General features: G+C 43.4%; 1 protein-coding gene and 1 long non-coding RNA gene across 8 annotated transcripts; one reads left to right on the top strand and one right to left on the bottom strand.

The window, feature by feature from the left end:
* Positions 1-341: 341 nt before the first annotated feature.
* Positions 342-86,984, bottom strand: CTDSPL (CTD small phosphatase like). Of its 6 annotated transcripts, none has more exons than XM_005509118.3 (9): positions 86,368-86,984; positions 35,679-35,833; positions 27,473-27,505; positions 24,253-24,306; positions 20,879-20,980; positions 15,977-16,033; positions 9,665-9,757; positions 7,878-8,063; positions 342-4,683 (listed from the first exon to the last, which is right to left on the bottom strand). In XM_005509118.3, exons 1-9 carry the CDS (start codon positions 86,441-86,443, stop codon positions 4,558-4,560), a joined length of 882 nt encoding a protein of 293 aa, XP_005509175.1. In that variant the 5' UTR covers positions 86,444-86,984; the 3' UTR covers positions 342-4,557. The 6 variants fall into 6 exon arrangements, with proteins under 6 accessions (XP_005509175.1, XP_064906419.1, XP_005509176.1 ...); XM_065050347.1 differs by lacking the exon at positions 86,368-86,984 and adding an exon at positions 57,431-57,473; XM_005509119.3 differs by lacking the exon at positions 24,253-24,306 and having other exon boundaries at positions 86,368-86,980.
* Positions 86,985-87,488: 504 nt separating this feature from the next.
* Positions 87,489-91,318, top strand: LOC110363720 (uncharacterized). 2 transcript variants are annotated; one of them, XR_010469917.1, is made up of 4 exons: positions 87,489-87,739; positions 87,875-88,548; positions 89,446-89,537; positions 90,960-91,318. It is a non-coding gene; the product is annotated as an uncharacterized LOC110363720 (long non-coding RNA). The 2 variants fall into 2 exon arrangements; XR_010469916.1 differs by having other exon boundaries at positions 87,508-87,739; positions 87,875-88,045.
* The last annotated feature ends 30,578 nt before the right edge of the window (positions 91,319-121,896 follow it).

Below are 121,896 nucleotides of genomic sequence, written 5' to 3'. Positions count from 1 at the left end.
CCATTCGAGCCGCCCTTCACAATGGAGTCACAGAGCTCTGAGACTCGAGCAAACCATCGCATGATCTCATCGCAGGGATCTAAAGAGCCGGAACATCTGCCCGAGCCGCCGCCAATTTACGGAGCCGAGTTCAGCAGCAGTTCATCTGCTCTGTTTGCAAAGCAGGTGGGCAATAAGAACCCTATAAATGACTTGAACAAAGCGGAAAGTGCAACAGAGATAGGTGGTTTTACTACGTAACATCAACAGGAATAAAACCCCTGTCAAATTGTAACTAAAAGTGGAGAAGTGCGGAAATCAGTGGTTTTTTTTCCCAGAGAAGTATTACATGCACAAGTAACTATATTGTTAAAAGTTGGTTTTTATTTGTGACAGTAAAGAAACCATTCAATACCTGATTGACAACACTTCTCTCTCCTGAAAACACTCACATGGTATCGGCAGCGTTTCTCAAGTATCGCCGGATTGTTCATTGCATTAAAGTGTAAACAGCTCCATTAGAAAAAAGAAGAAAAGACACATTTCCATTGCTTACTCCTCTGTTAAGTTCCCAATAGAGCTTTAACAAGAAAGAAAAAGTCAGCTGGAGTTTTACAATATAATGTGAAACAGCAAACGGACAGCTGCTCTTGCATAGTTAGCCCAGAGATTCTCAAGCAATTGCCCCCCCAGGTCTCGCCTGCCCCCCGCGCCCAAAATCATCACAGCACCTTGGAAATCAGAGGCACAAACTGGGTTCTGTTGTACAAATAGGGCTGTGCGGTACTGTGGTTTATTAGTTTAAAAAGAATCCGTCAAACATAGGATTACGTGTTTGTCAATTATAGAGCTACAGGTTATTATTTCTTCTCTTTTTTTTTTTTACACTGAAATGTCAAAAGCTGCAACATCAGCACACGCCAGTGTCATTTCGATACTTTTATTGTCCCCAACCAGTCTAATCAAAATCACGCTGTGATCAAGTGATTGCACACACCGATACCCAAACCTCCTCAGGTGTCGAGTCGCTTCCACGTATCACTTTGCTGTCTAAAAACGATTAAAAGGGCAAACCAAAGAGACAAATTCTTCTTTGCAAAGCTTCCTAAATTAACACAGCAACTACATTTGCTCCCGTCCTCCGTCCGGCCCCTGCCGCGATTCCTGGGGGTGAACAAATATTCTGCGCACAGCCCTAGTTTACAAATGGCAATTTAATCGGTAACACTTCAGTTGGATTTCAAAGAATCAGAGGCATTCTGCCTTACAGTTTAATTTAAAAATACCTATACAGGCAAAAAACCTTTGTTAACCCGACATATAAAGGACAACGGAACTTCAGGCCAGGCAGCGTTTCTGTAGCTGAACCCAATGACCAACTGGAAAAGACTTGTGTAATATGCAGAAATAGGATGGAACCTGGGGTTTATAACAGCCCCGGGACCCACAGGCATGAGCTGCACTTCAAAAGATGCAAGAGATTTAGGATAGAACTAGTTTTTGTTTCCTCTGTTTTAATTCTTAAAAATCTCGTACTTAAAATACAATCGAATACCCGTATTGTGCATTTTCCAAACGTTCCACTCGTTATCTGACACCACGGACAGAGCTCTATTGCTTTGTTAACATCCAGACACTCTATATATACAGCGTATGTATATCCACGCAAACCTAACACCTGAAATTTCAAGTACGATGATAAGTATCAGAATAAACAACAGTTCGATCCCTTTGGCCCAACCTGAAGAGCCAGGGAAGGCCCAACCTGACTGGAGATCGTCCCAAGTTTGATATCAATGGGAATGAGTTAATAAAAAAAGAATCAGAAGTGATAAAAAATACTCTTAAGACACCGGGAAAGATCAAAACTGTAAAGTTTCTCACCTTTGTATTGTCACCAAGTGTCATTTTAATGCTGTACTAAGTTAAAATAAGGGTTTTGGGTTGAAATCTGTGGAGTTCAGGAGTCAAAATAAACGTTCCAGGACAAGTTGTGCAGAACACCGTTCTTTCCAGAAGCTGGTGCAGAAGTTCAGTTGTCCATTCTATGTGGATTTTAGAACAATACAAGACACTTTAATAATCAACATTCATTCACAGACTTAAGGCAACTGGTTCATGAAATCGCTGCTTTCAGAAATGCAAACGAATGACACGGATCCTCTCACGTACAACGGGTCACAACTGGCAAATGACAACGTCTCGGCGGGGTTAATTATTGTCTAATTGGAAGATTGTTTGGTCTAACGCTAGCGAGAAAGTCTTTGAGTTTTCTTCAGCCATTCCCATCATACCTGCACGTCTAACTAGGACCTGAATTCTTCCCTGCAAACTGCGCTGGAGGCCTCGAAGCGACAAACGCAGTTGAAAATACTGCTCAGAGAACAACTTTTTGGCAGCTTACAGTTTCATTACTCTCCAAGTCAAATACAAAATTAAACCATCCTCAACTGAAAATAAACGCTAATGAACTAACCCGAATCCATACGTCCTTTTTTTTGTTTTTTTTTTCATTTTTTTTCAATTTTTTTGTTTTAAAGAACATAGGATTTTCCTCTTAATCTGACAGTTTTGTTGTGGCACAGAGTTATACAGTACTAAGGTTAATGCCAACCGGTAAGAAAACAGAGCGGCGATGCCACCGCCCCTCGGCGCCACAGCTGGTGCACAGCTGGGACACAGCTGGCCCACGAGGGGACCAGTTTATACCGCACCCACGACAACCTACTCACTGCCTGCCCTTCTATGAATTGATTTGTTAAGCTGCTTCACCAAAGTTTTAGACGAGGTTGACGACCCAAGTCCATCGCAATGGTTTTTCTTTTCATTATTATTTCCGAGTCGTCGAGACTTTTCGAGAAAAATATAAAAGGCGAAGTGGATTTATTGGTTCGAAATTTGGCACCGGGGTAATTAGAAGCACCAACTACTCCATTTAGCCTTCTAATCGCATGGCTGTGATTTTTACGTTGGTAGATTTCTGGTGCGGGTAATAATTAAAAGGTGACACTGGAAAGGGAATGAAAAATAAATGTGCCTTGTGCTTTAAAGGCTTAAAAATTTAACAGTTTTTATTTCACAAGGGTACCTGTGACACTATAGAAGATGCTAAGCAGGTTCTCAGATTGAGATGAGGCTTATTCAACTCCAAAGCCACAGGACCAATTTTAGGCCAGGCTCGTCACTTCTGCCCTTCTAGCAAGACTTGATTAAGCTCCTGATCTGTACCTCACGCCTTGGGGAAGAAGAAATACGAATCAGAGAGGTGGGAAAAATACTTCTTGCATTGTTATATAGCAAAAAAAGGACTAATTTTCCTAATTGAAAACCAAAATATTAACAAATCCTTTCCAGGTCACCTTTAACTGAGTTCTCTGCTATACCAGATTCCATGGGGTTAATACCCAGGGGTGGGTTATGAAGCCTGCGTTTTATTTATTGCCCAAGTTTGCAGCTTACAGAGAATGTTTCATAGCACAGGCACAGTGGCAAAAACAGTATAACAGCCGATGGTCAACTCCATTTGGTGAGGATACAGTAGCAGCAATTAAAAGAAAGAAGTACTCCAAACAGCTCCATACAGATCCAGCTTACCCAGATGGGGTTTCTTTTTTTTAAGAAAAGCATCTTAAACTAATAAATAGATCTCATTCTCCCAAGATAATGGTTTTCTGAAAACGAGAGGCATGGCAGTTGTGCGTAAGCGGAGACAATAGAACTTGATCTGTCTAGAAGAAAAGGTGCTTTAGATCTATTCGCCACCTGATTTTCTCAATTCCATCGTTCCCTAATACTCAACCAACTGCAGATATGTTCAAAACTGTGCCCAAAAAGAAAATCACATCAGTGAAACAACCGTGTAATTAACCCAAATCACCCCTCCCACAAACGCTTCAACCTTCTGAGCATGACAAAATGTAATTACAACTTAATGTCATTGTGGAGACAGGAACCCAGCATCTTTGTTTTAACTTTTTCCTTTGTTATATATTACAGTGCTCTATAAAATTTTTTTCCTTTTTCCTTTTAAAGCATTTAGACAATACAAGACTAAAAGATGTCTGGAAATACGTCTTATACAAAAATGAATTTTTATCTTAAAATAACATTCAAAAAGGCACTTCATTCGGTAAGAAAAAATTCAGAGTCAGGTCAACTGCTCTAAGCAGGGGGTAGAATTGTCTGCATAGTGGGAGGGGAAGAAAGGGAGAGAAATTCAACTGCTGAAATACAAGCTTCTTTTTTTTGGCATGTTTTAAGAAAAGCTGATCCAGTAAAAGATGTCCATTTATGAAATTCATTAAAAGAGTTCTGTTTAAAATAGCTTTTTTTTTGTTGTTTTTTTTTTTGTTTTCCTTTTAAAAAAGTAGTCTGAACACATGACCTTAGGAGTCAGGCTTCTGAAGGCTTAATAGCATCACTCGTGATTGTCCTTCGTGTCCAACGTAATGGGAAGATCAAGAGTAGCACTTCTGAGTGGGGTGACCTCCCCAAAGCTTAACATTTGAAAGGGCTGAAAAGGATGGAGATGCCTCGAGGAACTGCGAGCTGGCAGCAGAAGTCAGTCCAAGTTCAGGGCTACCTGTTGCAGAGTTTATGGAGCATACTGTAAACTTCTTCCTCTTTGCTTAGTCCTTCAAAGAAAGGAATAAGATCTAGCAGCTCTGTGTCTGTCATGTCATCAAACCAGGACTGCACAGGCACCTGAAACAAAGCAGCCAAGGGGTATTAAGGTGACTTACAGCAGGAAGAACATGTGAGTTTTGCCTGTGTAGGTGGCCTGTAATTCTCACCGCCATCACAGTGACGCAAATTACTGGTAATTAGCATTTTCTACAACTGCCTGAAAGGAGGTTGGAGCGTGGAGGGGGTTGGTCTCTTCCCCTGAGTAACAAGCCATAGGACAAGAGGAAACGGCCTCAAGTCGCACCAGGGGAGGTTCAGATTGGGTATTAGGAAAAAATTACTCATGGAAAGTGCTGTCGGGCATTGGAACAGGCTGCCCAGGGCAGTGGTGCAGTCACCATCCCTGGAGGGGTTTAAAAGATGTATAGATGAGGCTCTTAGGGCCATGGTTTAGTGCTAGATTTAGGTTATGGTTGGTCTCGATGGTCTTGAGCATCTCTTCCAACCAAAATGATTCTGTGGTTCATGTGGAGCAGGAGGTTCTAGTCCACATTTTCTAGTATGCAACACCAACCCCAAATCCAACTGTAGAACAGATGTCGTGACCTTCTACAAATCCACGTAACCTACATGGCCAACACTGGAGAGCTCAATTGGCTCTGCCTCAGTATTCAGAACAGACTGGAAGGAAGATACAGGTTATAGAATCATGGAACAGTCTGGGTTGGAAGGGACCTCCAAAGCTCATCCAGTGCCACCCCTGCCATGAGCAGGGACATCTTCACCAGCTCAGGTTGCTCAGAGCCCCGTCCAGCCTGGCCTGGGATGTCTCCAGAGATGGTTCATCCATCACCTCTCTGGCCAACCTGGGATAGGCTCTCACCACCCTCAGTATCAAAAATTTCTCCATGTCCAGCCTGAATCTCCCTCCTTTAGTTTAAAACATCACCCCATGTCCTATAGCAACAGTCTCTGACAAAAAGTCTGTCCCCATCTTTCCTACAGGCCCCTTTTAAGCACTGAAAGGCCACAACAAGGTCTCCCCGGAGCTTCTCTCCTCCAGCTGGACACCGACACTTTATTTACAGGCAGGTCTTTTTTTCCCCTGCTATTATCACTGTGAGTCACTAAACACAGACATGCAGCAACAGCCCCTGCTGGCACGAGGCTGCGCAGGAAATATCTCAACAGTGAGTACAGCACAGTTCTCCGATTAGGGCGGGTTCAGAAAATAATGAATATATTAACGCTTCTTAAATATGCGGGCTGGATTTGGGGAAAGAGCTCATGTATCTTCACTATGGAAGTATATTGAGGCCTTTTAAAGACCGTCTTGGATCATGTTACAAGCTCTGGTTTCTGCAGAGCCTCAAATATCAGTTCACTAACAGCGCTTTTCTAGACATGATTAAACTGCTCTGACAAGGTTCCTAATTTCATCTCCCAAACTTCTACAGCTCATTATTTTCTTGGCACTGAATTCCGAGGTACCGAATGATGATCTGGATCAGGTTTTTAATTTTAACCGTGACCATAAATTAGTGCTGAAGGTCCTGGTTAATACAAATAGCAACTTTAAATCATGTGTGGCACCAACCAGAAAAATGTTTTCACCCAATCATTGAAGGTATCACAGTATTAGGATCTGAATTTAAAAGCTGATTGATGCAACATAAGTAGCTCATGTTAAAAAAAAAAACCCTCTATTCCAAAGACAGAACCATGCAAACCAGTGTTCCTGATAAAAATTTCCTATGTTAATTTGAACAGTTCACAAAAAAGGCAGCCTAAAAACATCAAAGAAAGGGTTGCACAGCCTGGCTGCTTAAAAGCCGGTAGATCTAAGGCAAGTTCCAGCTTGCTGTGCTGGCAGCTACAGAACAGATGTGAACATCTGTACCGATGGCAGCAATGGATGAAGCACAGGCCGAAGCATTCACAGCTCTGGAGCTGATACAAGACACAGTCAAGATGCTCACTGCTCCTAACTGTTGTCCCTTGAAGTATCGTTGCCAGCCTTTTATCCTTATTCTTAAAACGTGATGAACTTATTAACTAACATCTCTGAATATGAAGCGAGTTATCACAAAAATACTTAAAAGCAGAATGTAACAACAGGGTCTTGATTTTTTTCCTTCCCCTTCACCATAAACACAAAACTCAAATAGTAACCAGTACAGCATTAATTATCTTGTCTAACAAAATATTTTCATTCAAACAACGAAAAAAGATGGAGTACCAAAAAAAGCAGTTTGAGTGAACATCCTTTTTGTAATTAACACACCAAAGAAAATCTCTGTTGGAGGGCAGCTTCACTTTTTAGAGCTTGGTTAGTTACTGGGGTTCTACACCACTTGGTGTTTCTCAAAACTGACGGAGCAGTGTAGGGGAAAGGGACCTGGGGGTCCTGGTGGACAGCAGGATGACCATGAGCCAGCACTGGGCCCTTGTGGCCAGGAAGGCCAATGGTACCTGGGGTGGGTTAGAAGGGGGTGGTCAGTAGGTCAGAGAGGTTCTCCTGCCCCTCTGCTCTGCCCTGGGGAGACCACACCTGGAATATTGTGTCCAGTTGTGGCCCCTCAGTTCCAGCAGGACAGGGAACTGCTGGAGAGAGTCCAGCGCAGGGCAACAAAGATGCTGAAGGGAGTGGAGCATCTCCCGTGTGAGGAAAGGCTGAGGGAGCTGGGGCTCTTTAGTTTGGAGAAGAGGAGACTGAGGGGTGACTCATTAATGTGGATCAATATGGAAAGGTTGAGTGTCAGGAGGATGAAGCCAGGCTCTTCTCGGTGACAACCAATGATAGGACAAGGGGTAATGGGTACAAACTGGAACACAGGAGGTTCCACTTTGAGAAGAAACTTCTTCTCAGTGAGGGTGGCAGAGCCTGGCCCAGGCTGCCCAGGGAGGTTGTGGAGTCTCCTTCTCTGCAGACATTCCAACCCGCCTGGACACCTTCCTGTGTAACCTCATCTGGGTGTTCCTGCTCCATGGGGAGATTGCACTGGATGAACTTTCGAGGTCCCTTCCAAACCCTGACATTCTGTGATTCTGTGACTTCACGCCAAACTCTAAAAGTAGATGAACAGTCACGTCTGTCAACATCAGTTTGCCCTTGTCCTTCACCATTCCACAGTGAATATTAGAACCTACCTGCAGTCTAAGAAAACACATAAACTAACACAGTCACCGCTCTGAAAAGCTATTTTCTGAATCAGAAAATCTGGGCAGGGACCAGAAAGATAAAGTTACGCTTGAGCACTATGAATACTTACTGCATTTTCAGGATGGAAGATGTAAGATGCAGGAGAATTATCTACTATAATAACTTTACTCAGCTCACGTCCCAGTCGACTCAGATCCTTCACGTAATTTCCTCGGTGGAAAACACAGGATTCTCTAAAGAGTCTTGCCCTGAACACACCCCAGCGATCCAGCAAGTCGGCTACTGGGTCTGCATACTTAAAAATAGAAGTTAGGAACATGACGTTAGCAACGGGCAGATAAGGCGAACTCGCAGATCTATACAAAGAAGGGACACACAATAATTTCAGATCAAAACGCCCTTTCTTCGTTTTCTTCCCTGCTCCTTGTTAATTAACTCACACGCCTGCAAACCCGAGGTGATTAACAGACAGATAACTACGGAACGTTAACTTGCACTCTAATGTTTTCCGTGATTTATCAATTAAGTTTTATGCTTAGGGCCAACTAATAATTATGGCAGGAGTTACCTAGAAGTTGATGGATCCAGAGATCTCACCTGACATTACCCTAAAACCAGCCAGCGCTAACAGAAAACCCATATGAAGCCACTTCCACAGCTGATTCATCTCCATGTGCCTTTGAAGTTAAACTGCACTGAGGGCACCTGTGGCTTTTTCAAACAATGCCCTTGGAGCAACTGGGTCAGGAAGAATCTTAAGGTTGCCAAATTGCATAATTGGGCCATAAAAGATCAAAGATGTATGTTATTAGGAAAATACCAATGTGCGATACTGGGAGATTCTCATTTTATATAAGATGATGATACTTTCAGTGAGACACAGCTTAGAATCCAGCAATTGAAATAAACTGTCCAAGGAAAAGTATCCAAATAAGCCATGAAATCACCATGAAAATGGTAGTTATAACTTACGTTTGAAGGATATATTTTTTATATATATATATATATATATATATATATATATATATATATATATTTTAAACTGAGAAACAAAACTGATGTTGAAATCAATCATCTTTTGACTATGAAACCACTAGACATCGAACTACAGTCTGAAATTGCTCCATTATTTGGGATTTACACAATGTGACTGAACAGGATATGGCCAACAGTGCAGGGAAGAATCCTCTGAAGAGGCAGCTCTACAGATCTAAACACGGTCCTGTCCCCTTCCACCACCTCTACACTAGGTTGGAGTAAAAGATGGCTATGCTAGAGCGTTATTTAGAAATAATCAATACAGTTTTACAAACAAGACGCCACAAATACAAAACACTGATAAAAAACCCCAAAGAACTGAAGATGTCGACTACTGCAACGTCTACCACAAAACTACCTACAAGGTACTAGTGCTACCGGAGGGCACAAAATATTCCTGTTGATGTTTCAAGCTTTAGGAAACGTCTGATTTTCTAAACTCCAGATTGCACCTTGACAGAACAAAAACCCACGTGTTCCAAATTTTGAGATGCAGTAAATTTCTGATAGCGATCAACGCAGTGTTATTTTATTTCATGCCCAGCTTTAATACACGGCTTTACTCGCAATCTATTTGTTCTAATTTCTCACTATAACCATGGTAACTTGTCAGCCTTTCATATTGGCATTATGAGCAATGCATGGAGGCTACATTATGAGCCAAGCCCATATGTGATGGTGTTACCATGGAAACACTTACCCACACACTAGCAGACAAAAGTACACACTGTCAGACAAAGAAGCAGAAAAGAAGGGGAAAATATTAAGATAATACCAAGTGTGGAAATAATTATCCATAGAAAACCCAGCCAAAAGTCCAGTGACCAGCACCGTGAGGGGGTGAATGGAGGAACAAACCTTGGCTAGACTGGCTGTGAAGAGAACACATTCAAAGAGCTCTCCCATCCTTTGAAGAAACTCATCCACATGTGGTCGTTTCAACACATAAACCTGGAATGACAGTGACAATTTGGGTCAAACGGTGTTTAAAGCAAAAGGAAAAACACATTAAAAAAACAACTTAAAACACCTCCTGTAATGCTAACACTGGAAGAGACAAAAGTTAGCGTGGAAAGAGTTCAGATGGAATGCTAAAAGGCAAAAACAATAGCATATACGAGATAAAAGTAGACATGCAGTAATGAGAAATTTGAATGCACGGGCTGCCAAGCCCCACGCTGATGATGTTACAGCATCATCTGGAGTGACGCTGCTTGAAAAACCTCATTAAAGGCGAAGAGAGACAGTGGGGCTGCTCAAGAAGCGGATTCAGATGTCACAACCGGAGCGGTTTTGGTGCTGGGATCCTCAGTCCTGCCAAGCTCTACCGAAGGAATAAATCAATCTGATGCAACCTCCATGATGACAGCAATTGCACAATAGGGAACTGTTTTTTTCCTGGGGTTAATTCTTTCATTTTTCCAATTCCGGGTGCGAAACACCATAGCTCGTTATGGATAATTATTAATTGTGTGGTTCTGCAGCGAGCTTTCACCAAAAATCTTCACGGAATGTGCAGCAAAAGCTGCTTTCTAAATGCGGTGGTGAGGTCTCCAATGTATTTTACTGTGACCTTACCGTAAAGACGGGAAATACCCGGGATTTCTCTGGAGCAGCTTTGCTTTCTGCAACGTTATCTTGCCTTTCTGCACCGCCAACACGCAGCTCCTGTCAACAACCTGATTAATAAACGTTGGAGCCTCCTCGCTTCTCTTTTCAGAGCGAGCAAGATGATTTGCATGTGCAAAAAACCCACCGAGATAAGAGAATTGCAGCTGGGGAAGCTGACAAGCAGCTCACAATACACCGGGAAGCCAAAGAGGGGAGTCTGCTTGAAAAAGTATTTATCTGTTTTGTTTGTGCTCAGATTAAAAGTTGGAGAGAAAACACTGGCGGCGTTTTATCTTCGGCGCTTGGCAAATAATCCTTAATGCTGGAAATTTCAAGGCTGAATACAGGGAGGAATGATGCAATTGCAGGAATTTCTGGCTTTGATATGTTGAGCTAGATTAATTGTATGTGTTTTAGGAGATTCAGATTAATAAAGAGGTAACAAACACGAGGCACCCAGAGAAAAAGCCTGAAGGAGAAATATATGGAAATAGCAGCTTGAACTGAAGTGTAACAAATAAAGCCTTTAGCAAAACAAGAACTAATAGGGACTTGAAATTGAAAACGTAAAGCTGGAAGCAAAGTTTTATTAAAAACATGTATGATGGGGCTGTACCTTAATGACTGAAGCAGAAATGTTAATTACTTTCCCACTTTATGCAGCGTGGAGCTCAGAGCATGAAGACCTGATCTGCTCTAAGCTATTTCTGTGAAGTTCAGCTAAACCATTTCTGGCCCCTCCAATTCAAGCAATACATTCAAACTTTGATACAGATACTAAATGATAACCCAGGTTTACCTTTTATTTGTTTAAACAGCCACAACAGCACTTCACCAATCAAATAAACGTGACAATTTATGAATTAAAGACACTGCACAGATTTCCTTCAACACTCATCCTGTGTTTCGCTAAGCACAAACCAAGTCATTTCTTCTCCTATAATAATGCAATTAATTTTCCACTTAAACTTTACTACACAAAGTAGGGTTTCCTTTCCAAATTGTATCTTCATTTTTTTAAAGACACAAGTAGAAAGACACTTGCAGGGTACCCAGAAAGACATTACCCGACTTGCCAGTGATAAGGGGAAAGATTGGAAGATGAGTAACTCCCTAACTCTACAGCTCATTACGAAGTTCTTAATTATTTAGAATTTTATTATGTATTGACATTTAATTATATATTTGGGATATTAATTATATTCCCACACTTATTCTTGAGGGACACCCCACAGTCTTGAAGTCATTCTTGGATATTAAGTGCTGGAATTTAATATTAATTTCCCTTTTAAAACCGAGTGTTTTCAGCCACAGCAAAACAAGCCTCCTCTTCGCTTTCCTCCTCTATCTCCTCCTCTGTTGGTGAAATATTTCCACGTGGAATGTAGTTACAAACTCCAAGCTAAGGATGTGAACTTTGCTGCTTGCAACATAACCCAACTGCTCCATCAAGTGAGCGCCCAGTAAATCAACGGAGTAAAACCAGAGCAAAAGCTCCTCAAGCACAGGCTTGCGGACAGGAGTGGGCTTATAAAAACAAATATTTGCAATATGCGCTTTTTTAGCAATTTCTGGGTCTCCTAATACTGTAACCAGTCAGCATTAGCTGTAAGCACACAGTATTTTTAAGTCGATTGTCTAATTTCTGCAGTTTAGAGCCCCTGATCCACCACAGCAGCCTCAACCTCCTCTACTTGAGTTTCTCCTTCTATTTGGCCTTAAATGTTTCCTGTTGGGCTCTGGCCAATACATTTGCTCCTCATATTAAATGCCTTATTAATAATGAATGTGATCTCTTAGGATGAAGCCTCACCAAATTTTTCCCTTCATTCTCTCCTTCTCTAAAAAGCCCCAAGTCCTTCAGTTCCCCCTTGGTTTTATTTTATTCCATTTTATTTTTTCTTCCATTCCAAAATTCAATTCTATCCTATCCTAATCCTAGTCTAGTCTATCCTATCCTAATCCTAGTCTAGTCTATCCTATCCTAACCCTAGTCTAGTCTATCCTATCCTAATTCTAGTCTATCCTATCCTATCCTAATTCTAGTCTATCCTATCCTATCCTGATTCTATCCTAATTCTAGTCTATCCTATCCTTATTCTATTCTATCCTTATTCTATTCTAGCCTATCCTATCCTAAGCCTAGCTAATCCTATCCTATCCTAATCCTATCCTATCCTAATTCTATCCTATCCTAATTCTATTCCACTCCACTCCATTCCCTCCTATCCTATTCCCTCCTATCCCACTCCCTCCTATCCCACTCCCTCCTATCCCACTCCCTCCTATCCCACTCCCTCCTATCCCACTCCATTCTCTTCTACTCCATTCCATTCCACTCCATTCCATTCCACTCCATTCCATTCCACTCCATTCCATTCCACTCCATTCTTTTAAACAACCCCGGGTGTTTCTGCAGAGCAACATACCTTAACACTCCGCATGCTTATTCCCCCCGAAGTTATTTTTTATTTCGAGAAGTCCTACTCAGATCCTGGAAGCGACTCCAAGCGCGCTGGTATCCTGGGCTACAAAATCTCTTTGGTTTCCTTCACATAAAAAGCTTTCTTCAGCTGACACTGCAGCTCTTTTCTCCTATTCCTCCTCATTTGGAATTTCCCCCCCCCTTTACTTTGGTAGCGGCTGGACTTGAATCTCAATGCCGCATGGTTATTTGTGGCTTGGATTTTTCCTCCCTCTCCTGATGTCTTCAGTTTTAGTCTCTAGACTAACCGGCTCCTGGCGTTTTTCTGAGATTTATATACTGTCTTCAGGGCATTAAAAAACAGTTTTTCTGTACTGTATGCTCACTGATTTCTTCCTTATCACAGTAAGAATTTAGAGGAATAGAGCCTTTTTTTAAATTGTTATTTAAAATGAAACCTACTCTTCAAATGTTAAGGCACAAATGCAGCACTAGGCATGTTTTCACAGGACTCTCTACTTACAGCTGCTAATGGCAGAACACGAGTAATTATCTTTAATTGTTTCCAAGCATTTTGCATTTCCACATACATTTTCCATACCTCAAAGCAGCCTTCACCTAAAGAGACTCTATTTGTAAACCAAAAGAGAAACCCAGCTCAATTTTAATCAATTAAATAAGACGCAAAGAACTGCCTTTCAAAAACCAACAAAATGTTCAAGTAACGACAAAGAAATCTGCCTGTGACAACTCGAGCTCCTGTAACCTCCTGTTTTGTGGGCTGGGTGCATCTTAACATTGAACAGAAAATAAAATGTGTTCTTGAGCTGCATTTCTCTGGAATATGAAGCTGTGGTTGCCTCCTAGTGCAAGTAACCAAGAATAGGCCAGCTCGGATGGATACAGCCTATCCTGGATTACTTGAACCAGGCCGCAGCCTTCTGGAAGAAAGTCAATTAATTCCATGCCTTCTAGAAAGAAAGTTTGTTATTTGAACAGCGTTTTCCCCCACCAAAAATAAACCCCACAACATTCTGTACATTAGATTCAAAGTATACATGATAAATGTTGCTTTAGTTTTTAATCACTAGTAATAAACAATTGTGAATCAAATACAAAAAAACACTTAAAAACTAGTTTTACTCATTTAACAAAGAATAAACTCCAAGCTATACCAAAGTTATACCAAAGGGTAGGAACAACCCAGGTTCCAGTATAAGTTGGGGAATGACCTGTTAGAGAGCATTGTAGGGGAAAGGGACCTGGGGGTCCTGGTGGACAACAGGATGACCATGAGCCAGCACTGGGCCCTTGTGGCCAGGAAGGCCAATGGTACCTGGGGTAGGTTAGAAGGGGGTGGTCAGTAGGTCAGAGAGGTTCTCCTGCCCCTCTGCTCTGCCCTGGGGAGACCACACCTGGAATATTGTGTCCAGTTGTGGCCCCTCAGTTCCAGCAGGACAGGGAACTGCTGGAGAGAGTCCAGCGCAGGGCAATAAAGATGCTGAAGGGAGTGGAGCATCTCCCGTGTGAGGAAAGGCTGAGGGAGCTGGGGCTCTGGAGCTGGACAAGAGGAGACTGAGGGGTGACTTATTAATGTTTACAGATATATAAAGGGTGAGTGTCAGGAGGATGGAGCCAGGCTCTTCTTGGTGACAACCAGTGATAGGACAAGGGGTAATGGGTTCAAACTGGAACACAAGAGGTTCCACTTAAATATGAGAAGAAACTTCTTCATGGTGAGGGTGCCAGAGCCTGGCCCAGGCTGCCCAGGGAGGTTGTGGAGTCTCCTTCTCTGCAGACATTCAAAACCCACCTGGACACCTTCCTGTGTAACCTCATCTGGGTGTTCCTGCTCCATGGGGGGACTGCACTGGATGAGCTTTCCAGGTCCCTTCCAACCCCTGACATGCTGTGATATGTTTTAGGCATTCAGCTCTGGTGAACATTAAAGGTTTAACTACCCTGGATATTCAACTTTTCTACATAAAACAGGCACAGTATAGACACTGTCAAAGCAACTATCACTTTAAAACATGTTTCAGTTCACTGGCTGATGTTTAGTAATTATTTTAAGAGTGAAAATGACATGGATGGTTTTTGTAACAGGAAATAAAACAAACTAGGAACTAACTTTATGAGCTATCAATTGTTCCAGAATAAAAACACAAACATATTAGTCCAAGTAAAAACAATCAATATAAAAGACACCACTTCAGAATTTAAAGTATTTAAAATCTCCATTGAATCACATGGAGGGAACATCTGCAACTCAATAACTGCATTATCTTTAACCTACAATAACCAACAGGAGACGTTTCAAACAATTTGCAAGATTCATATACCAGAAAAGCTCAGCTCCACATGAACCAGTAAAACCCGTTCCCAGCAAGAACTTTAATGTCTGTCTGAAGTACTGAAAATGTACTGTAATTTATTTCATTCAACATTTATAGAAATGACTATGGATTAAACACACCAAGCCAAGATACATGAAGGGGACTGGTTTTCAAATTATGCCTGTTTTGCATTTGCTGAAAACCATTTCACAGAGTCTTAAGTGAAGTTCTTAAAGAATAAGACATAAAAATTAGTCCCTTGCAATTTTGTGTGGACCTTTTAAAGATGCTCAAGTGTATAAAAAGTCCTATCAGTGGAACTTAAATTACTTACTGGAAGAAAAGGAGACAGAACTTAAACACAGATTGCCACAAGAACTGAAGAAATGTCTGTTCTTCCTTAATACTTTTATAAATTTTTATCCTTATGAACTACCAACAGATTTTAAGGCCAATTTATGTCCTGATTGTCTGTGGAGAGAAATTAAGTATTCAAGTATTTTTTTCCGGGCCTGGTTTGAAAACCCACCCTTAAAACATTTTCAAAGTGGAAATGATCTAAAATTGATAAAGAGTCAAGTATTGAAGTCATAAGATATTGCGAACAACTGGGAAAGCTAAAATCGAGACTTAGTAGTTAGAAACTACGTACCTGATCAAACAGGGATGATACATGGCTGGATGATACATCCCAGAGGACACAGATTTTGTATTTAGCAAAAGGACAAGTTACGGAGTTTACAAAAAGAAAGGAAGTGCTCTGGGACATTGTCCCATGGCTCGAACAACGGCGCTTACCTGATGTATGGTGCCATCGATTTCAACAGGAACGATGAAATCAGCGTTGCTAATTGGCTAGAAAGAATGACAAGGACATACATCAACATTAAAATATATTAGAGGGAAAATTTCACAGGCATAAAAGAGAAGAGCACTCACTTCTCAATACAAAGTTAATACATATTATTGTGTATTAACTCTGTCTGAGTTGTGTTCACCAGACACTGCACCTCCCTCTTTCCTGTTTAAATAACCCCCACTACCACTGTGTGTTCACCAGCATAAATACCTATTTGCACAACCCTTTCATCAAGTCTATGTGGATGATAGCAAAGGAACTCAGTTATGTGCTCCCCATATTCTACTCTGGGTCATCAATTAGTAATTAATTAAAGTAACACCTAAAGCTTATATTTGAATCATGAGCTGCAACAAGGGAAGACTTAAGTCGTATGGTTAAATGATTCTTAAGATGTGATACCCAAGAACATGCTATAAGAATCAAATTAAATGTATAAACCAAACCATTTTAATGCACAAGGGAAGAGCGGGCACACTCTGTCCAAGTCCTCAAATCCATTTTTCTAGCCTGTTGGATATGAGCTATTTCTTTAGACTTACTGTGAAAACCTGTTGGTCAAGGAAATTACTTCAGAAAGCTGAAAAATGTCCTTGTAGAGAGTTTAAGAGCCCCTGGTCTAATTTTGGCTGGGCAGCAGTGGTGGATGGAGGACGCACGGATAAGAACGTTTACTGGTTCCAATGGATGTGGAACTGGGCAGGATCCTTTGGTGCGGCTCACACGTTACGTCCACGATAAAAGAAGTCATGTAGACATGCCTGGTTTAAATTTGTAACTCACCCAACTATCTCCAGCCGGGAAATGGGTGAGACACCGAGCAGCCAAATACAGTTTGGATGATGAACAGACAATAAACTTCACATCTAACAGCCTAACGTAAAGGTCAGGGATTGTGTGGCTGGAAAACATCTTCACTTGGCTCTCTCAGACCTGCATGGACCTTCCCAGCTGGTTTTCTGGATCATTTGATCTACTGATCTCAGGTACCACCACAGCGGTGCCCCTGAAGAACGTGCAAGACTAGAAACAGTCGTAAAATCCATTTTGGGGGGGGCAAGAAAGCAGAGAAGCAGCCAAGGAAAAGAGACTGAGAAGGAGATCACACACTGGCGAGCCTGAAGAGGCGCTCTGTGAAAAATGGTAGGAAAGAAGAATCCTGCGCTGTCAACCTGACGGCATCACTTTCATCCCATTCTGTGGAAGAACGACCTTCTAATGATACAGTTCAACAACCTCCATGTGAGGAGAGTAAAATGACCGTAAGAATTTATACAGAGGGCAACACCCTCTCTTGGTAGCAAAGTACTAAGGAAGATGGTTTGAACCCATGTCAAGTGTTGTGTCATGAGAAGCTTTGCTGAATCCACTCATCCTGACCAACCACTATTGGCAACCAAACCTCCGACGCTGGAAAACTCCATCCTGCCGATGACCACTGTGCCAATAAGATCTAGAGAATGCCTCAAACACAATCTATGTTTTTTAAGCCTGCATCAAGTGATTTCCAAGCTATATCCCTCTTTCTGCTTCCGAAAAGGACAGAGAGGGGTCTCCCCACTGATAAGTATACATATATATACACATATATATATATATGACCAAACTTTCTCACCCGGAGCAACAGCGACCTGAGAAAACCAGAGTCTGTTTAGACAATTGAATTTTTACCAACAAATAAAACTCACCCTTAGACTTTGTCATGATAACCAAACTACTCAACTATGTATTTGCTTCCCCTGCTTGTACTTCAGATGGGAGAAGGGAAGGAGGGAGAAGGGAAGGAGGGAGAAGGGAAGGAGGGAGAAGGGAAGGAGGGAGAAGGGAAGGAGGGAGAAGGGAAGGAGGGAGAAGGGAAGGAGGGAGAAGGGAAGGAGGGAGAAGGGAAGGAGGGAGAAGGGAAGGAGGGAGAAGGGAAGGAGGGAGAAGGGAAGGAGGGAGAAGGGAAGGAGGGAGAAGGGAAGGAGGGAGAAGGGAAGGAGGGAGAAGGGAAGGAGGGAGAAGGGAAGGAGGGAGAAGGGAAGGAGGGAGAAGGGAAGGAGGGAGAAGGGAAGGAGGGAGAAGGGAAGGAGGGAGAAGGGAAGGAGGGAGAAGGGAAGGAGGGAGAAGGGAAGGAGGGAGAAGGGAAGGAGGGAGAAGGGAAGGAGGGAGAAGGGAAGGAGGGAGAAGGGAAGGAGGGAGAAGGGAAGGAGGGAGAAGGGAAGGAGGGAGAAGGATCTGCAAGAGTTTGCTGGGTAAAGGCTTCAGGGGTTGCAGACATGAAGCAGTAGATGCCCCGAGCGGGACCCGCAGAGACAGTGTGAAAGAAGAGAATGTATTTCCATAGAAAATCTTCAGCTAGAACTGTTTCTTTTTAATAAAAAAAAAGCTTCAGAGTTTTAAATGTTCTCAAAAAGTTTCACAGACAGTTTTGAATACGACTGCATTCCAGACTTGCATGTGGTTTAATTCATTTTATACAAAACCATGTTTACATCTCCTTGATTTAATAATTTATGATTTTTGCTTCTATTATTGTTTTATGATGGGAACGATAACTATAATGTCTATCTATTCCTTTTTTACTCTTGCCAAAGCACCCCGAACTTTATTCCTTTAATATGCACCTAACATGAAAGACTGGTACCTCCTTAAAGCTTCACACATACGCAAGGGCATAAAAAGGCAAGAATTACCCTCCTTCAGATGTTGCTGCTTTCATAAAAGTGCACTTTAAATAATCCGCCTCTCTGGTTGTGTCAAAAAAAAAATAACCTTCATTTGAAATATGAAGCCTATTTCATAACAGAATTAGGAATTCTAAACCATCATGTGTTTTAAATAAAGCCTTTTGTACTAAAAAAATCACAAATTTATGTGGGTTTTTAGAGCTTTTAAGCAGGGACCTGCCTGGTAGAGCTCACATAGGGAAGAAAAAAAAGGCGACTTAAAGAAATGGCACGAGTAACTTGATTTTGCAGGCAGAATAAGTGTTAAAATCACTTTATGAAATAAAGTCCAAACAGGAGCACTGGGCAGTACCAGCCACCACACAACTAAGGCCATTTTCCTCCAACACTCCGTTTTCTCACATGCTACCATAGGGCTTCACATTGAAATCAAACCATCACAGCCCTACGACTCCAATAGTGCAGAAATTCCAGCGTTTGCCCAACTCTATTTATTTCACGGAAAAAAAGGACCAGTTTTCTTCTCCTAATACAAAGCATTATTCAGTGTTCAAGACTAAGTAGAATAACCTTTTGATTTTTCTGAAATATCTATTCAACGTCATGTAAATGCCCTTTGAATAAATGGGATGATTAAAACGAGCCCACTAAGAAAGGGACTTGCAATAAAAGCAAAGCTCAGTCCTACAAGAAAGGATTCGACCATTAAACATGTATTTCTTGAAAACTGGAACTAAGGGCCCAGAACTGGACACAATATTCCAGGTGTGGTCTCCCCAGGGCAGAGTAGAGGGGCAGGAGAACCTCTGACCTACTGACCACCCCCTTCTAACCCACCCCAGGTACCATTGGCTTCCTGGCCACAAGGGCCCAGTGCTGGCTCATGGTCATCCTGCTGTCCCCAGGACCCCCAGGTCCCTTTCCCCTACACTGCTCTCCAACAGGTCATTCAGGTAACACTAAGCCTAATATTCCATTATTTGAATGTAAATTTAGATGTTTAAATTCAGCTATCCCTTACTATTTTTGAGTCTCTTTTAATTAGGAAGGCAGGACCTTCCCTCCCCAATCCAGCTGTGTTTCTAGTCCCCTTAAAAAACTCTTCTGTACCAAGTCTGGGTAGAGTAGACAATGACCCGCCATTGAGGTTTAGAGGTTCCTGTTCGCCACCACAAACTCTTATAGACCACGAGGAACAGTAAAGACAGAGAAGAACCTTAGTTTCAGTTTGAGGCACAGGAATATTTGTTCTAGTATCTCCTTATAAGGTCTTTTTTAAGTCAACAAAGAGAGCCTGTTGCCAGATTCTAACCACAAGATGAATTAGGGTTTGCATATTTAAATGCAGGATTCAAACGCCGAGCTGATGCGAGCAGTGAAAAATGTTGTGCCACCAAAACTATAAAGTTGGTGGTAACTCTAGCTTGGAAATATACTCTTGATTCTTCAGTATTCTCCAATATTGAAGTATAAAACTAACAAACGCTTTACCATTTCTGATATTTGTTAGTCAGAAATACTACCGGTACTCTGAGCCAGTTTATTTGTATTTCTGAAGTCTCCCCTTCTAACTTTAGCCCGACTTAAACAATAGAAAAATACCACGACTTCCACCACATGCTGAATTCTGAAGGGTTATAAAAATTGCTTCTACGAGATGAGCGACTCATCAGCAACAGCTGAATGTTATTTGCTTTCCTGTTGTGAACACTAAATACTTCAAAACACTCACTGCGATTGGGACAGCAGCCTGACATGGAAATCAATCTCTGGCAACAGCACAGAAATCACTGGTTTAAGGTACGTCTACCTAGCGTAAAGTTGTGTTGAGCTTCCATTCTTCTACACTAACTATGGCATCATTTAAACATCAAAAATAAAACTGTATCTCCAGAGCAACAGGTTTGGTACCTGTTAAAACCCAGGAATAGTCACGGTTTAAAGCCACAAAGTCAATGACCACGCTGCAGTCGTTGTGACTTGCTCAGAATCAAAAAACCAGCGGCGTCTGTGTTACTCTGACAGCTTAAATTAGGATGAATAATCAGAGGAGTAACGATGAGAACTACACCAGGAGAGCCGGTGAGACGAGTTAACGCGTTATGAGGCTCCTACCACATCCACGGACACGTTCAAGTCGCCAAGAAACTGCTTTGGGTTTTTTTTACTTACCTTAAATGAACTGTGCACTAAAGTCTCATCTAAATCAATGACCACACACTTCTTCCCATAGTCTGATGCTGTCAGTTCTGGCAGGAGGTATTTAGCTGGTGGCTAAAAACAAAAAAGGAAAACAACAACAGAAGAGTAAAACCTCTATGGAAGGGGCACTCCTGCCAACATTACTATTCTAGTCGTTACTGGGAATTGAAATACACGACTCAAAGTTGCACGTTTTTCTGGCCTCATCTCAAGTACATGGATGGAAATTAATGGCTCATGCAATACCCATACAGACTTCTATTTTTTTTTAAACGAGAGACTTGTTTAGAATGATCTCCAAAGCACTGGAAATGTAAATGGTAAAACCACCACTAGCTAAACAAACAAAAAATAGAGAAAAATAGAACATTTGATACAGTATCTTTTCCAGTGGCCCTTCTCCTAATGCCTTGGGTTTGGTTGCTGTTACCCTGCTCACGGTCAACACAATTTCCAGCCACACCATGCTGATGAACATTTAATATATTGTTATTTCCTATTGCTACGAATGATTCTCGAGTGGAGAAACCAATCCTGAAGGAAGCCAGCAGTACTAATTTTATCTTCCAGGGTGCTGATCACGAGCATTCACATGGGTTATGTTCCCAATCAAGGTATTAAGATGCAGTAACGAAAGCCCTTCCTCTTCTACAGTGTGCTGCCCTTACTAAAAACCAGTACCAATTATATGACTTGACATTTTTTTTTCTGAAAGCAAAGCAGTCAAATATTCTTCTGATCGCTTATTCCCTGCGTTACCATCCCAATCTGCAACACGGTTGTGTTAGTTTAGACTTTGGTGCTGTATGCTTTCCCAAATATCAGAAATGGGAGAGAACGCTTCTGTTTGGAGCTGAAACACTTGCTGCTGCTTGCTTAAAGAGAGGGTTTTGATGGAGGAAAAGGACTGGCTTTATAAAAAAGTATCGATGGGGAGAAGCTCAAGATGGAGAAGTTGTTAAATTAAGAGTTGGATACTTCATCCTTTGGCTCAACTTTGTGTCTGTTCAGACAATGTTAGAAATATAGAATCACAGAATCATTTCAGTTGGAAGACACCCTCAGGATCATTGAGGCCAACTGTAACTTAATTCTAACACTAAACCACGGCCCTAAGAACCTTGTCTAAATGTCATTTAAACCCCTCCAGGGATGGTGACTCCAGCACTGCCCTGCGTAGCCTGTTCCAATGCCCAACAGCCCTTTCCATGAAGAATTTTTTCCCAATATCCAATCTAAACCTTCTCTGGGATAACCTGAGGCAATTTTCTCTTGTCCTACCACTTGCTATGTTGCTCTGGTAAAGATACATCTTGGTTTTTTTTGCTCTTTAATAGCCTTTTATAGAGGCTTTTGCAGAGATTTGAGGCTACCCCTTTGCAGACAGAGGAGCCAGAGACCCTGAACCCCCAGCAGCAAGAACAGACTCTTCATTAACCAGGGATGGAGTTCAGCCATCACCTTACATTAGTAAATACCGTCCAACGATGCCTAAGATGTTCTTTAAGTGAACTAACTAACAAATGAGATTCTGGACTTAAATAAATGTGTCTTTAGCTAAAGTAAAATCATTGGGGGATTTTTCAGAGTGGTCACTAAACAGATTTAGTTCCTTACAGCTACTACCCACAAGTTTCTTCAATTAACACAACGGGAGCTGCCTTGCTTACAAGCCACTTGCCTTAATATATTTTTCTCTTGGCACACACCTAACAGTGACCTTCAGGAAAAGAAAGAAACCACCATTGCTTAATGGCTGTCAAGAAAGTGTCCATCACCATCACCTACCCAGGCCTTTCTAGGTTACTGACAGTCCCATGTACACGTTCCTCCCACAACTCCTGCAGCTCTGCTTGTCCGCGACCAGGACCAGCCCTAAGGAATTTAGGGTTTCCCCTCCCATTTCCAAATCTAAAAGGTCCGCAGGCACCCCACCGCTATTTTTTATAGTAAGAAGGATCCAGACTCGCAACCTAAATAGACCAAAAAGCTTGTTGACAGAAAAATCAAACCCATTTAAAGACAATAATCTTCACAACCCATCTCCTGATACTGACTTCTTGTCTTTAAAGAAGAAAAAAAGGTAAGAACACCCCAAGAAACCTTAGGCGTACTTTTCTTTACAGAATAGGTCAGTACATTTTTGTGTTCTTAAGACTCGTAGTAGGTAGTATGAATTTTTGACTAAGTTAATCTGCACACGCAGTTCAAATCCAGCAATTTCTTCTGCTGGGTGAATTTTTGCGAACTGAAAATACCTCTGTATACGGAAATAGATCTTCTGTCATCAGGAAAAGGATGGACACACACCAAGGGCTATAAAACGCGAGAACCTTTGACTCTGAGAACCCAAATTCCTTGAGCACAGGAGGACAGAGACCCCGTCCCATCCTCTCCCACTTGCAGCTTCGCTTTCCCCAAAGCGGCAGATGGGAGAAGAACAAGTTTATCTGCGGTATCTTCACCGAGATGCTGGTTACTGCTGGCGTTTCTCTCCCTTTTTAGTATTGCTTTGGGAAACAGGGTGTAATTATTGACCCGACTTCATCTAACAAGACTCTACCTCAAGGTTTTTCTGTGGAAAGTCTCCCACTAGGATACACCAACCTTCCTACAAGCTTTGGCTTCATTCTGATCCTGTTTTCAAAGACTTTGCACATCCAAAAAGCAGAAAAAGAATACATTCTCCATTGCAAAACCTGCATCTCTGCTACTCTCAACCTGGAAAACGCATTTGCCACTCGATGATCTAACAGGGATGAGGAGCCATTTGAAAACCAAAGCGCTATGAGTTGTGAGGCTGCAAAACAGCTGCTGTAGGACTTTGGAGCATGGAGGACAATTCTGAGGCTTTTGGAACTTAAATGATTTACACACAGGTACTGGTCCATTTGTTTTGCCGTTCAAGCTTTCTGATCTAACGCAACTTCCACGTGCTAAGAGCAGCAAAGCTTTGAGGCAGAAACAATCATTCAATATTGTATTTTAACTTCCTCGCTAATGGAGACATATCCAAGAAGCATCCACATTACTAGACTTCTATCACAGTTAACAGCAAATAGTTATGGATCTTTATTTCTTTTTATGAACATAGTAGATTTAAACATATCTAAGATGGTGAAGAGTATTTAATCGTGGCTAGCAACAAGTCATATTTACTACGCAACACTCTGCGAAATACTGCAGACTTCCACAGAACTCAGCAGATAAATAACACGTCGTCCTAGTTCGGTCTTCGATTCCAACAAGACATAAACTGTATACAAGTTAAAGCTTTTAAAACTAGTCACTGTTTGGGATTTATGCATTCCAGCCAGGTCTCAGGGCTGATCAGCTTAACAGACCTTGTAGTGAACCGACTGCTGCACTGCTTCAGTCCCGTGGAAATAGTATATTCCCTAAGAAGAAAAGAAAAAACAAAAGGGGGGTGGCGGTGGCAAGAAAACAGGACTTTTGGTTGAAGCATAAACAGCCGGTCAACGCAAACCTTTCAGAAAGTTACTGTATAAAGCAATCACAACTTTACTTCCCTGCAGGCCCCTGTTTCCCACAGAGACAAGTATGAGAATTAACGAGCCCTTTCTCTGTGTGCTGGAAATGTCGCCCAGCCCGAGTGCAGCGCATTGATTTGCTGTTGGCGTTCCCTTCTGTTCACACTTGGGGCTCACGGCTTCTCCCAGCGCAGAAATCCCCTAATAGGAGATAAATTATTCCCGCTTTGAAACACAGCTGCCAAAAGACGCCAGCTCCGGGTTATGAAATGGGCAGCTCGTAGAATTTCTTCTAGAAAAAGTTGTAACAAGAAATTGGCTAAATGGAGGCGAGAATAAAATAATATCCTGAATTTCTGCAGGGATTCTGAGGGCTGGTTTTGGTATTATCCCTTCATACTGGGATTTTTAATTGAACAAAACAAATGGTCCCCCCAACTCACTGAAGGAGGTTTTGTATTTCCATCCACCTTTCCAATCAAAAGACTGAAAACAAGTGCCCAAGTTGCTATGAATCAACTTTGATTCCTCTACCATATTCCTTTCCAAACAAAGCTGAAAAACACCCAGGAAAGTGTGGGCATTCTGAGCTACGCTTACTGCATTTTTAAGCCAGGCCTATCCCAAAACTCCTCAGATGGGTCATCAGCTCAACTGTCAGCTGGTATCATTTTTTTCCTAGTTTATTGTATGTTTATATCAGAAATAATTTTGCAGAATTAGGGAAAAGAAATTATTATATCGTTGTTTAATCTCTGCCGTATCTGGAAACAGCTGCAGAATATGAGAGACAAACAGGATAAACTCATCTTTAAAAAAGCAAAGTCACGCTGCTGTTTTTTGAAGAATCTCACTGAAGCTGAACGTTTCTTGCTTAGCAGTTATCTCAATGTTACCAATAACCACGTGAAAATTCATATTAATTCACGCTTTTTAATTAAGTGCAATTAACATGAGAACATTCCAATTCGGCAGAATCGCTTCACTGATATTACACATAAAGCAACAGAAGTTTTCAAAGAGGTGAGGCTGCCAAATTTTAACCGTGATCAACCTCACTCTGCGCCCATTCGGATGGTTTTTCTCTTGGTATAGACAATACACACAAGTTTTAACAGACTATTTCTCACCCTGTGCAGTGAAGTATCAAGAATTTCTGCCTTAATGGCACTAAGTTGTCTCAGTGTGAACCTTTGGGCTTCAGTGCTTGGGAGAAACAGCACTTGTAAAGCTGGCAAAATGGTTTAAGTTTAGATGTTTTTCAAATATAACGTTGTATCTTCGCTCCTACCGCTTTGGACGTAACTCAGCTCGCTCCTGTCTTTATTTAGATTGTTAGGTACTAATGGTTGCTGGGCTTGGTTTGAGAGATACCCAGGGAGTGAATGGCACATGAGTGCTGGGGGAGGAGGCACAAGGAGGGGAATGGAGGGGGAATGGAGGGGGAATGGAGGGGGAATGGAGGGGGAATGGAGGGGGAATGGAGGGGGAATGGAGGGGGAATGGAGGGGGAATGGAGGGGGAATGGAGGGGGAATGGAGGGGGAATGGAGGGGGAAAGGAGGGGGAAAGGAGGGGGAAAGGAGGGGGAAAGGAGGGGGAAAGGAAAAAACCAACAAGAATAAAGCAAAAAGGAAAAAAAGCAAAAAGAAAAAAGGAAAAAAATCAACAAAAAAGAAAAAAAAAACAGGAAAAAACAAGCAACAAAACAGGAAAAACCAACAAAACAGAAATGAAAAAAAAAAAAAGAAAAAAACAACAACAATAAAAAGAAAAAACTAAAGAAGAGAGAAAATGAAGGAAAAAGAAGGGGAAGAAAAAAGAAAATTAAATGGAAAAAAAGAAGCCTCTTCTTGAATCATTATTTTTCCTCCCTCTACCCAAATTCCCGGCTTTACCACCAGGAAAATGTGTCCTATGACAGCAAAGCGCTTCATTTCACTTTTCTACCTGACAACGCTGGATTCAGTTGTTGTTTCAGAGCTGTATTTGAACCCCTGTGTCTCTGACACCTCCACTCGCTCTGAGGTGAAATGTTACTCCGGGTCACAGCGGCCAGAACACGTTTGACATTCCAATAGCTCCTCACAGAGCAACTACAGACACCAAACTGAACCTGGCAGGTGTGTGAAGTCATTTAATAATCAGTATTTTCATATAGCCGAAGTTTATTATTCCCAGACTTGCTTATATACAAGTTACACAAGAAGGAGGGAAAGAGGTAACAAAATAAAATGGTACTTTGGGAATATTCAGGTCTTTAGGGCCTACCCAATACCTCAAGAAAGAGGCCGTGACAGTAACTCCACACACCAGTGCTGATATATCCTGGAAAACTCTGCACTAATCTATTAGTATAAACAGCAAGGGAGCTCAAAAATACTTAAAAAAAGCATTTCCAGTTTAAAAAAACCCTAAGTCATCATCCACATAAAAAACAAGTAGAAAAAGAGCAGTTTTTGACCATAAAAGGTTAAACCTAATTAAATTCAAAGCTTCACTTTGAGGAATTTTTCCACCCCCCCCTTCCTTTTATTTAGTTTTGAAAAATAGTTCAGATGCCAAACAGCATTCCAAGGTTAATCCAGCGAGGATAAGGAGGAATATTAAGGCCTATAAAATGATAGTGACAACATCGTCCCAAATGAGTAATGCAGCTATAGTCGGTGTATTCTTTATTTTCCTACAGTTTTAAATGTGTATTTTAAACATATTATAACTCTTCTTTTCAAACTGAAATATAGGGAAAAATAGAGAAATTTAACTATAGCGATGAGCCGCCTTTTGTCTCTATTGAAATAAGGAATTTCAGGCTATTTCACGCATTTTCCAAAATGATAAAAATTCAGGAATGAATTTAACCGAGATGTGAGATGAAAAGCACATGAAACCCAAACTCTTCTTTTAGTCCCTGTGCGACACGCGCGCTTCAATTCATCCAACACTGCAGATAGAACAGCAAATCCTTTCGTTAACATGCAACAACACAACAGGCCTGTTAGACAGCAACGTAAGGTGAACCAAAGCAAAAAGTCATGAAAATTAGGAAAAGAAAAAGGGATAAAAATACATACACTTGGTATAGGCATGACCTGCATCTGGTCACCCTGGGGAAAAAGAAAAACAAAAAATCACTGTAAGGGCAATGGCTTTTTCAAGGGTAGAACAAAGGTCTGAAGCAGTAAACGTAGCACTCAAATATTTTCAACCAAAAAAATTCAAAGTATTTGAGAAACCAGGTTAAAAAAAAATTAAAAAATAAAACCAGGATTTTGCATTTTAGTCACTGAAATGATCGGTTAGTATATTGGTATTTATGATTTTTAGGAGACCGGGATTGGTAAAACCCATGCCGTGATTAATAAGAGATGATAACAAGGAAAGTACCTGTATTTACTGTAACTTTTTCAGCTTTAATGTCTAAGAATGGGTATATTCTGTTTTCACTGCAGCAACACGAGGCTGAGCCAGACGTGCCCACTCCTTGGAGTCAACGGCACTTGAGACATTTGCCTGAGATAAAACAGCATCTTCACCTGGGCAACAGCAAAATGCCCAAGGTGGACATTATGACAAGAAACCAACCCGAAGAACCTCACTTTCTTCACCCAGATAGAGGCAAGAGTATCGTATTCCTCCCATGGGCTCACTCTTGTATTGTACTTGGGAGAAGACAAGAGACTTTGGCCAACTTGACCCCTCTCTTCTCATCCTGGGAACCAACATACGGAGAACCAAGATATTTCCATTTACAGCTTCTCGATGGAGACAGGCTGGTGAGCAGGGCTGCCGACTCAATACTTTAAGACGTTTTGGGAAGAAGAGAGATTTTCTAGTCTTTCTAATGTGCCAAAACCAACTATTTGGAAAAATAGGCTGATTCCAATGGGATGAAGTTCAACAAGGCCAAGTACCGGGTCCTGCACTTTGGCCACAACAACCCCCTGCAGCGCTCCAGGCTGGGCACAGAGTGGCTGGAGAGCAGTCAGACAGAAAGGGACCTGGGGGGACTAATGGACAGGAAGCTCAACATGAGCCAACAGTGTGCCCAGGTGGCCAAGAAGGCCAATGGTGTCCTGTCCTGTATCCAAACCAGCGTGGTCAGCAGCACAAGGGCAGTGATCCTTCCCCTGTACTCTGCATTGGTGAGGCCACACCTGGAGTATTGTGTTCAGTTCTGGGCCCTCAGTTCAGGAAGGAGACTGAAGTGCTGGAGCGGGTCCAGAGAAGAGCAACAAGACTGGGGAAGGGACTTGAACACAAGCCCTATGGGGAGAGGCTGAGGGAGCTGGGGTTGTTTAGTCTGGAGAAGAGGAGGCTTAGAGGTGAGCTCATCACTCTCTAGAACTACCTGAAGGGCAGTTGTAGCCAGGTGGGGATTGGTCTCTTCTCCCAGGCATCAGCAATAGGACAAGGGGCCATGGGCTTCAACTCTGCCAGGGGAAATTTAGCCTTGATATTAGAAAGCAATTCTGTGCAGAGAGAGTGGTCAGGCATTGGAATGGCTGCCCAGGGAGGTGCTGGACTCACCGGCCCTGGAGGTTTTTGAACTGAGACTGGACATGGCACTTAGTGCCATGATCTAGTCAAGGGACTGGAGTTGGACCAAGGGTTGGACTTGATGATCTCTGAGGTCTTTTCCAACCCAGTCGATTCTGTGTGATTTGTTTTCTGGTGGGTGCTGCATCTTAAAAACCAAAATAAATAAAAGGAAGGTGACTCTTTTAGCTCAGATGCTGCTTAATAACCCTGTTTCCCCAAAAATATGACATGGTTGGTTTTCAGTTTTGCTCCAAAACTTATTACTTTTTTACATGTACGGCTGCTTGGACACTATTTAAATTGACTTTTGTTATTCACTGCAACTAGGGCTTATTTTTGGAGTAGGGCTTATATTTCAAGCAGCCACAAATCACTGAAAAAAAAAAAAAAAAATCAAGCTAGGGTTTATTTTTGGGGTAGGCCTTATTTTCAGGAAAACAGGGTAGATGATTTTATTCTTTAATTACTTGGGCAAAACAGGCGCTGAGTGCCAACAGTTTGCCCGTGTATTGAAAGAGCTGTTTTCAACATCAGAACATCCTCTCCCAGCTGAAAAAGCTTTGTGCTCGCTTGTTTTGGAGTCTAACATCGTGTTGACACATCACCGACAAACAAGGGGTTCAATATTATTTTTCAAGTCCTCTTTCTAATTGCAGTGACAGCAGAAATCTTCCCTAAAGTGGGAGGAAAATCCAGAGTAGCTGGTGAAGCAGCTCGAGAAGAGCAACCACCACGAACCATAAAGCAGCTTGTTTTAGTCAAGTTGTTGATTTCTATAATAGCAAATGCACAGAAAAATGGTAAGAATGTAAATTTTCCTCAAAGGAACAGCTAAAAGAGAATTAAACATGACAATATGGCATATTAATGTGATAGTGGAAGATGCTCTGAATTTTGTGGGTCATTTGGGTCAAGAGCGTGTTTGAGCAGGTGCCAGTCGGATGAGTGGGTTGTTATCGAGGATACGGTTCCGCAGGCAGAACATGGATTGCAAAGCCATGGTTTGTTTTGTTTGAAAGGAGTTCTTTGCATCTCCTGGTAGAACAAATACAAGTGGAACTTCTGTCAACAGATGAAAACGGTGTACGAGGGGCAGAGGCACATCCACAGGTTTTCTTTATTGTGGACGCAAATGTAGCTGCGTAGCATAGAATCATTTTGGTAGGAAGAGATCATCAAGTTCAACTATAACGTGACTCTAGCACTAAACCATGTCCCTAAGAACCTCATCTAAACGCCTTTTAAACCCCTCCAGGGGTGGTGACTCCAGCACTGCCCTGGGCAGCCTGTTCCAATGCCCGACAGCCCTTTTTGGGAAGAATTTTTTCCTAATATCCAATCTGAACCTTCTCTGGTGTAATTTGAGGCCATTTCCTCTTGTCCTATTGCTTGCTACCACATGAGGTTTTCCCACAGACTTCCAGAGGCTTTCACCATGCCTAAATTCTTTATATTTTGGCAATTTCTTGAAGCAAGGCTGCACCACGGGGTATTACCGTTAAGCCTGACTTCCATGGGAAACCTGAATCTAAGTTGCTACAGGACCTGTATTCCTGTTGGCTTTTTCTCATGGAATCCCTTAAGTCAAAAAACAAGGAAAACATGTGAATTTCCTAAGAGGAACGCTAGAAGTACCTTATGCAAAAATCAAAATGATAACGATGCCACCTGGAAAAACAGGCGGGAAGATAAACGCAAGGGTCTGTTGGTAAAGCCTAAGTGTTCAAAATGCTTTTTAAAAACAAGCCTGCTATGGGAAACTTTTGAACAAGTGTCCTGCCTCATTTCCTGATGCCTTGGAACAGGAAGGGAAGTCGGTCACGACGCTATCGCTTGAAAGAAATGACAGATGACGGCATTTGTTGAAGTCTTTCCACCAGCTCCTGCTGCCGTCAACGGGACAAAGCTGTTCCTAGAACGCCAAAATTCCCCCGCTGTATCCCTCAGATAACCCAGGAAATGGTTTGTACAGCCATTGAAATGAGGGTTTTTTTTTTCATGGTACAATATATACAGATGAAACGATAAATCCGACCGTTTCCCTCAGCTACGTAATCGTAGTTGGAGAGACAACATTTTCAGTGCCGCGTCCATTCGTTAATGCTGTCCATCTATAATCATGTATGGAATCCATGAGTATCAAGTGACAGACCACACTATTTTGCTTTTTGGACTATTGAGCTTTGTATCTTAGTATAGATGACTTTTTGGGGAGGTGAAGAAGGTCAGAATGAGTGGGCAGAGACACAGGAACCAAACATAACTTTGCAGAGGGGTTTATGATTTCTAACCAGATTCCCCATCCGTGTGCTGATGGTGACCAGAGAACCAAACACCAGGAATCTTCTTGCTCTGACCCAGCAAAGGTGAAGAAGAGAGAAAGAACATTGATTTGTATTAATTTCACTTATTTTCCCCCACGCTAGGCAATGAGGCTGGTTTGGAAAGTGTGCTGTTCATAGTCTCCCCATCAAATATATACAAAGGTCCCTTGCATGAAGGAGACACTCAAAAATGTGCTCCCTACAAGACGTTTTTCTCCCTCCAGTGAACCATATTAATGTAGGATAAAGATCCTTTCCCCTGGGTTATCAAAAGAGATCCCTGAAGCAGACAAGACGGTTGGAGACACGACAGTAAGTCCCCAAAACGGTTTTCCAGCATCGCTGTGGACATGACAGCACCATGCAGCAAAATGCATGCGGAGGAGGAGACGGAGCTCCTGTGGTGGTTTGGATGGATTGGAGCTACAAAGATGCTGAGGGGTCTGGCGCATCTTTCTTATGAAGAGAGACTGAGAGAGCTGGGGCTGTTCAGCTGGAGAAGAGAAGCTGAGAGGGGATCTCATCAATGTTTATAAATATCTCCAGGGTGGGTGTCAGAGGATGGACCAGACTCTGTTCAGTGGTGCCCAATGACAGGATGAGGGGCAACGGGCACAGACTGAAACACAGGAGGTTCCATCTGAATATGAGAAGAAACTTCTTTCCTTTGAGGTGCCAGAGCCTGGCCCAGGCTGCCCAGAGAGGCTGTGGAGTCTCCTTCTCTGGAGACATTCAAACCCACCTGGACACCTTCCTGTGTGATCTGCTCTGGTGACCCTGCTTGAGCAGGTGGGTTGGACTGGATGATCTCCAGAGGTCCCTTCAACCCCAACCTCTCTGTCATTCTGTGGGTGAGGTGGAAATTCAAGGACTTGACCTTTCTGGTTCCATTCCCATCACATGGAAAGCAGCTGCTGCCCCCAGAATAAACCTTCTTCTAATTCTGTCTCCTTCCCTGTTGAATGTGGATCAAGACCTTTTCCTCTAATCCAACAAATATAAAAACCTCTTTCCTCATTCACGTTTCATCTGGTTGAACATGAGCCATCTGCCCGACCTGGATCGAACAGTGAAACCAAAGCAGAGAGGATTTTCGTGGAGGTGGGTTGTAAATGAAATGGCAAAGCACCAATGGGCTGGTCGGAGCTCCCTCACCCACCATGAATGAAGAGATCCAGTTTACATCCAGCTTTTCTCACCTTTTCTCTATTTAGATCCCTCCTTGAAGCCTGCAGATGAAATCTGTATCCGCAAACACTTCAAAACTCAGGTAACAACCTTACCCAGACAATATAAAACTTACACCAAAAAGCACAATATAGAAATTCAGTTGCTAATTGAAGAAGAGAAATTGAGATCTGAATTTGTAGAGGAGAAAACAAAACCCACTTCCCTCTCCTGATATTTTGGCCCCTAAATAAATTGGCTGGAAGGTCTTGGTGAGCTGCCTGATGCTGAGGAAGCAGGAAAGTATTAGTCAGGGTTTGATGAGGCTGAACATTGTGTGCGCCCGGTGACACATCTGGCTCAGCATCCCAGCTGCAGACAGGCTGATATACCCACCGTACGTCTCAAAATACATCTTTGTGTTGTGCTAAAACGTTGTCACGTTTTAAGGAAAGCAAATATACAACCGTTGCAGTAAATACAAGTTATTGTTGGAAAAACGTCGCACTGAAACTTTAGAGACAGAACGGATCGTTCGTTACCAGTATTAGAGTCACACTTGGCCAAGCGGCTGCTCTGTGAGTAGAAGGTTTAAATGTGAACTCAATACTTGAAAGAAGTTTTTGGGTTTGTTCGGTTGGTTTTTGCCCCTAGTGGAGGAGCAGACAGTGCTGAAAACCCCTGGTTATTCAAAATCATGCTCAGTTCGGTGTTTCTTCTAATGCTATGAAGAACTTGACCCGCCAAGCATAATCAAGTCATATCATTTGGTAAAATGATAAATGAAGCACTGATTGCATTTGAAGCACCGATTTCATTTGAAGTGCCTATTTCATTTTTTCTAATACAGAAAAATAATAATAATCATCATCATCATCAACTACTCTGAACAAAATTTCAAAACTGTGTTTTCAATTACTTTCTAGAACACTCTTCCCCACTTTCGCTCCTTTACAACAGGTTCGTCTTGAAAGAATGGAGACTCCTAATCAGGACGAAGTTAGTTTGTCACATCAACCTCGAGAATACACCAGAAGCACCATAGAAAAACCACTATATTTCTGTGAAACCAGCAGAAATGTTCTCCATTCCTTTCCTTCCTCTGACGTTTTTATCACCAGTGTTCACAGAACAACTCGACTAAACAGCAAAGACAGAAGGCAAGTTCATCCGAGCCACTTTATACTAGTTTCTAATAATAACTATTGAACATTATTGTGTAATTTGCTTTTTCTGGTTTTGAAGGAAAAGGGGCTCAACACATGAACTGACTGGGCCTGGTCGGAGGCCTCTGATGTGATAAATAATTAATACAATAGAGTGACAGAAGGTATAAGGGACCGTTCCAATAGCACCTCAACAGGATTTTAACTATTCTTAAGCTGGCAGGCAGATTAACGTGACAAAAACTAATTAAACAGCAGAGGAGTTTAAGCAGAATGTTGTCAGGCTTGCTTTTCTTTCCTAAACCAAGTCATTTTGCCATTCCTGCGTATTTCATTTCACCAATTTAGCAAATGAGGCCACTGCTTTCCCCCAACTTCATCAGCATTTCTGAATCTATACAAGATGTTTGGTGTAAGCTGGTCAATCCAACCAGCTCTAAACCGCAGCTCTCCTGGTAAAAAACCCACTATCCTGACAGCAAAACAATACCCACATACATCCAAAAGTCTGTCTTTCTTTAAAAGAATCTCCTACGTACACTAACCAAATTAAGAACAGCATATAAAAACACAGAAGAAGCTTCCTAGTCTTCAATATCGCGTGTAAAATAGAAAGGTCACAAAGACTTATTTGCACTCACTATAGAGTTACCCAAAAGCTTGGCTGTCCGTGATCTTTTTTTCTACTAAGATTATACACATCTGAGCGCTTTTCATCCTATTTGAGTCCAGACCATTTGAGCTCACGTTTTCTATAGGAAAAAACAACCCAAATTCTTGTTCCTGTTTGTATTTCTAATGAAGTCCCGTTTTCTCCCGGCTGTGATTTTGCCCGTAGCTTCACTTCTGCGTCTTTTCCATCCCCTGGCACAGCGGGAAGGGAAATTTCTCCCCTTTCCTTTTGTTTCTCAGGTGAACGTGCACACCCGCTACAGCTTCTCCCTTAGCACATCCAGACCAGATCTCCCTCATTTCAGTCAAAACCTACATTGGCCAGCAAGAGATGGCTAAAAATACACATGCAATTCCTCCTCTTGGCAGAGGAATTTTCAGTGTGTTTTACCTCTGTGTCTCAGTCACTTTATTTTCCTTTCCTTTCTCCATCAAATGGTTTCTTTGCTCTTTCAGAATTCAAACGTAACCAGCAAAATTCCCAATAAAATGAACAGGACAATGTAGGTAAGAAATCAGCCACGTGGCTTATGAAAAATTAAGGTGAAGAGCAGAAGGTTGAAAAGACAGAAATGGCTTGATTTCTGCTATTATTCCCCATCATGGATACACTTATACTTGCAAAAATTAACAACATTAAGAGTATAGCGCTAGTGGAGTCATCAGAATGCCGAAAAACACCGTGGTGTGGAAAAGGTGGTATCCCTGTGTTTTCTATATTGAAGGGAAATTCTTCAGTAATATAATGCAAATCCCTTCAGTGTTATCAGATTTAAAAAGAACATATAAAAGCGTATTGTGATTTTGCAAATATGCCAAAGCTATGTAATTACTCAAATTCAACAAAAGTAACGTTCTGCTCTTCCATACGATGAAGTGCTAAGAGTTTGTAGCGATTAATTTGACTTATTAGGCAAACATAACTTATTAACCACAAAAAGTGGCCAAACGCTGATACCTCTGGGCTCGGTGTGCACTAAATGGAGGTGAATTCATTAGGAAAAAAGGTCCAATTATGGTTTTCCCCCCTTTTGAACTGTTTTTATGTCACTGGAAACAAAGCAGTTCCACTGTGCTCCAGTGGACACGTTTTAACCTTCCTATAGTTGGGAAGAAGAACCAAAGCCAGAGACAACTCAGTATCTGGAATATTACAAGAAATCCACATTTTTTTAGTGTCTTACTCAGGTTTTAAATATTGTTTGCTTATGGTGCCAATAATCTTCATGGCCAACTTAGCTTTAAATTGCAGCCAAACAGATATTTGCAATTCACCATCAAAACAGTAGTTTATTTCTGTAACCACGTTCCCCATGAGGGAAACCTATTAAAGCAAACTTGAAGAAGCACAAAGTTAAACCGTGGTTGCAAAAGGCCTATAGGACAGTAAAATAAGATATAAGGCTGACCTTCTGAAGTCCTCCATTCTCCTCCACCAAAGGAGGAAGAGCACTGGTGCTGTTGGTAGATGGTGGCTCGACATTGTAGTCACGAAAGCAGCAGAATAAGGTGCTAAAGATGCTTCGACTCCTCTGCTTCTTCAAGCTGATATTACATTGGGACACTAGAGAAAAAGAAAGAAAAGGCAGAAAAATCAATTAATGGAGCACAGAACTGGTTTTCCAGCCATGCAATGAGTCAATTTAAGATGTAAGGTTATTAACTATGATAATATCACAGAAATTTTCCGCCTTATTGAGATGCGTTTCGACGCATTTTGTCCTTGTCAGACTCGCACAACAACATCAGCCCATCATTAACCAGCCTGGATCTCTGCACAATCACAGCTCTTGCCATGCCACGAGTTTTCCTAGAAGTTTCCAAAGGAGATACTGTAAATTACATTAAATAACTTGCTACGAAAATGTGTAGCAAGCAAACAGGACCCATCTAAAAAAGAAGAGATGCAATAAACGCCTATGGATGCCTGGGGGTATTATCTACACCATCAAGTGTGGGACATTGAAACTCCTACAAGGGTCACAATAATAATGATAATAATAATAATAATAATAATAATAATTTCTAAGATGATAGAATCACAGAATGTTTCGGAGTTGCTGGTGGACAAAGGACACAACACAAGCAGGACCATAAGCTGCAGTGCTGGCTGCAGGCACAAGGTTGAAGAGGGTGTTATTAACTGAAAAGAAAGGTCAAGACCGGTGTTTAACTTGCTAAAAACATTCAAAAAATAAACCAAATTAAAACCAGAACAGCCTCCCCCCCCAAAAAGAAACAAAAACAGGTAAAAAATTACATGCAGCTCAGCAATAGCAAGAGCAGCATCTAGTGAGAGTGGTGGGTTGATGGTTGGACTTGATGATCCTGAGGATCTTTTCCAACAAAACGATTCAAGGATTCTATGAATTTGAAAGATTTGGAGATTCTAAGACTTTTAAACCGCAGATAAAAACAACGGTTTGCAGCATAGAAATGCACGTAAGGTGAGTAATCTACTCATTTCCCCAAGACTCAGCCGCCTGACAATTACAAATTGTTGGAAAAGGCTTTTAGAATATTACATAAGAACTGATTTGATCACGTTACATTATGATGCTCTATTGTTAGCTACAAGTACTTGTTTCCTGCCTTTCTCCAAGCCCTTTTTCCTCAATGTTTATCTACACCAGTGGTACGGAACCCTATGGATACTCAACTTGTTAACCTCATATTGTAACACCATGAGACGCAACCACATCACATTCACCCTCTAAGCAAAGGAATATCTTAAAGAGATTAACGCCTTTCTTTTGAGAGTCAACTAATGATTTCATTGAAAACACATGCAAACAAGCCCTAACAAGTTATTTTTAAGTATTTCATTTTTTCCAGTTACACAGCAGTAAAGTAACAAACTTTAAAAGGTGGATTACGCCGAGGAAAAAAGATGCTATGGAAGATGTAGCAGGTTAATAGGGATCTAGGATTTATTGACATTTTGCATTAGAAGGAACAAAACAGTTCCCGAAGCCCAAGTTGGAATCCTTATAAAATCCCATTACACACATTAATATTATATATATATTTTTACACGCGTAGCTGCCTGGACACTATTTAAATTGGCTTTTTTTAATGAACTGTAACTAGGGCTTATTTTTGGAGTAGGGCTTACATCTCCAGCATCCTCAAAAAATCATGCTAGGGCTTATCTTCGGGGTAGGTCTTATTTTGGGGAAAACGGTAGCAATGGATCCCCCAGGAGCGCTGTACCCATCAGCCCTGAAGGCTGAAGACAAGTGATCTTTTCCAATCCTATTTCACGCCTTCATCCCATCGCGTTCTGAACCTGTGACAACCTCTAGTGCCCCAAGCATCCTGGGGTTGAGCCGTTTGTAACTCCGACCCACCTTGGTTCTTATCTTTGTACCTTCTCTAATTCGGATTTTTGAGCGGGGGGAGATGGACTAGAACCACATACAATATCCAGGATAAAAGCAGAGAGCGCCATGTATTTATGCACCCACACATTGCTGTGTTCTCTTACTTTTCTCATAATTCCCAATGTCTTGTTTGTGCTTTTTGACATGCAAGTATTGGGCTAATGTGATTTTTCGGATGATCTTATGATAACACAAAGATCTCTTCATTAGCAGATATTCTGGCATCACTGCAAACACAAGAATTCGTATCTCTTCCCATGCAGGAGTGTATCAACGTTTAATTTCATCTACTATTTTAGATTTGAAATCACGTTGCCTTCCTGCAATGCCACACAATTAAGTTCTAAATCTATATACAGATGCACAGATACACCCACACATTCCTATAGGTGCACAAACAAACACCCCTTCCTCTTGCAATTTTTGTTGCCTTATTGCTTTATGCCCTTTTCCTATTTGAAAGTCCAAAGCCTGGTATAATTTCCACTCTCCCACCGACATAGTTCCAACAGCAGCACAAATTGCACAGGAAAAAGCTTCTTCCTCACTTATTGTATCCTAAAAAGGTTCAGTTCAAGGCTTTTCCCCGCCAAATTTTGCTATAGTTGCACGAAACGACAAAAACCATCGCTTAAAAATATATAAATATATAAAAAAATACAATTCCCCATCTTTTCTCTCAGAACTGCCATCTACCTTCCCCCTGATATTACAAACACATCAAGTGCAATCAAGGCAACTGGTAACATAAATACAAGTAATACAATTACTAGCAGGAAAAGAACATTTCAATGGGAGAACAGTTGTGTATGAAATGGATCGAATCAAAGTCTTTCCATGAGAGATAAGAAAACCCCAAGGTGCAGAATTTGTGTGAAATTTCAAGTGCTTTCTCTGGAAGTAGAAACCAAAATATTCTGATTTAGAGGAGCTAAATGTCAATATATCCTCCTCTCGAAGCACTTGCAAGGCGCCCAACAGTAATTTTCTGTCCTTCATATAGTATGAATTCCCATAGTTCCTATATTTTTTCCACCTTAAGGGAGCGAGTGAAGCTCAGGTGCAGTTATTAATTGATAATAATAGGGAAGTGTATCGGTATCTAAACGGGTTTTATGAACTTTTAGCATTTAAGAAGTGCTTGAATAACACAATAAAGTCAGACTTGTGCAGATCTGTGTGGTTACTGAAGTGTTTCGTTACTTTAAAGCCACTTGTAAACTGAAAGCAACCCAATCACTGCCATTCAATGCTCCAGTTAAACAGAACACACACGGGAACTCTGCCCCTCGGTGATGGATGTTACGGTAAAAGGCTCATTCTCAAAACATCACATTCCGTTTGCAACAAATCTGCAGGAACACGCCTGGAGAAATCCCCATGGGACACCTGAGCAGCCGGGAAGGACTTTCCCAAACACAAACAGCTTTGTTGCAATGTCATCCAGGCAAAGAAATCTCCTTAAATACCGAAAGACGCCGCAATTCGAACGGGAAGGACAACGCCATGTGTTGTATTTTATGTGTAAAAATATAGTTGTCCCAAAGTCAGTGCTGCATCTTAGGATAAAGCCCAGTTTATATTCTAGGCTGAGATTGAGGGAGGTCTTCAAGCAGGATCCATTTCTACAGTTTTCCCCAAAATAAGACCTACCCCGAAAATAAGCCCTAGCATGTTTTTTCAGGATGCTTGAGATATAAGCCCTACTCATCCAGGCAAAGAAATCTCCTTTCTGACCTTAAATACCGAAAGACGCTGAAATTTGAACGTGAAAGACAACGCCATGTGTTGTATTTTATGTGTAAAAATATAGTTGTCCCAAAGCCAGTGCTGCATATCTTAGGATAAACCCCAGTTTATATTCTAGGCTGAGATTGAGGGAGGTCTTCAAGCAGGATCCATTTCTACAGTTTTCCCCAAAGTAAGACCTACCCCGAAAATAAGCCCTAGCATGTTTTTTCAGGATGCTTGAGATATAAGCCCTACTCATCCAGGCAAAGAAATCTCCTTTCTGACCTTAAATACCGAAAGACGCCGAAATTCAAACGTGAAGGACAATGCTGTGTGTTGGATTTTATGCACAAAAATATAGTTGTCCCAAAGCCAGTGCTGCATCTTAAGATAAACCCCAGTTTATATTCTAGGCTGAGATTGAGGGAGGTCTGCAAGCGGGATCCATTTCTACCATTTTCCCCAAAATAAGACCTACTCCAAGAATAACCCCTAGCACGATTTTTTGAGGATACTCGAGATATAAGCCCTACTCCAAAAATAAGCCCTAGTTACAGTTCATAAAAAAAATAGTCAATTTCAATAGTGTCCAGGCAGCTACACATGTAAAAAAGGGAATCCTTTAGAGTAACAATTAATATAAGAACCTGTCTTAATTTTGGGGAAATGGGGTATAAAGTTAATGAAGAAGTAGAGAGTGTTAAGCAAGAAAAACTAATTACCAAACGTTTGTGTAAGAAATGTTGCAGAGCACTTCTGAGCTTCATCTTTGGTCGCTTATTGAACACAAACAGCGCACGAGGCAAAAATTCACCTAAACTGCGTGGCGTTCCAAATAGGTCTTTCCTTTAATTTACATATTATTGTAAAGATTTTATTGTCAAATGTTATAGAGGCTCTACTGTGACTTAGATAATAATTTTGGATGCAGTAATGAGCAGTTCTCAAGTGGTTTTATGTGGCTTTTATCACACACAGATAATACATAGAAAAGATTTGCACCAAATCACAATTGGAACAACTATGACAGTGTTGAGCATCACAGAAAAGTTTCTCCTTCCCTAGTTACACTGAACCAAACGCAGTAGATGTGCCATTTGCTACATCTGAAGATGTAAAGAGGCATCGATGTGGAAGCACTACCATAAATTTAGGTATTATGGATGCTGGTAAATTTTAAAGGGGAAAAGAGGACAAAATCTGGCATTCCTTAAAACCTATAGGCAGCAATGACCCAAAGTCCACATCTGAGCAGCACCCAGCAGATGGAACTGAGAGGGCTTCCCTCACCACCCCCATCTTTTGGGACTTACAACTTTGATTTCCGGGCCCGGTTTCCCACAGCATCCCCCGGAGCGCTGTACCCATCAGCCCTGAATGCTGAAGACAATTTTAAGTGATCTTTTCCAATCCTATTTCACGCCTTTATCTCACCACATTCTGAACCTGTGACGACCTCTAGTGCCCCAAGCATCCTGGGGTTGAGCCATTTGTAACTCCGACCCTCCTTGGTTCTTATCTTTGTACCTTCTCTAATTTGGATTTTTGAGCGGGGGGAGATGGACTAGAACCACATACAATATCCAGGATAAAAGGAGAGAGCGCCATGTATTTATACACCCACACATCGCTTTGTTCTCTTACTTTTCTCATAATTCCCAATGTCTTGTTTGTGCTTTTTGACATGCAAGTATTGGGCTAATGTGATTTTTCGGATGATCTTACGATAACACAAAGATCTCTTCATTAGCAGATATTTCGGCATCACTGCAAACACAAGAATTCATATCTCTTCCCATGCAGGAGTGTATCAACGTTTAATTTCATCTACTATTTTAGATTTGAAATCACGTTGCCTTCCTGCAATGCCACACAATTAAGTTCTAAATCTATATACAGATGCACAGATACACCCACACACTCCTACAGGTGCACAAACAAACACCCCTTCCTCTTGCAATTTTTGTTGCCTTATTGCTTTATGCCCTTTTCCTATTTGAAAGTCCAAAGCCTGGTATAATTTCCATTCTCCCACCGACATAGTTCCAACAGCAGCACAAGTTGCACAGGAAAAAGCTTCTTCCTCACTTATTGTATCCTAAAAAGGTTCAGTTCAAGGCTTTTCCCCACCAAATTTTGCTATAGCTGCACGAAACGACAAAAACCATCGCTTAAGAAACCTCTTATTGCTCCAAGAAGCCACCGCGGGATGAGCGGAAGGTTCTAATCCAGGCCATCCCTCAGCTAATTACTGCTGCATTTTTCCTGATTAAATGAAGGCAATAGCCAGGCTGCAATAATATAAACTGGGTAATGAAGAGACTTTCCGTGCGCTCACAGACCAAGTCGCTAAATGCAATAAAAGGAACATCTGTGTATCGTGAGCTCCCCGCTAACCAGCTTGTTTATGATACAGAGCGGAAAGATGCAAGGCAGAATAAAGTGGTATTAAACAAGGATTTTATCCAAAGGGGAATCGTTTCGAAATCTATATATGATTAGAGACGAGTAATTTTTCAACCTTCCCAAAAGGCTGGTTTTGATCTTACTAGAAAAATAATACTTTTTATCCTATATGACTTGAGCTAGAAACAATTAAGCAGCAAAACCCCATCAATTTTCCTTTATACTTTTGTGATGTACTGACCGGGACAGGAATTATTTCACAAAACCCGATGCCAAATCTGCACGTGACGCCCACATCGCTTTGGGTTTAAATTGCATTTTAATTTGTGATTGAAAGGTTGCATCTCCCACATGAGCTGTGCAGAAAATGCGGCAATAACAGGACTGTCACATACCTGCAAAACCCACCCACGGCTGCTTTAACCTTCAAATACGTATAACCCAAGCAAAATGCTCTGGTTGTTTTATGTTCAGCGTGATACACCCCAGAATTATCTTCATTTCAGCTGAAACCGGCATCCTCTCTCCTCCAAGAAACGCAATTAAATAAATGTAAAGGTTTGGGTTTTCCACTGAAATTATTTCTTTGAAGGGAGGGATCCCAGACTAGTTTAATAGAAAGAAGAAAATCTTTCCAAAACGTTGAATTATCCTCCTCCCAAACGTTTTCTGATATTACGAGTCTACTTGGGACGGATGGGGCAGATCGCAAGTCCAGGGGCCAAGAAATAAAAGCTCAAGCACGTAAGACAGGTGGGAACACCGGGAAAAGGAACCAAGCGACTTGATAGTCTCCCTTATTTTAATCCATTTAAAGCAGGTCATGGTGCTTGGATCTGAAAAAGCATCAATATGCTTGAGGAATGTTTGGGAATTTTAGGGAAAAAATTGCACGTTACTCTTATTAATCCATCCCACGAGCTTTTGGAAAACAGGCTCAGAAGTTGCACCTGTAGGCTCAGATCAAACGGTTCCGCAAGAACAGCTTATCTCATTCAAAGAGGAGTTATCTAGTGGATATCGGAACACTACGGTTTCCTTGCCATACCTGCCAAAGTCCTACAAATATACACAGGACCTAGGACAAAAGGAGAAAAATCATTGGGGCGAATGTTAATCCAAGTTGTATGAAGGAAAAAGATCTCTACCTAATGAAACAAAGCTTTGGAAATGATTCTGTTGTGGCAGCTTAATGCAAAAAACATTTGCCTTACAAAGATTATTTATTACAGCCCTCGAATCCGGGCGGATTAAATACCCGCTCTCGTTGGACGCTCATTTTCTACGGATCAAACGGAGGGAAATTCTGAAGCCATTTATTTAACACACGGCACTGCTGCCTCTGCTGTGATGCATCAGGAGATGCAGCTACTCAATCTTAAACCCAACAAGTGCATGCGGAAGCCTCTTGGCCAATAAGGAGCGACAAGAAATCACGAAAAGGCTCAAAACGGCACAAAAAGCCGACGGATCTCAAGGCAAATTCCAAAAACCATAAAGCAGTCGGTACGCTTCGGTCTGCACACTGGTTGGTTGGATATATGTATATATGATAATATAACACTCATGTATGTGTGAGCTTCCCATATAAGTCGTGATTTAAACACCCATCCTGTCTTGTAGCATTAAAAAAATAACATTGAATTTCCCTCCTTAAAGGACATTTAGCTGTTGAAACTCAACTGCTTACATTTAGCAGATCCACCACTTCAGGGGCATCCACGTTTGCTAACGAAGCTGAAAAGTTAAAAAAAGAGTTTTAACAACCTAATTAACCCGCTGAACTCTGTTCTGAGCAAAATACCTTCACATTCAAACGAATTAGCACAGGTTTTGGCTGGGTCCTCCCCTGCTCCTGTGCTTGACAAGCTAAACGGGGCCACTCCAGATTCCCATTTGGAGAAGCAGCACGTGGAGATCTGTATCTCCAAAGGACTCACAAGTTGGTCTTCTTGTGACCCAGGAAGGAACTAATTAACACTTGTCACTTATGCCTGTATTGGTCACCAATGGAACAGCCAGGGACAGAAGAAGGATGAGAGTATGGAAGAGAAATTAGGAGATGTTCACCTCCAGTAAGACGAGTCAGGGAGCTGCTGTGGCTTTGACAGCTGGACAGTGTTTAAACAGGAGCCCAATGTGCCCATCCAGCCTTCCTTGGATTCTCCCCGCTTGTCAGGGGAGGTTTAGATTGGATATTAGAAAACCTTTCTTCATGGAAATGGTTGTTGGGCATTGGAACAGGCTGTGGTGGACTCACCATCCCTGGAGAGGTTTAAAAGATGCAGAGATGAGGTTCTTCAGGACATGGATTAGAGGTGGACTTAGTGGCAGGTTAATAGTTGGACTTTATGATCTTAAAGGTCTTTTCCAACCAAAATTATTCTATAATTCTATGAGAAGGATAGTCCTGCACTGACATCCCTTTATCTGGTCAACCCGTGGCTCCTGCCATTGAACATCGAGGACCAAGGGCTGTCCTGGTCTTCACCGCCAACCTGAGCAACGTCGCTTCCTTTCCACATCGGACCCTGGAGCTGCTGAACACGCTGGAATAGGCGCTACAAGGATCTACATTTTCAATGTGTATATACCTATACGCATATACACACAGTTCAGGGTCAAACCTTTTCCTAGTATTTGCTTTTTTTCTTGAAAAAAGCCACAGCACTTCTGTGTTCCAGAGGAGCCTATGGACATAAATTCTCAAAACACATACCTGCTTACAAGATAACTAGAAAATCAAATAATTAACTAGTCACACCCCACAGTGGCTGTTCCATTGTAGTTTGGACCGGCAACAGAGCTGCCACATGTACAAAGGACCAGAACCACCTAAAATAAAGCTTAAAAAGTTAAAAGAAATATGCAATATACACTATACACCAGGCAGGCTGCAGCAGTTGAGTGTTTGTTAGCAGAAGCGATCCAACTCCAAAGCCGTTTTTCCTTTTGCTAAAACAAAATGTTTCACTTCCAAAGTAAAATTCATGCAAAGCAGAACAATTTAAGGGAAAAATAAACCAGAACAAATCATGCAAAAGCAGCTCCGGTACCATTTTTATCTGGATGGGAAATGAAGCTGACTGAACTACACACAGGCAATATTACGGAGATGGATTAGGCTGCAAACTTTTTGCAGTGACATTATGGAGCCATAACTCTGTACCTATAGAGCTTTGGTAAGTTTAATGTTTTCTCTCAGCTCCTGTAACCTCTAAATAGCGTAGAAGCAACATGCATAGAATCGGATACATTGAAGCTGCAGCGTTTCTGGGTTGTCTGAGCGAGGCCTGAGCCGCTGGATCTGGAGACTTTCCCAGCGCCGAGGTTTGGAGGGGCAGTTGAACAGGAAATGCTGCGCGGTCTGTGCGTGCGTTACATTCCTGAACCGCCCCGAGCCAACAAACAGACCTTTCTTCTAGTAAAAGAGAGAAAAAAGAAGGCAGGCTGCACAAAGTTCAGCGGCAGATGCGGCCGACGCATCCAAACCGGCCTTCTGCGCTGATAGAAAGAAACATCGCAGTGTTAATGTCGCAGTTTTGGGAAGACCTGGACGTTTGTAAATGTTCCGAATGTGCGAGGGTGCTCTAGGAAAGCGGCAATTGCGTGCATGTCAGAGGATTTATTTTAAGAAGGTTTTGCCAAATATTATGACAATCAGGCCGCAACAGTCGAGCGGAACTGAGAGAACTTCGCCCGGCAAAAAAAGAGCTATTCGCAATAACAGAGGGTTGTTTGATTTGTTTCCATTTCATTTCCATCTCTTCCACTGAAGAAAAAAGACCCGGCACTGAAGTTTCTCTTCAACCATAAAGTAATAAACAGAATTAGTAACCAGAGCGTATGTTCGTGCGTCTTGACTCTTTCAAATTGCCCCCAGGTCGGCCTCTTAAATCCTGGGAGGTATTTAATAGTAATTTGTGGAATACTTGGGAGGGAAGGCAGAGGAGAAGCGAACAATTGGAAACATGAGAGCGCACGGGGTCAAAACGGCAATAGCTGGGGGTTTGTTAGTCAGGCCTGATACCCTCTGGCATCCAGAGAGGAGCAGAGCGGGGACGGCGAGGAAGCAAAATGTAAACAGGCATGTGTTTATAGAGCAAAAATATGTTCGGTATCCGATCCGCTCCGCCTTGGGTTGCGCTAACACGGAATGCGGTGGGAAAGGCAGAAAAGAGCGACTCGCCCAACGCCGAGGAGCTGAAACACCCCAAAAGATCCAGGCGAGCAGCACCCAGGTGCAGGGGACGGCTTTCCCCAAACATTCATTTAATTCCAAATAAAACTTAAAACACAAAACGCACCGCTGGTTAAACCAAAGAAAAGAGTGGAAAAACAAGCTAAAGAAAAGCACTTTGGCGAATATGAACCTATGGACACTCGCAGGTAGCACGGACACACACGCGGGCTTGGCAACATCTTTCATAAGAACTTACGCCACAAAATCACTACAAAGTTACTGAACAGCTATAAAAGCCCCTTTTTTGTGCTCCACACCCACTGTGCAGTGTGTAAAATACCAATTTACCCACCTATTTCATCTAATCAACTGATTTTTCAGGTGGAAGCACAATGCAAACCTCAAGAATATTGCCCGTGAGCGGCTCAGTTCCTTATCGAGTTTGTTCAGTTCAATAAGATGATGTTTGGGTTTTGGTTTCTTTTCCCCTACAATGACCAGGTTCACAACCCGAGGTTTGGGTTGCCTCCAAAAATTAACCTGATTTTCCTCCTGCTGCCAACACATTGACTCAAACACAGGTGACAGGTTTGGGTCCTTTTTTTTGGTTGTTTTTCACTTGAAAAGCATGAGACAAGTGGTTCACCAATCCCAAATATAGAAGAATTTCCACTCTCTTTCCCCTAAAAAATACAACTATATCTCCAACCAAAGCCTTCCCAAAGCTCTGCTCAATCTGGGGAGAAACAGCTTAATTTGCTTTTCCTAAATATAGCCCTAAGATGTTCCCATAGAGACATTCCCAACTGCAGCAAATACTTCAGTAAGGCATCAAATCTAAAGAATTAAGTCTATTTTTGCCAGCTTTCTCATCTCTTTCCTAGAAACAAGCTCTTATCTAATGGATTCATCTTGTAAAAATGCTGTTAAAGGGTGTTTAGTTTCTCCACCTTACTTTATGAAGTTTCTGGTCACTCCGTGGGGATATTTTGGGAGTATCGCTCATCTAAAGTTTGCTCCCCAAAAACTACATCAGTAATAGTAAAAATCAAACTAGGCCTGTTTTTTTGTGGCTCCTCAGACACTTATTTCCAATTACCGCTTATTTCTCCCAATTTTTGCTATTTTGGGGCTATTCAGCGCAGTTTGCATAAAGCATCCATGCTGGTTCTGGTAAGGTGTTTTATAGAACTAAAACCATTGAAATCACATAATTTCTGGAAGAGGCCTTGTCTTAATGAAGTAAGGAACATGTGTGACTATAGAAGGGTTTTACCTTCCTTCTTTGGAATAAAAATAGAAGTCCTGGGGACAGCAGGATGACCATGAGCCAGCACTGGGCCCTTGTGGCCAGGAAGCCAATGGTACCTGGGGTGGGTTAGAAGGGGGTGGTCAGTAGGTCAGAGAGGTTCTCCTGCCCCTCTGCTCTGCCCTGGGGAGACCACACCTGGAATATTGTGTCCAGTTGTGGCCCCTCAGTTCCAGCAGGACAGGGAACTGCTGGAGAGAGTCCAGCGCAGGGCAACAAAGATGCTGAAGGGAGTGGAGCATCTCCCGTGTGAGGAAAGGCTGAGGGAGCTGGGGCTCTGGAGCTGGACAAGAGGAGACTGAGGGGTGACCTCATTCATGTTTACAGATATATAAAGGGTGAGTGTCAGGAGGATGGAGCCAGGCTCTTCTCGGTGACAACCAATGATAGGACAAGGGGAAATAGATACAAACTGGAACACAAGAGGTTCCACTTAAATATGAGAAGAAACTTCTTCATGGTGAGGGTGCCAGAGCCTGGCCCAGGCTGCCCAGGGGGGTTGTGGAGTCTCCTTCTCTGCAGACATTCCAACCCGCCTGGACACCTTCCTGTGTAACCTCATCTGGGTGTTCCTGCTCCATGGGGGGATTGCACTGGAGGAGCTTTCCAGGTCCCTTCCAATCCCTGACATTCTGGGATTCTGTGAAGTTGTGTAACTTCAAAAAGACATTAATAGAGATGTCGCTATTTGGACCGATTAATATTTTTCCCACTCACCCTCTCGTCCTCCACAAATTTCTCTATATTATGAAACCCGGATACACTCAACAAGGAATTTGTTCTAAATCACTGCACGATCTGTGCTTTGGCTATTAACATGATCCCCAAATTAAAACCGCTCTCGAAATCAAGTTCCAGCCAGCGTACAACTTGTATCACTTGGGCAGGCGATTCGAATCCAGCGCTTCTGGAAGCAAAATTACAACATCCGATTTTTATTATAGGCTTAATTATCGCAAGTTTTGCTGCGGGGATTTTGCAAGGAGCAGTTTGTAAGACATTTAAACGTATCAGCTTGGGCAGAATCTTACAGGCATTGTTGCCAAAATAATTTCTGCTTCCAGAGCAGGTTTTACCCAACATTAGGTTACTCTGCATATTTTTTTTCCCCAAATACTTGCAATATTTATGAATTCAAGTGCATATTTGCTTTTTGCTCCAAGCTATTGCATACGCCCTCACCAGTTGAGCTAGAAAGAATTGTGATGAATTTAAACTTTTCAGTAAGATCTCCATATACGCAGTGACTGCATTAAATTGAAAGTAATGTGCAAGTGTCATCTGTGGAACAGCAGCACTGCCGGTATCTCTGATGATAACTTTAAGCTGTAGTTTGTCTCTCTGTAACAGAGCATCTATTACTATTCTCTTAAGTAAACAGGTAAGTGGGGGGAAAAAAATACAAAAAGAAAAAAAAAGGCAAAAAAAACAAATGAACAACAACAAACCGCACAACAACCAACTAGAATCAACCAACTAACACCAAACTGTACTGCAAATTCTCAGCAATAATTTGCAAAAATACCTCGTGTTGCTGATGAAACGTGAGCCCCCGTTCCTTGCCTTTCAAACTCCTCTTCCCTGCGGTGAATTTAGAAAGGCCAGTATCACCCAGAATCACACACGGAATCGACTGGGTTGGAAGAGACCTCAGAGATCATCCAGTCCAGCCCTCGGTCCAACTCCAGTCCATTGACTAGATCATGGCACTAAGTGCCATGTCCAGTCTCAGTTTAAAAACCTCCAGGGCCGGTGAGTCCAGCACCTCCCTGGGCAGCCATTCCAATGCCTGACCACTCTCTCTGCACAGAATTGCTTTCTAATCTCCAGCCTAAATTTCCCCTGGCAGAGTTTAAGCCCATGCCCCCTTGTCCTATTGCTGACTGCCTGGGAGAAGAGACCAATCCCCACCTGGCTAGAACTGCCCTTCAGGTAGTTCTAGAGAGTGCTGAGCTCACCTCTAAGCCTCCTCTTCTCCAGACTAAACAACCCCAGCTCCCTCAGCCTCTCCCCATAGGGCTTGTGTTCCAGTCCCTTCCCCAGTCTTGTTGCTCTTCTCTGGACCCGCTCCAGCACTTCAATCTCTTTCCTGACCTGAGGGGCCCAGAACTGAACACAATACTCCAGGTGTGGCCTCCCCAATGCAGAGTACAGGGGAAGGATCACTGCCCTTGTCCTGCTGACCACGCTGGTTTGGATACAGGACAGGATCCCATTGGCCTTCTTGGCCACCTGGGCACACTGTTGGCTCATGTTGAGCTTCCTGTCCATTAGTCCCCCCAGGTCCCTTTCTGTCTGACTGCTCTCCAGCCACTCTGTGCCCAGCCTGGAGCGCTGCAGGGGGTTGTTGTGGCCAAAGTGCAGCACCCAGCACTTGGCCTTGTTGAACTTCATCCCATTCAATCAGCCCATTTTTCCAGTCTATCCAGATCCCTCTGCAGAGCCCTCCTGCCTTCCAGCATATCACACACACAGTATCACACACACTGCCATTTTTTTGAAAGACGAGCGTACTGTACTCACAATAAGCTGAAAACGTTTAAATGTCTGTCTGAATTCTGATCAACTCCCAAAAAAACAACCTCCAGTTGATTGCAGAGGAAGGAACGGCCAAAACCAAGACACATCTGACATGATTTAAAAACGTTTAGGATGAGATTTTTTTATTTCCTGAAGAGTCCAAGACAGAGATTTTTATTTCCTTAGTGGCTGGGTGTGTGTGTTGTACCAAACACGAAGCTGAACTACATATCAAAACCACCTTTAAGAAAATGTTCAACTTGCCTCGTTCAGCAAGTCCGTAATTTTTATATATATACATATATATCTCAAAAGATAAACGCAATATTTCACATTAAGAATTAAAAAGCCTGAAATGATGACTATCAGTCTATAAGGTAATGCCAGCAACCATTGGAACTGCTTAATATTAAGTGTATTGTCAACTAAACTAAGTTAAAACATATGAATTCCTAGCTCTCCTGACCATGTACTTTGGACTGAAGATTATTGCACCCATTCAGCATTCCCAGACCATTAAGAGCAGCACATTCCCACCTGGAAATATGATACTCAGAAAGCTAAAACTAGATTAAGACCAAAACAGGAAAAATACAGGAAACTGCAAGATGCGTATGATAAAGTTACTACAGTTTTGACCAAAAATACAATAAAGGCAGCAAAACTTGCCCAACTTCCAGCAATTCCCTGCTAGAACAAAGCCACATTTTATTGCCTGTTTAGAAAGTCAGCTAATAAAAAAACAATTAATTTTTCTTATTCCTTTAAGCTTAACAGGAGGGGATTTCTAAAAAGCCTTTTGGTGCCTTTAACAAGTGCTCGACCGAGCTGACAGTTCAGCTGCAGGTTGGAACAGCTGCAGACACGTTTAATTGGCTTTGGTTTGTTGTTTCTTTTCTTTCAAATACCCAGAACATCAAGTACTTTTGACCTATTTGAAATATCCTACACTTTGTACTAAAAGGAATGCGCACAAATTTAACAGCCGGGCTTTAAGGTTGTAACGATCCCATAAGGCGGAAAGCTGCTCATGTTCTATTTTACATGTAAGTCATGAGAAAGTACAAACTGACCGCTGTATAATAACTGAAGATGTTGAATAACCAGTGTCTCCTGGACTATGTGTTTGAAGAAGTTAAAAATAAACTGTTTCCTTAATTCTAGCAGGGAAACAAAATTCAAAACAGTAACTTTTTGTCGTTTACTGAAGTAAAAACAACATCTGTAAGTACGTGGATACATTGTACAAACCCTATTCCTGTTATCACCAAACAAAGGCTATATATTGATCTTATCAAAAGCAGAATAAAAGAAGGTCCCGCGTCCATCAACAAAACTAAACGTCTTTGCTAGCTTACTTATTCGAGATGTGCCTTTGTGCTAATTGGAAGAGATAACCAAGGCATGACACAACAGAAATCACTCTGTACATCTTGCCCAGGTCCCAGTTGTTCTCAACCCACATTCTTGCCCAAGCTCTTTATAGAGAACAGCTCCAGATCGGCCGCTCTCTGCCCAATCTGGCAAAATAAAGCCATTTTCCTCCATCATGGATGTAGCAGCGAGGGCGAGCAGTTTATTTAGAACATAATGACGCAAGACTATCCCCACTGCTTTGCATCCTTTTTTTTCTTGGGATAATAGAGCCAAACTTTTACTGTCTACATTAAACACACCTTGCTGTCCTGTTGTTCTTGGCGCTAAAGAAAGCCAGGTCTTGCCGAGTACTTATTCTTCATCTTGTAGGGAGGTAAAATCCTTGTCTTAGGAGCAGCAATTTAACAGCAGAGGTTCCAGCACAGCTCGGGGAAGAGAAGCAGCTGATGATCATAGAATTATGGAATGGTTTGGGTTCGGAGGGAACTTCCGAGCTCACCCAGTGCCACCCCTGCCATGAGCAGGGACATCTTCACCAGCTCAGGTTGCTCAGAGCCCCGTCCAGCCTGGCCTGGGATGTCTCCACGGATGGTTCATCCACCACCTCTCTGGCCAACCTGGGACAGGGTTTCACCACCCTCAGTGTACAAAATTTATTCCTCAAGTCCAGCCCGAATCTCCCCTCCTTTAGTTTAAACCATCACCCCTTGTCCTATCACAACAGGCCCTGCTAAAAAGTCTGTCCCCATCTTTCTTACAGGCCCCTTTTAAGCACTGAAAGGCCACACTAAGGTCTCCCCGGAGTTTCTCTTCTCCAGCTGAACACCCCAACTCTCTCAGCCTGTCCTCCCAGCAGAGCTGTTCCAGCCTCGGATCATTCCTGTGGCTCCTCTGGCCCCTCTCCAGCAGGTCCATGTGTGTCCTGTGCTGAGGAACCAGAGCTGGCCGCAGTTCTTGAGTTGGGTCTCACCAGATCTCACACGGGAGCCCAAACCAGATGAGCAATCCAATACATTTACTGCACTTCGATGGAAAATCCTAAGCATGTGGACCCATAAACATTAAATCTAAGTCTATACCTTAAGTACATACCTCAAGCACTTAGAAGATTTGCCCCTTCTCCTCTCCCGAAAACAATAAGCTCCAGTCTCACAGAGGCCTAGTCAGGCCCAGTCGGCCCCACTCGGCATCGCTCCCTCCAGCCCTTTCTCGCTCCCCGCGCGGCTCTGACCGAGTCGGGCTTTGCCGGTTCGCAGTTCAAACGCTCACACGGGCTCTGCGAGCAGGTGTTCCCACAACAAACCCCCCTGCCAGGTGGATCGTAACTCCAAACGAGACAGAGGAGGAGCAAAGCAACAGCCATTTCTAACCGAAGAGCGTACGGGTGCCTCTGGGACACCGGCAGCAGAACCTGCGTGGAGAAAAGCATTGCACCGGCCACAGCTGCTATTCTAATAGCTTTAAAACCCCCTTTTGGCCCAAATAATTATGTCTTGTACTATAACGTGACACAAGCGATTTTTAAAGCTTTCTTCCTGCTACTGATTGCGATCAGTTTGGGCAGAGCCTTTCCCTGCCCATTGAGCTCCCTCTGCATATTCCGTTTATTACTAAAATCTAAACAGACTCGTGCACTTGAATTAATCTCCCGAAGCTACACAGAGCTAAAGCAGAAAGGCACTGCATGCCTGCTGCAAAACAAGATAAATATCTGGCATCTCTCCCACTCCTACGTAACCAAAACGAGGAGGACAAACAGCTGCGTATCAGCTTCATTACTGCCCTTCTTACACGATCCTGTTTTTCTTGGGGACATAGGAGAACATTACAAGAGAAATGCATGACCAAAAAGGATTTTCCCAGAGCAGAACTGCACAAAGATCAACAGCACAAAGCTGGACATGGGTCTTGTAATACTACTTGTAATACTCTCCTCCAGTAATAACTGTGTCCGTGTCCCCTCCCACGGACCCAGGACAGGCCAGGAACTCCAGCCCTACAAAATAAACAAAGCGAGGTCCGGTGTGGCTTCAAATCTGCCAAAAATCTCCTGCCAAGACCCAGAAAACCAGCGGTGAGAAGTTGCTGGGTGGTAACAGTCTCCACATTCAACAATTATTATTAGTTTTTAATTCTATCTTATAGCTGCAGCTAAATTTCTATGGATATTCTCCTCAGCCTCCTGGTCGCTCAGTCATCAGCCCGGCAGCTTTCACAAAGCCAAGCTGATCAGCACACGTAAAACGTAATTAATCTGATTATTCTACGCTATCACCCACCCTAAAAATGCCAATTTGTTGTTAATTCCCCCCGCTGAGAGCCCCTGGATGAGTAGCTCAGCTGTTTATATTGCAAACATTTACAGTTAGGGGAAAGATCAGCACCATCCCCCACATGGCTGCTTTTAGTCTTTCCTGTAAGTCAGCGGAGTTGGCCAAGACCAGAAACAATCCATCAAGTTTGCTTATCCTGAAAATGCTGCAAAATAACCCCTGCGATTTAATCCTTCTGCTCCTCGTATCAGCGCGACTATTTCCTAACCACCCCGGGCTGTCCGTCCGCGTATCCAAAATACAAATGGGAAATGTTGTTCATAGGAGAAACAAAATAAAAGGCAGGACTAAGGCTCAACGAGAGGTTCCAAAGCAAGGATGGACTGGACACCAACCTCCTGGGGCCACAATGGGCTGCTGGGGGTACCCCAGGTTTGCAGACTCCAGCAAGAAAAACAACACGGTGCAGAAAATCTGATCGTAGAATCATTTGGTTGGAAGAGACCCTAAAGATTGAGTCCAACCATAATGTCAATCTAGCACTAAACCACGTTCCTAAAAGCCTCATCTTTGCAACACCTGACGCCAGAACGTTTAATAGAAGATGATTTGCCCTGTACCAGCTCAAAGCCCACAAGATAATTCACAGGGGAAAGGGTTCACACAAACAGGGCAAAGCTTCTCGATGGGCTTTCTCCGCAGGTTTTTTCCTTCCTCCTTTCACCACGAGGTCAAAGTGAAAATTTTCATACAGACGATGCCTTGGGCACATTATCCACAAAACTCTATTTTTCCCTCATTTGAGAAAACTCAACTGTTCAACGACGATATTTAATCCACTAGTGAACATTTATCAGTGAGTTCAAGCATTGAAGAGGCTGTTTCATCCCTTCCCTTAATGAAGGACGAGCACAATTTCCAAATACCTTTGACGAGCTGCAGGTTCAAACACGTTTCACCACCATCCGATAACAACGTGGGGTAATTATAACACTTGTGTAATGTTTGTGCCACAGGTTTAAAGTTTCCCACCACTACCCCAAGGCTTCTGTTCAATCCCAAAGATACGCATCTAACAGTAAGAGAAAGGCAAGTTGTACTAATCTGGACATTCCTCCTGCTTTTCTGCTCATGGTACAAACATCTGTATCAGCTTGTGTTTTATGGCACTGGAAAAATCACAGCAAACGTTAAGGAATGTGGCTGGAAGTGAATATGTAACAAATAAAGGCTAGAAACACAGTTTTTCTTGCAACCGCAAGTTTTGGATCCTGCCGCTAAAACAAAAGACAATACAAAAACCCAAGTGATGCCAGAAGGTACCAACTGCTCCAAGTGACAACCAGGGACATCGAATTGAGGTTGCCTTAAAACTTCGGATCGAGTGACAAAAGACAATACTGTATTGTACTTCTAACCAATTAACACAAGTCTAACGAGAATTGGATTCACTTTTCTTCTCCAGTCTAAATTTCCTTTTTCCTTTGGATTAGTGGCTTCGTATGTTTTGTGCAAGGGTTCCTTGTCTATACAGTAACTTCATAAACCCAGGTTAAAAAACACCTATGGAATATTTCCTGCTTCATTTTCATTTAGGTAAAGCACACACCGCCTGTCACCAGCAGCTTGAGGCTGAATATATATTAAAAATTGAAGAGTGCTTGTATAATTTAGTAGGAAGGTCTAGAGGAATCACAGTATCACAGTATCACAGCATGATTGGGATTGGAAGGGACCTCAAAAGATCATCTAGTCCAATCCCCCCATGGAGCAGGAACACCCAGGTGAGGTCACACAGGAACAAGTCCAGGCGGGTTGGAATGTCTGCAGAGAAGGAGACTCCACAACCTCCCTGGGCAGCCTGGGCCAGGCTCTGCCACCCTCACTGAGAAGAAGTTTCTTCTCAAATTTAAGCGGAACCTCTTGTGTTCCAGCTTGATCCCATTACCCCTTGTCCTGTCATTGTTTGCCACCGAGAAGAGCCTGGCTCCATCCTCCTGACACTCACCCTTTATATATTTATAAACATTAATGAGGTCACCCCTTAGTCTCCTCTTCTCCAAACTAAAGAGCCCCAGCTCCCTCAGCCTTTCCTCACACGGGAGATGCTCCACTCCCTTCAGCATCTTTGTTGCCCTGCACTGGACTCTCTCCAGCAGTTCCCTGTCCTGCTGGAACTGAGGGGCCACAACTGGACACAATATTCCAGGTGTGGTCTCCCCAGGGCAGAGCAGAGGGGCAGGAGAACCTCTCTGACCTACTGACCACCCCCCTTCTAATACACCCCAGGTACCATTGGCCTTCCTGGCCACAAGGGCCCAGTGCTGGCTCATGGTCATCCTGCTGTCCACCAGGACCCCCAGGTCCCTTTCCCCTACACTGCTCTCTAATATGTAATTTCCCAACCTATACTGGAACCTGGGGTTGTTCCTGCCCAGATGCAGGACTCTACACTTGCCCTTGTTAAATTTCATCAGGTTATTCCCCGCCCAACTCTCCAGCCTGTCCAGGTCTCTGAATGGCAGCACAGCCTTCTGGCGTGTCAGCCACTCCTCCCAGCTTAGTGTCATCAGCAAACCTGCTGATAGTGCACTCTATTCCCTCGTCTAAATCGTTAATGAATATATTGAATAATATTGGCCCCAGTACTGACCCCTGAGGCACTGCACTAGATACTGGCCTCCAAATACTTAGCTTGTAATATCCTGACTTTATTCCCTTTTCACAGGTAGCAAAAATTCCTGCAGTGGTATCATAGACAGTTTTATCCAACATATTCTATATAGAAAATACTGCTAGATGTGGTCCTTAACTTTTTAGTAACAATTTAAGCTCGGCCTTCCACAAAATACAGTTGTGGCGTTTGGTGTTTGGTTCTGATTAATTACAGATATTTTTCTTATTAATAAACTAATTGTTGCATAAGTAAGGCAATGGAAAAACATCTTCGGAGGGCTCCTGTCTGAACACGCAACGCGGTAGTTTCTTTTTCCTTGAGTCACTTCAGGCAAGTAAACCAAACACGATCAAGGAATGTGAACAAGCATCAAACAGCACAAACGAAAAATATCATTAAAGGTGATGTCACTTGGCTTGTCCTCCTTGGTTATAGCGATAGGACGGCAAATATAACCGCAAATGTAAGTTTACACCAGGTTTCAAATGTTCCATATTGAAAGAATTGATTGTATTACATAATGCTAAACAGCTTGAAATGTTTTCCCAAATTCCATTTACATGCCGCGGACAGAAAAGCTCTCACGGATTATGCCTGCCTTAATAAACCAAAGGAATATACACATATATGCATGAATACATGATGTGCATATGCACACAGCTGGAAAAGCCAGCTTGAAAGTGGTACGAGTAACAAAACCACGTAGCCCAGCCCTGTATTCAAACCAGATAATAACAATAATACATCTCAGACACAGACTTTAAAGCAACTTCAAGAACCAGTCGCTCTGTCACTCCAGAAAGCAAATTCTAACTAGAATTACTCCGACTTTTTCCTGGTAGGAACTGCATTTCAGTAGCATTATACGCACTATTCCATGATCCTATCACCTTATTTTTGACAAAATTCTGGCGCTTTTTCCCTAAAGAAATTCCAATGGTACTTGCATGCACCACTCTGGTATTGGCAAGAGATGAAGTCCCTTATATATTTTTTTTTCTGTGCATATAATGTATTCTTCAAGTTCATTTCTACCAAGGGGAGGAAAAAAGCTCTCAGCTTTGCTTTCCTCATGAATTATACATTAAGAATTTAATATTAGAGAAAAAACACCTCCTTTTTAAGCCCCCACAAACAGTATTATATTTGCCCTATTACTTTGAAAAGACGCATGTGCACATTTAAATCAGGGTAAACCATTAGCTCCTGCTTTCCCATAATTAAGCTGTAAGAACATATTTCACCATCTATCAGCCCAATTCTAAAACAATGGTGTATGGCTTTATAAAGATAATCACTTACCATACCCACAATAAGGAGTATAACACATTTTGGTCCATAACTCAGGGTTATAATCCCAAGCGGAACAGATTTTCTCAGCCATTCATGAAAACTGATTTGTTTATGTGAAGGAGACAAGAGAATCCTGATTTCAAGTGGGCATCTCCAGTCCGCATCACTAATAGGCTCCGTAAATATAACCCAATCCCACAGGCAAAACCATTTGCAGAAGCAAAAAACATCATGTAAGAGAGCAAAATAACCACCCGTCAAAGGGATGAGAACTTCTAGGAAGAGAAGAGACCTTCTAAGAACAGCATCAATCTTGTGCTACTTGTCTTAAATCTTATTCTGCCGGCTCCCGCGACGGCCTCAGGGCTCCTTAGTCCTCCTCAGGCTTCAATAAAAATAAACCGACTGCGGAATACGAGCCCAGATGTTTCAGAAATCAGAAAGCAAGGAGTTCAATTATCCCGCTGCCATGGAAGTATTTGTGTTTGCGTCTGGCGCTATCGCCGAGCTCGCTTCCCTGGAGCCTTCAAAGGACAAATGGAGCAAACGAACTTCCTTGTCTTAATTTTCCACGCGTTGGGAGGATCGGTAGAAGGAGGGAGTGATATCAAGGGCAAAAGAGTCATTTTTATTAAGGCAATGGAAGAAATGTTACGGACAGGGGGATTGGAGTAGATGATCTTTTGAGGTCCCTTCCAATCCCTAACATTCTGTGATTCTCTGACTCAACTGCAACAACAGGTTTAATTCAACTTTCAGCCCTATTATCCTTTAAATATATCTTTTAATTTCTCTAAGGTATCACATTCCACACAAGAGCGGGTACTTGGCTCGTCACCATAGAAAAGAGAGTAGGAAAAAAAGAGTTCTCCTTTACCTAACTTACTACAAACCCCTTCAATTTTAAGTTATCGGCATTCCAAGGTTTCGCTCTGGGGTTGGATTTCCAGGCGGCTCTACACAAAAAGAGAAACCCAAGGTGCCCGACACGGGAAACTGAGGCTCTCGAGTGCCTGATTTGCAATGAATGAGCTTGGAAACCCCACCTGGCCCTTCCCAGATCAGAGATTGTGGAGCGAGCTGTAAACTTGAAAGACACAATGAAAAACTAATCACATTCCTAAGTGAGCTTTCCAAGGGCCCCGAGGTCCCCGCGAGGCTTTGGGAACAGCCCTCCCATGTCACTGGGCTTTGGGGTGTTCAAACCTGCGGCTCTTTGACTGCAGACCGGCCAATTCCTGCTGTTATTCTTTCTCCTGTTCTCCTGCTTCTCGACGTTTGCTTTCATCTCCAATAATAAAACTCATACAAGAAGCTCTTTTAACCTCAACCCTCCCAGAAAGAAAACCCTTTCCCGTTACTTTCTGAACTGTTAAAAATCACAAACCTCCCGCGTTCGGCTCAGCGAAAGGGCGAATTTGCTCTGACAGTGACTGTCCCCAATGTCCCTCGTGTCCCCCAGCAGCTGACAGGCAGCAAACCGCGGTGTCTATGTTTGGCCATTACCCTTTTTTCCTTTTGGCCGGCGTCTCGGGTTCCTGAGCTCCTCTCCCCTTATACAGGAAACTGGGGCCTCAAGCTTAATCCTGCACATTCAGTTCTCTTCCAGCTACTGCTACAAACATGTTATCCCAGGGAAAAAAAAAGCAAGCACTGGAAGCTCTCGCAATCAAATCTTCACTAAATTTCTCCGCAGTGAGATTATTCCTCCCTGTTTCTGGGAGAAAACTGAAGGAAAGAAAGATTAAGAAGATCCTGCAGCTGAGCAAACACACTAAGTGTTACTTGTGGAGACAGAGGGCAGATAATCCAAATGTGAAGCAACAAAACTTGCAAGGCCACTGCAACCAGATAACCGCAAACGTCTCAGTATCTTTATTCCTATGTTTTGACATCAGGCTTCAGTCGCCTCATGTGAGTTTTATGCAGTTGTAGGTTCACCGGCTCCTGTGTGGGGTTGGGGAAGCAGCAACAACCACGGGTTTTCAGGAGACGAGTGGGAAGATGTGGTTGCAAGTGGCGAAACTTGGTTACCTATGAACCCACGGCAGCAGGTCAAGAGGGCTGAAGGGAGGAAGGAGAAGCCTACAGCTCTAATTTATCCTCTTTTAGGCTGAAATAATGGGACTTTCTGTGCACGGAGGCACCCACCCCCACTCCTGCTCTCTGGACTCCACTATCACAGAATCACAGAATGGACTGGGTTGGAAAAGACCTCAGAGATCATCAAGTCCAACCCTTGGTCCAACTCCAGTCCATTGACTAGATCATGGCACTAAGTGCCATGTCCAATCTCAGTTTAAAAACCTCCAGGGACGGTGAGTCCAGCACCTCCCTGGGCAGCCATTCCAATGCCTGACCACTCTCTCTGAACAGAATTGCTTTCTAATCTCCAGCCTAAATTTCCCCTGGCAGAGTTGAAGCCCATGCCCCCTTGTCCTATTGCTGACTGCCTGGGAGAAGAGACCAATCCCCACCTGGCTAGAACTGCCCTTCAGGTAGTTCTAGAGAGTGCTGAGCTCAGCTCTAAGCCTCCTCTTCTCCAGACTAAACAAGCCCAGCTCCCTCAGCCTCTCCCCATAGGTCTATCAGCCCTTTCCACACCCAAAACATCTTGTTTCCTTCCCAGCCTAAAAGGGTGAATCTCCTTTTCCTCTCTCTTGCCCATTACAACTCTACTGGGACCACCCCAGCGTGTTTCAAGCGGAAGAAAACAAAAACCCCAACCAAAACCGTCCACTCTCTCCACCTTGCAAAGCAGCGTTTTGTAACGTTATTTGTGTTATTTGCAACCTCCCAGCAGCTTCCTCAGTTCCTTCTTCCTGAACCTCACAGCCTAAAATAGAGCAAAAAAAACCCCTTCCTGTCATCTTTTCCAATTATTTTGGCACGTCCTCAATTACCAACTCTAGGTAAAACTACTATACTACACATAAAGACATCTGCAATTTGCTTAATTGTACACACGGCACTTCCAAAGGGTAAGATCGCCCAGTTCCCAGATTCACTGGTTGCTAAGATCAGCAGCCAACTCCACTATGGTTTTTACTGAATTTATTTTAAATAATTTCATAGCATTGCAGACACAGACAGCACAGCAGCAACTTACTGTGGACTTACACACTGACTGTTGTATATCAAGAGCCTCATCGAAAGGAGCTGATGGATCTTCTGATGCCTGTGGTCTGAATGAAGCTGATACTTCTAAACACCCATCGCTGTATCTCACATTCAGAGACCCCACAGCCATGTTTGATAATACAGTAGCAAGAAGAGGTGGGAAGAATGGAAAAGAAGTGACTATACATAGATTAACTACACGCAGAACGAACCACATCAACACATCTTTTCTATATTAAAGAAATGTATGCTGATAGCAGCACTACCGTGATTTATGCTGGCAAACTACCTGTTGAAATGCAGTCACATCAGTCACAGAAACTACAGACAGATATAGAAATAAATCAAATCAGGATCCAGTCTTTTAGTGTGGGTTGAGTTTTCTAGTCCGATTTCTTACCCCCTGCTCCTTGGAAAGCTCCTGAATCCAAACCCAGCGCTCAAGGCTTTACACAGCAGTTCAGACCAAGTCTTGCCAAACCAGGGTACAGCAAATCAGCTGTCACCTTGGAACGTCTGAACAGGCACAGAGAGTCAAATCTAACTGCTACAAAAATCTCAGGGTTTTCTACAGCCCAGCGAAACAACGGGCTGTCCTACCCTGTTCGCTTTTGCAGTCCATTATTCCATCAACTTTTGGAATAGTCTGAGCGAATAGCACGAAAATCACAGGATATACATTTAGCTCATCCAGCCCCTTTCTATATTTAGTGGAAACACCCAGTATGTCTTTTATTTCAGTACCTGTGGATTAAGTATATTCTCACTCAAGCCTGTCCTGCCATGCCCCCTCCAAGGCCCTGAGTTATCGATACAAAAGCTTCTGCACCCATGTTATAGTTTATACGCAGAACACGTTTTTTTTCCTAGTTTAGAGCCTCAAAAGCTTCACTTCAGCTCATGGTAACCTACTAGTTTTCCCTCTCCTTGTTACCAGGTTACAGATATAAGTTGAGTTTCTTGGACACGTTTTATTTCCTGAAAAAGAAAACTCTGCTGGATATCATCCGTTTCCTTGGTTTCTCGCAATATTTCTTAGGCTTCCATGTTCCTTTCTGAAAACTGAAATTAGACATTATGAATCAGGCAGCCTAAGTATTAAATCCATGTTTTAGAAGCTTATTTACTTATGTCAAAGGTAACGGCTCGGAGCTCTGAAGTTGTACAGTTTCACACCAGCCACTAAGCAACCAGCGATTGAATTTGCCATCTGCTCTCAATTAAAGCCTCAGCCAAGGACTGATACAAGGTTCCCTTCCCCCAGTTTAATACAATATTTTTGTGTCAGAAGTTGGTAACTTGCTTTTCCTGCAGAACAGCAAAGCAAATCCATTGTCTTCCTTTTGTTACAAGACTCACCGATTCTTTGTATTCCCCACAGCCACTGCTGGGTGCATGTTCTGGCAAGTGCAAGTCGCAGAACATAAAAAAACTAATTTTAAAAAATTAAAAGCAATAATAAAAATATCAAAGAAGCAAAAATGTTATTTTAGACGTATCCCTGCTCAAATTATCTCCATAGGAAACTAGGTCAGGTTTTCTGCAGGCTTCCTTCCTTCTTGTGCTGGAGAAACTTCTCAAGTGAGTGAGTTATTCTATTTTCCATCCTTCATTTGAACTGGGACAGTCTGTGCTTGTCTCTGTAATGAAAAATGCCCTTAAACTGCCACCTCATCTTAAGTCCTCTTTATCTGCATCTGTGACAACTCTGAGTCACGTCTCCCACTTCTCCGAGTTTCTTGAGCTTTGCCATCTTGTAGCTCGCTGATTTTCATGTTTTTGGGACTGAATTCCCTGATTAATGCCACCATCTCACAGTCACCCTTTCCAGCCACCTTCCACTTCTGTGCTCTCCTGAGCAAGGTCACAGCTTTAAGGATTTCTCTCAGCTGCTCTTCCTACATCAAAACCTGGTAGAACACCGGGATGTTCTGGACGTGTCCTGCTCTACTCCTTCCCCAAGTGTCTACTAGCAAAAATAAACCCACTTCACCACCATCATGTGCGGTTTGAATCACTCTGAGTCTTATACAAGGCATGTGCTAATTGCAAGATGTAATCAGGTACTGGAGTGAAAGCACAGTGCAGATACAAAGACATCCAAGAAAAACCACCTACCACGATGTGACTGTACTGGCATCAACACCAGCGCTCACACTGGCCCAGGTTGGCCAGAGAGGTGGTGGATGAACCATCCCTGGAGACATCCCAGGCCAGGCTGGACGGGGCTCTGAGCAACCTGAGCTGGTGAAGATGTCCCTGCTCATGGCAGGGGTGGCACTGGATGAGCTTTGGAGGTGCCTTCCAACCAAAAATATTCTATGATTCTATGAACTGTGTTTCTTTATAACTCCATAAATGAAGCACAAACATCTAATTACTATGTCGTAAAGATCCACAGGAAGGCTGTTGGGTGCCTCACCACGTAACAGAGCTGACACTGTCCCTCCACACAGGTACCAAGCGAGGACACTGAAGAAGGTACTGCCCTGTCATGTACCACACTACAGGGCAGCAGCCTCCAAAAAGCAAATGCAAACATTATTTATGTGCTTTGTATCATCTTCACTGCTCCTGTTCATACAAGTACATCTTAGTCCACCCTAGGGTACATGCAGTGTGAATGCCGACCAGGACGTCTCTTCCTGCATCTCCCAGCATCTCCAAAGTGGACATTTGACTTAAAGAAGTGTCATTGTCACAGCTGAAGGACTTTACTCACACTGGAATTCCCTCCTCTCACAGCTCCTGTATCTTCCTAGATCTGGAGCTCTTCAGCTGGAGAAGAGAAGCTGAGAGGGGATCTCATCAATGTTTATAAATATCTCAGGGTGGGTGTCAGAGGATGGACCAGACTCTGTTCAGTGGTGCCCAATGACAGGATGAGGGGCAACAGGCATAGACTGAAACACAGGAGGTTCCATCTGAACATGAGGAGAAACTTCTTTGCTTTGAGGTGCCAGAGCCTGGCCCAGGCTGCCCAGAGAGGTTGTGGAGTCTCCTTCTCTGGAGACATTCAAACCCACCTGGACACCTTCCTGTGTGATCTGCTCTGGTGACCCTGCTTGAGCAGGTGGGTTGGACTGGATCATCTCCAGAGGTCCCTTCAACCCCAACCAGCCTGTGGTTCTGCGCCTGCCCCTTGCAGATACTCTGACAACCGCAGCTTTTATCACCTCTGCCGCAATGTGTGCTTTGCACCGATGCTTTTTCACATATGCACAACCCATCTCTGATCTTTCTAAACAGACAATCACCCTAACGAATCTGCACACCTACATGAAATACAGAAGTTATAGTGAGAGAAGTACATATTGGTCCTAAAGGGATGAATCTTACCTTCTTACCAAGACAATTTCAGGTTGTATTTTCAGAGTCTAAGATGAACCAGAGAGGCAGTGACACACAGAAGTGATCTGTAATTCTGCTCAAATCCCCATCAAAGCACCTCTTATAGGACACTCTTCTCCTTTCAATCAAATGAATACCTAATTACAGCTTTTTGCCTGTGTAGCAAAGCTGCCCCGTCCCCTTTAAGAAAGTTGTCACCAAGACCAGTGTTCCCACTCCGTGACCAACTCCGCTGAACTTAAAGTATTTTTGTTTGGTGGGGTTTTTTTAGTGCTTTTTTGTTTGTTTGTTTTAAGCTTTTCTCCTGAATTAATTCTGAATTTAAATGCCTTGGAGAGAGGATAAAAAAAAAAGCTTTGCGCAATTTTGCACTGTTTCTTAATTTGATTTTGCAGACAGTGTGGAGAATTGGTAAAAACACAGGCCCACAGGCTCAGCAGCCAGTGAAACAACTCTATTTCCTTTGAGTTCTTCTTATAGAATACAAACTGACCACCAACATTTAGATCAGTATTAAGCATCCTTACGAGAACAGATAGAAATTATATTGTGGTTGTTGCAAGTTGATTTAAAAGCAAAACAACCAAACAAACAACAGCAAAACACACTGATGAGGATTATCATGCAGTCACAGAATAGTTTGGGTTGAAGGGACCTCCAAAGCTCACCCAGTGCCACCCCTGCCATGAGCAGGGACATCTTCACCAGCTCAGGTTGCTCAGAGCCCCGTCCAGCCTGGCCTGGGATGTCTCCAGGGATGGTTCATTCACCACCTCTCTGGGCAACCTGGTCCACTGTTTCACCACCATCAGTGTCAAAAGTATCTACATCCAAATATTCAGTTTAATAGGAAGCTTATACATTAATAAATATGAAGAACTGCAGAATTCAAGGAGTCCAAATAAAGGAAACAGAATGGATGTTCGAGACTGATGATGCTCACAGCTCAGATAGACACCAAGAGGTTCTCATCACGTTTCAAGCATCCACACACAGAGGAGATTCCCCAAACTCACAATAATCTCTCATAACAACCAACATTTCCACCACCATGCTGAATCTGTAACAATCATCTGACACCCAGTCATGCTTAAATCTGTTCGGCTTTCTGCATATATGTATACGACAAGCAGATGAAGAGAATCGCATTTGTAACAATGAATGAAATTACTACGGGCGCATTTGTGATGTTCCATGTCAACCTATCAGCTTTTCAACATGCACAACCACTTTCCCATCGTGGCTCGCTAGAGACACCAGTAAAAGCCACCGCAACAATTCACAGCGTGTTTGGCACATTCATCTCTTTGGGTAACTCATGAAGTCAAAAAAAGTGGGATAAAGGACAATATGTAAGGAAAACCAGTGTCATTTTTGAAGACAACAGTGAAAGGTCACACTTAACATATCTCCACCAAGTGCCCTCATGATCCCTTTTTTAAGAAATAATGCTGTGATTGTGTTTTATAAAAAGCAGATGCGCATTAAGAACACAGTTCTTTAAGGACAGCAACGTAAGGAATAAATATTAACCAAACTCCAAACGCCAACCATTGGTTTTAGGAAACAAGAAGCCCATCAAACATCAGATGAACAACTATCGGCACCGAACTCCATGTCTCTGTGCCCAGGGGGACCTCATTTATTTCAAGAACTTTGGAAGCAACTTTCCTGAAATACTTCAGAGTCCAGTATTTCCAAACGCTTTACATAAAACTTTACATGGAGCACAGTTGGGAGATGCCCAGGAGTCCTATATTTTTGGGGGTATAAGTCAAGATAATAATTGTAAAGAAGACGCTATTGATGAAAGGCCAGAAGATAAACAACCGTGATCTGTTCTACGTTAAACCTGATTTCAAAGGGAAAAGCTTATGAAGTGCATTTAAAACCAACCAAACTAAAAACTAAAACCAACCAAGCAAGACAAACCCAAACCACACACTGTTCTTCCGCATAACACAACCCTTATTGAAGCTTATGTCCAGAACTGGGGCCAAACGCACACGAAGAAACACAGATGAGGCTGCAGCAACTTGTCAGATTGCGTTGGAAAGATCCTTACCTTTTTAAAATCAGTCTATTTAAGTCAAGCACTTAACTCCATGGATATAACACCCATTGATTAGCTCCTATTTTTGCTGAAAAGAGCCCCACAGCAAACCCTGAAAATAGCAGCAGGGCCAGGATTCCAAATGATTTTCAGTAACACGCCAAAAATACGCAGTTAAAGATTAACTTCTTGCCTCCAAAAGCAAAGACACTATTTTAACTGTTAATCTACCAAACTGCGGTTGCTAAAGAGACCTCTGCTTATCCATAAGGGAAACATATAGCACAATATATGACAAAGACATACCAAACTATGCAGCAACTAGCGACGTAGATTATTTTGGTGTTAACACTGTTTTGCAACATTTGGCAAAGATGGAAAAATAATCCCCCCCCCCCCCGGTCAACATGAATTTCACTGTAAATGCTTCAGTTTTGGCCTTGCCATCCCATAGCAAAGAGCACCAGGGGATTGGCTAATCCACTTTCAGATAGATTGATTTCTATTTGTTTACCTCTCTTGAATTAATTGCAAAACTGTGCCTGCCCTCCCCTGCCATTACACTGCAGAATAAAGGCTGTATCTCATTACACGGCTTAATGATAATCTTAATAATACTGTCACCAAAACTAAATAAAAACCAGCCAGAAAATGTGCTATTGAGTGTGACAGTGTGCCCAAATAACGTGAGCAACCAAAGCAGTAATTAACACCAATTGGTTTACTTGACAGAATGAACAGAATATAAGCAACTTGCTATCATGATACAGTTTAAAGGGGATGAGTTGGCTTCTCAGGGACTTGTTGGTGTCATAGCATTGAAACAAAGGACACGACAAGAGGTGAAGCTGAGGCTAAAGAAACAATAGGTCAGAATTCAATTAGCAGATAACTAGAGGATTTTTTTAAGATAGCATTCAGGGAGATTTTTCAAATGACGGACAGATTTTGTACAGGAATATCGACCTAAAATACAAATAAAAATACAAAGAACCCCCAGCACTAATACCACACAACAATAATTCCTTCTTAGGCTCAGCAGTTGTTTTCTATAACCTCAGAAGAGCCTTTTGCAAGGGCTAAATTCCCTTTTTACAGGTGAGAAAGTCAGGGAAGCAAAGTATGAAAAGAGAGGACTTCTGTCAGCTGCAAATACTGGTTTATATCCATATATTTGGAATAAATAATAAATACATATATCTTGAGGGCTACAAACTCCAGCCTGACATTCACATTGTCTTTTGGGACCTGCAGAAGGGTTGAAATAGCACCTCAAACCACCCAAGTCTTCTATTACATGCTGCTGTTCTCTCAAAGCCCAACCTCCTTCCTCTCTACATGAAGCCCACACATATATCACTTTAATCCCAAATTCTATTTTAAGTCATTATGCATTTGGGAAAAAAACAAATAACATGGAAAATAAATGTAAAAAGTTGTCAGATGACAATTTATTTTTAAAGGTAACTTTAAAATTGACCTGTTATTTAAGCTTCTTGTCCGTGAACGCTGTTTATGGAACATCAGGTAACTTGTGGATAGGAACCATAACTACCCAGGTACCATTAAAGTCCTCAGATTAATATTTGATAGAGCGGCGACACTAGTGCCCAGAATTTCCTCATATTAATAATCTACCATATCAGAAATATCACACTAACTACTACTGAGATTATATAGGCTCAGATTCTGTGTGTTATACAGAAAATGTATCAAACCGCTGTGCAAAATTGTTGCAGGGTTATTATGAAGTGCCAAGTCGGATGATAAAGGCAAAGGATCGCATCTAAATTCTAAATCCAGACAAATTTAAGTCGTTTTCAAGGTTGAATGTGAATATACACTGAGTTACAACAGCAAACTACTTGGGAGTGAAACCACTGTGTAGTTAGGACCATATTTGTCAAGCAGTGAAAAATACATGTAAAATAATAATAATAATAATGATGATAATAATAATAACAGCATCTCATTATTTCCTTTTCCACCTTTGAAAAGGTGAGTGACAGCACTATAATCTTCATATATACACAGTTTGTCTCCAACCACAGTGAGCATCTCTAGGTATCCTGTAGGATGCTCTCATAAAGAGTGGATAAAAATACCAATGAAACGTACGTTTTTTGGTTGGTTGTTTTAGTTGTTTGTTTCATGGGCTTTTTTTGTGTACGTGTGTTTCTGGATGCGTTTTTTCTTCATTTTGGGTTCTTTTCCTTCCTTCATTTTGGCAAGTTTGGTTTGTTTTTGCAGAAAGCACATCTTGTTGCACTATCTGAAACAGGAACCGATGCAGCATCTCTATTAACAGCACCTCCCGAGCTCACCCATTTCTAGTTTTCCAAACAGACTATTTTCTACCTGCTTTGGCTTTCCCTGTGATGAACAGATATAATCACTAACACTGTAAAATCACACTCCCCATCTCCTTAGTTTTACATTGCAGCTCTTACTCTAACACACAACAAGGCCAAGATGTAAAACCACAATTACACAATCTGCTAAAACTGGCAGAACTCTTTTCCACTGAGCGCAGGGTCCCATCTTCCCTCTGTTGATAAAATTAACCCCCAAAAAAGGGGGGAATGAAAAGTTCATGGATTAATAGAATGTGTTCACTGAAACACCTGAATCTGCTGCCTCAAGAAACACCATGTAAAATTCTTAACAGGAGTGCTGGAAAGGAGGAATGTCTCCTCCAAATGTACTCACCTTCTATAATGATTTCATGTTTTTTTGACACATAGTGTTAGTTGAAAGTAGGATTTCATTGATTTCAAAAGCTGCGCATGCACAACAGGATAAGGACCTTCAACAGAATCCCAAAATGTCAGGGATTGGAAGGGACCTGGAAAGCTCATCCAGTGCAATCCCCCCATGGAGCAGGAACACCCAGATGAGGTTACACAGGAAGGTGTCCAGGCGGGTTGGAATGTCTGCAGAGGAGGAGACTCCACAACCTCCCTGGGCAGCCTGGGCCAGGCTCTGGCACCCTCACCATGAAGAAGTTTCTTCTCAAATTTAAGTGGAACCTCTTGTGTTCCAGTTTGAACCCATTACCCCTTGTCCTATCATTGGTTGTCACTGAGAAGAGCCTGGCTTCATCCTCCTGACACTCACCCTTTACATATTTATAAACATTAATGAGTCACCCCTCAGTCTCCTCTTGTCCAGCTCCAGAGCCCCAGCTCCCTCAGCCTTTCCTCACACGGGAGATGCTCCACTCCCTTCAGCATCTTTGTTGCCCTGCGCTGGACTCTCTCCAGCAGTTCCCTGTCCTGCTGGAACTGAGGGGCCACAACTGGACACAATATTCCAGGTGTGGTCTCCCCAGGGCAGAGTAGAGGGGCAGGAGAACCTCTCTGACCTACTGACCACCCCCTTCTAATCCACCCCAGGTACCATTGGCCTTCCTGGCCACAAGGGCCCAGTGCTGGCTCATGGTCATCCTGCTGTCCCCAGGACCCCCAGGTCCCTTTCCCCTACACTGCTCTCTAACAGGTCATTCCCCAACTTTTACTGGAACCTGGGGTTGTTCCTGCCCAGATTCAAGACTCTACACTTGCCCTTGTTATATTTCATTAAATTTTTCCCCGCCCAACTCAGCCTGTCCAGGTCTCTGATGGCAGCACAGCTTCCAGTGTCAGCCCCTCCTTCCAGCTTCGTGTCATCAGCAAACTTGCTGACAGTCACTCTATTACCTTGTCCAAATCATTAATGAATATATTGAATAATATAGGCCCCAGTACTGACCCCTGAGGCACTGCACTAGATAGAGGCCTCCAATAGCACCAGAGGCAACAGATCCAAGTTGCAATGGGATAATTCCTCCTAAATCTTCAGAATTACAGTGATAGAGTGAAATCTCCATCCTTGAAGATCCTCCAGACTTGACCAGACGACGCCCAGATGTCCTTTCCCACCCGAATCACCGTACGGTGACACCACCTGCCACCATAACACACCCCAAGGGTGAACAACAGCCATTTGTTTGTGTCCTGTGTACAGATGTGACAACTCCCAGTTATTTAAAGAATTACACACAAGTACTGAGGACGGCTAAAATGCCACTAATGGGTTAAAAAAATACTACCTTGAAAAAGAATCACTTTATCACTAGCCTGTCAGCCTTGTATGAACAATAAGCCTTTTCTTCTACATTCTTTTATGTAGCAGAAAATTAAAGCTGAGTATTTTCAGTTTGAGAAACGATATTGCCAAATAAGAGAACCTAGAAAGGGTTCCTGTGACATCTGAAAGGCGATTTTTTTCTTAAACTGACATTTCCATCACACTGAATTCTTTAAAAGCTTTCCTGCATCTTTCCTCCAGTTCTCTGTTAGTTACCTCATTCTCCTTTTCCTCAGTTTTCCATTTACCCCAGAAATATCAGCTTATCTTCTTTTTCCAGATTCTTACTGTTTAGCCATCCTCATTCCCTTTAATCTTTTCCTGGGACATTAACAGTAGAGGTAGAACAAAAATATCACAGCCTGGCAGTAGAAATAAACCGAAATAACACACCATCTCGCTAATCACTGATCACAGAAAAAGGGTGAGAAGCCTTAGCATCTCTCTAATTGCTAAATGCCTCGTAAATATTTACTAAATTGCAAACTTTCACCATGAATCTTGCTGTGTCAAGATCCAGCATTGAGCTGAATTTTATCCTTAGTATCGCAGATCAGCCCCATTAAAGTCACACTGAGCATACAGATGAGCTTACGGAACGATTATATCCGATCCTAAAGTAGAATTTCAGAACAGAAGTTTAAACTTGGCTGTAAATTCAAGCCCCACAACCCAAAACGCACAGCAAGTATCACAGAATCACAGAATGTCAAGGATTGGAAGGGACCTGGAAAGCTCATCCAGTGCAATCCCCCCATGGAGCAGGAACACCCAGATGAGGTTACACAGGAAGGTGTCCAGGCGGGTTGGAATGTCTGCACAGAAGGAGACTCCACAACCTCCCTGGGCAGCCTGGGCCAGGCTCTGCCACCCTCAACGTGAAGAAGTTTCTTCTCATATTTAAGTGGAACCTCTTGTGTTCCAGTTTGAACCCATTACCCCTTGTCCTATCATTGGTTGTCACCAAGAAGAGCCTGGCTCCATCCGCCTGACACTCACCCTTTATATATTTATCAACATGAATGAGGTCACCCTTCAGTCTCCTCTTGTCCAGCTCCAGAGCCCCAGCTCCCTCAGCCTTTCCTCACACGGGAGATGCTCCACTCCCTTCAGCATCTTTGTTGCCCTGCGCTGGACTCTCTCCAGCAGTTCCCTGTCCTGCTGGAACTGAGGGGCCACAACTGGACACAATATTCCAGGTGTGGTCTCCCCAGGGCAGAGCAGAGGGGCAGGAGAACCTCTCTGACCTACTGACCACCCCCTTCTAACCCACCCCAGGTACCATTGGCCTTCCTGGCCACAAGGGCCCAGTGCTGGCTCACGGTCATCCTGCTGTCCCCAGGACCCCCACATCCCTTTCCCCTACACTGCTCTCCAACAGGTTGTTCCCCAACCTTCTGTACAGCAGTAGGTACCTGTATTAAGATTACTCCCCTCGAGCTAGAGCTTAAGCTCACACTAAGTCCTGCCCAGGTGCTAAGTACCTGGGGGATGAGACAAGATTGTAAAATACAACAGCTCTAAGTTCCCAAAAGAAGGAGAATGGGTGTGAGAAGGAGGGAAACCCCACAAGCAGAGCTGGTCAGAACCCCCATCCCACACACGGCCACACAGCTCTGAAAAGGGGTCTCACAGGACAACAGACTGGTTGGAGTTGGAAGGGACCTCTGGAGATCATCCAGTCCCACCCACCTGCTCAAGCAGGGTCACCAGAGCAGATCACACAGGAAGGTGTCCAGGTGGGTTTGAATGTCTCCAGAGAAGGAGACTCCACAGCCTCTCTGGGCAGCCTGGGCCAGGCTCTGGCACCTCAAAGGAAAGAAGTTTCTCCTCATATTCAGATGGAACCTCCTGTGTTTCAGTCTGTGCCCATTGCCCCTCATCCTGTCATTGGGCACCACTGAACAGAGTCTGGTCCATCCTCTTGACACCCACCCTGAGATATTTATAAACACTGACGAGATCCCCTCTTAGCTTCTCTTCTCCAGGCTGAACAGTCCCAGCTCTCTCAGTCTCTCCTCATAAGAAAGATGCTCCAGACCCCTCAGTATCTTCATAGCCCAAAGTGTCTCCATCACCACCATCCTTCCCTCCACTGCTGAGAGCAGCTCAAGCCAAGACCCAAATCACTGAAAGTCTAAGTCAAATGAAATTTATAGGGAAAAAAATAATATAAACAGTCTTATTTCTAAGAGCTATAAATATTTAATTTTGCTATCAGTGCAGAAAATTTACACTTCTCCTGAAAATACATGTTAAAAGTATACCAGTTCTTTTAACGGGATGCAAACTTTGGACTTCAGGATGCAAATTTTGGAGCTCTTTTTTTCCTTAGCCGTACCATGGACTATCAACAAGTTGAATCCAGTCAGAATCCCACTTAAAACACTCACATATGCGCGATCTCTCCTTTCCCTCCACAACAGGGCCCTGTTTCTTTCCACAGAGGCCTTAGCGACCACCCAGATGAATCTTCTTCCCTTTCCATATTGATTTCCCTTTAATGCTACAAACTTCAGGGAAATAAAAGTTTCCAACAAAGCCTTTTCATGAATAACTATGCAAAGGGCCATGATATTGCAAATATACTTCTTTAATTAGAGCAGATTCTGTGGAAATGTTGAAGGGTAAGCATATAAAAGTGTTGGTGGCACTCACTCGGGAAGCCAGCTGGCAAAAATCCAGAGAAGGAATTACAAAAGGCGATACTTTATCAAATTCAGTCGCAGCATTTTCCAATGGGACATTTGTTAACATCCTATAGAAACTGCGAAAACCATCAGAGAGGCCCCGGGAATAATGCGGCCTTTCCATAACCCTCTATATTGTTCTCCCTGCTGCGTAACAGACACAAGAAGTTTCTCTACAGAGGCAAAACAACGAGGTCCTGCTGATGCTGAGATTGGGTTTGCCGCTGTGGAATACAGTAATATAACTTCAGCGTGACACAAATCGCAATTTAAATACACGGCCTGGAGTTTATCAGTGAGTGAACTTCGCAAGTCTTGCCTAAATGACTGATTAAATTCAGCCGGGTGTTTTGGCTTTGGAAGCTGCAGCACGGATGGACTCGCCCGGCTGAAGCGCCACGTTACCTAACGCTGCTCAGAGGCTTTCAAGACCCAAAAGCCTGTTTTAACAACCACCCCCAACGCTGCTAAACTTAGAGAAGCAGAACACCACCAACAACTGCTGCATTTTTCTTTTTGCCAAGTTTTCCCTGTTCTTCTCCTCCTCTGGAGAAGACAAGCTAACACTAAACAGGGGGATTCTGCAAGACCGTATCCCCGGTTACATCTCAGCACAGCCAAATGTCAGAACTGTGTGACAGGACTGTCAGATTTGGATTTTGAACTCAATTCCACCTGTCAGAGGCTGGAACAGCTCTGCTATGGGGACAGGCTGGGCTTGTTCAGCTGGAGAAGGCTCCAGGGAGACCTTATTGTGGCCTTTCAGTGCTTAAAAGGGACCTGTAAGAAAGATGGGGACAGACTTTTTAGCAGGGCCTGTTGTGACAGGACAAGGGGTGACAGTTTTAAACTAAAGGAGGGGAGATTCAGGCTGGACATGAGGAAGAAATGTGTTACAATGAGGGTGGTGAGAGCCTGTCCCAGGTTGCCCAGAGAGGTGGTAGATGAACCATCCCTGGAGACATCCCAGGCCAGGCTGGACGGGGCTCTGAGCAACCTGAGCTGGTGAAGATGTCCCTGCTCATGGCAGGGGTGGCACTGGATGACCCTTAAAAGTCCCTTCCAACCAAAAATATTCTATGATCTTTGCACACAGACAAGCACAGAGGTCAGAAAAAAACTCTGCACGCTTCATTTGCTGTTACCAGAGTCAACAGGACACAACTCATGTCACCCTAAAGCAACAGTGCAGTCAACTGCATCCTACAAGAACCTGTGCTTCCTCCACCAATTATTAAAACAAACCCACCTTATTTACATGCACAAATGACAAAACCACATTAATTTTTATTGCGTATCAGAGATTTTTTTTTTTTTAAATAAAATAAAGGAAAAAATATTCAAACACACTGAACAAAATGGAAGGAAAATTCTCCCATTCCTGACCACCTGGCAACAAACAGCAACACTGCCATTTTTTCAGATGTGAAAGCATTTCCAGCATTGCTTGCAACAGCTCAAGTATTAGACTGAAAAAGTTATACCAGATAGTGAAGATTGGCATTATTTAGGACTCCTCCACGCAAGGCAAATGACTGTACTTAAAACCCCAGTGACGGCAGAACGCCCTGTTTCTAAGAGAAACAGCCTGAAAGACGAGCAGTGTCTCGAACAACAGGAACAACAGCACATCTGGCTCAGCTTCTCCTCCAAAAGGACTGAAATGCTGACAGCAATACGCAGGTGGCATTTGTGAATAAACACAGAAAACAAATCAGTCAGCAATGTTCGCAATGAGCAGCAAGCGTGGGGGCACCTCCTGGCTCTACAAAATAATGATACGTGGCCCTCCCGGTGATCAAAAGTGCCACATTTGGCCACTTGGACAGAAAGGTGGGTTATGGTTTAGAAGCACATCGGTGTGGTTTCTTGTGACTGTTCCAAGGGCTGGATTTAACCTTTGGGAAGTGATATGGCATTCAAGACCCGCCTGGACACCTTCCTGTGTAACCTCATCTGGGTGTTCCTGCTCCATGGGGGGACTGCACTGGATGAGCTTTCCAGGTCCCTTCAACCCCTGACATTCTGTGATACGAATAGACGCGATGCTCTCCCAAGGGAAGGGTGCTGGTGCTCAGTTCTACCTACAAATTGCCAAAGTATCATCAGCTTAAGCATCCAAGTCCTCCATAATTTTTTCTTGAAGAATTAAAACCTGACTTCTCTAATAAATACTCAATGCTTCCTTTCACTAGAACACAAATCAAGAATTCAACGCGTTCACATTCAACTTTTTTTGCTCGTTTTTATGACTATTTCACATGCAAGACAACTGTTTATCGAGATGTTAACCCACGCAGACTTCACAAAGAAAACACTAGAATTTATAGGTGTTTTACAACTTAGTAAACTTGGGATTTACTAATAAAAAGTGTTTCTGAATACCGGGTCCAAACAGTAACCTTATCACGCTAGGAAGATATTCAGTGTTTATTTCATTCCAGCACAAAATAAATGTTTGGGTGCTTTCTACAGCAAAATAGAAAGCAAAACCAAAAGTGCTTTCAAAGACTTACTTACTGGACTTGGTGGTTATTTCCACAATTGCAACATTTTATCAGCTCTGTAACTGAACATCTAAGATACGGATGCACATATGGTCTTAATTAAAGCAAGAAATCCTCTTTACTCCTGCAAAACGCTTTGTAACAGCCAGACTAGCACCTCAGCAGCCATTCAAAAGGTCAACACTAGGAACCTGTTGTCCAGCCCAAGTGATTATCAATTCAAAACTGTGTCATTATTGCCCAAAATTAAAATCTTTAGTGATCTTAATAGCGGAAAATAAAAACATTTGTTACTTGAAGGCCGCAATACAAACACCACTTACAGCGGGACTTAAGAAATCATACAAAACACTTGCAAAGGTTTTTTTAGTTAAAGAGCAGCATATATTGGGCTGACAGTCCCTTAGAAATAGTTAAGGACAAAGCCATACATTATTGGTTTTGTTTTCCCGCCTTGACTCCACCTGGTAATTTAAAGTGGCCATTACAAACATTTTACTTCAATCTTGCACCATTATAAAGGAAGAATAAAACAAACAAGCACTCTGGTAAGCAGAAGGTTCATTACTGTTTGCTGAAAAAATAATGATTTTTTAACCTACAGACTTAGCAAATTATGCAAAGTGAATTCCAACCCCCTCCTATCCGCAGCATTGAGAATAAACAAAGCCTAAACTAAACAGATATTTACCCTTCCACGTTGAATTCAGAACTATCTCAGCATATCCTGCGATGAGTCAGCCCAGCCGTATTTTACTCTTATCTTCCTTCTGTACCCATTTCCAAAACAAAACCAGTGCTACTTGTGTTTTAGTCCAAACACTACTCAAACAAACGCATCTCCTTGTAGGCTAAAGTCCCACTTTCTCAAGGGCTGGAGTGTGTTTTGTACAGACCGAGTGCCAGCTTATCTTGCTAGAAATCCTCCTACCACCATCACACGGTTGTCCCTGAAGATTTTCAGCACTAGGTTTCTTTTCACAGCTTATATCCCTGCTATTATTCCTACATTGGTTGGAAAAGGCCCTCAAGGTTATCAGGTCCAACCATTAACCCAACCCTGGCACTAAATAACCTAATAACCTGATCTCTGCATCTTTTCAACCCCTCCAGGGCTGGTGACTCCAGCACTGCCCTGGGCAGCCTGTTCCAATGCCCGACAACCCTTTCCATGAAGAAATCTCTCCTAATATCCAATTCTTCCTTTCTCTTTAGGACAACTGCTGAAAGGACACCTCAAACAGAAATTATGAAGCGAAACCTCCTCCTGATCTCATCTTTTCTGTTGTCACCAAGTGTCACTCTGCATCCCATGGAAACAGTCCCTCAGTGACACATCCAGGGGCACCTGGTCCTTCGGAATCTACTGAAGTCACTTCTTGCATCTGCAGGTTTTGTCTGAAAGCTCATTTTTCTCCTTTTAATAATGTTACAGCTCCATAACATGAGACAGTAACAGCATTTAGTTATTATGTTTAAGATAAACAACTGCTTGATTTAAAGGTATTGAAAAGAATCCATCACTGGCGAAACAACTGATGTAGTGACATGTTTAAAACCACTCTGCTCTCGGAGCTCACTCACCTGTCAGAATTATACTAAACAGGTAATTTATAACAAAATGCAGCAGTAACAGTACAAGTAAATACAAGAATAAGACCTGGACACATTCCTGTTTCAAAACTGCCAAGTTTGATTCCTCCTTTTTATTCCCCCCTCATTTTTATCCTTGTTCTGTCATGAGATGGTTACAAAAGTGGTGGCAACTGTTGGGCACCAACAAATCTGAAATCCTCATAGAAAGGAAAACCCACCACTATCCTAATACTACCAGTGAATGTTCTTTGTATAATAGTAATATTAGTTTAGTGGTGTGTCTAAGTTGTCAGTATCCTTTCTAACATGGACAGCAAGAATCTACTGAAGCGTTTCAGATTCCTTATGGAGCAGGAAAAACACGCATTTGTATTTCAGAGCACAGTTTGCATGAAACTGACAGTTTTATCCTGATAATCTAAAGCCAGAAACAGTCGAGTATTCAATCCACTCTGACATTAATAAGGACATTTCTTGGGTTTTTTTAGGTTTCACTTTCCTTCTCCATCACACTCCAGCACTGCCTTGACATCTTTAATCCCGACACAAGGCGGAATCTTCCAGAAACACACAAGATTATGAAATGTGAGGAAAAAGGAGTCGCACAACTACGGCCTCATGATAAACCTGATTAAACAAATCCACTTAGAATCTCATCCCATTGTGGGTACGCACAGACGCAAATTGTTTTACAGTTCTGTTGTAAACCACCCCCTTCTGGGACTGTTCAATTCATGTCAATGTGTAATTAGCAAATGAATTGCACTGTAGATTGCATTCAGTATTCTTTTTTTTCCCCTTTAATTCCCCACCTCCCACTTCCAAAACTCTCAAGTCATTTTCAACTTACTGATTCTCAACAAAATCAGCTTCATATCATTAAAAGTCATGAGATTGTAAAGATGTTTTCCCCTCCCTTCCCCTACTGACGGGTGACACACAATTCACACGCTGACATACAATCAGTGCCTTTATATTATGTTCCAGTACCTTCATAAGGTCCCTTTTACCATAATAAATGCAAATTGCTGTCAGTTAACCCCCTTTAGGAATTGTCAGATTAACTATTTTGGCAACTGTACCTTCTCAAGGATTGCGCCAGGTCACCTGTAGGATAAATAAGTAAATTCCTCCTTTTACCCCAATAGGATGTTCTGAGTTAATTCCGAAGCTGTGGAAATAGCCCTGGCGTACTTAGGCTATTTTATTTGTTATTTTTCATGCAGCTCCTCCCTTAAAATGCAGCACAACATTCACTCAAAGGTTTTTAAGCATTTGTTATGACGAAGAAATGAACATCTTGGGTTTATGAAGCAGAGCTGCTGTAAGGCAGCGGTGACCCTGTATCAGACACAGGATCAAGACCTTCCTAAATTCTAACAGGGACTTAAACATTTAGAATGTCTCTCCTGATCTTATGCTATTTTAGCCACTTGGGCGGGACTTAGTAAATTCTAGCTTTAGTTTACAAGAAGTCCCATAAGCCTTTTTTAATTTGCAATGTTTTTATGAAGGTTTATTGATGCCGAGATCCCTTATAACCATAAAAGTTCCTTTCTCTCCAGGTGGTAAATATTGGATCTTGTGCTTGGCTGAAGTGAATATAAATGATTAAACATCTTCTAGGAACGCGTCAAATATTGACCACACTTTTCAGAATAGATACTCCTATCTCCACCATGACTAGGAAATATCGTCGATCCACAGCTCAAGCAAACCTTAGACTGCAAAACACCTTCAAAACCTCCGCTCATTATTCTCAACTTCACCAAACCTTTCTGACAATTAGATCCCCAGTAATCACGTATACGTGAATTCACAGGTATCTAATGATGGTATGTAAATATTCAAACATGTATATACAAATCAGCTCTTCCAGACAAAAAGCATGCAAATTGTTAAACGCATGGTTGGAATAACTATGTATAAAATTAACACCTTCATAAATATTCTTTTAATATTACTTCAGAGAATATGTGTTTATTCATCTACATGTCCACTGTAATATTGTTCATAGTGGCAGAATTTCTTTCTGACAAGTGTGAAGATGGAAAACTAGTCCATCTACCCCAAAAAGAGCTGGAGATACATCTCTGACTCCCAAAGGCCGGGAAAGGACCAGGCTTTGCCAATCATCGATAAACAGGAAAGTTTAAAATGCCCCCGCTGGTCATAGTGGCCAAGGAAACAACGAGATAAGTTTTACTGCGAATTCTGCTGGGAATCCCCGAGGCCAAGTCGGGAAGCAAAAGTTGGGGGAGAGCACGGAGGGGAATAAAAATCAATAGATCACTTTCTACCAAGAAAATCCAGAGGTTCTGCAGCAATAGCAGAAAACAACGGGCAGACCCGGCTGAGCTGTTATGAGAGATGACTTGACTTTAAACAAAACCATCAATATACAAACGGTAACCTCAGCTCGACACTCACGAAATAGTTGTTTCCTACAAAACCGCCCTGAATTTTTGTAAACATTTTAAAAAGTTGCATACACAGTAGCTTTTGACACATCAGACACCCTTCATTTGGGTTGCTCTTCTATACAAAATACAGCCTGCAGGATCTTATTTGCCCATCTGTCAGGCTTTAAATATACTAATAAAGGCTCACAAGAGAGTAATAGTTCTTCCTTGCATAAAGAAATCAGCAAAAAACCCTCTCATTTAAAAAAACACTGCATCCTTACACTCAAAGTCTACCATATATTCCTTCAGATTTAACTCCCAATAAATTTTCTACATAATAGAATTCCAGTTTCTAGGACAGCCAATCATTTTTAATAACGGGGTTTTCTTTTTTTATAAATCACGCTTTATTATCTTGTACAAAGGAAAATAAGCTGCAGCACTTCCATGCAAGTGATCAATTTGATAGCACACTGAATAAATCCTACAAATGTAGCCCAACACCACGCACAGAACTCCCTCTGCTCACTGGACTGAAGTTGTATTTTCACTGTTACCCACTATGTTACACAGTAGCAGCTGCTACTCAGAGCACTCGACTATATAGGACTCACTTTGGTGTTTCTATCTCACAGCAAACGTTCCAGAAACACAAAAAAGGTCAAAACTATACCGCAGTAGACCACGTGAAGCATATTTTTACTTGGATCTATTTAGATGCTACTTACACCATCTGCATTTGTCACATCTATGTCCATTTTACACCTTAACCTCTCCAAGTTAAAAATAAAGCCAGGTCCCACCAAACTCTGGCAAAAGTAGAACTTACAGAAGAGTAATATTTGGTCTTTAAATATCTAACTAGGCTTGCTCATTAGGTCTATCTTCCCTTCTCTTATTTCATCATCGAAGATTCCTGCTTATTTCTGGATATACTTATGAACTGGGATATAGGAACACATACAACCACCCAACCAGGTGGACACAGACCCATCCACTTCATTAGGAGAGCAAGAACTGTCCAGGAGCAGGATGGAAAGGTCAGAGCAGTTTGGGAGTCCATAACAGACCCTAAATCTATCCCCCCCGCCACTATCAGTCCCCATATGGGCTCAGCAGCTCTCAAGCCAGGAGCTGGTACCCTCTGCTGTCCCTCAAACAGGCAGGAGCACTTGGACACCAAAATGATCCGAAGGAGGACATGAGGACAGGCTGAGAGAGTTGGGGTGTTCAGCTGGGGAAGAGAAGCTGTGGGGAGACCTTATTGCGGCCTTTCAGTGCTTAAAAGGGGCCTGTGAGAAAGATGGGGACAGACTTTTTAGCAGGGCCTGTTGCAATAGGACAAGGGGTGATGGTTTTAAACTAAAAGAGGGGAGATTCAGGCTGGACATGAGGAAGAAATGGTTTACACTGAGGGTGGTGAGAGCCTGTCCCAGGTTGGCCAGAGAGGTGGTAGATGAACCATCCCTGGAGACATCCCAGGCCAGGCTGGACGGGGCTCTGAGCAGCCTGAGCTGGTGAAGATGTCCCTGCTCATGGCAGGGGTGGCACTGGATGAGCTTTGGAGGTCCCTTCAACCCAAACTATTCTGTGATTCTAGGATTCTTCTCCTTCCCAGCCCTACGTTCATCCACAAGACATGTCCCCTGGGCAGGGAGGAGGAGGAGGAAGGACAAGCCACATCTTCCCCTCCTGATCCACACAGTGGGTAAAAACCTAAGGAAGAATGTAGAGAGTCAGGCCTATCTTTGCTTCTCCTATTTTTTTTTTTTTTAAAAGAAAATGTTAAATCTTGTGGACAGAAACACTTCACAAATAATTCGAAGTAATCCATCCGAAATTCTCCATTGGGTAGGGTTGAATAACGGACAAATTCCCTCCCCAAGTTCACGTTTCCAAATCCAGGATTGCCTGAAACTGGATTCTTAATGGAAAAATGCAATACTAAGCAACAACCATGGTGGTCACCGCCAATAGCTCTTCCAACTCAAAAGTTAGAGGAAAACAAGAGGTGTACTTGCTGACACATCAAATATTTAAGATGCAACACGCATACAAATCGCAGGCTAGAACTAATTTGCAACCATTTTCACATTCGAACGATGACTTTTACAAGATAGTAAAACTCATAAATCAAGCGTTCCACGAGGGAAAAACAAGCTTGGCCCAGTTCAACCCACCTACCAGGCAAATGGGAACGACCTCACCCACCACCGCCAACCCAAGGAGGGAGTTTCATTCCTCTCAGCTTTCGCTTCCTCAGTATTTTAGTTCCATATCACTTTATGGAAACAAAGCACGGACCCGTTATCTGGAGCCTTATTTGCACCGTTCCCATTAAATTCTGAAAGACGACGTGTGGCGTCGATCACGCGGCATTTGCCCGATTATCTCAGAAAGCAGTATTTGCATTTCTGAATACGGAATTGACAAAATGTAGGTCGACTTCAGGGGTTTTTTTTAAAGGCATTTTAAACTTCTGAACACTTTATTTAAATCACTGCATTAAAGCAAATGTGAATTTGAGATGACACGCGCTATGAAGAACTGATAATGCTGCAGCTTATAGACATGGACTGAATATTGGGTATTCATGAAAATTACCATTCATGTTGCTGTCAACCCCGTTCAGTTTAACTGCTCCCCTAAATCAAACCTTGGGTTACTACAGGTTACTACGGCCTCCCTAGAACATAAAACCTACTGTATGGTTCCTCTGGTTTCATGTAACAACTATGTCATTAGTTAATGATTTAAAATTTTACCCTCTGTGAGCAATTCACATTCCAATGTAGTGCTGAAGTGGTTTCCACATCCTTTTTTCCTTAATGCTGCTTGGAAGTTGAAATTCTGAAGTTAATATTTTAAAAATGTGTTGAGATAATGTCTCAGGAATATTAAAATATCATCCAGTGCTCTGAAACTTGATGATCTAATGGCAAATAATATTCTTAATATTTTCAAAACGCTTTTTATTGAAGATACACTTAAAGACACTTATTTTGGGTTTTATCCTGAGATCTTAAGAACTTGTTAATTTAAACAATAACAAATACGGGTCTTATTGCTGCTTGTTTCTGATATTATTTGAAAGAAAACAAGGCAAAAAAGTTTGCAAAAACATCCTCAGGGAACTACACCGTTCATTAAAGAAATAGAATGGTTTAGGTTCCACTGTGAACCTTCTCCAAACAATTTAAAGAAAATACACTTCTGTAAGGGCACTAAAACGTTCAGTTACTCTAAACAGCTGAAAATAGACGCTCAAGCTGACAAATTTTGTAGAAGTCAAGAAAGATGCATCTGAAGAGATAAAAACCAGCACCACAACCTGAAGGATCCGGCACCTGGAGAAGGACTCGACTATTTTTATGCTACCGCTCAACCTGGCACATGGAAACTGCCAAGACTTTGCATCGGTTACGGGGATCGAATTAAGACACGTAGGTTAAAAATGGACATTCGCTTGTTTGGAAGTTACCCATCCACGATCACACCCTCCGCGTGTCGCTCCCTGCAGAGACCTGTCAGCACCGCACTGTTTTCTGTAGATTTAACTGTATAGATTTCACATTAGGGGGTCACTGTTCTACTAATTAATAAGAATAAATGCCTTCATTCTAAAATAAACGGTTGATTTTATCTGCAGAACTGATAATACTGAGACTCAGATTTTCAGTTGGATAGTTTTTCTTTATGTGTTTTTCTCAGTTGCTCACATTTATCGCTGATACAACAAACCCCTTTTCACACACATAACTTGAAATTAAAATAGCGACTTAAGAGCCTTGTTAACGCTTCCAATTTCCAGAAGCACCAAATGACCACAACACAAAGTATTTCTGTGAAGAACTACTGTTTGCATGACTTTAAAAACTAACAGGATATTAAATTCTCCACTAATTCAGTGCTCAAAATACATTTAATCACCTACGTATCATTTCCAATAGGGAGAATGCATGTTTCTATTTCCCAGAACTAATTTAATGCCGCAGGTGGGGACCAAAATCCTCCAGGGGCACGAACACTACGGGCAATTGGGAGCAAACACTATAACACCAATAAAATACGATTGTAGCAACTTTCCATGCTCAGCTTTCCTCCTGACAAATACAGTGCACCACCGTGTGGCAACATATTAGGGAATGGTTCTTGTACCAAGATCTGGTTTTTTCCACCTTCTGAATTGTTAACATTTAGTTTTAACAGTAAAAAATTCAGTCTTAATGTTAATAAGCTTCTGTTTAACAAGTTGTGACAGCTTCCCCTATGCAAAAAGCTATTTTTTCATACATCTGGATTAGCAAGAAACTATTTGTGTGGGTTTATTTGTGAAACGCAGTTATTTAGCTAAAAACAGCGCTGCCCCGTGAGCAGAGAACAGCTCTGTTCATGCCAAATGCGCTCCCTTGCACAAGAGAAATTGAGCATAAGCATATACTGTAAGTCAGGCTCCTTTTAAAGCATAAATACACTTTAAAAAACCCCAAAACAACAAGCTAAATGCTGCATCATAGATGATTAAAAGCTTAAAAAAACCTTGGAAAAAATAATAAGAATCAACCGCTTCAAGGTATACACATGAATTATTGAGCAGTTGCTCAGCTACTGTAAAACTGCTTCTCTCGAGCTAAACAAGAAAAATATCTATTTTTTTTCCACGAGAAACACCACCAGAAGGTCCCAAAAACCCAAAGAAAACTCAGACTCCGGAAGCCACTTAGTTCCCTGGAACATATTTCTGCAGCCAAACACTAAACTTGGAGAAGAAAAGGTAGTTCTTATTGCACTGGGCAGCCTTTGCTCACACAGTTCGGTGCTGTTGCAATTCCCTGTATTACAAAATTTCAGCAGCCAGGCTCCGGTGATTTCTGTGTTTGTTTAATAAAGAGTTAATTCATCAGGCCTTAATATATTTGTTAGCCATTTTGTAGGAACCCGAATTTGCGGCAAAGACTCGCTTTAAACATCAGTCTCGCAGCAAGAAGCTGATTGTATTCACCAGCTCGGCTTCGGGCTCTCTCGTAGCTCACCGGACCTAAAGCCTTTGCTAAAACTGTTAGGAAATCTAACAGAAAATGGGGTGATGTGATACGTGCCACAACGGAAGGCAGGGAGCAGGAGGAGTTTTCACAAGCTCTGCACCTGGAGCTGTGGGAAAACCTGTAGGAAAGAGCGAGGAGCCCGCGACCGAAAAACCTGCAATTCCTTTTCTGCAAAAGTTGTGATTCGAGTCTCGCCGCAGAGCACACCGTCAATCCATGCACTTTAACCACGTTAAATACATCAATCCAGCTCCTACACTGAGGCCATGCTGAAGTTTCCTCCCATCTCCAACTCCAACCACCCTCCCTCCCCTCTCCCCCAGCCCACCCTTGCGAACACGCAGCCCGAAAAGCCCCCGCTGTGCAATTAAGACCCTCGTGATTTTCTGCCCAAGACAAACCAATGGCAAGAACACAATGCACATTATGCAAGTTACTGCATAGTTATGCAAGTTAAATGGCACTTTTTTTTTGCTACGCGGCGTCGCTCGCTGGACTCTGAAGACACTTGTTTGATGTGGATGCTCGCTCGCATTTTGAGCTGTCAAATTTCCCTCTACTTGTCTCAACCGTTTGTTATTTATTTTTTAACACTAAAATTACAACCACCTGCTAACAACATTAACAAAGTCCTCACCGAACATCCAACAATATAGGCTGCTAAGACCACAACAACATCTGAGCACGGTATCACGTACGTCCGCTCCAAACCAGGAGGCATCGCAGGCAAAGCACCAGCACCTTGTTTATCGCCGATACCCCACGCTCGGCATTGCCAGAACGGAGCGAAGCATCAGCAATCTCTTGAGATAAACAAGGCCTCGCGGTGGAAGCATCACTTCACAAGTGATATGAATTAAAGAGGGCTACGTGAAAACTCCTGTACTGAGAAAAAAACCACACAATTTTTCGTTCAAACACCCCCCAACCTGATGGCTGTTTTTCTTTTTAATCTACCTCCTTCTGCAACCAGCGTTGGTGAGATGAGGAGACAGAGATTTCCCTCACAACCCTTCAGTCCAAAGTAACAGGGAGCAACTTCTCCAAGGATACAGGACCCCTCGCTATTTACAAGACAAGCCACACAAACATCGAAGCTTTCTGCATACTAAACACATCAATTTTCGGGGGAGATACACCAATCTACCCTTTTTAGAAGACCACTCGATGTCTATTACCAGGCAACACCACCACACGCTCTACTTCTAATTTCTGTCCTTTCTCCCCTTTTTACCAGCGCTGCCTGTACCAAAGCACGAACCCAACACCCAAATCACTTCCAAAATCCACACGCAGCTCCCCAGAACTGGAACCCCACCGCTCACCCCCCCTTTCCACTTACACCCCAAAACTCCTCCGAGCTTCCAAAAGGAAACAAGGTTAAGGGCAACCGTCAACCTCTGGACTTCGGAGGAGAAAGCAGCTCCTTTGGCCAGGCCAGATTCATCTTATTTTAGAGGAAAACGCAACCCAAGCGTGACGCCTTGCGCAATCAACAACTATTTATCTACCAAGTAAATAGAGCCAGCTTTTCAAAGTAGCCCGTGTTTCTTTCCCAGGCGCACAAGTGTCCTCCAACAAACCTGAGAGCTCCCCAGATTCTTAAATGCAAAGCCAGGGGACATAGAGGAAAACAAGGAGAAGTCACTATTATTATTATTTTTAAAAAAATCTTTAAAGCTAAGACTTCAAAACCTTCTGACACATGCAGAACTGGTATCCTTGAAGCAGGGCACAAAGTGACAACCTCACAAAGTCCTCAAGAGAGAGGAGTATTTTAATTTAAATAACTGATTAAACCTGATATTTAAACACCGTAACAAGTTCCCAGCTGCATCCCAGCAAAGCAGCTCCAGAGAGCTTCATGCAAATATCTTCCCCCCACAAAAGAAACAACCAAAAAACCACCAACCCCAACAAGCCCTCCTCTGTTCCCAGATTATACAGTGGCTGAAGAATGCAAGTTGCTACTACGTGCATTTTTAAGAAGCGATTTGCAGAAATTTAAAAGAAAAATAAACAAAAAAGGAGAAAGAGAGAAGGCTGCTCACCTTTATCCTGAGTGCAGGACAGGATCTCCTCCTCTTTGGGGTTAGTCACCTGGGTGATAATGGACGGGTTGTCCATGGAAACAGAGTGAGATTTCACCTGGCTATTTCCCTCCCGGAGGCAGGCTTGTGTGCGGGGGGGTGGGGAGGGGGGTTGTTTGTTTGTTTAAAAATCAATATGCAGATTTGTAGTTAAAAAAAATAATAATAAAAAACTCCTCCAGGAGCGAAGCCAAGCTGGGGTGGTGGGGGGGGGGGGCACCGCGCACAGGGGCCCCTCCGGTACCGCTGCCACCGCCGCCTCCAGGCGCCAAATCTCCACGGGGCGGGGGGGGGGAAGGCGAATCAACCCCCCCCCTTAACAAAAAATAATAAATAAGGACTCCAATTCACCCTTCCGGGAAGCCCTGGCAGCGCTCCCCCCGAGACCCCGCCGGAGCCGCCGCCTCCCGAGGCGGGGGAAGTGCCCCCGGCCCCTCCGCGCCGCCTCCCCCCCGCCTCACACCGCCTCCCGCATCCACCTGAGCCGCCCCGCGGGGCCTCCCCCGAGCGCGTCCCCCGGCACAGCCCCGCGCTCCCTACATACCCCCCCGCCGCCGCCCTCCTCCTCCTCCGCGCTTATCTCATCCCCGCGCCCCCTCACACCTCCCTCCCTCCCTCCCCCCCACCCCCCTTCCCGCGGGCAGCGCTGCGGGCTCGGCGGAGCGACGCCCGGGCCGCCCCCTCCTCCTCTTCCTCCCCCCTTTCCCGGGTCGCCGCTGCCGCCGTGCGCGGAGGGAAGCGCGGTGCGGAGGGGAGGAAGGGAGGGGAAAGGGGCCGAGCCGCCGCTGCGCGCCCCGGCCGCGCTCCCCGCGCTGCGCCACAGCCCCGTCGCCACCGCCGCCGCGCTCGCAGCCTGTCAGCCCGCCCGGCGCGGCCCGCGCCCCGCCCCGCTCCGCCCCCGCGCCGCGGGACGCTCCAACATGGAGGCGGGGAGCGGGCAGCGCCCGGGGCCGCTGCGCGGTAAACAACGGGGCGGGGCCACGGCGGGGGCGGGGCCACGGCGGGGGCGGGGCCACGGCGGGGGCGGAGACACAGGGGGCGGAGACACAGGGGGCGGGGCACAAGGGGCGGGGCCAGGAGGCTGTTGTCGTTGCGTACAAAAGGCTTTTCTCTCCGCCGCGGGGGGGCGGAGCCGGGGGCGGGGCCACAGGGAGAGGGCGTGGCCAGCCCTCCATGGCGGGGGAGCTGCCCGCGGGAGGCGGGAAAAGGCGTTAGCGCGTCACGTCCGTGCTCGGTGCTGTCCCGCGTCAGCGCTGGGCTGGTTTCCTTCAGAAACGGGTATAAACTGCCTGAGAAGGAGCTGCGGTTAATGAGGAGTGAAATATTTTCACAGGTGTTTTTTTTTGTTCGTTTTTTTTCTTTTTTCAGACGCGAGTGTGTCACTAGAAGGTACCGAGGGCAGCATGGCCAGCTTCTCTTAGAGAAAACACCCTTTAAATTTTTTTTTTAAATTATTTTCTTTTCCTAGAGCATCTTCGAAGGCTTCCCAGCAATTCCCAGCGCTGCTGTTCAGTGGCCACGTCAGGAGATGGATCCAGCTCCTCCCGCCCTTGCCCGGGGTCTGGGGCGCGATGGTGGGGAAGAAAAACCAGCTCCTCCGTGGGGCTGTCAGTGTCAAATTAAAAGGGTGAACCTTTAAGTAAGCGTGTTGGTGTTTTTCATGTAAATGAGGAATTGCAACCCCCTTTCCTAAAAAAACATATATTTCTAATGTATATACAAGCCTTTATTGCAACCTTGCTACAGAAGGGACAGATATCATTTTAAATTCCATTAACCAAGTTGAGGAAAGTCCTTCTGTAGCTGGCATGGACCCAGGCAGTGTGAATTGTAGTAATACTGGTTTCAACTCTCTTATTTTCCCTGAAAGAGAAAGCCACTGCCTGTCTGCATTTTTAAAATGTATATATAAATATGTATGTGGCTCTGAGCGGTTTTACCTAACGTTAGCAAAAATCCAGCATTTCGACCGCCAGGCTAGGTTGCAGAAATGAGCATTTAGTTTAATTCCAGCAGCAGCTGTTCTCATTGCGGTGCTTTCCCTTAAAGGGAGCCCAGCAGTGAGGAGTTTCTAGTCTGCGGTGATGCCACATCTACTTTCCGGGGAAAATTACTTGATTCTGGGGCTTTATTTCACTCTGGGTGAGTGTATTACGATGGTCAACACATTGAAACAAGTTGAAATTGCTGCATTTGTTTGACGTGGAAAAAGTCTTTCAAAACCTGGCTGTGTCTTCTCTCACAAAACTAACACTCCCTAAGCAGCCGTACATGCAGAGATACCTGTATGGCAAGTTTCTGGGACTTGATTTTTAGGTTTGCCCGTCTTGCTCTTATGACAAACGCTTTGCACAGGGAATGAGAGCGATGCCACTGCTTGCATCGCATCCAGTTGTGCAAGTCCCGACCTGCTGTTCAGCTTTGGCATCTCAAGAGGAGAGTCTCGCAGCTGCAAACAGTCCCTCGCAGGTTAGATCGGGCACAGATGAACAGGAGTTTGTACATGTCGGCTGATGGAATCCATCCTGCTACCCGTGCAGGTTGATAGCTCCTGCTCCTAAGATGTTACGAAGCTTTATCAGAGCGCTGACTGTGTTGTAATCCAGCAAGTGCTTGATCTTCTACCCGCCCAGGCACTGGAGGCATTTTTAATTATCTGTGGGTTGATTTGCATAGAAGCTTCTGCTGAAACAATAAATTCATACCTGTGTTATTATTGGGTATGAGTTTCTTTATCAACATTTGTATTTGGATAAACCGAAGGAGCTTCCTACTAGCGTTAAGACAAAGGGTTTGCTTCAGAGCAACTTTGAGAATCGTCCAGCTCCAAATACATCTTCAGTTCTGTGCAAGGAAAGGGCAATTATAACATGTGGTAGGAGAATCATAGAGTCATTTTAGTTGGAGTAGACCCTCAAGATCATCAATTCCAGCCATAACCTAAATTTAGCACTAAACCATGTCCCTAAGAACCTCATCTATACGTCTTTTAAACACCTCCAGAGAGAACATGTGTTCTACTGCCTCTTTTCTATGCAGGGATGAGGAGATACAAACATCTTGTTTGATGAAAAGCTCAACAAATACGATACTCACCTTGAGCCAACGTGTTATGCCTGTTTTAAATCTTGGTAAGATTGTTTTTGCAATTTATGACGTAAAACTGCGGACGAACAGCTCTCTGTTTATCACCTTATTGAGGAATTTTGTGCTTTAGTTTAGAGGGGGAACTGCTATTTATGGTGATACATAAAGTGGAAGTGGGGTGAAAAAACACGCCGGGGGGGACATCTCTCCCTGGGCTTGTCCCTTTGCTGCTGTGACACCACCTCCCTCACCCCTCCAGTCGAAGGTGAGGAGCAGAAAAGCCAAATATTGACAGCACGCTGGGAGCTGGAGAAAGTCCATGGGTGGAGCAACGGGGAACAGAACGGAAGTTTAGGAAGTTCAGCTGAACTTGTATTCCCATTCTTGTACCAGCTACAAGACAGAATCGAGCAATCCATACTGTTTCCTCTCTGCTTTTACCTCAGAGACACTGAATTTTGCACACTGTCTTCTATCTATGTTTCTTTACAAGCTATGTGAACTAAATCCTAAATAATCCCCTAGAACAAGTGAATGGTTTCATCTCCATGTTATGGAGAGGAGGTGGAGGTGCTGACAAAACAATACTTTGCAGGAAATTGCAGCACGATCTAGCAGGAGATTCAGGTTTTCATCATGACCCTTGACATCCCTCCTTGCCATTAAAACGTGTCCCCCTTTCAGTGCCATAGGATGTTTTATAACAGAGGGGCAAAACTGTTCTTTAGCAGAACTGTTCTACATTAAAAGGAAGCATTTATTTTCATTGATATCAGTGCAGTGAAGGCTTGACCCTGGGCCCACAGTGTGAGTTTTATCCTTGACTTTAATGGAAGAACAATCAAGGTCTCATGATATTACATCCTAAAGAAAGGAAAATACTGCAGTTTATATCAATAAGATAAATGTCTCATAGCGTAAGACGCTATATTCTTACAATAAGCAGCTTATTAGATTGATTAGATGTCTTCGCTTCAGCTATTAATCAGTTTTGGCAGCTGTTTATTGCTTTGTATACTTCAACATAATGAAGATTATTCCTTAATTATCTCATTGCAGTTCATTCATTGTTTCCTAAATAGTGCCATTACAATGGTAAATTGCCACAGTAAAACAGTGTCAATGCAAAGTTATGGAGTTCCCGTTTTATGATGCATTCATAAAGTAAAACCAACCTACTTTAAAAAAGTGAGCACAATCTACTTAAAACGTAGCTGTGATTTCAGCGCAGTGACCTGTTTGATGTGGCACAAGAGATTTTTGACGAGAAAACAACAGTGCATTAGGTGTGCTGGGACTCTGCTTTTGCCAAAGTAAAACACAGCGTATTCCGTTGGGATATATATGCATAGCAGAATTTATTAAACTAGTACTTCTCTGATCACATTCATTTTCACCAAATGCTGTGAATTCCAAAGATTTTGTGCCTTTGAGTAAGATGTATTTATTTCTTTTTGCCTGTGCAGAAAGAAATGGGAAAAGTCCAAGCAATACTCTAATTCAGAGGTTACTGTTGTCATTGCACAGAAGGACAGAAGAGTACCAAGTCAACCAGAAGATGATGGCTGCTTTTAGGATCATCTTCAGCACTGGAAGCAATGCAAAAATTAGCAGTTGCATAATAATTTCCACTCTAAGTCCCTTTTTCAGTCAACTGTAACTGTACCTAAGTTTAGCATTATGAGTCGCCTGTTTCAGGCTGAGTCGTTTGGGAGGAATCGGTATTACTGGCAAGTCGAGAAAGATTAACGAAACCCGCTTTCAAAAACTGTAACATCAATTGTCTCCCTTCTTGCTCCCCAATAAACGTTTTGTTGGGTAATAATCAATGTTTGGTTCTCGTTTTTTTTGTTGTTGTTTGTTTTTTTAATCCCCTTGACTTTTCACTGTGCATATCATAGTAGAAAATGTGTGTCCTTAGTCTGGGTTAAATTAGTGCCGAAGGTGAATGGGATTTTTATTAACAGGGACAATTTATGTTCAGCTCCAAATTCCTACAGCTTCCTAATCCAGAAACGTTCATTAAGGAACCCAGCTAAGATGAAGCCTGATTGTGCCAGATGCCAGACACCCACATGAGAAACGCTGCCTGAAAAGCGCTCAACCCAACATGACACAAACATATAATTAAAATGCCTGGCTGTGATTTTGGTACCGGGTTGAATTCAACCGATGACCAAGATGTGGAAGGCTCTGTAGAGCTCATCACCTGGTGACCTACAAGTGACATATCTGGTCCTCTCTAATTGCAAATGATGCACCTTTGCAAGATAGACTGCTTTTTTATATTTTAGCAAGCAACCAAATCATATTGCAGCCTTTTTAAAGATTAGTGAAGTCTGCCTTTCACTGGGTGTATTAGTTGCATCTTCTGCTTCATATGGTCAAGTTTAAACAGTGTCCTACAGCTCCAAGGTGCTCAGCAACATCTAGGAGCTGAAGGTGAGCTGCCACCAGAAGAGACATTGGCAAGAAAGTTCCCACTTAGTCAAAACCAGCTGACTCAAGGCAACTATTTCAATTCTTTAGCCTAAATAATTTGGCCTAAACCACGTAGAGCTTACTCTGAATTTTTCAGACTGCAGAAGCAATAGCACGGGGCCAGAAACAAACATTTAGGAGGCACCAGCAACTTCAAGTAGCATAATTGCTTGTCTATTTGCAGCCTTAGACCGGATCCACACTATGACTTTTTACTGTTGGTCAGAGGTGAGAGGTGGGAATCCTGTGTCGTCAAAGAACCGCAGCGGAGACATGACAGCAGCAGCAGGACTTTTCTGTTTCACTTGAGCACAGCGGTGGAATAGGATAAAACTTGTGGGTTTATGTCATACCCATTGGAGCGCTCTCTTCCCCAGGATCCCGCCGTAGCATTCCGACTGATGCAGTTGCAGACGCTTGGTTTCCATTTCAGTTTTACTGGTTCTCAGATAGTTTATCTGTGAAACAGATATAATAACAGCTAATCTCGTGTTATGGTTCCGTGGCTGTTTATAACTCCTATTAATAGCAACTGTGGAAAGCCTGGGAGCAGGTTTTATAGGGCACTGGGGTAACCAGTTACTGCACATTCCCCTGAGGCTACGTAGCATCAAGTGTAGCAGCTTGTCCTTTCCAGACTAGGTCATGATCACCTTAGCTCTGGCATTCTGTGTTTTGGGGACTTGACTTTGCACCCTACGTGTTCTTCCTGAGATATGATTGGTAATCAATTGGTTTTGGTCAGGGGTTTGTACTGAGAAACATCCCAACTGATTTCCAACAAGAAGTTCCATAACTAAGCTCCACCTTGTGCATCAGCTCAGGTGGGTGTCAGCGCGTAAAAATGGTCTGAGTTGGCTGGACATTCACTGGAGAAAAATGGGATAGGTACACGATGTTTTGATAAGTCTTAGAGATTCATACTTTTAAATGCTTCTAAATGTTCTAAATGATCGTTTCAATTGCTGGTACCCGCTATTAAAAGTGTGTATTTTGTCATCCAAATGTGGGAAATATTAATGTGAAGCCTGGTTCACTGAAGCATTGACCAACACAACCGTTTTCACGTATAAAACCTGCCTCTTTGAAACTGGACAGCAAATACCTTTCTTAATGATAGATACATGGTGGGATTGCTAAATTAATGAGAGCGACGGCAGATGCATGCGGCGTTAGTGATGCGGTTGTGCTTTCCCATGAAGCACAGTAAACATGGGAAGGTATTTGTCTACCAGTTCTGGGGGAACCAGCTGATGAGCCGTGAGAAAGTCCTGGCCTTGTGGATGATGAAACGGGATAAGAAAAGCCTGACAAAGGCTTGAAACAGCCCTCAGCAAGGACTTTGGGTCATCTTGGTACGCTGGAGTGGTAATTTATTCTAGGAGTCAATTCTGCGATCAACAGTGTGAGCTGTGAAATGAAGCTATAGTATGAATAAAGGCAATAGAATTTGGCCTAGTTGAGAAACAGAAGAGGAGGAGTGAGGAACATGAAAGGTCTTTAAGCGCAAGATCCTGGCATCTCAGTAAACTGATAGTCATGGTAAGGAGCCATCTAATTGCTTTTAAAGGACTTCTCAGAAGAAAAGCCTGCTGACTGTTGGAAAAATAAAGTCAAAACGATTAAGAATTGCAATGAGAAATTCCAGTCAGTGCCTAATTTTATGCCATTCATTTCAAATTGCATAAACGGTAGCTTAGCTTTTGGCCTCGTGCCTAGAAGAGCACCTGAGAACACATCGTTGCATCATCATTGAGAGTCCATTGGCCTTCTTTTTTAATTATGGGCTGGCTTTTGAAAGTGAAGTGGCTTGATTGGTTAAGGCTGATACTAGACCTAAGTAGCAGTGGATGACTACCACAAAAATGCTAGCACGAAAACCACAAATTCCCTTTGAAGTCTTTGAAGCTTTGCTTGCTTGCCACTCGGACCATTTGCTTGGTTGAAATTTTGTTCACACGGCTGCTGGTGGAACCTGAGAACGTCAAGAATGCGCAAGAGGTTCTCTCATCTGGCGGGGTGGTCCGTGTGGTTGGAAGTAGAGGAATCAGAGTCCAAGTGGGTAGGTTTGAGTGAGAAAAAGAGGAGAGAGTATCTGCAGATGTAATGAAAAGGAGCCTTAGGCATGTGTGAGTTCTGTACACGAGCCATGAGGGGGAAGGGTGCATGGAGGAGGTGGTGAGGCAGGGGGAAGGAAAATAAACCACAGAAAGGGTAGGAAATAGGAAGTCCTTTAAGAAAAGCTCCAAATAACTCTCAGCATTTCAATCCTGGTGGCTTTGCCCTGGAGAATTGCCTAGCAGGGCATTTAAAATGTGAGGTGAACATCAGCAGCTGCTTGCTGGAGAGCTGCAAAGGATCCTGGTGGCACTTTTTGGGGAAAGGTGCTTTAGATATTGGAAAAGCAGAACTTATATGTGCTTGGAAATAGTACTGTTCTCTTCCCTAGTTGTTCCTTTTGCTGTAAACATAATGAAAATGCTCAGACATTGGAATGGCTGCCCAGGGAGGTGGTGGACTCACTGTCCCTGGAGGTTTTTAAACTGAGACTGGACATGGCACTTAGTGCCATGATCTAGTCAATGGACTGGAGTTGGACCAAGGGTTGGACTGGATGATCTCTGAGGTCTTTTCCAACCCAGTCAATTCTGTGATTCTGTGAGAAGGAATCCAGTGGACATCAGAAACTCCACATTACTTTCCTGCATATGCAAAGCTATGGAGGTTCTGCTCAACTGGTTCCCAGTGATTCCCAAAGCAGGAGACACTGGCCACCCCCAAATAGTTTGGAATAATATCCTACACTTTTCACTGTAAAAGTTGTATCCCAGTAGAAGGGCCACGAAACAAGTTCCCTGCTAAATATCTACAAATAATGGAAGGGTGTAAGCATCAAGAAAGACGCGCTTACATAGGACAACTAGGGTGAAATTGAGATTAATAAAAATATTTGATGGTGAGATCAAGATAACTAAATAATATTGTCAAAATTAGTCTCATTGTGCTGGATTCTGTACAAAAAGTGGTAGGAAGTGACCCACAGCCTAAAGATTGGCAGTTTGAGTGTAAAAGAAAACATAATTTCATGTGGAAACCGAAGCATAGAAAGAGTAATTAACTGAAATTACATATGCAATTTCTGGCAGGGTTGGGACTACCCAATCTACCTCTCCAATCTTAAATTGAAGCTATCCTTTAAATTCTTGAAAATCAATCCACTAAAGATGCAGGAAGGAATATTAGTGTGATAAGTCGTGTACCAGCCCTGGAAGATCAAAGTCCATAATTTCTGGTCCCGTCACCCACCCATCAGAAACAGAAGCACCGAGTGAAAGTGTAACTGAGGCTGTGGGTCAGCAGAAAGTCTTCTGCTTATTTTTGGAGTCTCCATCCCAGTAGGATACTGCTGAACTAAGATTCTCACATAAGCCATTCCCAACTTGAAGCTTGTCCCAAGCCACCAACTGACCGAGTGCCATTGCTGTCATTTCCAGCGAGCAAAGACGTGGCTGTAAATAGAAGCGAATAGACTGTAGTGCTATTAGCTGAAGATGTGTAGGCAGACCTGCCACAGAAACAGGCTTCACACAGTTGCAAAGTGCTGAGTGCTCTGGAGACTGATATGCCATGTTAATTCAATTAATTGGTTCTTCAGCTTGGTTGAAAGATCAACGCATGAAATACAAATATCTCAAGACAAACCATTTATTTCTTCTCTGCCGTGGGTAAAGTGTTCTGCACATGATTGTCTATCAAATAAATGTTCAGCTGTGAACCTTGATAGATGCAGCATGTGCATCTTGATAGAATCATAGACTAGTTTGGGTTGGAAGGTTGGAAGGGAGCTTCAAAGCCCATCCAGTGCCACCCCTGCCATGAGCAGGGACATCTTCACCAGCTCAGGTTGCTCAGAGCCCCGTCCAGCCTGTCCTGGGATGTCTCCAGGGATGGTTCATCCTCCACCTCTCTGGGCAACCTGGGCCAGGCTCTCACCTCCCTCGTTGTAAAAAATTTCTTCCTCATGTCCGGCCTGAATCTCTCTCCTTTAGTTTAAAACCATCACCCCCCTGTTGGAACAGGCCCTGATAAAAAGTCTCTCCCCATATTTCTTATCTGCCCCTTTTAAGCACTGAAAGGCCGGAATAGGGTCTTCCTCAATGTTCTTAAGTGATTTTGTCCAAACTTCACTTGACAGCTATTCTACATTTCACTCTCCTTTGGGTCAGTAAGTGAAACATTTTCCTTGCATACTTGCATTATTTTCAGCTGGGGAGATACATACGACTGGCACAAGCCAAACTGGTGTTTAGAGACCGTGATAAAGCTGGAAAACAGCGTTGCAGTGTGTTGGTCCAAGCATCATTTGCAACGCTTTGCCCCTGGCTACTCATCCTGCAGCTCGGGGTAGCAGCAGCGGACTCTGCTCCATTCGCATACAGGGAAGACTTTGAACCGCCTGGTGTTTTGTGTGAGATTTCCCTTTGGCTGAAAGCCCTGCGCAAGTTCCACGCACCATTTAAGTTCTTTATGCATTAGCTTTTACCAGAATAGTTAAATAATTAAGACAGTCTGTTGGCCAGTATATTGATGAATGGATTACTTGGCTTCCATTGGTTGCTATTTATGTGATCGTGTGGGTTATTTTTTGCTTCAACTACAAGTGGAAGTGCCCGGATCATGCAGTGATAGTGCTTTTTGGAAAAATTGGGATTTGACCTCACAGGGAATGTCCCACCTCCCTCCCTAAGCCGGAATTTGTGGCTGAGGGTTTGGGTTGTATTTGCAGAGACAAAACAGCTCTCTGACACCTGCTCTGACCTGTATTGCTTTGATTTAGGGAAATTAAACTCTACCCCCTAGAGAAAGAGCTGAAATCCTGCTGCTTTGGGGAATGCAATTTCAATGTACTTGTTCAGTGAGTTGGCCTGGTAGTTTACAATTCCGAAAGCCCAGAGCATTTGTGAATTGTGAGGGAAGTACACTATTCATTATCGGCTGTCAGGCATTCATCATCCCCGTGTAAGCTTCAATCCTCTCATCAGGATGCAGAGCATTACTTATGACCAGTCACAGGCCGTGAATAATGGCTTAACGAAATGAACAGTTCTCCAACCATTCAGATTCAGGTTTGTTAATCAAAACTATTCAGAGCCAGATTCTGGCATGCCCTCACACATACTGAATAACACCTATCCCCAGTGCAATCTCTTTGGTTTTAATTGCATTTGTGGTTTAACAAACTCTTTTTATTTAAATCTAGCTGACCTCACCTAACTAGCTCGGATAAATCTGGAGTTTTCCTCCACCAAAATAAGTAGTTCTTGTCTCATTCTGCATTAGTACTTGCTGTGCAAAACCGCTTTGACAGCGATGACAAATCTGCATGTCTTTTCAGATGGAATATCCACACTGGTCAGCAGCTGAGCGCTGCCTAAAGCTAAGCAGTGATTTAAACATATATTTTATCCTTTATGTGGAAAAAGTAAGTCAAGCGACACATTCTTTATGGGACCTTATGCACAGCAATAAAATAGCATGACCATAATCGTCCATGTGTAGGATTATGCACCGTTCTAGTCAACCTCTCAGCTGAGGTTTCACACCACCAGCAGTTCTCTCCTGTATATTGCCAAACATACTTCAGGCTCCTGGAAAGTGGAACATATTGGTGTATTTATGACCTAGTCCCCAAGTGTTCCTCTGCAAACGTTCAAAGCATCTGGTAGTTCTAGCTCTCTTCCCCAGTCCTAGGAGGCTTCATTATTCTGAACTATGCCAAGGAATCTGGTTCTGCATTTCCAGAAGCACGGATTGATTCAGTTGGAACATTCCATTTACAGAGAGCTTTCTGGGTAGTGATGGTAAGGTAAAGCCCTGGAAATACTCAACTGAATCTTACATCTTCAGTACTATCTTTGCATTGTAAAGCACAGCCTTGGCTGTCATTACACATATTGGGCACGACCTCCAGCAGCGGTTCCCCAGCACTATTTTGGGGCACAGGACTCCTGACAGATATGGGGTGGTAGGATGTATCCAGGATCCTGGGTGCATTCCTACTCCCTCTAGTACTCTTGAGCTGAGATTCTCCATGGAGACTCTCAGCGATGTAGTTACCACCTTCCATTGTGGTCAGACTCTTCTATGTGTTTGAACAGAACTCCGCATTTTATTTTACATATTCATTTGTAAAATCATTTTCAGTGCATAGTCTTCCATAACCGGTTCTTCTTCCTTGGGATCATATTTTGGGCGACAGTCACAGCAGTTTCACCCCTGGAATATATTTCCCCATGTGATTGAATGTCGGTCCATTTGTAGGGGTGAACGAATGCTCAAAATGAGGAGGTAAAAACCCTTTAGATTGGTGTCAGAGGATCTCTCTATCGGCAACGGCTGGTGCAGGGGAGGCACAGCTTGCTCTGGTTGTTTTTTTCCAGCAGATGATGGTCTGAAGCAGTAGCTGCAATGAGTGGGAAGGGAGGAGCAGGGAAAAGAGGGAGAAAAGTCCTTCTTCTAAAGAGGAGCCAGGAGTGCTCATTTCTCCCTCCTCTGCCTTACATTCAGTGCCACCAGCACTTCATCATTTCTTTCTGCCTCCAGGGCTATAAATGTTGGCATCTGGTGGGGAATAACCTGCTATATGGTTTTGTCTCCTCGAGGAAGTTTTCAGCAAATTTTCATTTTGGTCACTTCTTTTCTTCAGGCTTTGTATGTTCTTTATTAGAGAAAAGAGGGGAAAAATGCAACCCAAACAACAATTCAGCTTCTCCAGCAAAGTTTCTATTTTAATGTATTGAAAACTTGTCCAAGCAGTTATTTATATTTTATCCGTGGAAGACTCAAAAAATTTCATCTGAAACAGATATTTCCATGGAAACGTCCATCTTTGATGAGATGTCGTTCCTCAGATGCTTCAGCTGAAGAATTTTGTCAGTTCTGGCCAGGGGAAAAAACAAAAGAGTGGGGGGCAGAACAATCAAAAGCCCAGGCTCACAGGAAAACACGCAATGCTTCAAGTTAATGGGCTGAAATGTCAGCTGGTGAACCGCCATAAAGCCGGAGAAGTCGACCAGTCAAGCTGAGTCAATGGAGCTATGCTGATTTACACAGAGGATCTGGCCTTAGGTTTTAATAGAACCAGCCTAGCAAGCTGTTTCTCTGCTTACCCATCCTCCTACCTTTTTAATAAGCTCTCAGTCATACTTGGCCTATCCTTTAATAATTCAGCCTTCTCTCTTCACCGTCCTTCTTCCTTCTCTGGAGATAATGGCATGGGATTTTCTGCTTGCAGCCCTCACAGAAATATTGTAGACAGGTTGAACTCTGCACAGCTGGCTACTGGCTTCTAACATATCCCTCGTGCCTCTTTCTGGACTCTAATATCCATCTTTTGTTTGGTCTTTACTTAGCCGGTGCCAACCGACTTCAATACTATTTGCTATATATTACGATATAGCATGTTGTGTTGTAATCTATAGATCCTGGGTTATTGAAGAATTAAGCTCACAGAGCAATCTTTAATGGGAATTGTGTGTGTCTGGCCACAATTCTGGAAAGCAGATCTATGAGATAGCTCTAGGACACAATCCAGCTTCTGGACCAAGAGACTGCTCTGCTGCACAAGTCACTATTTCTTTCTTGCTCAGGGCCAAATAGATACTTGAAACACAACTGGCAAGATGCACTTTATTGCACACTTTTTGTTGTTGTTGTTGTGTGTATCTGCAGTGTGAATAACTGCGTGTTAACTGCTCAGTCCTTGCAGAGTTTCCAATCTAGTTACCTAAGGGAAAACAGGACTGGGATGGGAGAGAAGGATTCAGAGAAGCAAAGAACACATGGGGTGGCCGAATGACAAAGAAGAGACCCAAATCTCGTAAGACTTATGATGAACCTATATTAGAGCATGCTATATTTTCTGTCTTGGTGGCATCCATTGCTCTCTTGTATTTTCCACAATGAAACTCCAAACCATTGAGAATTTGGGAGCGTGCACAAATTTACCCAAATGAAGTATGCTGAGAAAACTGCTGTGGAAGAGCAGAATATTAGCTTCTCCTCTTCTGTCTTTCTATGATAAAATGCACCCCATTTCCATGTCTGAAACTGTTGCATCTTAATTCAAGAAAATTGAAAGTTTATTGAATCCCAACCAAATGCTGTCTATGCCTGTTTTGGGTAGTCTGCATTGCCCTGATCATCTGATCCAGTCCCCCCTTTTTTTTTTTAATATGGGAAGAGTAAATAGGATCAAAATATTCAACATTTGTTGCAGAAACTGTACATACTGGACAGTAGTAAATAACATCTTGTGGTTCGTGTGATAATTTAAATATATATTTTTTTTCTCAGGATTGAGTTGAATTATTTCAATCCCCCAGACATGAAACACATAGCTGTATGAAACAAATATTTGATGATACCCAGTTCCAGAGCTGCAAGTTTCTTACCCCATTCCCTTGAAGCCAAGATCCAAAGTACTGACTTTGGTAAGACCCACCAGGCTACTTTTCTTAATCTAGTTCTAGTTGCTTGGTGACCAAGTCCTTCCCTCTCAGATACTTTGACTAAATGGAATAGGGAATTGTTGAAACTCCCTTAAAAGGCTTGTGCTTTTCTTTTTTTGAAGATCCTCATTGAAAAAGGAAAACACACCTGATTGTCTCCTGTAGAAGTAAATAGCTTTGAGTCCCCAAGGAATGTGAGCCCTTATTTTCAGTGATGTATTTCAAATGCTTCGGTTCATTGTACCTGATCTTGTTGATGTGGAAGAGTGAAGACACCATACAAAATCTGAGATGTCTTCTCTGGTGGTTTCTCAGGAGCACAATGTGTGGAGCCCAGCTTTTGGACACCTTTTTCCAGAGTAGCTGAGACGCTGCTTGTTTGCCCCAGGTTTAGAGCTGGTAACTGCGTCTTCCAGAAAAATAACAAGTGTATGAATGGTTCCCTTACTGAAGCCCTGTGGAATTTGTATTGATTAAATCAACCTTTTGGAACAAGTATGATTGATGTCATTTGAATTTCAGCTCAGCATCTCGACTGGCGTTCTTGTTTAATGACTTTTCCTTATTTGTTAAATTTAATTGATGGTTGTTGCATTTATTTCTAAAGAACATTGCTTTAATTAAAAAAAAAAAGTCTCAGCTCTATGGAAATTATTATTCGCCATCTATATAGCACAAAAGGCTATGTGGCGAACATAGAGAATAATTAGTAGCGGTAGGAGGAGAACTCATGAGAAGATGATTATGAATATGTAATAGAGGAAATAGACTACGAGGAAATCAAACTAAGGAATTTATGAGTGAATAATTGACCTCAGAGTAAATACGAGCATTCTCTCAACAGCCACTTGACGTGTTGTTAACCACTCAGTATTTGAGAACATTAACCACCCTCTTAACTAACTAGTTCTTTGCTATTGGCACCAACTCGCTCCCTGGAGTTGCCTTCCTATTTTACAGGGTGATTGCTTACTGTGTGCATAATGCTACAAATACACGTGGTGCCAAAGCTTTGGAGTAGGTGGGAGAAAGGTCATAATCTGTTACATATGTGTAAATCCACTCTTAGCCAAAGGAAATAGTTTTAGGGACTAAATAAATATACCTCCAGAATTATGCTGTTATAAATAAGAACAAAATTTTATCACTACTAGCAAAGGAATGTAGATCCATTTCTATCATGAGGGCATTGATCCAGAGCTGAGATTTTCAGAATTGATGGCGAAGTTTCTAAAGTTGATTTTCAAAGTTTTCAGAGTTTCCATTTTCCCTTAGATTTGGTGATAATTAATAATGGTGACATTAAAGACTGCAGGCTAGAGGTGCCAGCCTGTGCCCAAGAAAGCCCAATATCTTACAAGTGAGGGGCCTGAAAGATATGAGCAGATACCAGAAAAGCAAAGCTGATAGTGGTTATATCTGAGAGGTAGTTCCCAAGAAATGTAGAACATCTATGAGTAAGGGCCAGGCCTTTAACCTGAATTGTACAAAGTGAGGTCATATCCCCCTGAAGGAAAACTAGGCTCATATTTTGAGGATTCAAAAATCATAATGATAAAAAATCAGATGGTGAAGTTTGTTCATTGGGAAACTTTCGTATTATGAAGGTCCATGGAGAATGAGGTACAATGGTTGTATATTGAGGATAAATAATATGGTTTTGCTCCAGAGAGAACAGTTATTCCTGCTGATTATGGACCAGGCACATTGCTAAACTGCCAGTTTACACCCAGGAACCTGATAAGAAAGGTATGATATCAGTGGAGCTTTGTCTTTTTCTCCTCCTTCCCTTTAAATGCTGTTTAGCGCACCAAACATTTTTTATATCATAGAACAGAAGGCAAGTGGTTATCTAGAAAATGTAATGATCAACTACAATATGTGACTGATTGAATCAGGTGAGTTGTGTGAAAGATGAGGTTCACTTGCTGGCCTTGGCATCTCTGTTTGGCAAAGAGAGATAAGAAGACAAAGCTCAGTTTTATCAGAAGTTAACGAATTACTAAGTAGATGAGAATCTCAGACCAGCTCTTTATTTCATTGTGATCCAAGTAATTAATGAAGTATGCTTGGAGATGGTGAAGGCCAAACATAATACCTTAGCTATCCCCAACTTTACCTCTGCTGTTGGGAGGTCCTTCTGTATGAGTGAAGACCAGGTAGAGCCTTTGGGTTTGAAGTGAGCTGGACACTTCATTCTTTAACCTCCTTGGAAAGTCCTAATCTACATAGCCATAGCCTACATGAGTCCATACTTGCAGTCCCAAGTCCCACCTTTGGCTATCTTGCTGAAAGTCAACAAGTTTGGGGAGCTAAGGTTATGAGTCACAGAAATTAAACCATAAGCTTATCCCAAAGGAAAGATGTGGATGTGCTCCACTTCAGCACAGTTTTTATCAGCAGTGAACGTTTTTCTTTCTTTCTGGGAAAAGGAGAACAACCCGTAAGCTAAAAGTAAGGAGTCCAGAAAAAAAATGATCCAGTCATCTTTTTTTTTTTGATGATGAGAAGGTTTTAAAGGCTACATCTACAGTAGTGAAATGAATGGTACTGGCCCACTGGAATTTGCCTTCTATTGTTTGTCCAGTTATTAGAAAGATCTGTGAATTTTTGGCCCAGGCCACCTACCTCTGTCCCCAAAAGTCTTCAGCAACTGTTTGGAAGTTCACCCGGACAAGGGACCTTTCCCTGTAGGCAGTTTTGGATGGGGTCACCATTTTGTGGAGGCTGAAGGACTTTGATAGTATGGACAGTCGCTGTCTACATGGATAGTTGCTGTCTACAACTACTTGAAAGGAGATTGGAGCCAGGGGGGGTTGGTCTCTTCTCCCAAGTAACAAGTGACAAGATGAGAGGAAATGGCCTCAAGTTGTGCCAGGGGAGGTTTAGATTGGATATTAGGTAAAAATTCTTCCTGGAAAGGGCTGTCGGGCATTGGAACAGGCTGCCCATGGCAGTGGTGGAGTCACCATCCCTGGAGGGGTTTAAAAGGTGTTTAGACAAGGTTCTTAGGGACATGGTTTAGTGCTAGAGTTAGGTTATGGATCGTTGGATTCAATGATCTTGAGGGTCTCTTCCAACTGGAATGATTCTATGATTCTATGATACAGCCAGAATGTGGTTGTTGGCCTCTTGACTATAAAATGCTCCCTGGTACAATATAGTCCACTAGAAGAGGTGTAGCTGAAACTTGTAAGGCTGTATTAGACATTCAGGGGAGACCGTTCCTCAGTTACCCCTTTAGGTAAGAAAACCTGGGATAAGCTTTAAAAGGAAGAGGGAATGTGTGAGATCTTTTACACTAATCATCTGTGTGAAAAATTACAAGACTGTTCGGAAGATCTGACCCCACTTGAATTGCAGTTTGGTACTTTCTGGAGCATTCCGCTTTCTTCATGAGGTTTTCAGTGTCTGTGGAAAATAGAGAGCATGATAGAGAATTTGAATGCAAAAACTGAGGGTATATTTTAGCCCCTATGGCTGTGCCCCATTTCAAAAGCAACAGCAGCAAATACATGAAGGCCAAGTTCAAACTGGGGTCTAAGACTAAGACGCAAAAGGAGGGAGCAACAGTGCAGACTCCAAAAACGCATCCTTATGTACGTCTTCTTATAGGCAAACAGTTACGTATTGGTCTGAATAGGTGAACATGGGCTTATGTGCTTTCCAGAGATGAGGACAGGATCGTGCAGAACTCAAAGATGCTGCATGAGTTTGATTCTGAAGTTCCGGAGAAGGGGCTTCTGGGGAGGTGGAATTAGCTGTATGGGCAGGGAAGTTAGAAACTAGGTGGTTACAGAAATCAAAAGGTGCAAAATCAGGGTGAACATCTTCTGAGTGTTTAGATACTGTCTTAGATGTTCTGCATTCTGAAGCAGTGTTAAACATAGTGTGCCCATTCCATTTTTGCTGGCACAAATGAGAAACAAACCTCTCCACCACTTGAGATTCTGTTGCATGCGAGATCAAAATCAGAGCCAGAGGCACTTGGAGTTTGAAAGAAATGGTTTTGGTTTTGATGTCTATTTTTGCTGCCTCTATTTAGAGCAAACATAGCCAGGGCTGGAAGTGAATACAGTGTCTCTGAAGAGGTGAATTATTCCCAGCCAATCTGTAGCGGCAGAAGTGTGGTACCTTATGGGCTTGAAATACACCATCCTCATTAACAAGATGTTGGGCCAAACTCCATTAATTTCTACAGCCCCTCAGGGCTGAATTTAGCCCATTATAACAAAGTGATAATATCGTTGGAAGCTATTTTTGTGCCCTGTGCTGTAAGTTGCATACTACGATACAGCATGAACTAGGTGAAGATATTTTAGACTTTTTGGCATTAAGTAGTTTCTCAGTATTTGTCCATGCTCTTCTCAAGAGTTCCCAACAGGACTAATTAGTCCCTAGCATGGCCCGCCTAGAGCTGTTGAGTTGCATGTTGACTCATGTAGATATCCTTTTCTGGTCTAGGTTAGGTGGAGACCTCTCAAGCTTTTCTGGTGTTGAGACAGCTGTGTGATGGGACCAGACTCTTTCCAGTGGTGCCCAACGACAGGATGAGGGGCAATGGTCACAGACTGAAACACAGGAGGTTCCTTCTAAACATGGGGAGAAACTTCTTTACTTTGAGGGTCCCAGAGCCTGGAATAGGCTGCCCAGAGAGGCTGTGGAGTCTCCCTCTCTGGAGACCTTCAAAACCCATCTGGACACGTGCAATCTGCTGTGGTAAATCTGCTTTAGCAAGTGGGTTGGACTAGATGATCTCCAGAGGTTCCTTCCAGCCCCAACCAGTCTGTGATTTAGACTTTCAGTTCAGGAAAGAGTGGAGGTGGCAAGGTTGCTCAGGTAAACCTCATGACTCTATCCTGACACTAAAACAGGTGTCCCTTCCAACAGGGGACTGTGGGAATCTAAGAAGCAGTTGACATACCTGGTCTATGTGCTACTTCTTAAGCCCTCTGCTCAATTAGTCTTTCCATTGGTTACTTGTCTTGTGGCTTTTGGACATCTTAAGATTCTGGTATGTCTCATGAGCTCAGGAGTATCAGTCACTGCTGGGGTTTAGCAGCACAAATAGGACTCATCGAGTTCATATGAAAGCTTTTCCCAAATGCACAGAGTTTCTCCAAATCACAGTCCCCTTCTCCAGCTGAGGCGAAGCAGGCGAAGATGGGTGCCGTGCTGACACGTGACAGTTTGCTGTGACGTTATGTGGTGCTCTTCTCCTCCGTTGTTATTCCCATGGCAACAACAACAATCATTTGACACATCACCCCGCCTGACGCATGCCTGAGCTGCGCCGTACTGGCATTAGCAGGCTTTACACCTGCTGAATAATTGTGCTCTCGCGAGCTTCAAGATCAGGCATGTGAGCTTCAGCCATTTCGAGAACAGCTTCTCTGGAGCAAAAAAATCTAGTTAAAGAGAGAAACACAGCAGGCAGTGAGCTGTTGGGTCATGACACAGCCCTCCTCGGATAGCCTTACACCAAGGCAGAGGATCAAAGGTGGGGTGACCTTGTTCATGGGAGGTGAGGCAAAGTCCTCTGCACGGGCTGGAATGTGCATTAGCTCTGGAATGCAGACAGGCAAACATTGCCTCTATTAGCAGCCGTAGGCACGGGTCTAAGATCATCTGCGTCTAAGGGGAAAAAGCTCCGCATATGTCCAAAACCCAGAGAAGTCAGTGGAAAGACTCCCATCAACTGTGAATCAGGTGCTTGGAGGGTGTACTCTTAGATCTATTCTTCTGACAAGGATTACAATTAGTCTGGGTGATTATTAGTTTTGGTCCGCTCTGTTTTGACGCTGGCTGAAGCTTCTGGAAAGCCTAGAAACCTCTCTTTAATTTGCTAAATAGGAAACTTGCATTCATCCTGTAATTTCACAATTCTCATTATAATCTCCAAAGAAAGATTAAAATGGGTCGTGTTTTAAAGATTACTATTTCTCATCCCATCTCCCACCCACTCTTCATTTCAGTGGTCTAAATACCAAGGTTGTTATTTCTGGGTATGTGTGAATCAGTGCTTCTGTACTTACTGCTTTCTATACCACCTTCTGGCCTGGCTAATTAAGCTAAGCCACCTTTTGATTGCTTTTAGAGGAACTGTCTGGCCAGGCCTGTTTCACTGGCTTGTCATATGGATCCAAAGCTACAAAGAGCCCAGTGGTGGTTACCAGATCTCCTCTGTTGCTTTGAAAGGTGTAGGGCAGAGAACACAAAGGTGTTGGTCAAGATGAAAGCATGACTCTTGCTTTCTCTTTAGATCCCTTGTCCTGTTTTGGGCTCACAGGTGCTGCTACAAGGTACAGTCAGGTAGGATTCATCTCTCCTAACCTGAGAGGTCTGCAATGTCAACATTTACTTCTGAGTACTCATCCTGGACCCACTTTACAGTCCAATAATTTTCCTCATCCTAAAACAGACATTGGCAAGACTTGCCCCATTGGGTTATGCCCTGAAGGACTGTGGTTGTCTTCATGTACCCTAGTGAGGTCCAGCAAAGAAGATCAAAAATAGACATCTACAGCTGAGGTGTCCATATCTGGTTGGAGAGCCTCAAGTTTGCAGTCTAGTTTTCCTTGGATCTCAAGGTATTAAAATCAAACCTCTGTTCAGTCTATTTTCACTTCCATCATTCATCTCTGGAGACAGATTTGCCCTCTTTCCAAAATATGGTGTGAATTTGGTCCCTAAATCATCTGCACCTTTGTACAAATCATGCTTTCATGAGTTTCTTCCCCTGGGCCATATCTCTCTTTCAAACCGCCCTCTAGGAAGTATTTTGTAATGGGGAATCTGAATGGGATAGTTGTGCTTTTTTCCATTACTACTTGGGAAAGCATCACCGACCAGAACACCCAGGAGCAAAAAAGCCACCAGGGCAGAAATCCCAGGTGTGCTCCCCATGGACAAAGCCCATAATAATGTCCTTATTGAGCCTTCCTACTTGCAGAACAGGAGAGGTGCATGTGCATCCTGCCTTATAACACGCCGTGGAATCCTCAGGATGAAAATATCTATATAAACTTAAAAAAATCTCTATTGATTATAAATGACAGCTAAAAGGAAATACACAATTTAAAGCAGTGCCAGCTCTGGTCTAATACCAGATAAAGAGCACTGAAGCTGTTGGTCAGATAATGCCATCCACTCTTCACCGCTCAAGTTCAGGCGAACTGCGGTGGAAGGATACTTTCTTCTATCGACACCACAAAGATCTGCATGTTCCTGTATGTCTTTCCTACACAGATAAAGACATGGACACTGCTGACATGTTGTATTCCCCTTATCTGGAGTGATTGTGTAATGCCACTGGTGTAAATCTCCTGTTTCCTAGTGTGATGCAAGCAAACTCCGCCACTGTAAAGAGGGAGGTTTGGCACGGTGCTGCCCCCCAAAGCAAGAGGTGTGACTTGTCAGCACGAAAATCACGGATGTGATTATACAGAAGGTGACAAAAGGTTGGAAATCAGTGCAGGAACCTTCCAAGAAAGCCCCATACAGTCTCCACGGCAATTCCTCCTCTCGCCATGTGTCTTATGTAAGGTAACAAGAGACTGACTTGGCTGGGTAACCTCTCAAAAATCTGGGCAGGACTGTCACGCTGCAGGCTGCCGTTACGTGATCCGTCTTGGGAAATACGGCCCCATCAGGAGCTCTTCCAAAGGATGCGTTTCCAAGTCCTGCCGTCCTGAGGACTCTGGGAATGTTTGTCATCTCGCGCAACTTCAGGGGAATGAATCAGGCATCAAGTGCCACTTTAGATGCCCTGTGTTATCAGAGACACCTGCACGAGGCTTGTGGATAGGAGGTAGGACCTCTGTGAGGCATGTGTCCTTGAGGGGCAATGAGAAGCCAAGTGAGGAACACCAGGACATCTCAAAGGGCATGAGATGCCTGTACTTAGTCACCCGCGTTCCTTCCTGCACATCTACACCCTCAGTGTCTCCATCAGAGCTGCTCACTCTGAGCTGTTTTTTGCAGTCAGTGTAGAGGCATCAGTATTTTCAAGGTGTGCTTTAGTTGGACTGTTTTAGACACCTATTTCAGGTGGAGGTGAGTTGTTCCCCAGACGCCGCTGACTGTCATAACTAGATTTCTGTGACCGCAAAAGGAACTCGAATATAGACATTTGCATTCAATCAGATGAACCTCATCCCAGATCTGGTCTGTCTCAGGTTGACATCAGCTTCATACCAAGAAAACAGCAATCCACCGACCTGATTTTGCTTGTAATTACAGCACTGTTGATGAGATTAGATTCAGAACCACCATTTGGCAGTTTTGTCCCCCGAAGTAAGCACTGATAGACATTCATTACAGTAGTGTTTTCATGGCTCCTTTTGTAAAAACAAGCACTTCAGTTAAGAGTTATTTGTTTGGATTCAAGCCAATTGCAAACGGCTTCAATTTTAATGGGGTGTCCCACGACGCTTTCAATTACAATGAGGTGAGTAAGAGATGTTTTGGTTTGCTGGTAATGCTGAAAGATAATTACACGCATCTATATTGTTCCTGATCTAATAAAAAAGTTTCACTCAATCCCAGAGAAAACATTTCAGTTTGCTTTCAAGCATTTTTCACGTTAAGAAGAAAAACAGAGTGAAAGGAAATCTCTGAACAAAGAGGCATTTCATAGTGAAATCCATCTCAAGCAACTTATGTTTTTTAATTCTACACGAATTCATTTGGCAAAAAGGACAGAAATTCACAGTGTTGCTGGGTTTTTTCACCACAAGGAGCATTTAGCCCCCCCAAAATTTCCCCATCCTGTTGCAGCTCCAGCATTCAGAAAGTCACAGGGCTTTGGACCTTTGCTGGCAGGGTTGGGGGGACCTGGGATGGTCCCTACAGGTTGGTGACAGCACATTAACAAAGGGCCCTTGGAAAACTTCCCTCCACAATATTTCCACAAGGTAGATGTTCCTGGTATTATTTACAGCGCGGTCATATGTCACAGCAAATGCCAGGTACAATAAGACCCAGACAGGAAAACTGAGTATAAATAGATGAGGGAATTCCTGGCATTAGTTCTGGAGCAGTTTGGGACTGGAACAAGTGAAAAATATGATTTCTCTAAAAGGGAAGTTTCCTGTAAGTAAAAGAAAATTTCCACCATTTCTCTCCCATTTCTTTCCCCGGTTTCCAGTTTTTCGGTAAGGACAATCCAACTGTTCCAAGTCAGTTCAACCAGGAATTCATTTTACTGAAGTGGCCTGATTTAGGATGCTGGCTGACCTCTGAAATGCTGACATTTCCCATAGGAGCTGATATTTACTGAATTTTGCTTATCTCTAGTTACTCCTTGCACAGAAATAGCCCAAAGCAAACAAACAGCCACTTTTGTAATGTGGGTTCAGAGAGCCACCTGGTAAACAGGTCCATTTGGATGGGGTTCCCTGGTGGCAGCTCCTCTTCCTCTCTTGTGCCTGGGGAAACCTGTGCAGCCATCAGCTCTGCAGACAGGGCAGTGACAACCTTCCCTTTGAGGGGAAAATAGACTCACACATATATAAATTCAGAGATCTTTTCCTACAGGCGTCATTGACACCCCAGGGCAGAAACTTCTTCTCAGTGAGGGTGGCAGAGCCTGGCCCAGGCTGCCCAGGGAGGTTGTGGAGTCTCCTTCTCTGCAGACATTCAAACCCGCCTGGACACCTTCCTGTGTAACCTCATTTGGGTGTTCCTGCTCCATGGAGGGATTGCACTGGATGAGCTTTACAGGTCCCTTCTAATCCTTAACATTCTGTGATTCTGTGATTCTGATGTGGCCTGACGCAGCTCCACTGACCTCAACAGAACACCTCAGCGAGAGGATCACCTCCTTCTCTATGTGAGAATATCCAATTTCCCAGCAAACCTGAAGCCCTAAAGGACTTTTTTATAGGCTCCACAAAGCAGCTGGCAGCCCAAGTGGGACTTCATAGCTGTGGCTGGATGCTGGGAGGCTCCCAGATGGTGATGTGTCCCCGTTGGAGAGGTGTCAGCATGTTATCAGTGACGGCGGAAAAACGTGCCAAAGCTGGGTGCATGAAGGGCTGAGAGATGGGTGCATGTGAGTGGCACTGGATGGAGGCAGTTGGTTCCTTTTCATTGCGTCTGTCTCCATGACACAACTGCAAGGAGACAGCAGCTTTCGGAGCTGGTGAAAGCCTGGGGCAGGGCAGCCTTGGGGCAGCTCCTGGGGGGAGCTGGACCCCCAGCTGCAGAGCGCTGCGGGTTTTCTTTGCTGGAAAGTTGCTCTCCATATCCCTCACTACAAGACAGACATTGAGGTGCTGGAGCAAGTTCAGAGAGAGACAACAAAGCTGGTGAGGGTCTGGAGCACAAGTGTGATGGGAGCGGCTGAGGGACCTGGGGGGTTCAGCTGGAGAACAGGAGCTGAGGGGAGACCTTCTGATCTCTGAACTGCCTGAAAGGAGCTTGGAGCATGGAGGGGGTTGGTCTCTTCTCCTAGGTAACAAGTGACAAGATGAGAGGAAATGGCCTTAAGTTGCACCAAGGGAGGTTTAGTTTGGACATGAGGAAAAATGTCTTCTCCAGAAAGCGTCGTCAGGCATTGGAACAGGCTGCCCAGGGCAGTGGTGGAGTCACCATCCCTGGCAGGGTTTAAAAGACACATAGGTGAGGTTGTTGGGGATGTGGTTTAGTGCCGGTGTTGGGTTAGTGGTTGGACTCAATGATCTTGAGGGTCTCTTCTAACCAAAATGATTCTGTGATTCTATGTAATGTAGGGTTGAGCAGTTTTGCCTGCTTGCAGCAAGGACAGATGTGAGCACTGCAGTCTCGGTCCTAAAGTATTCATGGCTTTCCATGCTGAGCTTCAGCTCTGCTATAGTAACAGGCTTTTACTTCTCATCCGAGGACGGCAAAGTGCCCTGCAAACAATTAAGTCTCGCAATCCCCCAGCGAGCTGGGAGAGAATTATCTCCTCATTTTTAACTGTCTCAAAAATGACATAGAAATTAATTGACTTCTTCAAGGTCACTCAAAGAGGCAGTGGGAGATTTAAAAATGGGACCCAGGAGTCCTGACTGCTGCTCCTTTCTAATCACTAGATACCTAACATCAATTGCTAAAGAACTGGCTCTTAGGCTTTACAATTTTGATTAAAGATTCGAAAATATTGGAGCTTTAAAGGAAAAAAAAAAAGAATCCCCTACAAGTTTTCAAGCAGTGCGTGACTGGGCACAGCCCCTCTGGGAATACAAGCGCTACTTAAGAAGAGCTGAGCTGCTCTACACTCTGCATACGCATGAGGTCTTTGGCTTGATGCCAACTGAGATGGGCAGCAGGTCTGTTCCTGCCATCAGGGACAGCTCAGGTAGCTGGCAGGGATTTGCATGTCCATGTCCAGAAGATGAGGTCCTGAACTAAAGAAGTAGCAAGCTGTGCGTTTACACCTTACACTGGACTTCTGTTGCATTATGTGTTCAAAAACAGCTGCTAAATACCAGCAGCCTGGGCTTTGAGAATAACACGTGGAGTTTAGTGGATGCATCTCCTGCTCTGTGTGCAGAAGCAGAGCGCTAAGTTGGCTCCCTGCCTGAAATCATCCTGTGGCTGCCAGGAAACACCTTCCACCGGGTTCCTCACAAAGCTCAGCGACCTGTTTCTGTTGCCACCTCATTTCTTCTCCCACTGGTGCACAAGGACACTTGTGGGGAGGATCTGGAGCATCTCACATAGCAAAAGGTGTCAATGCTTAGAGAACTGAGTCCCCTGACCAAAGGAATCACTCTACAAGGACAGACTTTTTAGCAGGGCCTGTTGTGACAGGACAAGGGGTGATGATTTTAAACTAAAGGAGGGGAGATTCAGGCCAGACATGAGGAAGAAATTTTTGACAATGAGAGCGGTAAAACACTGGCCCATTTTGCCCAGAGAGGTGGTGGATGAACCATCCCTGGAGACATCCCAGACCAGGCTGGATGGGGCTCTGAGCAACCTGAGCTGGTGAAGATGTCCCCCGCGGCCCCAGCACAGGGACACTTGTCCCATCACACTCCCAGCACGCAGCCCAGTCCCACGAGTGCCCCATAGCAAGAGTGGTGATGGCAGCACAACCTGCCTCTTCATTTACTCTTCCCTGCTCTTACCCTCAGGGATCACCACTCCCAGCCCCTCCATCTCCATCAGCAAGACCTGTCCCAGCCATGTGGCTCCAGCATCCTGACTCACTGTTACCCTCTAGTGCTGGACCAGGCGCTGCAGGCAGCACCGGGTTGTCCTCTCCACTCCCATTCACCCCAAATTCAAGTCCTGGCCCCAGCAACTTAAAGGAGGGTGCTGAATTTCAGCCCCTGGGTGGTTTGCTGAGCCACTTGCTCTGTCATCTGGCTGTCGGGTAGCATAGACAAGCATTTTGGTTCACTCGATTATGCTCCTGCTGCATTTTATTTTTTCTTCCTTTCTTCCTTTTTATTTAAGGCTCTCCCTGTCATCTTGAGTTTTGTTCTCCAAACCTCGTTTGCTGTGGTTTTAGTGGAGGGACCGGTAGCTGGTTTGCCCATGGGGAGGCTGACGGTGAAATGCCTGCCAGGAACAATTAGGGATAACTCGTTCTGTTGGAAACTCCTATTTTTATAGGGAAAGCACTTCTGGAAAGTGGGGCCAGAGTTTGCTCCCAGTCTGCACCTGCTTGGACACAGGAAGATGGGGAAAATGCCGAAGCCCTCTTCTGCTTTCCCCCAGTCTCTGAGAATATTGCCATTGGTTTCCAAACAGCCAGGATTTTCCCTCTCTGCTGGGAAATGAAGGTCTGAGCACCGTAAGAGCAGCCTTTATGAGTGAGGCTCAAGACTTCAGAGTGCTGGGATTTGGCTGGGGTGGAGCAGGAAGCTTGAAGCGGGGGTGGCTTTCCTGGGGAGGGTGGAGAAAGGGCAGCAGCTGAGCTCTGACCCTCCTTCCCACCCTCCTTCCAGGGGAAGAGGTTTGGCATTTGTCCCTAGTAGGATTCAGCATGTTGGGCACCCAAATTAGATGCCTTCTCCCCCCATCCTGGCCACAGCCCTGAATGCCAATGATTCAACACTGGAAACACTAGTAAAGCTACTTTCTTTTTAATAGTTTTCTTTTATTTCTCAATAAGTTCTGCCAATTCCTTATTTCCTTATAACTTGTTCATCTGAGAGGACTCTCATAGTCACATTGGCTATGGACTCAAGGCTATGTAATCAAGAGCTCGCTGTGGCCCCCTTACACATTTGCACCTTAGCTTGTTTATAGACATGTGTGAAATGCAGCTTGTGGTTTTCTGTCCCAGTGCATCTTGTTTGACTGTATTTTAACTTCACCGAGTGTACCCATTGATAAAATAAACATCACTATCCATATAAATCATTCACACTTCGAGATCCTGTGATAAAGTACGGTAAAAGTGTCTTGCCTGCACCGCTGACCTGAGCAAAGCAAACATCCTGTGAGATAGGTAGGGAGCACTTAGAAACTTTATGGCCAGAAACACCATTTGATCTTTGAGTCTGAGCACTTGTATACACATAAAAATTCACCGACGTATTTCTGCATTGTTTCCAGCAATGCATTTTTTGAGTGATGTGTCTGGAAAACACAAAGGGCATTTTTAAGTTGCCTAAATTGAGGTGTATGGGGTTTTTTTGAGATGCTGTGGGCATGTGATGCACCCGCACAGGTCTGGTAGGACATGATGAGGCTCCTCCCTTTTGGAGCAGCTGCTGGAAGTAGGGCAGGACACCACCAAAAGAGGTGTGAGATATCTGTGTGTTGTCAACACAGCTGAGCTCTGTGCATCGTATGAAGGGTAGGGTTGAGCTCACAAACCAAGACAGCTATGTTCAAATGCCTGTAGAATGGTGTCCACATGAGTATGGAGTGTCTCAGTTACTGTCAGTGGAGATTTTGTCCATCCAGTCACAGAATCATAGACTTACAGAATCACAGAATAGTTTGAGTTGGAAGAGACCTCCAAAGCTCATCCAGCGCCACCCCTGCCATGAGCAGGGACATCTTCACCAGATCAGGTTGTTCAGAGCCCTGTCCAGCCTGGGATGTCTCCAGGGATGGTTCATCCACCACCTCTCTGGGCAACCTGGGCCAGGCTCTCATCACCCTCAGGGGCAACAATTCTTCCTCCTATCTGGCCTGAATCTCCCCTCCTTTAGTTTAAAACCATCACCCCTTGTCCTATCACAACAGGCCCTGCTCAAAAGTCTGTCCCTGGAGAGTGATTCATTTGGTCAGGCGACTCAGTTCTCTAAGCATTGGCACCTTTTGCCATGTGAGATGCTCCAGATGCTCCCACACAGCTGATGCTGAGGATACCTATGGAATCTGCAGTGTCACGCTTGACAAAGGACTTAAAGAAGACACAGATCTGGATGACACCAAATGTCAGAGCCTCCACAGAGCTTTTATCATATCTGCCAGCAGATATGTGTGCAGATACCTGACATATCCTGAAGAGCATTTGACACCTCTGGAAACTGAGCTGAGGACCAGAAATTGAGTTCTTTCCTAACTAGATGTTCATAATGTAGATAGTTATATCTAATGTGGCCACTCGTGGCTCCCTTTACCATAGGTGGTAGGAAATGTGCATTCCAAGGGCATGATTCATCTGCCTGGCTTTCAATGTCTTTTTTTTAGGAAGACAAGAAAAACTGTTTCTTCTGACAACACAGACAAGATCTCGACGGGGTTGAAAAGGTGCATAGCAAGATGTTGGCTTTTTGCTGTAGCTACAGTCATTTAATCAGAAGAGTTGCATCTTCAGGAGGTAGAAAGTTCACCAATTGCTTTGATAGATTTTGCCTGTGACTTGCAGTTGTCTCACCTGAATTTGTCTGGTTTGGACTTGTGGCTTCAGTTTTATCTCCTGCTTCTCTTCATTAGGCTGAAGGACCCTATAGCACCGCAGTGAGTCACATATTCTGATCATCCCATTGATAAAATAAACAACTGGAGCCACTCAAGGCCTTGCGAGATTGCTTAAAATTCTTAGGAACTGAGATAACACGTGGTGAATACATTGTTTCCATCAATGAGAACAAACAGAACAAATTATTAAGTAATTCTGTGTTACAAGGTAACTGACTTAATAACATCATTGCAAAGCTATGTGCAAGCTACATATGGATGGGAGAGTTTAACTGTATATCAAAGTCTGTCTGTCCATGAAAGAGACTCAGAAAGACCAGAGAACTGGAGAGAGAATATCCAGGGAACATAGTCAGAGGAACATTGTCAGCATTTGCTGAGAAAATGGAGAGAAAGAAACCGATAATACATTTTACTGTCACCTCTTGAGTTATCTGGAAAATGGATGGGAGCTGTAACCTCAAGAAGCAGTTTTCAGTTCTTTTCCACTATTTCTAGGGGACAAAATAGGGCTTTATTGATGAATGAGATTGCGCTGCAGAGATCTTGATCCTACAATAATTTCTCTTGGTGGAAGCAACTCTGAATTTTGACAAGTGCTTCAGCGTAACCCAGAACAGATGCCTTTCTTGAAGCGTTCTGTTTTCTTCAGAATACCCTCTTTCATCCCAGATTTTGGAACAGCATGTTGGGTCTTCTTTGTCTCCCTGTTTGAAACAGCACAACGGCTTAGAAGAGGGAGGTTCAGAGGACAGAAGGCTGAAAGTCATTGCATGGCTAGCAGGTGGACTCATCTCCTTCAGAATGGGTTCCGACACCATGACAGACTTCACTGGTCATGATCTTGGCCTCATATCCCATATGTGAGACATGCTAAGAAGATAGGCACACAGGATACCTGAAGTCAGTAGGATTTGAGGCTGAGTGGGAGAAGAAGTCCCTTGATGCTGGGTATTGACCATCAAGCAAGGCAACAGGTTGAAGAACAACCCAGAACATAGTGCTAAGGCACCTCCAGCTCACCATCACCCAGTGCCTCTTCTGTGCACGGTTGTAATTTGTTTCATCACTCTCATGGCAGGCAGTGTGGAAGAGGAGGTGGATGCCATTCCAGATGATGTGGACAAGGTGATCAGATCTGTTTTCTGACATCTTGTTGTGGCCGTGTGCGCTGGAAAGGCACGTGAAATCACTGTGCCTCAGTTTCTCCATCTGCACAGTGGAGCTGGTAGGACGAATCCACTGAGTATCACCTGAGCTGCATTAACTCTAGGTTGTCTAACTCAGTTAGTTAGCTGGTATAAATCAGTTCCCTTGGTGCTTGCTGACAGGTAGTCTGGCCTGGAGCTTGTGAAGCAGCCAGAAATGCAGATGCAGTTTGTAACTCCCATCCCTGGGGCAAACCCCACTGCCAAATCTGGGAGCCCGAGAGGGATTTCCTTGTGAGAAACATCACATTGTTACACTGGGGAGTGAAAAAGGAAAGAGGACCCCATGCTGCCCTCTTTCTAGGCAGAATTGAGCTGAATTTTCAACAGCCTCACACAAACCTCCCCGCCATGATAGTAGATGTCACTTATAATGTATGTAATTTGCGCCTGCAGGCTTGTGTCACCCAGGACACATGCAGGTGTGTCCTCCCTGCTGTTTCCTTCTCTGCTTTGGAAGGACTCGCTTTTGGCATCATGTGGCATCCCAATGAGGTGCCTGCAGAGCTGGGGTCTCACCGTAGCATGCACGGGCTGGTGGGTCTTGGGGAGGTACAAATGTCCCCCTTGCTGTGGTGGCCACCTCTGTGCATGGCTCCGGCTCAGGGCACTGCTGGCACTGGGTGTCTGCACCATCCCCATTGCCAGAGAGGCCGTGAGTCTGCAGGGTCTGCTGGGGGAGAGATTTCCTGCTTCTTCGTGGGCAGATATCCCTGATTTTGGCCTTGAACTCGCATTCTTCCTGGCTGACAGACCACTTCTCGCTCCCTTGGCAACACTGCGGTCACAAGACAGATGGTGCTCACTGCACCCAGCTTTTCCAGCCTGACCTTATAGAATCACAGAATAGCTGGGTTTGGAAGGGACCTTCAAAGCTCATCTAGTCCAACCCCCTGCAAGGAGCAGGGACACCTTCAACTAGACCAGGTTGCTCGGAGCCCCATCCACCGTGGCAATCTCTTTAACTCTAAAGTTGACACTGCTGGTTGTTCTGTGTCCCACAAAGCCAACCCATGCTGGAACAGAGCTGCAAGACCCTTCAGAAGCCCTTGCCACATCCATGTTGTGACCTATTATGGGAGATCCTTTGCAGGTCTTCAAGGCTGTGTTGGCCACATGATGATGGGCTCAGGGTGGGTGGCTGCGATGCTCACTGTGCTGTGCAGTCTTATGCATGCCCTGATTCACCTCAACGTTAGGCAAGTGCTTCTTCTATTGGAGTTATTTATGCTTAAATACCAAAACCAATCCCTGATAATACTAGACCTCAACTATTTTGTCTTTTCTCATAGTGAGACCTTGGCAGGATTAAGTAACTTCATAGCATCATCCAGCAAAATGAGTGCTAAATAAGTGCTTCATCGTTTTGGGAAGTGAAACTTGAGCTCTCCAGCATGCCAGCCCGCTAGATGCCTTCTAAAGCTTGTTTGTCAGCTACATGGGCACATGGCTCTCCTGGAGGTCAGGGAGATATATCTGCGAAAGTGCTCTGATGAATGAGAGTCATGAACCACCAGTAGCTCTCAGCTCCCTGGATGATTCCACGAGGCAATTCAGTTACTTACTGTGTTTCAAAGACAAGAGGGGATGAAAGGCACTGTGGTTATCTCTAGACACTCCTGCCACGGTTAAGGCACCATTTAACAATCAAGAATAATGAAATTTTACACCTTTTAGAAAGCACTTCAAGATCTGCTTGTGATAAGTGCCTTAGAGAAGCCAAATATTGCTATTATTATTTATTCCAATGTCATAAATGTGTCCAGGCCTAGTAATGGATGCCACCATAGAAACTTTGAAACCCCATCAGAGAAATGATGGCGTATCCATGTCTCCATAGCTGTACAACGCGCATGTGAGGGAGGTTTAGTGACTCACTCAAGGCTACACAGCAATATGTGGTGGAGGTGGGACTGATTTTGGTGACACATCACATTACTTGGGGCTGCACCTTCAGTAACCATCAGGTTAGGGGAGCAAAGCCGTCCTTACAGAGAAGGTTGTGCTGGGCAGTGAGCCTGTGGTGAGTGAGCTTCCTTCTGTCTTACTCATAGGAATATTTTGTTGCTTCTTCAACCCACTCATAAACACAGTTATTGAATCCCTGCTGAGACTCAACACATCAATGTAAATACATGGGTCATAAAGTTTCCCCTACAGTATTTTTTGGGTCTGAAAACGAGGTTCTTCTACACCTTCATCTTTTAGATGAAATGTGCGCTTTGAACTTCTGTTGGAAAAGAGAGAAAACATTTCAGTCTGAAAGCCTGAAACTAGGTGAGGGACATTGGACTTACTTGCCCGGCCAGTGTGTGAACAGAACAAGAACTGAGTCCCCATCAGATCTAACACCTGTTCTTAATTAGACACGCTTTAATCTGTGGTGATTAAGTAAATTAGAGTTCAGTGGGAACAGAGGTGTTCAGCGCTGTGGTGAGTCACCTCCTTGGTGGCTTCGCTGTCAGTCCCAGCCCAAGGTTGGAAAGAGCAGATAGATGCTCTTGTGTTCAGCCCTCAGAAGCAGGACTAAGCTGAGCCGATGGAGCAGTCTGGAAAAGCTTGTCTTGTCAAGGGTTTGGTCAGAGATCAAGAGAGGATCGAGAGAGGACCTCAGTTTTCAGACACATCTACCTCATGCTTTCTATGAAGGGCAAGGAGAAGAAGTTTCATGTCCCAGGACTGTGCTCTGTGATCTCTTCACTGACCTCAGGGTCACCAAACCCTGCAAATTCCCCGATGGGTCTGCTCCTGCTCCCACTGAAGACCTTTGACATCAGCTCAACTGAGAACACACCTGGATTTGCAAAGAGAAACCAAGCTGATGTTTTTTGTTTGGTTGTTGTTGTTGGTTGGGTTTTTTGTTTGGTTTTGGGTTTGTTTTGTTGTTTATTTTTTGTTTGGCTGGTTGGTTGGTTTTTTTTGGGGGGGAAAGTATTTTTTCTAGATATTTTTATCCCAGGTGATTTGTATTTTCTTATTGCATTGCTGAGGCCCTTCTTTAAAAACAGTCCCATGAGCTAAACAGGGATCTGCTTTGCAATGCTTTTCTCTATTCCTCTTTTACCCCACTTAGTGCCACAGAACTGCTCCTCGATGGGTGCCATTAATAGATAAATGCTTCCTTTGTCTCTTCCTCCTTCGAGCCAACCCAAGAGAATGACATAACACTTTCACAAGTAATTTTTAAAGTAATGGTAAATATAAACCCTTGATGGAGAGCTGTGGTGTAGGAACAGATTGCCCAATTTTCTTACAGTGATGGAGATGTGCGTGTCATTAATAAAACATCTTGTTATATAGTTTTTAATTATTTTTCTCATCTCAGTTGTTACCTCTGCTTACATGAGAAAGCAGATAACTTGATGAAGGTTCATGTAATAAGCATTGTTGGAGCCATCATCTGCCAGAGTATCTTGGTAATTAATGGTTTGTTTAAATTCCAGTGCATCATTTTCTTTGCACTCTCGACTGACTGTTGCTTAGATTCTAGTGGGACATTTGTAGAGAAAACAAGAGGGCAGCAGGACTTTAATTCATCACAAATGCTCATCAGCCAGGTGTGCTTTGGTGGTGTCACGTCCTGGTGGTGCCACTCTGGGAATGGCTGTCACCATACAAGAAAACAACGTCTCTTTGCTGGGCATCTGGGCTGGTATTTTCTAGCAACTGACAGTTCCTAACGCTGACACGTGGATTTATGAATGGGACTAAATACCTTATGACTGAAGGTCAGCGGGATTTTTTTTTCTGTTGGCTCCTGTGAGCTCTAAGCACAATTTCGTGTGGTGGCACAAGGTGTCTGTACAGGAATGACCAGGAGATCTGAACCTTTTCTGGACTAACTGAGCAGTGTAGGGGAAAGGGACCTGGGGGTCCTGGGGACAGCAGGATGACCATGAGCCAGCACTGGGCCCTTGTGGCCAGGAAGGCCAATGGTACCTGGGGTGGGTTAGAAGGGGGTGGTCAGTAGGTCAGAGAGGTTCTCCTGCCCCTCTGCTCTGCCCTGGGGAGACCACACCTGGAATATTGTGTCCAGCTGTGGCCCCTCAGTTCCAGCAGGACAGGGAACTGCTGGAGAGAGTCCAGCGCAGGGCAACAAAGATGCTGAAGGGAGTGGAGCATCTCCCGTGTGAGGAAAGGCTGAGGGAGCTGGGGCTCTGGAGCTGGACAAGAGGAGACTGAGGGGTGACCTCATTAATGTTTATAAATATGTAAAGGGTGAGTGTCAGGAGGATGGAGCCAGGCTCTTCTCGGTGACAACCAATGATAGGACAAGGGACAGTGGATAGAAACTGGAACACAGGAGGTTCCATTTAAATATGAGAAGAAACTTGTTCCCGGTGAGGGTGCCAGAGCCTGGCCCAGGCTGCCCGGGGAGGTTGTGGAGTCTCCTTCTGTGCAGACATTCCAACCCGCCTGGACACCTTCCTGTGTAACCTCATCTGGGTGTTTCTGCTCCATGGGGGGATTGCACTGGATGAGCTTTTGAGGTCCCTTCCAATCCCTGACATTCTGTGATTCTGTAACTGGCATCTTACCCTTCCATCTCTCATTCCATCTAGGTCTGGGTCACAAACCAGTGCACTCATTGGGATTTTTGTTTCCCCTCTGCAGAGTGGCATGAGAAGTCCTTTCTCCCTGTCCTTGCTGCAGCCCTGCAGCTTATTTGTGCTGCTGTCTCACCCGATTTTATTGTGAGACCTGAGATACCTGGTCCTTGTGCTTTCCACTCCAGTATCACTGCTGCCTCTGAGATTCAGTGAAATAAATAAATGCAGACAGAAGAAAAAGGGTTTCCAAGCCTTGTAAACATGGAAGAAATTTTGAAAACATGATCCGGATGCAGCTCTGAAATTCTCAGAAAACAGAAAATATGAAAAATAAGTATCCTGTCAAAAAACAAAACCAAAAATTATTGTGACATATACCTCAGCAGATGCAGTCCTGAGGAGATGAAGGGACCAAGGGGTCTGCTCACAGTGCTTCAAAGCCGATGGGTCACAGCATTAGCTTCATTGGGGCTGTCACTTTATGAACAGCGAAGCATTTAGTTAAATTGCAGTTTGACAAATCCTGAAGTGTACAGCTAATTTCAGTCAATGACATCCCTCTAAGACTGGTAGATGGGTGCACATCCTCACTGAAGAGGTTAACGCTGTCAGAGCCCATCAGTGGAACGAGGAATGAAAACATCACTGGAAATATCGACCCCTCCATGCCTTGAGAATAAACAGCGAGAAATTCCCTTTTGGAGGGTGTCTGTCTGTGCCATGGGAGGCAATGACTAAAGCCAGGGTCTCAAACAGTCAATAGAAGTTTTCATACCTCAATGACTTTATGACCCATAA

Source organism: Columba livia, chromosome 2, assembly GCF_036013475.1.
Source record: "Columba livia isolate bColLiv1 breed racing homer chromosome 2, bColLiv1.pat.W.v2, whole genome shotgun sequence".
NCBI classification, from domain to species: Eukaryota; Metazoa; Chordata; class Aves; order Columbiformes; family Columbidae; genus Columba; species Columba livia.
The sequence above is the reverse complement of the archived record's forward strand: the minus strand, read 5'-3'. Positions and strand labels throughout refer to the sequence as shown.

What these genes read in the sequence shown, in the direction of transcription:
- CTDSPL (XM_005509118.3), bottom strand. Translation starts at nt 86,443, where the DNA reads ATGGACAACCCGTCCATTATCACCCAGGTGACTAACCCCAAAGAGGAG. An exon ending in GTCCTGCACTCAGGATAAAG is followed by an intron (nt 35,834 to 86,367) that starts GTGAGCAGCCTT and finishes CTTTTTCTCTAG; the next exon opens with TGTCCCAATGTAATATCAGC. An exon ending in TCACAGCCAGTCTAGCCAAG is followed by an intron (nt 8,064 to 9,664) that starts GTTTGTTCCTCC and finishes TCTATTTTTAAG; the next exon opens with TATGCAGACCCAGTAGCCGA.